General features: G+C 43.9%; 4 protein-coding genes and 1 long non-coding RNA gene across 6 annotated transcripts; 3 read left to right on the top strand and 2 right to left on the bottom strand.

Annotated features, from left to right (window-relative positions):
* The first annotated feature begins 18,681 nt into the window (after positions 1-18,681).
* Positions 18,682-37,570, top strand: SELENOT (selenoprotein T). Its single transcript, XM_054039138.1, has 6 exons — positions 18,682-18,913; positions 25,458-25,568; positions 26,787-26,913; positions 29,581-29,668; positions 32,499-32,651; positions 36,855-37,570. Exons 1-5 carry the CDS (start codon positions 18,783-18,785, stop codon positions 32,621-32,623), a joined length of 582 nt encoding a protein of 193 aa, XP_053895113.1. The 5' UTR covers positions 18,682-18,782; the 3' UTR covers positions 32,624-32,651; positions 36,855-37,570.
* A 10,606-nt stretch (positions 37,571-48,176) lies between these two features.
* LOC128842873 (glucose-dependent insulinotropic receptor-like) lies at positions 48,177-49,358 on the top strand. Its single transcript, XM_054039132.1, has one exon. The coding sequence runs from the start codon at positions 48,321-48,323 to the stop codon at positions 49,356-49,358; it is 1,038 nt and encodes a 345-aa protein (XP_053895107.1). The 5' UTR covers positions 48,177-48,320.
* A 1,903-nt stretch (positions 49,359-51,261) lies between these two features.
* ERICH6 (glutamate rich 6) lies at positions 51,262-86,058 on the bottom strand. Its single transcript, XM_054039130.1, has 18 exons — positions 85,968-86,058; positions 83,563-83,617; positions 82,613-82,698; positions 81,565-81,625; positions 80,623-80,729; positions 74,874-74,949; positions 72,377-72,492; positions 69,409-69,471; positions 68,171-68,229; positions 67,953-68,069; positions 66,947-67,048; positions 66,710-66,867; positions 64,325-64,392; positions 60,738-60,895; positions 58,826-58,911; positions 53,554-53,706; positions 52,337-52,568; positions 51,262-51,528 (listed from the first exon to the last, which is right to left on the bottom strand). Exons 1-18 carry the CDS (start codon positions 86,056-86,058, stop codon positions 51,265-51,267), a joined length of 2,052 nt encoding a protein of 683 aa, XP_053895105.1. The 3' UTR covers positions 51,262-51,264.
* A 171-nt stretch (positions 86,059-86,229) lies between these two features.
* Positions 86,230-107,644, top strand: LOC128842880 (uncharacterized). 2 transcript variants are annotated; one of them, XR_008446139.1, is made up of 5 exons: positions 86,230-86,558; positions 95,191-95,253; positions 97,646-97,766; positions 105,738-105,895; positions 107,564-107,644. It is a non-coding gene; the product is annotated as an uncharacterized LOC128842880 (long non-coding RNA). The 2 variants fall into 2 exon arrangements; XR_008446138.1 differs by lacking the exons at positions 105,738-105,895; positions 107,564-107,644 and having other exon boundaries at positions 97,646-97,815.
* Positions 97,977-113,917, bottom strand: SIAH2 (siah E3 ubiquitin protein ligase 2). The gene is made up of 2 exons (XM_054039134.1): positions 113,045-113,917; positions 97,977-99,483 (listed from the first exon to the last, which is right to left on the bottom strand). The coding sequence occupies exons 1-2, from the start codon at positions 113,447-113,449 to the stop codon at positions 98,926-98,928; spliced, it is 963 nt and encodes a 320-aa protein (XP_053895109.1). The 5' UTR covers positions 113,450-113,917; the 3' UTR covers positions 97,977-98,925.
* Between the last annotated feature and the right edge of the window lie 13,397 nt (positions 113,918-127,314).

Here is a 127,314-nt window from a genome sequence, read left to right on the forward strand (position 1 = left end):
GTTTCTCTTGCCTTTCGCCTCTGTACCTGTGGGGTTTCCCTCCTGGTGCTTGTCAGTATCTGCACCGCCCAGCTCTCCAGTAGTGCACCTTCCTCCCACAGCTCCTATCATGCCCCTATCTGGCTGGAGGGGAGGCTCTTAACAGGTTCTGGCAGGCCCCTTGATTGGCCCCAAGTGTCCTAATTAACCTGAAGTAACCCCTATTCAGTTACCATGGGAAAAGGGACCTGCTTATCCTGGGGCTAATATACCTGCTTTCTACCACTCTCCTGTAGCTGTCTGGCCTGACCCCATCACTATATGTGTATATATTCATGTTCATTCATAGATCAGAACACGTTAACAAAAGGGGTCAATCCTTCAATTTCTTATTTATGTGAAGCCAATGTGAAGCTTATATGACTAAAGACATAGTCATGAATAAAGGATTACAGTATAGGGGCCTTAGAATTCCTTTTGGAGATCTTTCTTACTCTGGCATTAGTTTATTCTAGATAATGGAAATCAGAAAAACCTCTCTGCCTGATTGTTTGGGGAAAGTAGCTCTTACGGAAGAAAATGTATTCCAAACTAGGAAGAATAACAGAGTTTGAATTTCAGATCATACAACTTTACACTGTTTATGGAAAAAATAAATCTGACTGACTCATCTCAATTTGTATAGTGTTTGGGACCACACATAGCCTTTAGTTTCTGGGTCACTGCGTTAATTCAGAATAACCTAAGACTGCTGAGCAGACTATTTTTTGTTGGGTCAACTACCCAGTTTGTACAAATGAATGTAATTCGCTGTCTGTGAATTAACTAGTTTTCAGATCCATTACTGCCTCAGGCCTTGGCTACACTGGTGCTGTACAGCGCTGCAACTTGCTGCGCTCAGGGGTGTGAAAACGCCCCCCCTCCTCTGAGCGCAGCGAGTGCAGCGCTGTAAAGCGTCAGTGTAATCAGAGCCTGCAGCGCTGCACGCTCGCTCGCAGCGCTGCAAGCTACTCCCCTCGGAGAGGTGGAGTACATACAGCGCTGCGAGAGAGCTCTCGCAGCGCTGGCGGTGCGACTACATTCGCACTTCACAGTGCTGCCGCAGCAGCTCTGTGAATTCCCAAGTGTAGCCAAGGCCTCAGTTTATGTTTAATGCTCTGGATACATGGAATAATAGCAATAGGGCTTCTGAAATAAAATAAATGGACATACCTCTTTTTTATTTTCTTATGGGTCGTAAATTTTTACTACTCCAAGGCAGTGATTGTTTGGTTTACACTAAAGTCAGTTTTCCTGCCTACATCTTTCATTTTAGGCTCCCCATTCCATTCTGCTTCCATCGTCGATGGATACTTATACCTAAGTACCCATAACACATTGGCAGATGCATTAAAATATCATAGGGGACAGATGAGATTGCAAATACTGCACTCACCCTGAGAGTGACAAGCTCCTCTGTGTTTGCAATGCAACTTCATAACCAGCCACGTGAGAGTACTGGAGAAAGTTTAATATGTGTTAACTAGTAAGTTTGAAGCAGCATTACTTGGGATTTGAAAATAGTAGTGAGGATGGATTCCTTAAAAAGGAAGTCTCTATCTGGCTGATAGCCTGGTAGTATCATATACGTGATGATTTCCGCTCCTTCCATACTGTGAAATGAGGCTCTCAACATTAACCCTTTATTAGCAGCTGATATCCATCCAACTCCCTTCCCTTAAAATGTGTGTTGACATAACCGAAATATAGCCTTAACTATAAAGGCACTACTGTTGCCTCTCTAATATATATGAATATACATATGAAATAACTTCAGCACCTAAGTGCTATTATTTGCATAGAATCATAGAAATAGAAGGCTGGAAAAACCTTGAGAGATCATCTAGTTCAGTCCTTGGCACTGAAGCAGGACCAAGCATACCTATAGCATCCTGATAGGTGTTTGTCTAACCTGTTCTTAAAAACCTCCAATAATGCAGATTCCACAACCTCCCTTGGAAGCCTGTTTAACTACTCTTATAGTTAGAAAGCTTTTCCTAAAACTCTATTGTTGCAGATTAAGTACATTTCTACTTGTCCTATCATCTTCAGGGGATATGGAAATCAACTGAGCACCATACTCTTTATAACAGCCCTTAACAGCCATATTTGAAGACTGTTATCAGCTCCCCCTTCAGTGTTCTTTTCTCTACACTAAATATGCCCATATTTTTTTTAACCTTTCCCCATACGCCATGTTTTTAAACCTTTTCTCATTTTTGTTGCTCTCCTCTGGACTTCTCCAACTTGTTCACTTGTTTCCTAAAATGTGGTGCCCAGAATGGGGCACACTACTCCAGATGAGACCTCACTGGTGCTGAGTAGCATGGTACAAATTACCTCCCATGTCCTAAATCCGACACTCCTATTAGCATGCATCAAAAACATTTTTGGCAACTGCATCACATTGTTGACTCATATTCAGTTTGTGATCCCCTAGAACCTCTTTTCAGAAGAACTACCATTTAGCTAGTAATTCCCCATTGTATAGTTGTGAATTTGATGTTCCTTCCTAAGTGTAGGACTTTGAACTTGTCTTTATTGAATTTCAACTTGTAATTTCAGACCAGTTCTCCAATTTATCAAGGTCATTTTGAATGCTGATCCTGTACTCCAAAGTGCCAGCAACCTCTCCCAGCTTGGTCATCTACAAACATTATAAGCATACTCTCCACTCCCATATTCAAGTCATTAATGAAAATATGAATAGTACCTGACCCAGGACAGACCCTTGCTGGACCCCACTTGATATGTGCTTTCAGTTTGAAAGAGAATCATTGATAACTACTCTGTGTACAGTTTTCAGCCAGTTGTGCACTTATAGTAATTTAATCTAGACCATATTTCCCTAGTTTGCTTATGAGAACGGCATGTGGGACTCTTTAGCAAGAAGGCTTGCTAAAATCAAGATATAGCATGTCTACCTCTTACCCCCATCCACTGGGCCAGTAACCCTTTCAAAAAAGGAAATTAGGTTGGTTTGGCATGATTTGTTCTTGACAAATCCATATTGGTTATTACTTATAAATCTATTATTCTCTAGGTACTTACAAATTGATTTGTTTAATAACTTGTTCCAGTATCTTTCCAGATATCAAAGTTAGGCTGAGTGGGCTATAATTCCTTGGGTCTTGTTTGTTCCCCATTTCATCATACTTGTCATATATCGATGTACCTCAAATATGCCTAAATTATTTTAACTGCCAGTGGTTAGAGCAAGGGCCGGTGAGTCAAGATTTCTAGGTTCTGCAATGAGTAAAGTAATTTCTGGAAGGTATTGTGACGGACCCGGGGTCTAAATCACTTGCCCCAAAGCTGCAAGTTTACCTGAAAACAGCTCACAGAAGTGTGCTTGTCTTTAGCACTCAGATGCACAACTCCCAATGGGGTCTAAACCCAGATAAATCCGTTTTACCCTGCATAAAGCTTATGCAGGGCAAACTCATAAATTGTTCGCCCTCTATAACACTGATAGAGAGATATGCACAGTTGTTTGCTCCCCCAGGTATTAATACATACTCTGAGTAAATTACTAAATAAAAAGTGATTTTATTAAATACAGAAAATAGGATTTAAGTGGTTCCAAATAGTAACAGACAGAACAAAGTAAGTCACCAAGCAAAATAAAATAAAATGCGCAAATCTATGTCTAATCAAACTGAATACAGATAATCTCATCCTCAGAGATGCTTCGTTAAGTTTTTTCTCAGACTGGACACCTTCCAGGCCTGGGCACAATTCTTTCCCCTGGTACAGCTCTTGTTGCAGCTCAGGTGATAGCTAGGGGACTCTTCATGATGGCTCCTCTCTCCCCTTGTTCTCTTCCACCCCTTTATATATCTTTTGCATAAGGCGGGAACCCTTTGTCCCTCTGGGTTTCCACCCCCCCTCACTGGAAAAGCACCAGGTTAAAGATGGATTCCAGTTCAGGTGACATGATCACATGTTACTGCAAGACTTCATTACTCACTTGCCAGCACACACATATACAGGAAGACTCACAGGTAAATACAGCCATCTGCAGACAATGGGAGTCATCAAGATTCCAAACCATCCTTAATGGCCCACACTTTACATAATTACAATAGGCTCTCAGAGTTATATTTTATATTTCTAGTTTTAGATACAAGAGTGGTACATTTATACAAATCGGCTGATCACACTCAGCAGATTATAAGCTTTGTAATGATACCTTACAAGAGACCTTTTGCATGAAGCACATCCCAGTTACGTTCTATTCACTTTTTACCATATTTTTCTAAAACTATCCCAGTTACATTATATTCACTTATTATCATGTTTTTATAAAACCATATAGACTGCACAACGTCACAGGTATATAAATCTGTTTGCAAAGTTGGTAGAGCACTTTGGGATCTCTGGATGATAGGCACTAAATAAGACCCCAATCCTGTGGAGACTTATGCACATGCTTAACTTTATGCATACGAGTATTCCTATGAAGAGATTGAGTTAAATAGGACTATTCACATACATAAGTCTTTACATGATAAGGTCCTGAGTGTTCTTTAACATCAGAGATGTAAATACGAATTCAACATCTCAGCCTTAACTTTGCCTTTTCTGTTTTTTATAAGGTGGGAATATATGGATTTATTTAGACACCATGAAATCCAAATAGGGGTCAAATCCTGCCACTGGAGCAATGTGGATTGGGCCGCCTGTCTGTATGGCGTTCCTGTTCCCACGCAGAGCCTATTGAAATCATTGCAGCTCTACAAGTATGCAAGATCTGCCTTTGTGCATTCCGTTGCAGTATCTGGCCCAAATCTGTAGAAGTAGATGGGAAGTAGGGGTGGGTAGCAAACCGTTTGGAAGGGGATGTAGTAACAGAGCCTTCTGTCACTTTTCATCTTATTAGCCAAATGGACGATAACTAATTCCTACTCTATTTTTCGTGAGTGCATTATGCTCATGTTCCAGTCACTTATCACACACATGATTTATTGAGAGTAATGTAATCTGCTGATGGGGGCAAAACTGACAGATTCCAGGCTTGGCTAAATTAAATTTTGCTAATCTTTGACAATAAAAAAATAACTAAGGGCTTGTGCACTGCAGAAAATGTTCGTGACTGCCTGAGCTGCACAAAGCCTACCAGGCAATGACTGACTGCTCCACAGCAGGCCAGTCTCTTCAGGGAAAAGTCTGATCTGCTTCAGAAGCTCAAAAGGAAAACCTTGAGTGTACGGCAGGGAGGTTCCATAGTGTGAGGTACTGGACCATGTGAGAGAGCTCCCTCTGGTGATGTTTCTGTATATATTCCCACGTAAACTCCCCCGCTCCCCCTCTCTCCCCTGGTTAATTTTGAGCTACAGTTGCTAGACTTCATATCCAAACAACCCAAACAATAATAAAAAGCAAATCAACAATCAGCACCACCATCCTTCCACTCATCAGTTCCTCTTTTCAACCACAACTACCTCCTTCTCAATACTAGGGTTACCAACTTTCTAATTGCACAAAACTGAACACCCTTGCCCTGCCCCTTTCATGAGGCCCCACCCCCTGCTCATTCCATCGCTCACTCTTCCTCACCCTCACTCATTTTCAATGGGCTGGTTCAGGGGGTTGGGGCATGGGAGGGGGTACAGGCTCTGGGCTGGGAGTGCGGGTTCCGGGTGGGGCCAGAAATGAGGGGTTCAGGGTGTGGGAGAGGGCTCTGGGCTGGGGTAGGGGGTTAGGGTGCGGGGGAGGGTTTGAGGGCTCTGGCTAGGGGTGCTGTAGGGGGGTTTTCCTGTCATCTCATATTAGCCCCTATGTTAGCCCATCTTGGATTTCCTGTAACAACCAACTGGAATCCATGTTTGGTACCCTTCTTCCCCCTCCTCCTGTTTGGTTTGGCGCTCTTTTCCCTCAGAGGTAGGAAACTGTCAGGTCCCTGACTGGTAATCTGCCCAGCAACTGGGCAGTACATAGGTCTAGGTTGTCAGGCAGGCAGGGCTGCCTATCTTGGAGATAGTGTGTGCTGCTGTTCTAGGAAATAGCTAATGCTGCTGTCTGCATCATAGGTAGGCCATAGCACAGGGGTGGGCAAACTACAGCCTGCGGGACCGTCCTGGCCGGCCCCCGAGCTTCTGGCCCAGGAGGCTAGCCCCTGGTTCCTCCCCTACTGTTCCCCTTCCCCCGCAGCCTCAGCTCGCTCGCTCCGCCGCCGGCGCAATGCTCTGGGCGGTGGGGCTGTGAGCTCCTGGGGCAGCGCAGCTGCAAAGCCGGGGCCTGACCCGGTGCTCTGTGCTGTGTGGTGGCAGCGGCGTGGCCTGGCTGCAGCCAGGCAGCGCGACTGTAGCGCCACCAGCCACCAGTGCTCCAGGCAGCACAGTAAGGGGGCAGGGAGCAGGGGGATTGGATAGAGAGCAGGGGAGTTTGGGGTTGTGGGCAGGGGGTGGGGGCATGGATGGTGGTCGGGGGGGGGAAAACGGGGTTGAATGGGAGTAGGGGTCCCGGGGGGGCGGTCAGGAAGGAGGGAGGGTTGGATGGGGCGGCAGGGGGCAGTCAGGAAGAAGGGGAGTTGGATGGGGCGGCAGGGGGGCAGTCAGGGGTAGGGGTTCCGGGGGCAGTCAGGGGATAGGGAGAAGGGGTGGTTGGATGGGGTAGGGGTCCTGGGGGGGGGGCATCAGGGATGAGAGGAGGTGTTGGATGGGGCAGCGGGGGTCATCAGGGGACAGGGAGCGGGGCTGTGTGGATGGGGTAGGGGTCCCAGAGGGGCCCATCAGAGAACAGGGGGGGTTGGATGGGGCAGATAGGAGGTGGGGGCCAGGCTACGACCCCCTCCCCTAATCGGCCCGCCATACAATTTACAAAATCTGATGCGGCCCTCAGGCCAAAAAGTTTGCCCGCCCCGCCATAGCATCACACTAGGATTGTTGGGAGGGTAGCTTACCTTGCACATGAGGACAGCCAGAGGTGAAAGTAAGCTGGTACGGTGTACCAGCAAGAGCCAGTACACTGTGCTGGATCGCACTGGCTTCTGCGGCGGGGATTTAAGGGGCTCGGAGCTCCCCGCTGCTGCAGGGAGCCCAGAGCCCTTTAAATCCCATCCGCAGCTCCAGCAGCCAGGCTGGGGCCGGGATTTAAAGGGCTCGGGGCTCCCCGCAGGGGCAGGAGCTCCAGGCCCTTTAAATCCCTGCCCCAGACCGGCAAGGCTCGGGGCTCCCCGCAGCCGCGGGGGCTCTGGGCCCTTTAAATCCCGCCTGCAGCTCTGGTAGCTGGAGCTGCGGTGGGGATTTAAAGGGCCCGGAGTTCCGCGGCGGCCGGAGCCCCGGGCCCTTTAATTTGTCCCTGAGCCTCGGGGGCTCCCAGCCACCTCTGCAGCTGGGAGCCCCAGGTTGATTTAAAGGCCCTGGGGCCTTTAAATCTCAAGAGGCCCCACCTCTTCCAGTTGAGGCCACCCCTCTTTCGGATGAGGCCACGCCCCCTCAGGACTCTGGCAGTACCGGTAAGTCCTGTAAGTTACTTTCACCCCTGAGGACAGCTGCCATCTGTTGTCCTGATTCTTCAGCTCACATCCACCCATGACGATGCAGGAAGGAAGACCTATAAAGGAAGAAGACAGAGTGATCATCTACCTGTCCGAATTCCTGCTTCCAGTACCTGCCGGTGTCACCTGGATCCAGAGGTCAGCCAGTCATGACGGAGCGAGCTGTCCTCAAGCTGCAAGAGATGGTAAAGAAGCAGCATCTTGTTCTTTACTGGACCTGATCTGGGTTTATTCTTGGGTCAGGCCTCTACCTTGTTATAGCTAAAGCCTGTCATATTTGATCCCTTTTTCTGTTTCAACCAGGAGTCCTTAGTGTTTTACCTATGTTATTTACCTTGTTTATCTTACTTGTTTAACTGTTGCATGTTAATAAATCTGTCCCTTTTTAGCACCTTCTCCCTTGTAAGTTTTCTTTGGGGTAAAGACAAATCCGTTGATAGGCATGGGGTAGGGAGACGAACCTCAGACTGGTTCCCCTGGCCAAGATATAAAATCCAATCAACAGTGTGGACTCTGGGGTGGAACCAGGGATGGGGTGTAAGAGAGGCTGTGCCTGAGGGGTTTGGAGTGCGGGAGTGACTCTGGCTGGGGTTGCAGGCTCTGGGGTGGGGTGCAGAAGGGGGCTCCAGGCTGGGGCAGAGGTTGAAGTGCAGGGGGGCGGGGGTGAGGGCTCCGGCTGGGGCAGGGGGTTGGAGTGCGGGGGGGTGAGGGCTCCGGCTGGGGAGGTGGGCTCTGGGGTGGGTCCGGGGATGAGGGTTTGGGGTGCAGGAGGGGACTCAGGGCTGGGGCAGGGGGTTGGGATGTGGTGGAATGCGGGCTCCGGGAGGGAGTTTGGGTGCAGGAGGGGACTCAGGGCTGGGGCAGGGGGTTGGGATGTGGTGGAGTGCGGGCTCCGGGAGGGAGTTTGGGTGCAGGAGGGGACTCAGGGCTGGGGCAGGGGGTTGGGATGTGGTGGAGTGCGGGCTCCGGGAGGGAGTTTGGGTGCAGGAGGGGACTCCGGGCTGGGACAGGGGGTTGGCATGCAGGAGTGGGTTTGGGGTGCAGGGTCCCGGCGGCACTTACCATGGCTCCCAGGAAGTGGCTGCCAGGTCCCTGTAGCCCCTAGGCGCATGGGTGGCCAGGGAGGCTCCACATGCTGCCCTCGCACCCACAGGCACCGTCCCCGCAGCTCCCATTGGTTGCAATTCCCAGCCAATGGGAGCTGCGGAGCCAGCACTCAAGGTGGGGGCAGCGGGTAGAGCCTCCCTGGTCACCCATGTGCCTAGGAGCTGCAGGGACCTGGTGGCTGCTTCCAGGCGTCACGTGGAGCAGGGGAGGCAGGGAGTCTGCCTTAGCCCCAGGCCCCGCTGCACTGCCGACCGGACTTTTAACGGCCTGGTCGGTGGTGCTGACTGGAGCTGCCAGGTCCCTTTTCGACCGGGTGTTCCAGTCAAAAACCAGATGCCTGACAACCCTACTCAATACCAGAATATCTCTAGCATCATCCTGAACAACCAACAAGTGCCTTGAAATATATGAATAGGTGATTTGCGCCTTCAGCAATTATTTTAATGCTGCTATTTAACTTTTTTTGTAGAAATTATGGAAATTAAATCTGCTTATATGTTAATCTGACCCTGAGTGGCATAACGCCACCTGACAGAGGCTTATTTTGTTAAAACCCCCATCCTCCATCTTGTGTATTTTTTTCCTCTAAACAAACCCAAGTCTTGATACAGAGAAGCAGCCAGGAGATTAGGAGAAGGTAAATAACGTGAGGGATTTGGTAGCTGCTGGACCAAAGGATTACTTGTCTTCTGCTTAGTCTGACTACTCTCAGGAGAGTATGAAGATTGTGTTGAGTGACAAAGTGAGAATTTTCTATAATATATAATGCTGTGTGTGCTTCGGTTTCCCTCTGTAATTTGCCAGTGGGAGCAAAAGGGTTAATACTGCCCCTGGAACAGTATAGGAGACACAGGTGTGTGTGTCACCTGGCTGGTGGAATGAATAGGGTCCTTAAGGGACTGGTGGAAACTGACCCAGATCTACAAGAGGTCCAGAGAAACAATGCAAGCTCCAATAACTCATCACTCAACACTCTGGAATCTCTGGCAAGAGGGGTTGTGAACTCAGGATGGCACTGTCTGGAGAACAAAGGACTGAGACATGACCAGTCGGGATAAAGTGTTGGCTCCTGGAGGAAGTTGTCTATTGTCTCCTGGGACTGACTAAAGAGATCAGAGAGAGATGGAGTCTAAAATGGAGTTCACTGCAGCTTGGTTGGTGAATTGTGCTGGCTTGACCAGAATGGATTATGCTTTAACCTTTATTTCTGTATGCTAATTTAAGGACTTCCAATGCTGCATTCCAGTTGACTAAATCCTACTCAGTTTTGAAAAGGCAGTATAGTGTCATCATAAATAGTTGCTGGGATGCATTAGTCCCTGAAGAGCATTTAAGTCTCTAATCAGCAAGTCTGTCTCAACTGGATATGGGAGAGGGATAGCTACAGCAGTGCTGTATATGGGGGAAGGATAGCTCAGTGGTTTGAGCATTGGCCTGCTAAACCTAGAGTTGTGAGCTCAATCCTTGAGGGGGACCATTTGGGGATCTGGGGCAAAATCAGTACTTGGTCCTGCTAGTGAAGGTAGGGGGCTGGACTCAATGACCTTTCAGGGTCCCTTCCAGTTCTAGGAGATAGGATATCTCCATTAATTTTTTGGATTCACTGGACAGAGCACACAGTGTGAAATAAGACTGGTGGAGTGCAGAAGCTCAGTCTAGGAGGCAGCGAGGCTGTGTGGCCTTATCCTGATGGATGAGTGAGACTCCTTGGGGGTCTGCTACACTGCAGAGGTTCCCCTAAGAAACTGTTCCTCCAAGACAACTAAATACTGACAAATTTTATTGTGCTTGCATACAAATACAAGAAGTCTAAACATTAAGATGGGTGAACTTGAGTGCCTGGTATTAAATGAGGATAATGATGTAATAGGCATCACAGAAACTTGGTGGAACAATGATGATCAAAGGCCCACAGTAAAACCAGGGAATGAAATATATAGGAATGACAGAGCAGGTCATGATAGGGTGGGGTGCAGAATGGCACTATATGTGAAAGAAAGGATAGAGTCAATACAGTAAAAATCCAAATGAATCAAACAGTACCATAGAATCTCTATGGATAGAAATTCCATGCTTGAATATAACTGTATGGCAGTGGGAATATACTACTGATCACCTGACCAGGATGATGAGTGTGACGGTGACTGTGGAATGCCTAGGGAGATTAGAGAGGCAACAAAAACAGAAAACTAATAAATAATAATGGGGGATTTCAACTATCCCCATATTGGGTGGGAACATGTCCCCTTAGGATGGGATGCAGAGATTAAATTTGTAGACACCATTAATGCCTTCTTCTTGGAACAGCTAGTCCTGGAACCCACAAGGGGAGAGACAATTCTTGATTTAGTCCTAAGCAGCGCACAGGATCTGGTCCAAGAGGTGAATATTGCTGAACTGCTTGGTGATAGCGACCATAATATATTTAACATCCTTACACGAGGGAAAATACCAAAGAAACCCAACACAGTAGTATTTAATATCAAAAAGGTGAATGACACAAAAGTGAGGAGGCTAGTTAAAAGGAAATTAAAAGGAATAGTCACAACAGTGAAATGCCTGCAAGCTGCATAGAAACTTTAAAAAACCACCATAATAAAGGCTCAAACTATATCTATCTATCTATCTATCTATATATATATATATATAAACCAATAAGAGGACCAAATTGAAGTCCCACACCATCATGGCTAAACAACAGAGCAAAAGCGATGGTTAGAGACAAAGAGACATCTTTTAAAATGGAAAGTCAAATCCTACTAAGGAAAATAGAAAGGAGCATAAATGCTGGCAAGTCAAGTGGAAAAGTATAACTAGGCAGTCCAGAAAAGAATTTGAAGAACAATGCACAAGAGACATAAAAACTAACAGCAATTAACTAACAAACATCAGAAGTAGGAAGCCTGCCAAGCAATCAGTGGGGCCACTGGACAATTGAGCTGTTAAAGACTATTGCGGAGAAGCTAAATTAATTCTTGCATCAGTCTTCACTGCAGAGGATGTGAAGGAGACTCCCACACCTGAGCCATTCTTTTTAGGTTATAAATCTGAGGAATTGTCCCAGATTGAGGCATCAACAGAGGAGGTTTTAAACAAATTGATGAACTAAACAATAATAAGTCACTAGGACCAAATGGTATTCACCCAAGCATTCTGAAGGAACTCAAATATGAAACTGCGGAACTTCTAACTGTGGTATGTAACCTATTGCTTAAATGAGCCTCTGAACCAAATGACTGAAGGATAGCTAATGTAAGGCCAATTTTTTAAAAAGGCTCCAGAGGCAATTCTGGCAATTACAGGCCAGTAAACCTAACTTCAGTACCAGGCAAAGTGGTTGAAACTATAGCACAGAACAGAACTATCAAATACATAGAGGAATACCATATGTTGGGGAAGAATCAACATGGCTTCTGGAAAGGGAAATCATGAACCACCAATCTATTAGAATTGTTTGAGGGAGTCAATAAACATATTGACAGTGGTGATCCAGTGCCCATATAGTGTACTTGGACTTTCAGAAAGCCTTTGACAAGGTCCTTTGAAGGTCCTCTCATGGATCAGTAACTGGTTAAAAGATAGGAAACAAATGGTAGGAATAAACAGTCAGTTTTCACAGTGGAGAGAGCTAAATAGCAGGGTCCCCAAAGATCATTACTGGGACCATTATTGGGAACATATTCAGAACGTATTCAAAGATCTGGAAAAGAGGCTAAACATTGAGATGACAAAGTTTTCAGATGATACAAAATTACTCAAGATAGTTCAGTCCAAAGCTGACTGCAAAGAGTTACAACGGCATCTCATAAAACTGGGTGACTAGGCAACAAAATGGCAGCTGAAATTCAATATCAATAAATGTAAAGTACTGCATATTGGAAAACAATCCCAGCTATATACACAAAATGATGGGATCTATATTAGCTTTTACCACTCAAGAAAGAGATCTTGGAGTCATTATGGATAGTTCTCTGAAAATATCTGTTCAATGTGCAGCAACAGTCAAAAAAACTAGCAGAATGTTAGGAACCATTCGGAAAGGAATAGATAATAAAACAGAAAATATCACCATCACTATATATAATACATAGTACGCCCACATCTTGAATACTGTATCCATGCTCCATCTCAAAAAAAGATATATTATAATTGGAAATAGTACAGAGAAGGGCAACACAAAAATTAGGTATATGGAACAGCTGCCACATGAAGAGTGATTAAAAAGACTGGGACTGTTCAGTTTAGAAAAATGATGACTGAGGGCTAGTCTACACTTAAAACACTGCAGTGGCATTTCAATGAAGATACTACCTATGGTGACCGGGGGTTTCTCACCTCGACATAGGTAATCCACCTCCCCAAGAATTCTTCCATCAACCAGAGGTTAGGTCAGTTTAACTGGATTTTTCACACTCTGAGCAACGTAGTTATACCAACCTCATTTCCTAGTGTAGACCAGGCCTAAGGAGGGATATGATAGAAGTCTATGAAATCATGACTGGTGTGAAGACAGAGAATAAGGGAGTGTTATTTACCTGTTCACATAGCACAAAAATCAGGGGTCACTCAATGAAATTATTAGGCAGGAGGTTTAAACAAACATAAGGAAGTATTTCTTCATCCATGCACAATTAACCTGTGGCACTCATTACTAGGGGATGTTGTGGAGGCAAAAGGTATAACTGGGTTCAAAAAAGAATGAGGTTTATGGAGGATAGGTCTATCAATGGCTTAGCCAAGATAGTTCAACCCCATGCTCTGGGTGTCCGCAGAGCTCTGATTGCCAAAAGCTGGGACTGGACAACAAGGGATGTATCATTTGATAAATTGCCTGTTCTGTTCATTCCCTCTGAAGCATCTGGCATTGGCCACTGTCAGAAGGCCACTGGTCTGACCCAGTATGGCTATTCTTATGTTCTGTATAAAAGCTGGGGGAAGCACAGATCCTGTAGATCTGTGAGAGTGAGGGTACATTAACATCTAAGATCCCTCAGCATTTTATGCCCCTTAGGCACAGAAATGCCATTAATCAGGTCTGCCACTGAAAGGAGTGGAATTTGCTGGAGCATTTTCCTGTGCAAACAGATTCAGGCAGCATCTGAGGGCTTGTCTTCACTACCCGCCTGGATCGGCAGATAGAAATCGATCTCTCGGGGATCGAATTATCGCGTCTCGTCGGGACGCGACAATTGATCCCCGAATCGACGCGCGTACTCCACCAGCCCAGATAGGAGTAAGCGCCATCAACGGGGGAGCCGTGGCGGTTGATTTGCCGCTGTCCTCACAGCGGAGTAAGTCGGATCGGATACGTCGAATTTGTGTATCTTAAATCAACCCCCCTGCCCAAGGTAGAGCTAGCCTAATACTGTGCTGCTTCCTAGGCTTGAGATGCAGGACTAGCGCTTGCCCTACTAACATATAGTTTAAGCCTTAAGGCACTGTCTACATTAGAAAGGGTTTGCAGTTTTAGCTATACTGATATTCTTTAGTGTAATTTTCCATCACAAAGATACCCACAGGTGAACTAAGGTCACATAGGAGCCCGATGCAATCTTATCCCCTGACACCACTTCTAGATAGAAAATTGGAGATTATCAGAGTGCCAGTCCAAGCTCAGTTTTTGATGCCTACAAAAAAATGTGAGAGTAGGCAGACAGCTGATGTGCTGTGACCATTGCTCTTAATGCTGAGCACTGCAATATAGACTCATTGTTCCCTGCCTGGCTGCTGTGTCTTGGTTTCGATTGTAGGCTCTTCAGCTTCATTGCCTAGCACCTTCCGCTGCTTGCCAGCAGCCCTGGGGCAGGCCTGCCCAGGAGATAGTCGCAGCAGGGCTGAGCGCTGCCCCCTGGCGCTTCAAGGAGGGATTGGTTATTATTGCTGTGGATTGGGGTAGTGGCTGGTGGCCCCAGTGTGCCACGCACCATCTTTTTGTTGGGTGTGTGGCTGGGGCGTGGCACACTGGGGCCACCAGCCACTACCCCAATCCACAGCAATAATAACCAATCCCGCCCTGAAGCGCCAGGGGGCAGCGCTCAGCTCTGCTGCGACTATCTCCTGGGCAGGCCTGCTCCAGGGCTGCTGGCAAGCAGTGGAAGGTGCTGCTGGGCAGGGCCGGCTCTAGGTTTTTTGCCGCCCCAAGCAAAAAAAATGTTGGCTGCCCCCCCGTCCCAGCCCTGGGCTCCTCGCCGCACCCCCCTGCTGCCCCAGCCCTGGGCTCTCCCCCCCACCCACATCCCCTGCCGCCCCAGCTCTGGGCTCCCTCATTCCTCCCCACCATTGCCCCACACACACACCTCCTGCCGCCCCAGCCCTGGGCTCTCTCCCCCCCACACCTGCACCCTCCTTCCGCCGCAGCCCTGGGTCACTGGTAACTCGCTCCCACGGCAGGTCATTCAGCAGGAATTTTAGATGTGTACAGAACACAGATAGGATTGGTTCCCATATGGTTACAGAACTGCAGTAAAGTGGAACAATTTTCAGCTTGTGTGATTGGAGGATATCTGGATGCATATTATAAGACTGTCCTACATAAATGAGGAAAAGTTGAGGTGCCTTTATTATTCTTTTGTTCCACTCTTTCTTTCTATGGGGAATTTGCCAATGCAATATCACTGTCTTCCTTCTACACAAACAAACAAACAAAAAGGCAATGGATGTTGAAAATAGCAATTCCAGTCCTAATAACCACTGGGAAGCATTCCTTGCTCAATTTTATCCTACTTTTTCTACAGCAAGTTACAGTGAATCAGTATATTTTATTTGGGAGAAATGAAGTAACAGCTGCCCAAATTGAGCTTGAGCACTCCTGAATTTTGAGATGTTCAAATCTGGAAGGCAGGTGCTGGGAGCGGGGGAGGGGGGGGCGGGCGGCTGTGGCTCCGTGGGGGAGCACGGCAGCATGTATGCAGCAGTGTGTCTGGCGCTGCGCAGAGCCAGACATTCTGGTCTGAGTGGCACGGTAAGGGGGGTTGGATGGGGCGGAGGTTCGGGAGGGGGCAGTCAGGGGCAGTGAGAAGGGGGGGTTAGATGAGTCAGGGGTTTGGGGGGGCAGTCAGGGGACAGGCAGCGGTTGGATAGGCATGGGAGTCCCGGGGGTTTGTCAGGGGACAGGTAGGGGGTGGGGTCCTAGGGCAGAAGTTGGGGGGGGTCTCAGGAGGGGGCAGTTGGGGACAAGGAGAAGGGAGGCTTAGATGGGGTCCCAAGGGGCAGTTAGGGGCAGGAGTCCCGGGAGGGGGTGATCAGGGGACAGGGAGCAGCGGTGCTTAGATAGGGTGTGGGGTCCTGGGGGCAGTTAGGGGCAGGGGTGATCAGGGGACAGGGAGCAGGGGGGTTGGATGGGTTGGGGTTTCTGTGGGGGGCAGTTGGAGGGAGTGGATGGGGGCAGGGTGGGGCTACCCTCCCTCCCTGTGGATAGGGTTACCATTCGTCCGGATTTACCCGGACATGTCCTCCTTTTTGTTCTAAAAATAGCGTCCGGGGGGAATTTGTAAAACACTCAAAATGTCCGGGATTTCCCCCCTCCCCGGCAGAGCAGAGCGAGCGGCTGGGAGGGCTGCAGGAAAGTCCCGGGCTGGACTCTGGAGCAGCTGTAGAGGAGCCGGATCCGCCCTGCATTCTGAGCCGGCAGCTCTCCCCTGCAGCCCGGTCCAGCAGCACTGTGCAGGGCCAGGGACCGGGTTTTGTTGTGCTGGGGAGCGCAGCCATGTGTCCGTCTTGGCTCGCACAGAGCCCAACACCCTGTTCTGAGCAGCTGGGTAAGGGGGGGCAGGAGAAGGGACAGGGAGGTTCTGGATGGGGCAGTCAAGAAACGGGGGGGGGGCTTTTTGGGGGGAGTGGAGAAAGTTTTGGGCAGTCAGGGTACAGGTAGGGGGTAGGGTCCTGGGGGGCAGTTGGGGGGGGGGTCTTAGGAGGGGGCAGTTAGGGGACAAGGAACAGGGAGTCTTAGGTAGGGGGTGGGGTTCTGGAGGGCAGTTAGGAGCAGGGGTCCCAGGAGGGGGCAGTCAGGGGACAAGGAGCGGGGGGGTGGGGAGCTGGGAGTTCTGGGGGGGGGCTGTCAGGGGGCAGGAGTGCGGAGAGGGATCGGAGCAGTCAGGGGACAGGGAGCAGAGGGGTTTAGATGGGTTGGGAGTTCTGGGGGGGGGGCTGTCAGGGGGTGGGGAGTGGTTGGATGGGGCGTGGGAGTCCCAGGGGTCTGTCTGGGGGTGGGGGTGTGGATAAGGGTTGGGGCAGTCAGGGGACAAGAGGCAGGGAGGCTTAGATAGGGAGTGGAGTCCTGGGGGGCAGTTAGGGGCAGGGGTCCCAGGAGGGGGCAGTCAGGGGACAAGGAACGGGGGGAGGGTTGGGGGTTCTGGGGGGGCGGGAAGTGGGAGGGGCAGGGGCGGGGCTAGGGCGGGGCTCCTCCCGTCCTCTTTTTTGCTTGCTGAAATATGGTAACCCTACCTGTGGAGTGTCCTATTTTTTTAATGTTAAAATATGGAATCCCCACTTACAGTGCAGTTCTCCATTCATAGCAGGCTGCAGCATGAGATCTCAGCTACCTCACTCCCTCCCCCTTTCCTGTTGGTAGTGGCCAAGGGAATGCTGGGAAATGTAGTTCTTTCCCTGCTCCAGGGCTGGCTCTATAGGCAAGGAGCTAACCAAGGAACTACAGCTCCCAGGGCCCCCTGTTGGTTCTCAGCTCCCATGCTGGATCCCTGCCGCCCCTGCAAATGGGCTGCCCCAAGCATGTGCTTGCTTTGCTGGTGCCTAGAGCCGCCCCTGCTGCTGGGTCATTGTTAGGGCCCTACCAAATTCACAGTCCATTTTGGTCAATTTCGTGGTCATAGGATTTTAAAAATAATAAATTTCATGATTTCAGCTATTTAAATCTGAAATTTCACAGTGTTGTAATTGTACGGGTCCTGACCCAAAAAGCGTCAGGGGGGGTCACAAGCTTATTATAGTGGGGGGTTGCAGTATGCTACACTTACTTCTGTGCTGCTGCTGGCGGTGTCGCTGCTTTCAGAGATGGGCAGCTGGAGAGTGGCGGTGTTGGCTGGGAGCCCAGCTCTGAAGGCAGAGCTGCACTCAGCAGCAGTGCAGAAATAAGGATAGCATGGTATGGTATTGCCATCCTTTCTTCTATGCTGCTGTGTGCACAGCGGGGCCCTCAGTCAGCAGCTGTCACTCTCTGGCCACCCAGCTCTGAAGTCAGCAGCACAGAAGTAAGGATGGCATGGTACGGTATTGCCACCCTTCTGCACTGCTGCAGGCAGGCTGCTGCCTTCAGAGCTGGGCCCCTGGCCAACAGCTGTTGCTCTCCAGCTGCCCAGATCTGAAGGCAGCATAGAAATAAGGGTGGCAACACCGCGACTCCCCCCTAAAATAACCTTATGCCCCCCTGCAACTCCCTTTTGGGTCAGGACCCCCAATTTGAGAAATGTTGGTTTTAGGGTGACCAGATGTCCCGATTTTATAGGGACAGTCTTGATTTTTGGGTCTTTTTCTTATATAGGCTCCTATTATCCCCCACCCCTGTCCTGATTTTTCACACTTGCTGTCTGGTCACCCTAGTTGGTTTCCTCCGTGAAATCTGTATACTATAACGTAAAAGCACACAACTCTATCCAGATTTCACAGGGAATCTAGGGAGAGGGGGACGGCCACCAGATTTCACGATTTTCACGCTTGCATCTGAAGAAGTGAGGTTCTTACCCATGAAAGCTTATGCTCCCAATACTTCTGTTAGTCTCAAAAGTGCCACAGGACCCTCTGTTGCTTTCTACAGATTCAGACTAACACGGCTACCCCTCTGATACTTGACATGGTCCATGGGGCATTTTTCATGGCTGTGATTTTGGTAGGGCCATTGTTTACATGCTAGCCCCACCCCACTACCCCCCGCCCCCCATCCAGCAGTGGCTCAGCCAGCCCTGTCCCAGCTCTGTGCGCAGAACACGCCCCTCGCGCGCGACCCCGCGCGGACAGGGTCGCGCGCCCACTGGCGCGAGTGTAAGAGAAAGGGGGAGTTCAGTGACTATCACCTCACGTCACGTGACCCGCCCTGCGCGTGCGCGCTGCGTTTCCTGCTCCCGTGACCTTGCTGTGGGGGTTCGCTCGCCTCGCGGCCGGCGCGTGCTCAGCCTCCATTTGCCGGTGCCGGTGCTGAGGGACGATGCGGACGCTGGTGCTGCTGTTCCTCCTGGCGGCGGGGCTGGGCCGGGCCGCGACGGAGCAGGGGGCCCTGCCGGCTAAGAAGCTGCGCATGGCCTACACCACGGGGCCGCTGCTCAAGTTCCAGATCTGGTAAGTGCGCGCTCGCTCGCTCGGGCTGCGGCCGGTAGCGTCCCCCCGCCCGGGCCCGGCTCCGGCTCCGGCAGGGCCGCTCCAGCGGTCGCCACTGGCGCGTGCTGCCGGGAATGTCGGAGCCCCGCCCGGGGCAGCGAGCGGCCTTGGAGGAGCCAAGCTCCTCCGCGGGGCTCGGCGGTACGCGCTGGGGCAGAGGCCTCCAGCCGCTTCTTCCCCAGCTCCTCCGCGCTGTACACGGGCGAGGGTCCCTGTGCCAAGCCCGAGACCTGCTGGGGGCGAGCGGGGGCGGCGATTGGGCCTCCCCGAGTGTTTCCCGGTTCCCGCGGAGCCCCGGACCCGGTAATTTAGCGCCAGTCCCGAAGGCTGCTGGCCGGAGAAGCCCTGCTCGCTGCGGCTCTAGGAGGCTGCAGACTGCACGGGGAGGTAGCTGTCAGCGAGGGATTTCTAAGCTTTTTCGGTGGCCAGCCTGCTGCTGGGACGGTTTGGTAGGCGGGGGCTAGTCAAACAGCACGGACTCAGTCTGTCTTGTGTTTGGAGAGAGGGGGGTTTATGAGCTCCGCGCTGAGGAGTTCTACAGAGTAACGAGAATAGCTGAATTATGTAATATTTTAACTTGCGTTTGCGCGTAGCTATTCTCTTTGTAGTTGATCTTTACAGTAGTGAGACAAATAATAACTGGGTTTAGATCAGAACGTGAATAAAGTTGAGATCCTCTACGTATGCAGTATAGTTTGTGTTGGGACCCAGAATGACTTGCATTTCTTTAATCAGGGTTTAAATCATGGATTTGGGTAAGTGATACCTAGAAGAAATTTGAAGACTATAGAGAAGCAGTTAATACTCTAGGTCTGAAACCTTAGCAGTACCTCTTTTGAACATTATATGTTTAATGATGAATTCTTCTGATAGCTGAATCAGTGTTGAATAAATTTTTGTCCTTACCTTTATGATCTCTGCTTCTTTAAAAGATATGAGTTCTTCCTTGTTACATGAATCTCTGGTATATTTTAATGTGGAGCTTTGGGGGTTAATCTTTAATAGTAGTCTCTTAACCCCTTTCACAGCAAGTGTTAATTAAAAAAAATGTTTCTGCTTTTCAGGACTGTTTTTAAGCTGCTCTTGTGTACTGTGGTTACATCAGCATAGCAACCCATCACAACTGGGACTCAGAGACAGAACAGTAAATAATTAAACAACAACCAAAAAAAACCCTTCCCTGCTGCCTTAGTGTTTTAAAATAACATAAAGGTACTTTCAGTTTTTTAATGCTATTGCAGGAACTTTATAAATTATAAATTAATATTGAACAGAGAAAATATCTTTCTCTCTCTAGTCCTTGATAGAAATTGAACAATAATTTGGAAGTTACCTATGCATTTGAATTTATGTAATAGTTAACTTTTGGTTTAATAGAAGAGACATTTCTCTAGAAAGGGTTCATAGAGCACTGTAAGATTAAAACAGAGGTATTAAACAACCATCTCAAGGGCAGAATTCAGCCCAACTTCCTGGTTGTCATCTGTAGGGCATAACTGGATTCTGCAGGATCTGAGCTTTCATTTAAAAAAAGTAAGTTACTAACCCTCATGATTGTGGAGAAAACCTTTCAAATATGAACAGAGTTTAGACAGCTGTGGTTTTGTCTTGAGTCTACAGACAATGACTCTGATGTGTGCACTTACCTGGCTCAATTATTCTATTCTTATTGGGATGTAGGCTCTAAAGATTAATGATGACCCTTCATTTTAGTAACTATCTAATTGCTGATCATTTTATCTGACAGGGAGGTGAGAATTGTGAGTTGATGCAGGAGAGAAAATGCTGAGTGAAGAAAGGAGGGGGGGACATAAAAATAGGGAATGGGGAGAAATGTGAGGATCAGGAAGGTAGAGAAAGGGCAGAACAGTGGTGGTCCTGAAGGTGAGCATATTTTCCTTCTGAGTGATGTTGAAGAAGGTTTACCAAATAGCTAAAAGTTTAGTAACTACATAAAGGACATATTCTACATTTGGGCTTGTTATTAGGAGCTCTGTTGTTAATTGATGGTAGTATATAGCATATATTTAATACTAATGCCCATAGACAATAATTTTAAGAAGGAATTTAGCCATTTCCAAAAAATAAGATTTCCACCTTTGAAACTAACTTTTATCCTATGGCTTTTTTTGTACATAGTAGGGACATGTCATCAATTGCATCTTGATGAGCAGACGAGTTTCTAGCCAAACTTCTTCTTTTTTTAAAGTCACATAATTAACAGAATATTTAGACTTAATTTTAACATGAAATTGTGATATCTAAGTATTTGTAAAGGTGGTAGCTGCTGAAAGGGAAAACATGTCTTGACAAGATGTAAGTGAAGTAGTAGTTTTGAAATACTTGGTTTTAAAATAGGTGTGAAATATCTAAGTTTGTATGTAGAGAACAACTTTGCGAAAGATACTTTTTTATCAGCATACAAAATAGTTTCCCACAAATCAGCAAAGGGTTAGTAACAGAAATAGTACTTCATGTATCATTTAAATAACAGATACATATATTAAATACAGTATTCCAGACTGATGTGTTCCATAGTTTTTCAAACCCAAACAAAAGCTATACTAGAGATCAGAAAGAGAGCTATCCTACATCATCGCCAAAAATACGCAGGAAAGAGTATACCTTACCTTCGTGTAGTATTGATCATCTCTGGTAGGAGAAGATGCATGTAGCTACGTGTCATAAGTTTTATCAGAACTAGTTATCCTCAAGTGCTACCAGTCTTTGTAAACAGTGTTCAGAGCAGTAGACATCTGCTGTCATTAGCATGCTAGCATTCCGTACTGGGCAGTGGTCCCCAAACTTTTCCTTTTGCGCTGCTGGGACCGGAGTGGGGGCTGGGGGCAGAGCCAAGGCCGCAGCTGGGCGCAGAGTGGGGCTGGGTGGCACTGTCTTCCTGCCCCATCATGGGGGCTGGCCTAGACCCCACCACACCACCCCAATAGTCCTCTGTGGGAGTGTGCCCCACAGCTTGGGGACTACTGCCTGACTGAGGCATGCAATGCCATTTCAGCAGAAGGAAAAAATTCCATGTTGGAGTAAGAATGTGCACCCCAAGCCCTTAAAAATTAACGGAGTCGTTTCATATTGGTATTAGTGATTCTATAAAACTCTACAAGTAACAAACTTTAGTCAAATTAATATAGTTCTTCTTAATTTTCTTACTATTTCTCATGTATTTTCATATATTAATGAGACGTGCAATCAGATTTTACCTGAAACTGCTTTTACGTTGTGACATAGGTGTGCATCTTCATAGTTTACTACAGTGCTTCTCAAAGTTGGGCCGCCGCTTGTTCAGGGAAAGCCCCTGGCGGTCCGGGCCGGTTTGTTTACCTGCCATGTCCGCAGGTTCGGCCGATCTGGAACGGTGAACCACAGCCAGTGGGAGCTGCGATCGGCCAAACTTTTGGACATAACAGGTAAACAAACCAGCCCAGACCGCCAGGGCTTTCCCTGAACAAGCGGCGGCCCGACTTTGAGAAGCACTGGTTTACTAGACTAAAGTAACATGTTTGACCCTGTATTCATTATCTAAATTCTTCTCTCCATAATGATTTTTAGTGGACAGTTGTTTCAACATCAGTCTATTCACTTTTAGAATGCTATAACTAAAATTACCTATCCTTGACAGTCTGTGAAACATTGTGCTTAGTTGAAACTACTGGAAATGCAACAGTGTATCACAGTTTTATAGGAAAGTTCTTTTGTTCAAAGTAAAATCTGAGTAAAATCGTGTGCATGCAAATACAATTTTCCTGTCACGACAAATTTTCTTGGTTTGTCAAACAAATAGTTTGTCTTTTTAAGCTATTTTAAATAGTTATTTAGTTTTATGAAGCAAATACCATTAGACTTAGCTTATATATGTCTCGAGGCCAAATAGCTGTTCAAAATATTTAAAATTATAGTTATTTCAATAATGTGTTTTGAATGCTCCTGCTAGCCAATGATTGGGGCATTCCATACAAGTAAAAATAGAGGCTTGTTTTCTAAGTGGGTCCTGTGACTCTTTTACAGTGGCTCCAGCTATGCTGTGACAGTTCAGAATGTCTGTGACAACTACTATGGAAGCTTCCCCAACTCCAAACTCGGTGCTAGATTTAGAAAAGATCCTCTTTAATATATTTCATAGTGTTGTAACATTTATTTATTTCAAAGGACATAAAATGGGAAAACTTAGTGAGCCTCTGTTCTACATCTTAAAGAAGCAAGAGAAGGATAAGATCAGGCAATTCAACATACAGTAACTCCTCGCTTAACGTTGTAGTTATGTTCCTGAAAAATGCGACTTTAAGCTAAACGATGTTAAGCGAATCCAGTTTCCCCATAAGAATGAATGTAAGGGGGGCGGGAGGGATGTTAGTTTTTTGTCTGGTGAAATTTTTTTTCCTGGAACCTATGTTCATATATATATATATATATAAATATATAAATTAGGTTCCAGGAAAAAAAATTATATATACACCGTATAAATGTTAAACAAACAATTTAATACTGTACACAGCTATGATGATTGTGAAGCTTGGTTGAGGCGGTGAAGTCAGAGGGTGGGATATTTCCCAGGGCGTGCCCTACTGCTAAATGATGAACTAGCATTCGGCCGAGCCCTCAAGGGTTAACACGTTGTTAATGTAGCCTCATACTCTACAAGGCAGCACAAATGGAGGGCGGGGAGACAGTATGGCAGACAGAGACACACACCCTGTGTGTGTGTGTCTGAGAGAGAGAGAGATGCGCTGACCCCACTCTAAGTACATTGCCTTTAAAAAGATCAGGAAGTTGAGACAGCAGCTGTGGCTAGCAAGCTCTCTCCATCCTGAGCCCTCTCATGTCCCCATGTTGCTCTATATGGAGAAGGGGTAAGCGGGGGACAGGGGAGGAGGGACACCCTGACATTAGCCCTCATCTTTCCCCCCCGAATCCTGCACAGCAATCAGGAGGCTTCCGGGAGCAGCTCCAAGGCAGAGGGCAGGAGCAGCACATGGCAGTGGGGGGAGGGACAGCTGAACTGCCCGCAATTGATAGCCTGCTGGGCGGCTGCCACACAGGGAACTTAAGGGAGTGGGGAACTCATAGGGAGGCTGCCGGTCCACCCTGGTTTCAAGTCCTCACCAGCTAGCTGCAACGGGCTGCTCTTCCTGCAAGCAGTGGACAAAGCAGGCGGCTGCCAAACAACGTTATAAGGGAGCATTGCGCAATTTAAACAAGCATGTTTCCTAATTGATCAGCAAGGTAACAACGAAACAATGTTAACCAGGACGACTTTAAATGAGGAGTTGCTGTATAAGTTAGTGGCAAAGTACTACTGATTTATTATGTTATTTTGTCTCAGAGTTCTGGAGACATCACATCAGGTCATGCTGCTACAAATTCTGTCCCCTTGTTGTCATTGGAAGCATTCTCTTCATTATACCATGACCCCTTCAGCCAGTTTCCAAATTGCTTTCCAGTGTGGCACATTTGAGTGTATATCTCACAGCATTAAAGGTATCTAACAGACTTCTTACATAGGAAGCTGTCATGCGTTGGAAGCTGGGAGGAAATCAGATTGCAGTGATGCTGTTGTAAAAATGTAGAATTGTTAATTGACCCTGAAATCTCTTAATATTAAACTCATGTTGGCCTATCCTGAGTATAATAGCACAGTACGTTGAAAATAGGCATGGCATGGGAAATCGGTGTCTGAACTTCCAAAATAATCAGTTTGGTTTAATCACAAACCACTTTATTTTTTCTTGGTACAATGGATATTAGTTTTCTAATTCAGAACATTCATAAATTATTTGGGAATGTATTGTCAATATCAGCTGTGCAGTGAATTTGCCAACAGTGTTTGAGATTTAATGACCATGATTGTAGTACACTTGTTACAAAAAGAAACTTTCTTGAGATCACTTTCCTCCAAGTACTGTCAGTCACACAAAAAAAAGTTGCTTGCTTGTACTTCAGCAAAGGACATTCTCCTCTTTATGCGGGTAGTGTGAGGCTCATGACTGTTAGAGACTGTAATATTAAATAGCTAGACAGCTTTTTACTGAAGTCTTCATTCAAGATTTTTGGCTGAAATCTGAAAGTAGAGAACAATCTTTGTCTTAACCACTTTTAACATATTTCTGCTTAAATTGACTAATGAGAGCAGGATAAAGTATCAATATCAATTTAGGATTTTGCTGTAGCCTCAGCTGAATGAATGATAATTGTCTTGATTGGCATGACTGTCTGATGAGGGTGATCCAGTATAAGGCTCTTAAGTGAACGTTTAAAAATATCTATTTCTGAGTTCACTTGTAAGGTGTAAATATCTTTTTTTGCTGGGACACAGTCTATTAAGTGGTCAAAAATTGTTAAAGTAGTATTTCACTCTAAATGATCACGAGAACTTGTGAAAAGTTTGTGTGTGTGTATGTATATATGCCCCACCATCTGTCAGTATAAACATTTGTCCAAATTTACACTGTTAATAATGTGTTTCCTCTTCTTCCCCCCACCCCCCGCCCAGTGTTTCCTGAGGTTACAGGCGGGTGTTTGAGGAATACATGCGGGTTATTAGCCAGCGGTACCCAGACATCCGCATTGAAGGGGAAAACTACCTTCCGCAACCTATATATAGGTAAGTATATAACTTGTAAACTAGCAGAATGAACCTGTAATGGCTGTATGTACAATTTGTACATATCTCTCCAAGTAAAACAGTTTTAAAAAGTGTGGGTTAATTTTTTAAGGTATTAAAATAGTCTCTTGTAAAGTCTTTCACTTTCCATATGAAGGTATTTCCCCTTTCATTTCTAAATCCGATTTAAAGAAAAGAAACTGGGATATAGTCTCCCTTGGCAGATGATCCTTGTGTGAATATTGGACAAAAAAAAAAAATTACATCCGCCTGTACCATAATACTTGAGGGCAGATTAAATTAATTGTAGCCAAAATTCATCTTTGCTCCACGATGATGTCCCTGGACATTAGTTCACATCATCTCTCTCATTTGTAGCTCACCTGTTTGTACACATTTACATAATGTTGCATAATATACATATCAGGCTACACTGGGAATAGAGAAGTAGATTTTAAAATTAGTTTTCTTGTGACTATCATAAACAGGAGAATTTCTTTAAACATAATTTAAAACCTGGTGATGAGGGGTGAGGAAATAAATGAAAATGATTCTTATTTTTTTTATTCAGTTGTTTACAGACTAGAAAACGAATGTTGGTGTAAAGGTACTGCAGTGTTTACTGGACCACTTACATGTCCAATTGCCTTTTGCAGAAATGTTACCAGTTGTAATGAGGCAAAATAAATATTGCAGAAGATTTTAAAAATCTTTAGTGACTTTACAGGCAGAATTTTAAAGTTACATTGTTCTCTGGATGTGGGTTTAACCCCCTCGTGGTGAATTATAGGGTTTTATGTACTCATTGAGAGAACACAGTTCAAGTGGATGTATTTGAGCATGGGTCATTGAAGACATTCTTCTGAAATATGATAGAAGACTGAGTACATTTGCCAGTGTAAGATATTAGGCAAACTGTCAAATACAAATATCAGTTGTATTTATCCTTGTACTTTATTAAATATACTCATCTTTAAAATGGCACCCAGATGGTATGCTATGTCAAGTTTTTTTTTTTTATAAATGAAAAACATTCTAATTTTGCTCTTCTGGATGATCTTAAAAGCTATATATTTTACAAATGGGTGTGGCATTACTTTCTATAAAATTTCTGGTTATACACTATGAAAATAATTCTAATTGGAGTGATTTCAACTCTAAAGTGGCCAAGTATTAACTAAAAATCTCCTTAGTGACTGTTGTCTTTCCTTTTGATAGACACATAGCATCCTTCCTGTCAGTCTTCAAACTAGTATTAATAGGCTTAATAATTGTCGGCAAGGATCCCTTCGCTTTTTTTGGCATGCAAGCTCCAAGTATCTGGCAGTGGGGCCAAGAAAATAAGGTACATCATTTCCTTTTCTTTAAAAGCAACTTTCTCGTGGTAGAGGCTGACTTTAGTGTGACTTGTATGGAAGTGCTTGGAAACTGTTGCAATATCTGTATTCAGCTTGTTTGTACACTACAGGTGTTTAAGATACAAATATCTAAAATCTTTATTGGGGAGTATCTACATTTACTTGACAAATGGAAGGATATTCTAATTGCTCTTAACAATGGTTAGGGCCCTACCAAACTCACGGCCATGAAAAATGTGTCACAGACTGTGAAATCTGGTCTTCTGTGTGCTTTTATCCCTTACTATACAGATTTCATAGGGGAGACCAGTGTTTCTGAAATTGGGGGCCCTGACCCAAAAGGGAATTGCAGGGGGGTCACAAGAATATTTTAGGGGGGTCGTGGAGTTGCCACCCTTACTTCTGCACTGCCTTCAAAGCTGGGTGGCTGGAGAACAGTGGCTGCTGACTGAGGGCCCAGCTCTGCAGGCAGCAGTGCAAAAGAAAGGGTGGCAATACCGTACCATGCCATCATTCTGTGCTGCTACTGCCGGTGGTTCTGCCTTCAGAGCTCGGCTCCCAGCCAGCAGCCACTGCTCTCCAGCTGCTCTGCTCTGAAGGCAGCGCCACCACCAGCAACATAGAAGTAAGAGTAGCAGTACCATGGGGGCACCCCCCCCGATAACCTTGTGACTCCCCCTCCCCTCACACTCCTTTTTGGGTCAGGACCCCTACAATTTCAACCCCGTGAAATTTCAGATTTAAATAGGTGAAAACATGAAAATTACAATTTTAAAAATCCTATGACTATTGACCAAAATGGACCATGAATTTGGTAGGGCCCTATCAATGGTGCTTGGTTTTGTTGTCATAGATCCAGATTTGATTTCTGATCTTTTGCTTCCTAGACTGATGATATGGTAAAAGGAGCACCTAAAGATAAAGATGTAGTATTGACTGGTTACAAAGGGAGTCTTTACCAGTCAGTAAGGAGTAATTTTTACATAGTCACTGCGAGTAGAATCAGTTTTAAAATATATGGATTAATTTTTTTAAGGTGTTGCTCCTGTTTTTCCTTTAGCATTGACTCCTGGCTATTTGTTAGTTAGTTCTTATTAACACTTTTATTCATTTTTTAGAAAAGCGAGACCTCTATTTGAACTTCAGAATATTCTTTCTTCTTTTGTAGAAAATGCCCTGAATGCTTTAAGGGAAACTTCCATTACTGATTAGATGAATATCCCTCAGAATCAATCCTAAAATGACACTGTTCTTTTCATAATAGTTCTTTCTTAAACTGGCCGTTCTTGGAAGTGATTAACTCCAACTCTAAAGAGTCCCTCTAATTAAAAAAAAAAAAATTGAGAAACTTAATCTGTGTTCTACTTTAAGGGCAGCGCTTTAACGTGGCTTGTGTAGTCACGGCAGAGTGCAGGGAGAGAGCTCTCCCAATGCTCTGAAAAAACCACCTCCGCAAGAGGTGTAGCTCCCAGCGCTGGGGCACTGTCTACCCTGGTGCTTTACAGCGCTGAAACTTGCTGGGCTCCGGGGGGATGTTTTTTCACCCCCCTGAGCGAGAAAGTTGCTGTGCTGTAAATTGCCAGTGTAAACAAGCCCTAAAGCTGTTGTAATTTGACACATCTTTAAATATTGAGTTAATTATGGTGCAGCAAACCTCAAACTTAACTATCTATGAAGTAGGTATGAATTAGCAGTCAGTTGAACATATGGAAATACTAGAATATTTAGAATCATAGAATATCAGGGTTGGAAGGGACCTCAGGCGGTCATCTAGTCCATCCCCCTGCTCAAAGCAGGACCAATTCCCAACTAAATAGAATCATAGATTGATTGACAAAACAAGCGGAACCAATACAATAGTGGATTCAGCTGTCCTGCACAATAGCCTGACCTTGGTAATGGCTTCACCAAGAAATTACTGGGTGTTTTATTGGTCTGAATATTTCTCATGTGCTAAGTCCATTGGTTCCTGGTTACCAGTGTGAACAGACTGGTGTTTAATACTTAATATGAAAAGTTAAAACTCTAAATAAATATACTAGCTATGACATCTCCCAATGCTATGTTGCTGAAGATTGCATCATTTGATCCTTGGTGTATAATGCCAAAATAGAATTTAAAAGAATTGTGTGGAAGGAACAATGCTAGAAGGGTTTGCTTAAAAAAAAATTCAATCACTAACTTACACCACTACTGTTTTATCTATCAAAGGTATCGTACATTTAGGCACAGAATATTTGTTTCTGGCTACTCAGATTATTGTGAAGAACACTTCTATAAAACCTTTCACTGGTTTTTCGTGTAAACGCTGTTAAAATTGTACATCTACCTTCTGGCTCTGCAGAATGTGAATGATTTTCTTAAAGTGGGTACATATTAGTTTATAGTACACTTGAAAATGAAACCTTAAGAATCAAGTGGTTCAATATTGAACTTCCAGAGTAGCAAGAAAATGTTTTACAAACTATTATTTAGATTAGGAAGCAAGGAAGATAATAAACAGCTATGTGACTTTAAACTTGTTTGAGAGAGTGCAAATGAACAGCTGAAAAGGTTTTGGTCACAGTTGAAAAGGTTTTAGTTTGTAAAGATGTAGCATGGTTCACAAGACCTCATTGTCTCTGAAATTCACACTGATTCTTTATTGGTTCTAGGTCTATGCTTGTATGATGGTTTTCTTCCTGAGCAATATGATTGAGAACCAGTGTATGTCAACAGGTGCATTTGAAATAACTTTGAATGGTGAGTTTTGAGTGTTTGAAGGAATTGCTTTGTGTACACTACACATTATGCTATATAATACAAGAATTCTCCAAGGCTACCAGCCTCTCCTGTCCCTCCTAAATGAAGTAATGATTGAGCAAATCAGATAAAGCAGTTGCCTGTGAAATTTGTGGATCTTAAAACTTTAACATATTGAATAACTACTGTCTGTAGGTTGTATAAGATGGTTCTTATTTGCCTGTCATCTTGAAGCTTACCTGGGGGAAACTCATTATTAAAAGTGAACTAAATGCTGCTTATAACTAAACATAAATAAGAGAGATACTAGATTACTAACAAGACATACATGTTGACTTAAAACTGCGTATTTAAAAACACAATAATAAAAACTTAAGCTTTCCTTTAGTGGTGAGTCATTACTCTAAAATCCCCTTTGGGACTGGTGAGTGCTCTTTTCTTACACAAGCACTGTGTGATGAGACATAGGTGATACTGGTTAGCCAGGGAAGAAATGGGGAGGGAGTTGTCTGCTTTCTTTTCTGTGGGTTCATGTCTCTTCTCTTTGCAAATATGTCTCAGACCTGAGCTATTTCTGCTTCTGGATTCTCAGCAACTACTACTGGATTAATAGTGCCCATTTTCATCTGCAGCAGTCCTGGAGCTTGCAATCTTTCCTTTCTGATTTGGACCTCCAAATAATTATCTATTCCTTTCTATTGCATTAATCCAACCAGGAGGTGACATTCTACTGACAGCTGCCATTGCAGACCTGCCACAAGCTTAATGCCGTGCAGAATTCAGTAGCCTGTTTCTTTTGTGGATCTGGCCACTATAATACACACGTAATGCCAAGGCTGTGTGATTTTATACTGGCTTCATAACTGCATCAGAATTAAGTTCATGGTTATTTGAGTGCACTGGAAAATTTCTACTTGAAACTGCTTGCATGTAATGTTGCATCATGATTGCTAAAATTGACTGTACTATTCCTGTCAGTTTTTGCATTAGAACTGGTGGCAGAGCCTTCATGGGAAAGGATCTTCACCTTTGTTCAGTCAGGCTTTTGACTTATTACTATTAGGTGTGGGAGTGATCATTACTGATTTATATAGCCGATAAATTGTATTTTTAACTGTAAGGTGGCCAGGTGCTAATGTGATGAGTGCCATAAAAATAGTTGAGTGAGTAAATGAACAAAAACCTACCAACACCAGAGCTGAAAGTTGTGTTTATCCTAAAATAGCTACTCCTGAGGGCGTTCTGCGCCAAAAAAATTAAAATTCCGCAAGTTTTATTTGTCAATAAATAAATGCAGAGGCTCCAGCATGGCAGTGGGGAGCACAGGCTACTGGCTACACAAACGTGGGAGATCACCCTGCAGCCCCCCCATACCAGGACATGGACTCAGTGGTGAGGCTTCACCCCTCCCTGACACAGCACAAGGCCTGTCCCTGTCCCAGAAACACCCTCTGTGCCGGGTGCACCAGGTGTGGGGCAGGTTGGCTCAACCAGGCAGGATCCATGTGTCGAGGGGCTCAGTGTGGAGGGATTAAGGTGTGGAGTGAGAGGATTCTGTGTGGAATAATCTGGGTGCGGGCAGCCCAGTGGGGGATCTACATGTGCAGGGGGGGGGATCTGGATGCACAGAGGCTTGTTGGGGGGGGGGGGGGGTTTCCAGGTGCAGGGGCAATGGGACTCTGCAGGGACTTCCAGGTGAAGGTTGTTGGGGCTCAGTGGATTGTCTGGGTGTGGGGGTCTCAGCGGGGGGTCTGGGTGCAGCTAGTTGGCGGTCAGTGGTGTGGGTGGCTGAGGGTTGGAGTTTGAGTGCAGGGAGCTCAGTGGGTGGTGGTCTGGGTGCGGGGGTGGGGGTCTGGATGCAGGGGGGCTGCAGATGCAGGGGTTGAGAATCAGTGGGGTGGGGTTTGGGTATGGAGGGCTAGGGGGATTCTGGATGTACCGGGTGAGGTTTGGCAGGGGTGTCTGGTATGGGAGGTCCAAATGCACAGGGGTTGGGTGGATGGGGGGAGCAGCTCCCTGTAAAGTGACCCCTCCCCCCACAGCTGAGGCGTGATGGGGGGCAGGAAGCAGGGGAGGATGCTGAGCTATTAGCAGCTGATCCCGGCTCAGGGTAGGAGCCACTGGCTGGGGCGTCCCCAGCCCTGCGGTGATTTACCTCTCCGCTGGGTGCTCTGGTACCTGCACTGCTAGGGAGTGGTGCTGACTGCTCTTGTAGCCTCCCTGTCAGAAAGTCATTTTTCTATGAGGAAGTAAAGAAATCTGCGGGGAACGTGAATTCTGCACACACGCAGTGGTGCAGAATTCCCCCAGGAGTAAATATCTGATGGCATTACTGACCACTAAAACTATTCAGGAAATGTGCGAAGTGTTACAGGATAAACAGCCTTCCGTCTTGCTCCTGGCAAGTACAAGCCTTTTCGTTCAACCTTAAACAGATTATAGGTGTACAGAAATGAGTTGAAAGTTGATCAGACCAACAAGATTTAAGCCTCAGCTATGGTTGAAAGATCCAAAAATCTAAATTGCACCCATGTCCAGGGGAAGGAGGGAATCTATTAGTAGCTGAGAACAGCAAGGGTATGGATATTTTTGACTTTGAATCCTTATGGTACCTTTTTAAGCAAGGAACCTAGTGCTTACCCTTAATCATTTGGGATGCAGGGTGTTTACTTTATTTTAATACGTCCAAAGGCTTGCAGCAATTCTTGTTCTAGATAACTTCCTGAATATAAGACCAAACTGTTGCTAAATTTCCTGGCTCTTTATTAGATTACTACGGGTTTTCCTACTACTTCTAATTGATTGTGTGCATTTTCCTTTTTTGTGTTAGATGTTCCAGTGTGGTCTAAGCTGGAGTCTGGTCACCTTCCTTCCATGCAGCAGCTGGTCCAAATTCTTGATAATGAAATGAAACTCAATGTGCACATGGAGTCAATGCACCATCATCGATCATAGCCCCATCTAGCAGCACTGAAAACTTCTTGTAAGTGAGTGGGTAGTGGTGGGTGTGGTGGGTTTTTGTTTTGTTTTTGTGTGTGTGCTACAGTCACTAGCTACCTGATTAATTAACAGTGCAAAGGATTGAATGGTAAATGACTGTTCAAGCCAAAGATCCTATTGAGCAGAATAGTCAGGTCACTGTTCAGGAGTTTCCGATCCAAAAACTATTCAGGTGAGTTGTAATTTAGGATTTAAGTAGAGCTGTGAAGAGATTAAAAAAATGAATCACATTTAATCGTGCGATTAAATAGAATACCATTTATTTAAATATTTTTGGATGTTTTCTACATTTTCAAATATATTGATTTCAATTATAACACATAATACAAAGTGTACAGTGCTCACTTTATATTTTTGGTTACAAATATTTGTGCTGTTTAAAAAAAAAAAAAAAGTATTTTTCAATTCACCTAATACAAGTACTGTAGTACAATCTCTTTATCATGAAAGTTGAACTTACAAATGTAATCATGTAAGAAAAAATAACTGCATTCAAAAATACAACCATGTAAAACTTGAGAGCTTACAAGTCCACTCAGTCCTATTTCTTCAGCCAATAGTTCAGACAAACAAGTTTGTTTACATTTGCAGGAGATAATGCTGCCTGCTTCTTGTTCACGTCACCTGAAAGTGAGAACAGGTGTTCTCATGGCATTGTTGTAGCCAGCGTCGCAAGATATTTACATGCCAGATGAGCTAAAGATTCATATGTCCCTTCATACTTCAACCACCATTCCAGAGAACATGCATCCATGCTGATGACAGGTTCTGCTCGATAACAATCTAAAGTAGTGCAGACCGACGCATGTTCATTTTCATCATCTGGCAGAAGGTTGATTTTCATTTTTGGTGGTTTGGGTTCTGTAGTTTCAGCATTGGAGTATTGCTCTTTTAAAACTTCTGAACTCATGCTCCACACCTCATCTCTCTGATTTTGGACGGCACTTCAGATTGTTAAACCTTGATACCTTCTTTGCATTTTGTCAAATCTGCAGTGAAAGTGTTCTTAAAATGAACAACATGTGCTGAGTCATCACCCGAGACTACTATAACATGAGATATATGGCAGAATGTGGGTAAAATAGAGCCGGAAACATACAATTCTTCCCTACGGAGTTCAGTCACAAATTTAATTAACGTTATTTTTTAATGAGCGTCATCAGCATGGAAACATGTCCTCTGAAATGGTGGCCAAAATATGAAGGGACATATGAATGTTTAGCATATCTCGCACGTAAATATCTTGCAATGTCAGCTACAAAAGTGCCATGCGAATGCCTGTTCTCACTTTCTGGTGACATTGTAAATAAGAAGAGGGCAGCAGTATCTCCCGTAAAAGTAAACAATCTTGTTTGTCTTAGCGATTGGCTGAACGCGAAGTAAGACTTAGTGGACTTGTAAGTTTCTTTGCATCATTTTGTTAGTGCAGTTATGTAACAAAAAAAACCTTGCATTTGTAAGTTGCACTTTCACGATAAAGAGATTGCACTACAGTACTTGTATAAAGTGAATTGAAAAATACTGTTTCTTTTATTGTTTTTGCAGTGTAAATATCTGTAATCAAAAATAAGATAAAGTGAGCAGTGTACACTTTGTATTCTGTGTTGTAACTGAAATCAATATATTTGAAAATGTAGAAAAACATCCAAAAATATTTAATACATTTTAGTTGGTATTCTGTTTAACACTGCGATTAATCGTGATTACTTTTTTTTTTTGAGTTAATCGGTGTGAGTTAACTGCGATTAATGGACAGCCCTACATTTTAGTGTAATATAACTTTTACGTAACGCTTCATGATAAGGTAAATCTTTAGCTTGCATTATGACAATAAGAAGGAAATTCTCCTATTTCTGTAACATGAACAGATTTCTGTGATTGAACGAAAAACCCTTAGTTGATTCTACTATGCACAAAAAATCCTGTAAAATGAAGGAAATCACACACTCAGGAAATGTTGCCCTTTAAATGGACAATGATTTTCATGTCAGTCTATTACCAAAAGCTTTAGAGAGTACCCAGCACTCATTCTGTTTGGTGGTTGACCCAGGCCAACTCCATCTCCTCTTGCCATTGCACTGAGTGAATCCTGCCTAGGGTGACCTGATGTCCTGAAAAAATTGGGACTGTCCCGATATTTAGGTGTTTGTCCCGTGTCCCGACCGATATTTCGTGGCACTCCACCCTTTTTTTGTTTTGCTCCGCTGGCAACCCTCTACCCCCTCCCCCCCATATGTGTCCCGATATTTTCTTCCTCACATCTGGTCACCCTAATCCTGCCAGCCAGCCTGTTGATCAGATCATGGTGGAGATCAAACTTCAAAGGGATTGACACCTGTATTCTTTATATGAAGCCATTGATTTAGGATCTGCAAAACCACTTAAGCCTGATTTTAACCCATACTTATCCTTTAGCAAGCAACACAATAACCATCAGAGGAATACAGAATCTTAAAAAATATCGTATCTTCCACATTGTTCAGAGACACATCTTAACCCTCTTATAATGTTTTGCATATTGGATATGTGCTGCAGGATTCTGGAAAATGTTTTCTCTCTTACTGCTGGCAACATAGATTGTAAAATTTCATTGTGGAATAGCCTAGAATTTTTTCTTTGAGTTGATTTAACATAACGAGATTCTAAATCTGATAATATAGTAAAACCTCCCAAGAATGACCACTCATGGGGGGGGGGGGGGGGGGGGGGTTAGCAAAAGTGGTCGCTTGTAAGAGGTGATTGCTCTTCAAAGGTTTGCACACCAACACTAATCTGGTGATCCATGGTCTTTGCAAGTGGTTTCTCTTTAGAGATGGTCCCCAAGGGCTTGTCTACACTACAAAATTAGCTCGACTTAAATTAGATTGGCCTACAGCTACTGCAGTGATTAAATCCGCTGTTAATGTCAACACTACCTTCCTTCTGCCACTGGTGCATGTCCTCACCAGAAGTGCTTGCACTGACTGAAGTGGGGCATTCTGAGGCACTCACAGCTGGACTCCCCTCACACCAGGGTTGACCACCCTAACTGTGAGCCAGGCACTAGGCTCAATTTCACAGCAAGGAGCCTACCAGCCATGAAAATGACATTCTTGTCAGTTTAACGGTTGCTGCTCTTTCACATTTCCTCTCTGGGTCCAGCCTGGGAGGGGCTCACAGCTTGAGCCTCCTGGATGAGAGCTGGAGCCAGAGACCAAATGTGAAATAATAGCAGCCCTGAAACTGACAAAGAAATTTCAGGGCTGGTAGGCTCCATGCTGTGAAATTGGCTGCTGCTGGTTCTGTCAGCCCTTGGGAAGGGGAGGGTTCCCGCTGTGAATGTGTGCTGGGCTGGGGGCTCGGGCTGTCAGCCCTGGAGTATGGCGGGCGTGGGGTTGACAGTTGGGAGCCCTGCCTCTGAGCTCAGGCTCCATCACTGCCCCCCAATCCTTCACTGGGAGGTGGCAGCAGAGTTCCCAGATGTCAGCTAACAGTTGACGTAAGTAACGCAGTATCTACACAGACACTGTGTCACCTTAGCTACATTGACCTAAGCACTATGTTTCTCACAAAGGTGGAGTTATTAGGTCGATATAGTGGGTGACTTGCATCAGCAGGAGCACCATTGTAGTGTAGACACTTACATAGGTCGACGTAAGCTATCTTGCGTCAATCTAACGCTGTTGTGTAGACCAGGCCGAAGGTAGGTTTTATTGTACTATACTGTTTCTGGCTATACACTTTTTCTTGTTCTTTAACTAGATTTTGGTTAAATGTCCCAATTAAAGGTCTTCCATAACTACCCTCTGGAGATGATTCTGCAGTAAGTTCCTCTGTTAGAAAGACTTTTCTGATTTTTTTTCAGCCTTAATTTTTCTTTTCCTCAACTTAATCCCAGTACTCCTAGTTATATCCCCTGTACCTTCCTGTGTAGTTCCTTTCCCTTTTTAGTGTTTACATTTATCATATATTCATGGACAATGTCCCCCTCACACCATTTTGTCACTTAACTGAATTATACACATGTATTTCTAATATTGGTTGAGTAGGCTCTGGAGTCACATAGGTTTTCTCCATAGTTCAGGATTGAAGATGTTCAGACTTGCAACAGTGTGTACAAGTGCATCATGAAAACAACTTGCCATTGTTTTTATTGTTTTGACCTAATTGTCCACTGATACAATGTTTTTTCTCACTGTATTTTCAGCCATTAAGTGACACTTTCCCAAAGGCAGCGTGACTGAAACCTATGAAGGCCTGTACTGAAGACAGCAAGCTGTTAGTGCAGACTGGATGCACTCTTTTCAGTCATGTTGTACCTCCTGAAAAAACCTTAATGCAAGACATCTTTCAGTGCTGGCATGTTTCCAAATACTGCACAGTCATGGAGTGCAATAATTCTGTATAGTTTTTTTTAAGAGTTAAGTCAACCAGTTCATAGCTAAACAATGCAGGCATTATTAACTGTAACTTTTGTTTTATATTCATGTGTCACACAATGGAAGATTGAGTTATCTTTTTTCTTGGAAAAAGTTTGTCTAATCTGTTGTAATTTTATATGAATATGTTCTTTTTGTAGATTAAAATGGAATTATAGGAATACTGATTTATTCCTAAACTGTTTTAAAGAGACAGTTTCCTATCAAACATCTCTAATTTGGTTATGTCAGGTTTGTATATTTTTCAAAATATATTGCAGAGTGAACAGTGCATTATAAATTATATGAACAAAGCTATATGCAGAGTAATTACCACTTTTGTGATTTCAGGAAAAACTAAAAGACCAACTGCTTCTCAAATTGTATTGGCCAGCTCAAGAGTTTTCCCTTGACCAGTCTGTAGAATTGAAAAGCTGGGCCTTTATATGTCCTAAATATAAACTAAGCAAATTAATTTAAATAAAGAGTTTTCATTTACTGTGAAGTATTGGTGTACTTTTATTACTTGTGAAAGTATGACCACGAAGAATAATCAAACTGGATTCTTCCAGTTAGAGCTGAAAACAAACCTAGAAGAAGTACACTTCACAAGAGCACTATTCATCTTGTATTGACTCCTTGTTACTATTCCATCTCAGTGAATTCTCAAAGATACAAGACTGTTATCCAAATACGTTTAACGTAGCCTTGGGAAGTTTGTACTGTAATATGGTTTTTTTTTAATTGCTGAGTGCTATGTGTTCTTGACATTTTGTACATGAGAGGCATATAGGAAAGGGGAGAGAGAATGCAGTGTCACAGTCATCAGAAAAAGTTATTGGGCATATTGTAAGATACGGATTTCAGAAAACAGGTGCAGTTTAACAAAAAAGACATGCAATAGTTCTGCTGTCATATGGAAATGACCAGTGCAAAGGACTGTGTGCCCAATCAAGAGTTCTGTGAATGCTGACAAAGTGAATTCAGACTAGGTAAGGTTGCGGATGTTCTCAGTTAAATATAAGTGGATGATAAGCCAATTCCAAGGTTCTTTGGGTACCATGCTGAGGAGACAGGTAGCATTATAGCTATTGCAACATGACCACTTCTACCTGAAGCGAGTCCTATGTTTTCTGTTTGCTTGTCTCAGGAGCCACTCCCTTCCTTAGCTGACAGTCTCAGTGACCACTGGATACCAGCACCTGCACTAGTTGCAGAATCCTGACTGAGGATGGGGTAGTGGCATATGGCCATGAATTCCAGTGCATAAAGTCCAGAGCAAGCAGTACATAAAAGACCAAGAAACCTCTTAACAGGTGTTGGCTAGCTACATGGGAGACCTCTTCAAATGGTCATAACAGGTGTGGGGAGAAGGCTAGGAAGTGGGAGGAAGGTTTACTCAAATAGTGCTCTCCCCACATTCTGGAATGGAGTTCTTTTAGGAGGGAAATTTAGGGGTCAAGAGGCTCTCACTTTTTTGTGCTCAGTGCACTTCCTGAGAGATTTATCTAAGGGTTTTTTCCAGGTGACATTCTAGATCACCAGAGTTTGCCTTCAAGACTAGTCTACATATGGGGGCTGGCCTTTGGGATCTGGACCAAACATAACTGTAGATCCCTCTGAGCTTTGGGAAGACCCCAGATCACTTCATAGCTATAGAGAGTAATGCCCCAACCCTCCTTTTTGATGGCTTTATGGTCATTATTTCCTCCTTAGCTCAGTCACAGGAAGGCAGTTATCTCCAGTTAGGGTGACCAGATGTCCTGATTTTATAGGGACAGTCCTGATAGTTGGGGCTTTGTCTTATATTGGTGCCTATTACCCCTCCACCTCCGTCCCGATTTTTCAGTTGTTGTCTGGTCACCCTATCTCCAGTGCTGAGCTGTGTGTGAAACTACTGGCTACAAAGATGCAGAAGTTCAGTAATGTGCCTGGCCCTTGTCAAATCCCAATGTCCAGAATGGTCAAACTTGGGTGCTTAAAATTGGACATCTAACTCCCAGAGTGCTGAGCACCTGCTGGTGCTGTTGCCTTCATATGTTACCATTGGATAGTAGGTCCTAGTGCTTCTTACGCTATTTAATGTTTTGGCACTCTGAATAGAAACAAAGTGAGTTCCATAATCAACTGAAGGCATGCTGGAGGCATCTGTCACCCTAAATAGGAATTACTGTAGGCCCTTCCTCAAAGATTTTTAGGTACTAATTTGAATGCAGTAACATCAAGACATTCCACCCAGCCATTCCTCAGTGAAACCACATGCATATATTTAAGCATACAATAACCTAAATTTGAAATTCTCCTTGCTTGCTGTTCAAAGGATAGCTATTTATTTTTGATCCATTAACATGACCTCCCCATAGCATCCCATGTGAAACACAATTTCATGTGAAATAGATGAATCAAAATGTTTTCTAGTATCATTATCATGACTTACATACAGCCAAGTTAGGTGAAATTACTTGTTTTCTGTCTATGTATATGACTGTTTAGATGTGTTGCTAGGCTATGAATTTCCATATACTGTTATCAAGCAAAATATCCTACTGATATTTACCTAGCCTTCCCACTTTGATATTAAAATAATTGTTGATCTCTTTCCAAAGAGAATCTTATAGCTCAGCAGTTCTTTCTTATCAGATCAAGACTATATACAATATGTTAGGTAAAGTGTATGGGTAACTATGCTGGTGTTCATTAAATATGCAAAGAGTATAACCTTCTTTTATTGGCTTTTGTTATGGAGACACAGCTTTTCCATTGCCTCAATCCTGTATATAATTCTGGGTCACAGGGTTCATCACATCTTGTTTTTATGATTTATACTGAAACCTATTAAACAGTAATTCTGTAGAATGTTTTTAATCAGAAAAAGGTGATTGATTGCACACCCTCTTAAGAGCCAGTTGTACAGTGTTAATAGAATACTTAATAGTTTGTGGTACTTAATCAGGGTGACTTGTTTTACTCAGAAGATAGGCAGTTCTGTGAAACAGTTCTAATTTTTGATCATATATCTTCAGTTTTTGTGGTGGTCTTCGCAGGATTTTTCCCCATAAAGAACCTAATTATTTTCTGACAGAAACATGAACTCTCAATATAGTTTATCTATGCGTTATCCTAACATTGGAACTACAGTTTTAGTTCATCTTTCATGTGAAACCGGTTATTCTGATGTAACGTTTCTCCGAAATGTTCCATTTTATAGGATCTAATTTTTAGTTCTCTTAGAAATCTTTATCAGTTATCATGAACCCACATGCAAAGTGCGTGTAGAATTCTAATAGCAGTATAAGAGGCAAATTCTAATTTGGTAACATTTTTACTCAGTGTTCACTTAGCACAAGTGTAAATGATACAGAATGCTATATAGTGGCGAATCAGGCCCATTTATTCTAACGTTATGTGGATGTAGCTCCCCTGACTGTTATGGGAGTTACTCTGGGTTTATACCAGTATGAATGATATCAGAAGCTGGCACTTCTTGTGTAAGCTGCTTGAGGTACAGATCGAGTCTCATTCTCATCTCACAATGGTGTAAATCAGGAGTAAATCCACTGAAGTCAAAGTTGCAGTGGTGTGAGTGGAATCTTTTTCTGACTCTGAAACACAAAGGCCCAGATTTTCAAAGGTATTTACATGAACCTTTTCCAATTCCAATATATATATGGGGCTACCACATCTGCATGCGGTATTCAAGATGTGGGCGTACCATGGATTTAGATAGAGGTAGTATATTTTCTGTTTCTGTTTTATTATCTATCCCTTTCTTAATGATTCTCAACATTCTGTTTGCTTTTTTGACTGCCATTGTGGAATTATCCACAATGACTTCCAAGATCTTTTTCTTGAGTGATAACAGCTAATTTAGACCCCATCATTTTATATGTATAGTTGGGATTATGTTTTCTAATGTGCATTACTTTGCATTTATCAACACTGAATTTCATCTGCCATTTTGTTACCCAGTTTTGAGTGATCCTTTTGCAGCTCTTCACAGTCTGCCTGGGACTTACAAAACAACTCAAGATAGTTTACTGCAAATTTTGCCACCTCACTGTTTACCCGTTTTTCCAGATCATTTATGAATATGTTCATCATTGTACAGTGTTCCATATTCATAAATGATCTGGAAAAACGGGTAAACAGTGAGGTGGCAAAATTTGCAGTAAACTATCTTGAGTTGTTTTGTAAGTCCCAGTACAGACCCCTGAGGGACACCACTATTTACCTCTCTCCATTTTGAAAACTGACCATTTATTCCTACACTGTTTCCTTTCTTTTAACCAGTTACCAGTCCATGAGAGGACCTTCCCTCTCATCCCATGACAGCTTACTTTACTTAAGAGTCTTTGGTGATGGACCTTGTCAAAGGCTTTCTGAAAAGCCTTTTGTGCCTTTAAATACATTTCCATCCTAATTCTTACCTGTGCCTGGTTTTTGCCCAAATCATGGGAGCGATAATCGCCCGAGGGAGCAAGTGACTGAGATAGATTATGTGATTGGAGTCTGTTCACCGGGCCTGGTGTGAAAGCAGTTACCTCAGAGAGGAGAGATTGGGGGTGAGAGAAGACCTGAGGCCTGACTTGGCTCTGTAGGGTGACCTGGGCAAAAGACTAGTGTAAAGTGGTTAGGGAGAAGGCCTCAATATAGATTCCCACCCCCACGGGGGTGGGAGGGTGGCAGAATGTTACCCTGTGAAACAGGAAGCCACAGATTTTGAGAAGAAGGTTGGCAGCCCTTAAGAGTCTAGGGTCCCATAGCTGCAGTCTGTAACAGAGGGAGGACTATAATGCCATTTTGAGAGTTGGTGTGGAACCTCTGTAACTCAGAGGAGAAGGGCTTATGATGCTAGCACTGAGGAATAAAAGAATAAGGGTCTGTCTAACCTGGGAAAGGCCAAGCAACTGTTTAGCCTGGTGGAAGCAATTGGTGAAGCCACAGAGATAGTTCTGTGGCCTGAGGAGGGTAAAGGATGTATTTTGCTTTTGGGACTCTTATTACCCTGAAAATGGGGGATTTTTGCTGTAGCTAAAGTACTAAAATTACCCAACCACCAAGAGAAGGAGGAACTGTGGATGCATCCTGATGCTGTATCAGGTAAGCCACTATTACTGCTTTTAGTATGTGATGGTGCTGTATGGATTACATGGTAGATAAATATTTGACTCAGATTCATATCTCAATTAAACTGCTGAAAATTTGGATTTACTTCCATTACTTCAGTAGTTTCTCCTGATTTACATCATTGCAAATGAAATCCAAATCAGACCCTTTATCTTAGTTTATTGAACATGAACAATACTCTTAGTATTGCTTTTCCATGGTTAAACTATTTTCTCAAGATAGATAAAAGCTTTAGTCCCTAAAAGCTTGCTAAATGTTGTATGTGAACTGCCTAGCTAAAATGGAATGGTACAAATCCCTTTAAAACGATGTTTGCAAAGCTATTAGTGGCGCTCTCATACTGGTCATTAACAAGAGGCTGAAAGTAATATCTTACTTGGATTGGTTGACTTAGAATCAAAATCTGTAATAAATGCGAGCTAAATGATTATAGAATGTTTGGCAAGAGGCTAAGTTGATGAATTATTGGATTTATTTTTAGGTGAACCAGTTCACTCTGTGAAGGTGAGGTACAGGCATACAGAAGTGAAAATGACTATATATAAAATGATTTCTAATCCATAACAAGATAGGAACCTCATATACCTCATTTGACAAGTGCAAACTGTTCTTCAGTAAATGAGGCCACAACCTTAATGAACACCACAAATAATCAACTCTACCAAATTGCTAATAGTCCTTCAACCAGCCATGGGAGCACACCTGTACTTGTCCCCTGCCCTATTATAAATGAATACTCCCCATTTTCTTCTCCTAGTCTCTACCATATTTAGAACTTCCACATGTGGTTATTGCTTCAGTGCATGGATATGCGCAAACAGCTTGATACCGCTTCGAATGCCCCCTGCAAAGATTAAAGATACCTTCACCTAATGTCACAGATGTATGGTAGCGAGATAGTCATAGAGCATGGGAAGGAACTGGACCCAGTCCTATCTCTTGCCCCTGCTGTTCTTGTAATTAAGCCCTCTGGTATCTAGACCAAAGTCCATCTGTGATCCATGATTGCTGCCAGCTACATCAACCAGAGTGAAAACCAGACCCCTCTGAGGTTGGGCACACACAGGATCAGAGGTGTAGCTTGGGCAAGTTCCGGCAGATGGGGAAGTTGTATCCCTTCTTTCACCAATTCCATCTCCCTCAGGGATCTTTCCTGCCACCCTGGTTAAAGTACATGTGCAGAATTGGGTATCTCATGCAGAGGGGAAGGAAGGAAAGGAAGGTTTTCACACAGGTTTCATTCAGGCACATATGTCCTCATCCATCACTTTCTTCCCTCACATGGCCAGACTGCAGACCAGACTCCAGTATTACAAAATACTGGTTTATGTAAGAACCAAACAGGAATGCTTCTAATTTCTGGGGACAGATAGCAGGATCCATCCTTTTGTTCTGTATTTGTACAGCATCTAGAAGTATGGAATCCTGGTCCATGACATGGGCTCCTAGGCACTACAGTAATACAAATACTACATCATAATACTCTCAGCTGTTCTAATCCTAGCTTAATGCATGATGCTGTGATAGCGATGCAGATCTGAAAGCAATGATTTAGGCAATGAGAGTCCTAGGAAGAGAGGTGCTGTGGCTGATTAATTTACTGGGCCAGAGGAAGCATAGCAATTTGGGGTTCAATAAAAATGTGGATCTTTTCCTGTACAAAAAGAAAACAAGGTTTGGTTAACTATGGGATGACCCAGAGCATCCTGCAGCCACATTTCTTGTCCTGAATTCTGAAGGTGAATCGAAATACTGTGAATTTGGAGTGTTCAAGTGTGTGGACCAGAGTCAGGAAAGCTGTAAACAAAACCAGCTGCCAGGGTTATGCAGTACATGTGCTGACAATGTTTGCTTGAGCCATGGGGCAAAAGGGTTTCTGTAAATGGTACATGTGTTGCAGGTGTGACATGGTATCAGACATATGGCCCATTCCTTGTGTCAGGCCAAAATGCCATATGTTTTCATGGAGATTTCAAAATGCTTTTATATCTTAACTTCACTGGAGGGGATATTTGTTTAATTTCCTCCTCTTCTGAGTTATTTCCCTATAAATAAGGTCATTTTCTGTAATCTCACTATGCCAAAACATCTTATCAGAGAAAATGAGGACAATTTGGCTTCGGTTCATTGGTTTTATAGTTCCTTCTAAGAGGTCACCCTGTATGTGTGTGTGTATATATATATATATATATATATATAATATACATAATTTTAGTGCAGGCAATACATAATGCTGTTTCCTTGCTTGCATCTATATGTAACCATGACTATTCATATGTTAGTTCTGATTTAGTTAGGGGATAAATCACAGATGTGGTGTGCTGGTGATAGTTGTGATAGGTATTTATCACCTCATTCCACTATTTATCCTGTTCTTTTAATCACTGCTCCTGCACTCTGGCTACCAACTCTTCTCCCCTAGCAATGATTTTACCAATCAACCCCTCTGAGCAGGTGTCACAGAAATGCTTTCTCTTCCCCTCCAGTTGTGGAATTCCCCTCTCACAAATGACAGGTGCCTGATAGCGAGGGTGGGCACTACTCCGGTTTGTGCCTATGACAGGTTTAATGCCCAATACCTCATGACCCTGGACTAGAAATGTGAACTTTGTGTTTAAAGCGAGACTCAGCATTGTCTTCTAGCACTAGAAGGTACCAACATATCAAACTCTGAAATCATGACACTTGAATGTACAGAGAAGATATATTAGGTCACTTTCCTCCTGCCACCTGTAGGAATCTTCAGTCCTGAGTTAGCCACCTAGGCTCCTCATACAACATGGGGGGGAGAGTGAGAAAGGGATCCTCAGATGCCAGCAAGCCAAGTGGGGAACTGCCAAAGCGAGCCAGGAGCTAAATGCCAAGGAGAGAGGAATTAAATTAATGGAGCTATCCTATCTCCTAGAACTGGAAGGGACATTGAAAGGTCATTGAGTCCAGTCCCCTGCCTTCACTAGCAATTGGAGCCTAAGCGCCTAACCTAGTGCACCTGCCTGATACCCTCTGCTCAAGATCCTTAGTTGTAAACCCTCTCCTGGAATTAGGCACCTAAGCTAGGTCAGACACTTTAGATAGCACATGCCCTAGCAGTTGAAATAGTCTATCTCCTAATCCCACTCAATACCTTTCTCATGCTCGCCCTACATTTTCCTGTGCCTACTGTGGGCTTTTGTGCGAGTGCTGGGCTGTCCGTGTGATGGGTTGGACCCCCTGGGATATCACCTGGTGGGCTGGGATGCCACTGAGGCAGACTATTCGGCCAGCCTGGGCCCCCTTTTACCTGGTCTTGCTGGGCTAGGCTCCCTGGCCTTTTCCAGCCAAGCACACAGGCATGGCCACACCCAGCTGCACAGAGACAGAGATCTGCTCTGACGAGGCTCAGCTTAAGGGGCTTGCCACAGCACCCAGATGTCATCCGTTCCCCACACACACACTTGGAGTACAAACCCAAAATTATATGAAATTCGCCTTTTCCCTCAATGTAGAGGAGGAGAGTATGCACAACTTCTTGCCCTCTCTCCCCCTCCCCCCAGTTAGAAATCATATAAACTGGGTTATATTGTAAACCAGAAATAAATTTATTGACTATAACAGGAGTATTTTAAGTAGTTAAGGCGGTAGCAGACAAAACAAGGCAGATTACTAAGAAAAAAGAGCACACAAAGTAAGCTTAATACATTCAAGAAACTGGTTACATGCAAGTTCTCACCCTAAATGTGGTTCTAATAATCTTCTTCACAGGCCAGATGCCCTTCCAGCCTGGGTCCAGTTCTTTAGAATCATAGAATATCAGGGTTGGAAGAGACCTCAGGCGGTCATCTAGTCTAATCCCCTGCTCAAAGCAGGACCAACACCAACTAAATCATCCCAGCCAGGGCTTTGTCAAGCCGGGCCTTAAAAACCTCTAAAGATGGAGATTCCACCACCTCCCTAGGTAACCCATTCCAGTGCTTCACCACCCCTCATAGTGAAGGTCTTAGTTGTTTCCAGCAGTCATCTTGGGTGGAGTAACAGGGAAGAACTGATGACCTGAATTACCTCACTCCCCACCCTTAAATAGGATTTGCATAAGGCGGGAGTCCTTTGTTTCCTAGTCTGACACACACACACACACAGCTTCTTGTGGAAAAGTATGGAATTCAAGATGGGTTCCGGTATCAGGTGACATGGTCACATGCCTCTGTAGGGTACCTGTAACCATTCTTCACAGGCTGACCCACAGGTTCATGGGAAGACTAAGCCCTTTTACAGTCCATTGTCTCGTGCTGACGGGTCATCAGCACTGGCGGGCTTTTCACTGTTGTACCTGACGTGTTAGCAGGGGGCGTCACCCAAAGTAACACATTTGAAATACAGATACATAATCAATATTCCTAATTTCAGATACAGAAATGATACATGCATACAAATTGGATAATCGCATTCAGTAAATCATAACCTTTCCCATGATACCTCACATGAGCCATCTTGCATAAAGTATCTGTTATGTCATACTTGTATCATAAGCATATTTTCATAAAGAATATGGAATGACATGTCACACCCCCCATTGGTGGTCTGCATCCAGGCCTTTGGGTATGGGGTCTGACAGATCTTTGTGCTCTGAGCACGCCTAAAGGATAGGGCCTGTGGGTAGGTGAGATAAGTGTTCCCCATCCTAATTTGAAAAGCCTGCTTTGGGGCCTCCATGGTTTCCACTTGAACTAGGGCTTCGTGCTGCCCATCAGCTGTGGGGTGGGATTAGGGGCATGTGGGGCATTAGGTCTTTCATGGCTTTGTGAATGGCGATCAGCAGAAACCTAGGTGCCTGGAGTCCTATTGGGTCAGGTGTCAGCAAAAATGTCAATGGCACATAAATGGTGAAGTCAAGAGTCCTAGTGTATGGTAGTGCGGCCTCGCTGATCGATCACTGGCCTGGGCCTCAGGAGACTTAAGTTCTAGTCCTGGCTCTGCCACTGGCCTGCTGGGTGGCCTTGAGGGTCTCTTCCCCTCTTTGTGCCTCAGTTTCCCCATCAGTAAAATGATGATGATATTGATCTCCTTTGTAAAGCACTTTGAGATCTAGTGATGAGTTAGTGATTATTATTATTATTAGTGATTAGTTGCATCACTAGATAACACTTTCCTGTTACTTGGCTAAAATTAGCCTGCTATATAAAGGTGAATTATTTTACCCGGAAGCTTCTTTTTATCATTCCAGTCAGCATTACATACAAGATCTGAAACAACAATATGCTGGGCTGGGCGCTTCTTCCTGGTGCTGGGCTGCTGCGTCCTTGGTGTTTTAGCTGGGATTTTTGTGCTGTGTCTTGATTTAGAAGCACTGTGTTTACTGTTCATTGGTTGCCATAGTTCCAAGAGTTTCTCACAGTCAATAGAAGAGAGATTTCTGAGAAAGCCATTTAACTGATAACCTTAGTCTGGTGCTTGGCACATAGCACTCACTGGCCATATTTTGTGATTCTTTGTAGTAACTGAGATACATTTCCCTCTCTGGAACAAATCCTGGTCTCTCTATTATTAGCACTATGTGTTTAACAATAGCAGTTATACATGGGGGATCATTTCCCGTGTGGGTCAGGAGACTCTTCTTAGTTTGCACTTATTCTAGACACCTGTCAGGGGTTATAATTTATCTTTGCTTTATTTGATAAAGACCTTTCTTATCTTTCTGCGTCAAAGACACATACAGGAACTGATTGAACAAGCAAACATCCCCAATCACTTTCTCTTCCCACCCCATTGAGTTTATTTTGCCAGTAGCCTCCTGCTGCCAGCAGCTGAGGACTTTGGATTTTTTTTCATCTCCCAGCACATCTCTGTGGGCAAAGAGAAAAATCTAAAAGGTCTGGAAACTGCAGCAGTCTGATGGCGGCTTGAAGAACAGAGTATGGACATTCGAAGAGAACAACCTATCTCTTGAAGAATCAGCCAAGAGTTAAAGGCACCAGGTCTTAATTTTTTTCTGCTGAAACCCCAGAAAGCATTGGGTCCTGCTCTTTCAGTCCAGACTTCAGCTGCACATTTCCTTCCAGCTTGGCTTTCTCTGTGGTGGAGTCAGTGTAGACTGTGAAGTCAGTTACACCTCTTGGTGCCAATGTGTCTCCCATCCTTATCTCCTAAGGAAGATGAGCCACTTCTTGTATGCAGCGTTACATTTTCTCCTGGGCTTCTTCATCCCCTCAGCCAACCTGCTGGTAATTGTGGTTGTCTACAAACTAATGAAGAAGAAGCAGGGCAGAAGCTACATCTTCATCCTTAACCTGGCTGCTGCAGACCTGCTGGTGGGAGTGATGTGTATTGCAGAGGCACTGGATGATATCCTGGATGGAGACTTTGACAAGAATTTATCCTTTTGTCTCTTGCGGACCTGCATGAGCATGACACCTTGCATTGGCTCCATTCTCACCTTGCTCTTGATTTCCCTGGATAGATACTTGGCAGTGAAGCTTCCCCTTTATTATCCTACCCTCTTGAACAAAAAACCCATCATCTTCTCTCTTGCCATTCTGTGGGCCGTCTCCATTTTGTTTGGGCACATGCCTTTGATTTCTCCCTCCCTGCAGCAAAGCAACTACACGGGCTACTGTGGGCTCCTGTATGCAGCCAAGAGTGACTACCTGTATGTGACCTGCTTTGGGATCTTCATCCCTTCCTTGTTGGTCATGATCTGCCTGCACATCTCAGTCGGGAGGATTGCCTACTCACAGCACAAGCGAATCTGGCGCACCTGCCTGCAAACAGAACCCCTCACCGCTCACCTCCGCCACTTCAAGGCACTGCGGACAGTACTTATAATGATTGTCGGCTTCACCATCTGCTGGGGACCTTATTACCTGGCAGGCTTTGTGCAAGCTACTTGTGACTCCTGCAACCTAGCTGACCCGATAACGGATGTCTTATTCCTGCTGGGAGAAATGAACTCCCTCATCAACCCCCTCATCTATGCTCTGTACTGCAAAGATATAAGAAGCCAGCTGCCCAAACTGATGTGCAAGAAGAAAGGCCAAGTAAAGCCTCTGGCTGTGGTTCACTTTAATATCCAAGCCCTTGATGGTTTATCCAATGGGGAGGCTAAGAGACCCGATTTATCTGAGGTTCAAGTCCCCAATACTAGTTTCTTCAACAGTTCTAGTCACTGCAAAATCGTCTTCTCAGTGTCATGATCCAAAGCAGAAGAGCAGCTCTGCATGAACCACCAGTGAAGTGGAATGTGAGACTGACAGTTTTCTAGCATAACAATCAATCAACCACCTGGACCTGGAGCACGTTGACTGGTATCCAGATACTTTCCCTTTTGTCCTCCTCTGTGTAAAAGGTAGCTGAGCTGGCTGGTGGGGAAAAAAAAATCAAAACTTTGTCAAAAAATGGAGGGGGTATTGGTGTTTTAAAATAGCCTGTAACAGTTCTGTTTGGACAACTAAACTCTGCAATATTTTACCACCAGTGTTATAAACCTCAACATGCCCTGAACCACTGTCCACTCTTGCTCAGACCTGGGTAAATCAGGAGTAACTCCTTTTTGAAGTTATGTATTCATCAGGAGCAGTTACGCATAGGATCATTTCCTGTGTGGGCCAGAGAGACTCTATTTGCACTTCTTTAGAAACCCAGTGGCAGCAGGTTATTACTTTATCTTTACTTTGTTTGGTGAAGTCCTTTCGTATCTTCCTGTGCCAGCCACATTCTGTGAATGAGTGAACCTGTCATCCTACCCAGCTGTTGTCTGTTACCAAGTTAAAATGAGGTCAGGCTCTGTATCAAAATATATTGTGCAGTAGGTAAACACAATTCTACTTTACCATATGTAAATATATTTTCCTGAGCTTTTAAAATATAGCGGTGGTCAGAGGGCAGCAGCCAAAAGTTGCGGCCACCTATCTAGTGACTGGCTGATGGTTTATGTGGCTTCAGCCACATAGTGCTCAGTGGATTGGTGGTCCATATCACACATGCCACCATAAAGAACACCATTTGGCAATCTTAGCAGTGGGGGCAAGGATCAGGTGGGTATGGAGCGTGAACCATCCCTATAAGAAATCCCTCCTAGTTAGGGGTAGGAATGCACTTGAAGGACAAAATGGGAAAGCCTGCACTGTTGCTACTGGTGTGCAGAGAATGTGGTTAAGGCACTGGATTGGAACTTGGGAGAGCTGAATTCAGTTCCTTGCTCTTTCACTGACATTTTGTGTATGAGAGATCTTGGTCAAGTCACTTAGTCTCTCTGTGCCTCGTTCCCCAGCTGTAAAATGGGGATATTAATGCTTCCCTTCTGCATGCCGGTGATAGGGGTGTGAAGATAAGTCCATAAAATCCTTGTGTGGGCTCAGCTGCTACAGTGAAGAGGGCACAAAACAAACAAGACATCTAGCCCCTGCCCAACTTTTCTCTTTTTAACACAAGGTGAGTGTAATTCCTACTCAATACAGCACATGAGCTCTGTCAGGAACAGTTATGTGCTCCTCTCTATTAGTACTGGTGTTGACTAGTCACAACCTTAAACATACACTGTATTGTTTGCACACATCCTTCTAGTGGTGATTTAACATTAAATATACTATTTATTCTTGTATAGGCTACACACACACTGGAATTTTACATTTCTGAAAATGATTAAAAACAATATTTTTGTAGTTGGGGGGTTCTTTTTTTAAATACAGGTCAAATGGTTCTACTCTCAACCACTATGAGCAAAGGCAGCATCTCTGACTCATGCCCGAATAGTGCATGTTTTGACACAGTTAACATAAATCAGTGCATTCCGAAGGGCATCATTCCACTACCACTTACCACTAGGTATAACTCATGAATAATCACACTCATCTTAGTGGGACTGCTAAAGGTAGAAAGCACAGTCTTTGGTGGCAGGTGGGTTACTGGCCTCCTGGATAGGTTTTGAAGTAAGAGAAGGAAAAAAGAGCTGTCCTTAAATTCAACCTACTGTATATGATTCCTTTAAGCTACTTTTTAAAATGTGTATAAACAATGCAATTCTTCAGTACACACACAGCTGCAAATATTCCTCAGAATAATTAAACTAATATTGTCTTTATGCAACACACACACTGCTAGTCAGACAGGTGCATTTATTATAGCTCTTATTGAACAGTCAACATCATCACTTATGTCGGAATTCTTACAAAGGTACATTAATTTTAAAGCCTGTGTTGCAAGGTAGGAAGGGGGTTTGATTTTGTCCCACTGCTCAGTAGATGGGAAGCTTAAACATCCATGTAGTCTATCAAACAGACGCTGAATCTTTATTTTGCAGGCAAACAGCAGCAGGTCTTCTTCGCATACATGTTTTGGTGGTGGAAGTTTACCAGGCTGCCTTACCTTTGAAAGAAAGAAGGTGTAGGGGGTGGAGAGTTATAAAATGTTTATGTTTAGAACAGCAATCAACAGTTCCTGGAGGATCAAAACTCACAGAAGCAGAGAGAAACATGAGAGCAAAACTTGCAAGGTGCCCATCAGCAAAGCTATGCCCAGCAATGGGAGCATAAGCCTGCTCCCACTCCCCCCCCAAACCTGTGAGGGGGAAGCGCTCTTTCTCTCTCAGGGCAGGTTGCTTGTCCAGTACTCCTGCTAATTAAAGACTTAATTTGCTGTTCTCATTGCTGGCTTGTGATATTAGAAACAATGTGAACCATGTAAAATGCTCAGTGATTGAAATAAAATATTTTAAACAAATTAAGCTGGAAATGCCCCTCTGCCTGCATCTTTCCTGACTCCAACAAACAAGGGTGCTCTGCGTAATTTAATCCATTCCTTGGCCTCTACAATCTAAACATCACCCAGTGCAGATTACTGGTGCTTCTGGAAGGAATAATCTGTATACAGGAGCTGTGTTTGGCTGCTGCAGACCAATAATATGGACTGGGGGGGGGGGGGGAGTTGCAGGGGCGCTTAAGTCTCAACCTATATCCAGATTTGGACCTAAGGATGAGGTTCTACGGAGGTTGGACAACGAACAAACTGACCACGATGATACCAGCGAGGTTTGGGGAAAATAGCTAAACATTTTACAAAAAATGCATAAGCTGCCTGTGGCCAAACAAAAGGAGGGAAGTTTAATGGCAAGGAGACGTGCGGTTGATCCAATGGGGGGGAGGGCTGAGGTGTGTGCGTGCGCGCGCTTAAGTACCTGCACTTTTGTTCCCACATTGAATTTGGCTTGTTGGCCCATGGCAAGAAAAGAAACCGCAATCTTGTCTTGTCCAACTATCCTGACACCAACATATTGGTTCAAGGATATAAAGATGGGTTTAAATGAAATGCGGGGTCCAGAGTCCATCAAATTACTTGGCCAGGTCCACATTCTCACCCTGTTGCCTGCTTGGTCTGAATAATGTCCTCCCTGAATATTTATGTTTATCCTAAACAAGTAGGGAATAAATTAATAAAATTAGTGCTTTCCATAACAGATCATGCCTTGCTGTTACTAATACAATGTAGGCCCACTCCTGCAAACTTTTACTGTCCTGCAATCAAAGGGACTACTCATGAGTAAGGGTCTGGAGGACTGGGCCCTTACATGTCTAAACCTAGTCATAGAGAGAGTCTTTCTTCTGCTGAGGTAGGTCATAAACCTGGGCCCTAAGGGCTTGACTTCACACAGTATTGAACGTAGCACCTCTAGGAGATGCTCAACTCCTAGTGAAGTCAAAAGCTGCTAAGGGGGTTTGGTCCTTGCAGAGTTGAACCCTAAATAACCAGAAGTAGAAAAATGAGAGGCTTTCACCCCACTGTGTTTTCTTCTCTTTAATTTGCTGCACAGTTTCCAGGACTTTACATTTACTGACTTTGCTGTATGGTATTTTAGGCAAATTTATTGCTTGTGTGGGTGGGGAGTAAAAAGTGGAATTACTGTTAACAGTTTTCCCCATACATCATCCCACTCCCAGGCTTCTCAGCTTCCAAGGAGGAGTCCCCGGTGCACAAAACACAGCTCTGCAAATACTGTACAGTTCAAGGGTTGTTCCATGTCTAGTTCAGAGGGATTTATGGTTTTCATCTGACGTCTTCACCTGTGATTTAGGTTGGCTTTGTATGTTTTACAACAATGGGCCCTGATCCCGCAAACATTTCATATGCGCTTAAGCATAAGAGTGGTTCCATTCACCTTAATGGACTTGCTTATGCACACGATTAACTGGCTGCAGGATCATGGCCTCAGATCATAAATAAAACTGTAAGTTGGAAAGCACCCGACCTAGGCTAGAGCTTGGCATTTGAATTTATTTAAAAGATGCTATTAAAATGCTCATTTTTAAACAAAGGGGGAAAATAACCCTTCTGAGCTACAAATGTGTCAGCACATGCTAAACAGAAAACCAGGTGATTTGCTTTACGTGGACATACCATACAATTCCGTTTGGATGATAGCAAGTACCTTTGCCACTGGACTCAAACACTGCTTGGATTGTTGCATTATTTGGCTTGTCTTCCTGTACTATACAAATATAACCTCTCCTCTTTTGCACAATGATAACGGCCAGATTGCCAGATGGATAGCTGTGTTCAGATAAGGTGTTCAAAGCCTCATTGTTTGGCTAGTAGAACTGCCCTATTATCAAGCATTCAATAGCTTGGTAAGTGTTTTATAATACAAAAGTTGTCACAGCAGCTAGAATATTGTTTAAATCCCCTGAGACTGAGCTGCCAATATTTTAACCAAGGGGCTCTGTCTCAGGCTTAGCCGCACCTGGGTCCTGGCAGCTATCCCCCAGCTGTGTGTGATAGCGACTTAATTAGAATGACTGACCCCAGCTGCAGGGAGGTCAGAGACAACTGCTTACACAGAACTGGTAACTCAGTAGGGGGAGATATAGGAGAGGTGTTTTCTCTCTTGGAAGGGCCTGGAGGAGTCAGGGTGGAAGAGAGCCCCATGGAAAAGGTAAGGCTCCTGTGGGGGCAGGGCCTGTTAGAGCAGGGATGTCCTTGAGGGAAGCTACCAGACTCCCCAGGGAAGAGAGGGAGTGGAGGGAAAACCTACTGGGAGGAAGCCAGCCTAGGAGATGCTTTGCAGGACCTGGGCTTAGGGGCCAAGAAGAGAACTACAGTTTAGCCCAACTGGGGCAGAAGAATTATTAGTTTCAATATTTATTTGGAACTGTAGTTGGACCTTATATCACCCTGGGAGAGGACTGAACTTTTAAGTGGCCAGGTTAGGAAGACTATGACAGAGACAGGCCATTTTGGGGCCAAGGAAATGGCCACCAGGGGGTGTTAGAGGCCAAGTCCCTTCCAACAATGTATCTTGATGTCAGAGGATGAATGATGGTAAGAGTAATCCCTTACAGCAGGGGTGGCCAACCTGAGCCTGAGAAGGAACCAGAATTTACCAATGTACATTGTCAAAGAGTCACAGTAATACATCAGCAGCTCCCCCACCCCGCTCCCAGGACCTCCCTCCTACCCACCGGCAGCTCCCCGATCAGCACCTCCTGATCAGCTGTTTCATGGTGTGCAGGAAGCTCTGGGAGGGGAGGGGGAAGGAGTGAGGGCACTGCAGGCTCAGGGGAGGCGGTGAGAAGGGGTGGAGTGCGGGCAGGGTCTGTGACAGAGCCAGGGGTCGAGCAGTGAGCACACCCACTGGCACATTGGAAATTGGTGCCTGTAGCTCCAGCCCCAGAGTCGGTGCCTATACAAGGAGCCGCATATTAACTTCTGAAGAGCCGCATGTGGCTCCAGAGCCCCAGGTTGGCTACCCCTGGCTTACAGGTTTCCAAAAAAATGTTTCATTGTAGCCTGTGAGGAGCTGTGTGTACAGGTGGTCTGTATGCAACCAGCAGTAAGTGGTGAGGGATGGAGGACTCTATTAACGTGTTCTCCCATTTAAACAGAAATGATTCCTTACAATAGTAACCAAAGAGGTAGGTAACACCACTTAGCCAATGTACACTAAAGACACATACATAGGCGCTGACTCCGTGGGTGCTCCAAAAAAATAGTGGGTGCTCAACACCCACCAGCCACAGTTGTTTGGCAGCACTCCCAATCAGCTAGGCCAGGGGCACCACCAAACAGCTGATCAGCAGCTTAGGGAGAGGTTTGGGGCAGGGTGGAGAGCAGCGAGTGGCAGATGGACAGGGCCTCGGGGAGGGGGTGCAGCAGGGGTGAAAAGAGGCAGAGTGAGGGCAGGGTCTTGGGGGATGGGGAAGGGCAGAGAGGGGCTGGAGCACCCCCAGGGAAAAATAAAAGTCAGCACCTATGGACACATATCTGGAAAAATGTTCTGGGTATATTGAATCAACTTGTGTAATTGTAATGGGAGCAGTGAAACCCTATAAGGAAATCTGGGGCTGGATGTATCGTCCCCATGGAAATCATAACGCAAATAAAAAAACAAAAACCCCAAGCAACAAAAACCCAACAAACCCAAACACTTGGTGCAATCTGAAAAGCAAAACATTTGCTCTTCAGAAATATCTTTTGAGCCCAGGGATAAGTTATCTCTGGTAGACTTGATTTAACATGCGTCATGCACATTTATGGCATCTTGTAATTTGACAATTCTAATTAATAGCTCTATCTCTGGAACTGAGTAGGGGTGGGGGTTGATAGCAAAAGCAGGGAAGTTATTTCAAACCCATGTTCATTTTGGGAGCAATATTTCAATAAGTCCTGTCTGGTGTGTCACTGAGTCAGAAAAACGTCGCTGCAAAGGAAAAACAACAAGAGGATCTTAAGAGTGTTGCAATGGACAATGGTAAAGCTAGTTTCAGGACTACAGAGTCACTTGGAGATGTTCTATTTCTGTTGGGTTTAAACAGTTCTTGATGTCTTGTAAATTCATGACTTGTATCTTCCCTAGTATCTTTTACATACTCCTTCTTAAACACAGGACACTTCTCAAAAGGTTAATCTTAGATCTACCCATTTGAAAGTCATTTTCAAGAATGGACACCCATGGCTGGGGGTATATCAGCATAGCTCAGGTTCTAAAGTGCTTGCGTCTCCTGAAGAAGCTTGTGGGTGAACTTGGCCACATAGTTGCTCCCAGTGATTGACACTCCAGTGCTACACTGGGGCAGGGGAGGCTGTTGCACTGTGAGAGGTGCAGCTCCATTTGAGGTGTTAAACTGAAGCGCCAACTGCAGGTAAATGATCTCCCAGTGCTCTTTCCAAAAGAGTGGCAGATCTACCTGGTGCCCTGGCCAAGTCAGTATAGCACAAAGGTTCTAAGAGCTGAGCCTGTGTGTGACATGCTGCAGGGTGCACACTGGGAGCATCAGTGCAGCACTACCAGTGTCCAGCTTGTGGCTTTGCCAAGTGCTCTAGGATACTTAAGGGTATTAAAGGTGTTTGTTATTTCAAACCAAGCTCTGTTCCGTTTTGAATGCATATGCTTCAAAATGGAGTCTGCCCTGATGCAAGCCAGTTTCATCACAATGCGGCAGTAACCCCACTATTAGGGTTACCATACGTCCGGATTTTCCCGGACATGTCCGGCTTTTAGGGGCTCAAATCCCCGTCCGGGGGGAAATCCCCAAAAGCCGGGCATGTCCGGGAAAATCGGGAGGGCTCGGTGGTGCTCGGCCGGGGCCGGTGCGGGGCCGGGGGCATGGTGCCGGGCCGGGAACCAGGGGCGCAGTGCCGGGCCAGGGTCACAGTGCCGGGCGGGGAGCTGGGGGCGCGGTGCGGGCCGGGGTCCGGGCCGGGAGCCGGGCCCGTGGGGCCGGGGAGCCGGGAGCCGGGGAGCCGAGAGCCGGGCCGGGAGCCGGGCCCGAGGGGCGGGGAGCCGAGAGCCGGGCCGGGGAGCCGAGCCCGCGGGGCCGGGAGCTGGGGGGTGCGCCGGGCCGCCGGGGGCCGGCAGTGCTGGGCGGGCCGGGGGTGGTCGGCCGGCGCCGGCACCCCAGGGCCCGAGCCGACCCAGGCTGGAGCCGCCGGGGGGCCAGCCTGGGCCGCGCCTCTTCCCCCCACACCCCCCTTACCTGCTTCAGGCTTCCCGCGAATCAAATATTCGCGGGAAGCAGGGGATGGGGCGGAGACTTTGGTTGAGGGGGCGGGCCCGTGGGCCCGTGGAGTGTCCTCCATTTGGAGGCACAAAATATGGTAACCCTACCCACTATCATTAAGGTTGTGGAGCTTACGGTGGCTGTTCTTAAATCTCTGTAGCAATCACCACCGTGACAGCTAAGACTTCAGGATAGGTATTATCCTTTGCCATTCCCAGGTTTGGGGAAGCTTTGCTTCCCCCTTCCCCCATTGATTCTAAGTTAGTATGTCTGAGCCTTCTGTTACTGCAGGGCGGGGGGTTGGCAAATAAGTGGCTCCTATTCTTGTGTTACCTAGGGTTACCATACGTCTGGTTTTTCCCGGACATGTCCGGCTTTTCGGCAATCAAACCCCCGTCCGGGGGGAATTGCCAAAAAGACGAACATGTCTGGGAAAAATACAGACGGGCACTTCCTCTCCCGCGGCTGCTCTGCTCCTCCCCGACTCAGCCTTCGGCTCTGTTTAAGAGCCAAGCTGCCCGAGCCAGTGCTACCGGCTTCGGGCAGCCCCCTTGCATCCGGACCCCAGCCGCCGGCCGGGCACTTCTCCTCCCCGGCTCCAGCTGCTCTGCTCCGGCGGCGCAGGGTCCGGAGGCACGGGGGCTGCCCGAAGCCCGTAGTGCTGGCTCGGGCAGCTTGGCTCTTAAACAGAGCCGAAGAGTCAGGGGAGGAGCAGAGCAGCCGGAGCCCGGGAGAGGAAGTGCCTGGCCGGGGGCGCAGGGTCCGGAGGCAAGGGGGTTGCCCGAAGCCCGAGCGCTACCGGCTTCACGGTTTGCCAGGCAGCCTCCAGACCCTGTGCCCCCGGCTGGGCGCTTCCCTGGGAAGCGCCCAGCCGGGGGCACAGGGTCTGGAGGCTGCCCGGCAAACCGTGAAGCCGGTAGCTCTTGGGCAGCCCTGTTCGCGTGGCTGGGAGGGAGGAGGGGGAGTTAGGGCGGGGACTTTGGGGAATGGGCGGAGTTGGGCGGGGAAGGGGTGGAGTTGCGGCAGGGCCGGGGGTGGAAAAGGGGCGGGGCCAGGGCCCCGTGGAGTGTCCTCTTTTTTTATTTTTTTAAGTATGGTAACCCTAGTGTTACCCTGCCACCCTCTCACATAGAAATCCAATCTAGTTCTCCAAACAAACATCCTCTTGTCATGAAATATTACCAGGCAATACTCAGTCAAGAATGCACAGCATTCAAATCTTGAACCTATCACAGCAGTAACACTCAGTACTTCTACAGCAGCTGCAGTTCCTTGGAGAAGAGAGGAGTTATTCTGGTCATCAGGAATAGAACTTCTAAGATTGAGACTGGCATCGTTTGTAGAACATGCCTTTATCATCATAAAATACTAGTTAAGATTTAAACCCTAAATTGTCAAGCGAGCAGTAATTTTTGGGTGCCTAACCTGAGACATTAGGAAGGGATCTGACTTTCACAGGGCAGATGTTCAGTCCTTCCTGAAAATCAGGGGCCATTGAAGGTGTCACTAGTTGGTCTTGAAAATCTAAATCAATTTTTTTAAATTAGCATTTTTTGGGCTGCGGTAGCAAATGTAAGTGATACATCAAGTTACTCTGAGGTAAAAGGAACTAATTTTTTAAAATGTGATCAAATTTCTGGACTGCTCAGGTAAATGAGCCTTGTGAAGGATACAATAATTGTGCTGTACCATCTGGAAATATGGTAAGGAACTTTCCTCCATGTTTGTAGTATTTTTCCAAGAACTGTCGCTTCACTAGCTACATATTAAAAAGAAGAAAAAAAATGATGAGTTGGATCTTCACATAAACCTCACTATTAAAGGCACAATCTCCCAATTGTTCATGTGTTTATCTTCTTAAGGGCTTAGTGCCTTATTACACCCACTTCAGGAAAGCCTGGCTCTTAGCTTGGAGTTAAAAAAACTTGATGTTGATTTTTTCCCCCCTCTCACTCACCCTCCCCATGTTACTTGGATCTGTGGCCTGAAGACTTTACAATCTAATGCAGGGGTGGGCAAACTACAGCCCGGGGGCTGTATCCAGCCTTTCAGATGTTTTAATCTGGCCCTCGAGCTTCTGCTGGGGAGTGGGGTCTAGGGCTTGCCCCACTCCGCACAGCTCCTGGAAGCAGCACCATGTCCCCCTTCCAGCTCCTACATGTAGAGGCATCCAGGGGGCTCCGCACACTGACCCTGACCCAAGTGTCCCCCCTCACCCCCCCCCCGCAGCTCCCATTGGCCAGAACCAAGGCCGATGGGAGCTGCAGGGGCAGCGCCTGTGGACGGGGCAGCGTGCAAAGCTGCTTGGCCACACCTGCACATAGGAGCCAGAGGGGGGACATGCCGCTGCTTCTGGGAGCTGCTTGAGGTAAGCACTGTCCAGAGCCTGTGCCCCTGACCCTCTCCAAACCCCTCAGTCCCACCCTCCTGCACCCCAGAGCCCGCCCTGCCAGCTGCAGCCCTCACTCCCCCAGCCCGGAGCCCCCTCCTGCACCCTGAACTCCTCATTTCTGGCCCTACCCCAGAGCCCGCACCCCCAGCTGGAGCCCTCACCCCCTCCCACACCCCAACCCCTAATTTCGTGAGCATTCATGGCCCACCATACAATTTCCATACCCAGATGTGGCCCTCAGGCCAAAAAATTTGCCCACCCCAATCTAAGGCCATGTCTACACTACCACTTTTGTCTTTATAACTTATGTTGCTCAGGGATATGGAAAAAAACACCCCCGAGTGACATAAGTTACACCGACAGACATGCCGGTGTGCACAGCGCTATGTCAGTGGGAGACCTTTTCCCGCCAACACAGCTACCAGTGCTCATGGAGGTGGTTTTATTATGTTGACAGGAGAGCTCTCTCCCATCGATGTAGAGTGGCTACACAAGCGATCTTACAGCGGCGCAGCTGCTTTGGTATAGCTGTGTGGCTGTAAGCTTGCTAGTGTAGACATCTCCAAAGTCTATAAGATGCCTGTGGTAATGGTGGCCATACAATTACTTTAGACGGGCACAGAGAGGTTTGAAGTTCTAGGATTAGAACACAGATCTCCTGAACTGCTGGCCTAGTGCTTTCATTACTAGATCATGTTCCCCTGCTACATGTTACAGCTCATTTTGTTCCTCAATAGAAGGACTGCACCGTATTCCCACTTCAGACACAAGCTAAGATGGAGAGGACTACCAGGTAAAGGCAAAAAGAAAAGGAAATTAGCAAGACTCTGACCGTCAAGAAACACTAAAAGCTCAAGTCACTAAAACTGTCCCAATGGCTGCTGGCAAAGCAGCAAATGGATGAAGCTCCTTTGCTGGCCATGGTCTCTCTGATAAAGGAACTGACACAGAACTGTGGGTCAGACCATGGTGGAGGGAGCAGCTCTCTAAATTCCTCAGTGTTATGAGTTCCTGGCCTCTTGCACACTGGGAGTGAAACTCACCCCAATGACCAGAGGCAGTGAAAGGCCAACACATCATTTAAGTCCCACTAAGGCCCTTCTTAAGGCCTTGTGCACAGAGGTGAATGTCACCCTGGAAGGGTCAGAACCAAGAGTGGGGATCTAGCACAGAGAAAGTACAGGTGCTGTTACCTTTCCACCCGCAATGGTAAAGTCACAGCAAGTAATACTATAGTTAATTTCCTCTTTCTCTAGTCTCTCAACTGTCTCATAAGGCATGAGAGTCCAGCCTCCAGGGGAAGGTGGCTCACGGGAGAGCTGGTAGGAAATGGTTTTGAGTTGCTTTGAATCTAAGGAGAAAAGAAAAGAGTTACATATTTATAGGTGGGGTGCTAGTAGCACCACATATTATTAAGTTTGCCCAACATTTCTCATTAGAAGACCCTGTTTTCAGTTGCTTATAACTTGCAAACTTCAACCATTTGCACATAAATTTTCCATGCTGGGTGTCTGCCATGGCTTGAAAAAATTTTGAAATATTTCAGCCAAAACAGATTTTTCCATAGCCGCCTTCTCTGAAATGGCCAATAAGTTGTTGAATTCTTGAGACCTTTTATCTGAAACGCTCTGGTGCCTACTTCCTTTGCAGCAGACACTTGAGGGGTGGCCTTTGTGTCAAGGATGTGGATTTTGCCATACCTGTGGAAATCTGCCCAAATTTGGCCAAGTTATAAGCATTTGAAAAATTCAGTCTTTGTAGAGACTTGCTAAAGCTTAACAGCTAAAATCTCTGAAAATTCTGTCCTCACTGGGCATGCTCCCTTCTCTCAGAGCTGTCCTCATCCTTATTTACCACTCCCACAATTTCTGTGTCTTCTGCAAGCTTTCTTCCAGATCATTGATAAAAATGTTATAGTGTAGGGCCCAGAACTGATCCCTGCGGGATCACACTAGAAACACACTCACTCAATGAAAATTTGCCATTTATAATTACATTTTGAGACCTAACAATTAGCCAGTCTTTAATCTATTCAATGTGTGCTGTGTTAATTTCATATCATTCTAGTTTTAATCAAAATATCATGCAATACCTAGTCAAACGTCTTACAGAAGTCTATTACAGCAATGCTATTCCCTTTATCACCCAAATTATAATCTCATCAAAAACATATATCAAGATAGTTTGACAGGATCTATTTTCCATAAATGCATGTTGATTTGCATTTACTACATTACCCACCCTCTTTTAATGATCAGCGTCTCCCATTATCTTGCCTGGGATCAATATTGACAGACCTATAATTCCCAGGTCATCCGGTTTACCCTTTTCAAAAATGGCACATTAGCTTTCTTCCAGTCTTCTGGAACTTCCCCAGTGCTCCAACACTTATTGAAAAGCAATATTAATGATCTTGTGAGCTCTCAACATGCATCCAGGAATTTTAAAAGAGCTAGCTATGGGGACCTAACTTTAGTAGCTTCTGTTTATCATGCTCCAGAAATACAAGTGGAATGGAAAGAGTGTTATCACCAGATGTGATTAAATCAACCTTTTTTTCCTCAAGTCCAGAACAGAAATATTTATTGAATACTTCTGCCTTTTCTGCATTATTGTTGATAATTCTTCCATTTCCATCTAGTAATGGACCAATACCATTGTCAGGATTCTTTTTGTTCCTAACATTTTAAAAACTCCTTCTTATTGTCCTTAACTCTACTCTTCTGGCCACAGATTTCTCCTTGTGTCTGTTTGCTTCCCTTATCAAATTTCTACCATTCCTAACTTCTGATTTTATTTAATTCCTATCTACTTCCCTTTCTTTGTTACATATAATTTTTTTAGCTGTCTTTACTTCCCCTCTAAACCAAGTCAATTGAGGCCTCCTTCCTCAATTTTGATATTTTGGGCACCTACTAACGTGTTCTTAAATGATTCCCAATTATCATTTAAGGGGAGAGACAGATTGTCTTCTTGCCCAGCAAGTCCTTTCCAAACTGAGATGATGGACCAGAGGAATGGAGAGTAGGACTGGGTAGGAAAGGAGAATGGGATTGGGACAAGGAATCAGTGGTGGGGAAGAGAAGACAGGGGCAGAGGGCATAAGGGTCTGTGCGCACTAGTGCACAGTCACTTTCAGAGCCCAGAATGAAAATCAGGATTCTTTAATCTCACCATTCCTCTGTCAACAAATTTCTGTGAAACCCACTTTTAATGGCTATATCTTGCACCCTCTGTGCTGGTTTGCATAGAGGATGACAAATTTCTAATGCTATCAGTTACTCAGCTCAAGTGACAGAGGTCTGTGCAGTGAATCCAAAGGTTCCAACCCTGCTGATGACTCATATGGGTGACAATATGATGCCACATGAAGGAATGTTTTTCAGTTTGCTTTTTTCAAATCCTAGGACATTATACACACAACCTATATTAAAAGAAAATTATTAAGATTGCAAAGTCAAGCACTACAAAGTTAAGAAGTGCCAGAGTTAAGGTTACTTTGCTCCCTTAATTTCCCCCCCTGGTGTATATGTATTATGATACAGTCTTTAATTACATGATCACATTCTTCTCCCCCCCCGCCCCCCACCACACACACAGGACCCCTGTCTCATTCAGTGCACAGGTTAGATCTGCTTTGAGGCTAAATCAGGGCTATGCAGTGAAGGAGACTGTTTTTTGTAGGACCCCTACTTCTCCCCTCCACCTCCACCCCCCAAAATTGGAAGCTGTCTAGTGAATGAGGCTGGGGATTGCAGGAAGAGGAAGGATGGTCTCATGATTAAGGTAGTTGAATGTGGTCCTGGATAATTGGATTCTATCCCTGCCTCTGCCACAGCGTTCCTAGGTGATGCTGGGCAAGTCACTTAAATCAAACTTTTCACAGTTGATCACTAATTGTGTGTTCTTCCTTTCAGCCTGAGACCACAGGGCTCAATTTACAGAAGTGCTGAGCACTCACAACTGCAACTGAAGTCAATGGGAGCTGTGCTTGAATACATAAAGTGCTACATAATAAGTACACTGAAAAACCAGGTCCTAAGCATCTCAAATTGGGTGCCCAAATAAGTATATACTTTTTACCTTAATCTCGGTGCCTCAGTTCTTCAGCCATAAAATGGGGATAATAGCAACCCTCATGTCACTGGAGTTTTTTGAAGATAAGTTAATATTTGTGAAGCACTTAGACACTACAGTGATGAGCCCATGAGAAAATTAATAATTCTCACTTCAGGAGAGACTCTGAATAATGTGCAGCAAATAAGGCTCAGGACCACACATTGAACAATGAGGATAAAACAAAATGTGCAAATAGCATCTCATGAACTGAGCCCCACCCATCCTGTGCACTGAATGAAGCATGGTCCTGTGAAAAACTGTAATTACAGACTGTCATAATGCATATGTACAAAGAGGCCAACTGAAGATTGCACAGGCAACCTTAATTCTGGCATTTCCTAACTTTTCAGGGCTTGACTTTGCAACCTTCATGTTCTATTAAGGTAGCTTGTGTGTGTGTAAAATTGCATATTAAAGCAAACAGTTCAGGCATAAGCCTTTGAAGTCTGAATGAGAGACGCCACCCTGTGTAAATGTGTAATACAACTGGGCCTGTTTCTTTTTTCACGTTAGGAGCCATCTTAACATAAAAGGCAGGGCACACTTGATAATAAATTAGAGAGCAGGCATTGAAATCCACATCCAGTGAGAGAGCCCGTTCCAACTCTGGCACAAATTTTCCGTTGAAGTTCATTGTAACAATACAAAAAATCCAACTCACATTCAACGAAGCTGGCCTGCTCTGCTGCCATGAATGCAAACTGTTTTGCTATTTGTCTTTCCTGTTGCCTATAAAGCAAAAACATACAGGACATAAATTCCAAACGTCTTGCTTTGAAAGGTACAAGTGCAATTCAAATGTCTTTGCAGCAGTAATGCAAGTGAGCTGCTATTTGGGCCTGATTCTCCTCTTACTTCTGCAACTGCAAGTAACTCCATTGGCTACAGTAAAATGATGCCACTATGAAATCTGTGCACAAAAGGAGAATTGGGCCCTTTTATAGATTACTGTATGATGTAAAATTTGACTGTTACTTGATTGTTTGACCAACTCTGCATACATTACAGTTTTTAGCTCATTAGTAAATATGCATCTTGTACAGAAGAGATTTGACATCTTGCAAGATTCTTTAATTGATATTTTGTAACTGATATTCAGAACATAAGGGGAAGTACAGAATATGGTGTTATGGTGGCAGAGCTGGAAATTTCCTCTCCTGCTTCTGAGGATATTCAGTGTGGTGATAAAATGATAACAAAAATTCTGCCAGTAATGCTGATGAGCTGGAAAACAAAGGAAGAATTCCTAAGCTCAGAACTGCTGGGGTCCGATAAAAGATTGAGTCAGAAGATCTGGTTTTATTTTGCGCTGAATGTCTGTGAAGTCTCATGAGCCCTAAATTAACAGACTATGTGACAGATTTTTATTTCACGGTGAAGACTTCTACACTGCCATGCGTTATCTTGACAAGCTGACCCAGCCTTTAAATAATGTGCAACATCTTTTTAAACAGCTAGGGCAGTGGGCATACTGGATTTCAAGATGGAATGACTGGAATTTATCCACACTACACAGATTTCTTAATACAGAAAATAATGGCCTCTCTCTTGCAGTTTTGTATCCAGCACAGCTTCAGGTATGTTATGCTGGCTAAACATACTTCTAAAGTCTGCTCAAGAATCTGTCCTAATAACCAATGCTGGGCAAGCCATGGCAAGAATAGATTAGGAAGAAACAAAACCGATAATTGGGGGCTGTTATTTAATGCTATTCTGTGATGTTATTCTCTTTATCCAAGTTTAAAATTAAGCCAAATACATTATAAATTTGGTACATAGTGCAATATACTTACATTATAGGAGTACATAAATTATAGGAGTACATGGAACTCCTACTGTAACTCAGCGTTTAGGGATAGAAATGTTCTTAATATTTCCCCTGGCACTTTATTTTTGTTCTTTAAGTTTATGGAGTAGGCCCAGATATTTGCACTGGCTTTTGGCTTCCTTTTAAGGGCCGAGAAACTGGACATGCACAGTAAGATATGCAGTAAAATGGATGACCGGTCCATACTGCAGTGGGGATATCACTATCCAGCTAATCTCTTTTTATTACTCATCAGTTGTGCAGAGGGTTAGAATTCATTTATCTGGTTATTATCTTTCTGCTTGGACAAGAAAAAGGCTCTACCAATGCCTTCTCTAAAAATTAAATTTGTAACGGTGAGTACTGGCATTAGCCTATTTCTACCACTCTCTGCAGCTCCATCCTATTTTGCTTTTCTCTTTCTTTAAGGAAGGAGAGAAGTCACCATTTCATTTGATTGATGGTACAGGATAGTGTTGCTACTGTAGGTAGAGATGGAGTTTGGAGAGAACAGACAAACCTTTTACTGTTTTCTCATTATCTTGCTGTCTTGCATACCTGAAAGGTTTGGCCTTTTTTCTGTATTGCTACTGCTAGAAGTATCACTTGATGCTAAAACAATCTAATAAATCCTTCTAAACAGACCTCTCGAAGTAGTAATAATGTGGAATTGCAGGACAGTTGCCATTGATCTTCACTGCCACCTTGACACCAAGGACTGACCTGATATATATACATTACATAAACACACACACACCAAATATAACTTTTAAGAAGTGCTGAGCACTCACAACCCAAATACATGTCAATTTTGCGAGTATTCAGCACCTGACAAGTGGGTTCGAAGTATCTCAGTTTGGTTACCCCAAAACCAAAGGCATCCAAAATCAGTATCTCTCTGAAAAATGTGGCTTAAGCATTTGGGGCAAGACTTAGGCCTAAAACACTGTCAGTTTGCGATTATGAGTCTGGCTTCATTTACTTTCTGGAGATTACTAAAGCCAAAGATGTCACTAATATAAGTTAGAAGACAGTGCAAGTGGGGCATATACTAACACATGCTGAGCAGGCCCTCTCTGGACTTTTCCTGACATATATTCCTCCTGTTTGGCGCAGATTCTCTTTTTACTCCCATTTGCTATATTTTGAATTTCTCCGCATTGTCTCCCCCAGGTTAGAATGTTGTTCCCGAAAAAAAACTAACTGCACAGTTCGCTATATTTTACCAGCAAATGGTACCTTTGATATTCTTTCTCCCTTGCTTGCTGCCTGTCCACTTCACTGCCGTGGGCTGCATGAGGGTCAACGGAGATTGACTTATTTCTAGCGTTCTCATAATTCTTTTTTTCAGTAGTGATGTACTCATAGAGATCCTGATTTTGCTCACAACAGAAAAACTGAAAAGTAAAGCAGTGGTGTTACTCCAGTAGGGGGTGATTCATGGAGAAGCTCTGTTAACTCTTTCCAATCGCTTACTGATTCATAATCTTCAGAGGTTGGGTCAAGATCTTCATAGGAAGGAAATAATTTCAGCAAGCTGCCACAGTACTCACATGTTGCAGTAGATTCCTCTTCTATCTACAATGGAGGCGTGGGAGAGGAAAACAAGGATTTGCATGCTGATGTGATGTTTCTATAATTCTCCTATTCTAGGAAAAGGAGGCACCTTCAAAAACGCCATGTTTTAAAGTCCTTTACTTCAGTCTATGCATGCACAACCAAGCTTCTGAGCTGATTAGCATGACAGTTTGAAGACTATGGCTCCCTTTTACTTTCTAAGGAGATTGCCAAGCACTGTAAGTTAGCCAATTTATTTCATTAGGGATCCTGCAAAGTTGGTGATCGAGGAGCCTGGGCAGTGTTGCAAATTTTTTGTTGCCTGGGTTCCTGGCAAAAACTATTTTCAGAGACCGTTTTTCCTCCTTCCCCTGTGGCTTGCTTGCTTATTTATTTATTTATTTTACAAGGTGTTTCTGAGTCCCAGCGCCCTGGATCAAAGTCAGATAAATGATCAGGTGTGTTTAAAGAGCAGCTCTGGTCAGTGGAACACTGTCTGCTTCCAGCTCCCAGCCCTTACAGAATGATATTTAGATTGCTTGGCCATTGTCTTATTTTTGAAGCAGTGTTGTCTCTATTAGATAAACATATACCACTTTGGGTACCCAGAACTATGTACTGTGCATGCATCATTATGCATAAACCAAAATAAGATTGTATATCTCAGTTTTAGTGAAAGAACTAGATTTTGCCCTAGAAACATATCCTCAGCATAAAATAGTGTGGGATGCTTGCACAGTCTAATGTATTTTGGTACGTGGATTAGACATTTCAGTGCCCTAGTGAATGACCACCTCACTGCTAATGAAACCCTTGCAAGTTGAGTTTGACAGATGGCAGCATCTTACACAGACTTCATTTTTCCCTCCTGCGGCTCTTGGGGGTTAATACAAACACACTACCATGTAGCAGAAAGAAACATCACCTGTATCTCCAGGCCTTCTCTTGATGATTCTGGCCTATATGCTAGAATAGTTGGTGGCCCAATATGGGACAGTGTGCGCAGAGATTCCTCAAACAGCCTTATGAAGTCTTCATTAAACTTAAATTTGAAAACAGCAAATTCAATGTAGAGTCAGCTCTTTTTCAGAGGGAAAATTGTTAAGAATAAAATGTATAATTGTAGGGACCGGAGAACCATACCTCCATGTCGCACAAAATGCCTAAACTGCTGAGGTCTTGTGACAGCACTGCATGTATATCTGAATAGCAGCAATGAAAATTAATTAGGGAAGGCGTTGTGTTCTAGGAGAGCATTTCTTCCTAGCATCTTGAGAGGAATTCCCTCCCTGGCTTTTCAACACCCCTTCTCTCCCCTCCCCTTCCTTAACACATGCCACCTAGTTGGAACATCTTTGGAGCTTATCAACACACTGCTCCTAAACCATTGGTAGGGTTGCTGTCCATCAGTGTGGAGCCCTTCCCTGCTTTGGTCGGGGAAAGGACATATAGGCCTTTATCCCATACAGTACTTAAGCATGTGCAGTAAAGCATGGGCTTAATTTTAAACAAGGAATAGTCCCATTGAAGTTAACAGGACTGCTCACTGCTTAAATCTAAGCACTTAAGTAAAGTGTTGGATCAGGGCTATAGTGTCTAAAGCAGTTCCCACCTCTGCTGTCTTGAGAAGCAAGAGACTGGAAGCTAGAGGGGGAAACTCCTATTAAATCTTCTAATCCATCCCCTGCCAGTGCAAGACTGTTTCCTATATTTTGGGCTTGTCTACACTGGTACTTGACAGCGCTGCAACTTTCTCGCTCAGGGATGTGAAAAAACACACCCCTGAGCGCAGCAAGTTTTAGCGCTGTAACGTGTCAGCATAGACAGTGCACCAGCACTGGACAGCAGGGCTCCCAGCGCTGGTAGCTACTCTCCTTGTAGAGGTGTTTTTGTTGTTTTTAGAGCAGTGGGAGAGCTCTCTCCCAGTGCTGTGCCACGGCAGCGATTTAACGTTGCCTGTGTAGACAAGCCCTTAGTCTACACATAAATATCCAAAATTAAGGGGTTTCCACCACTCCTCTCAGACAGCTATTCCCAATCCAGTAAAAATGGTTGGCAGGAAGCTTTTCCTGACATCCAGTCACAACGAATCCCATTACTCAGTTATATTTCCTTGTGCCACCCCTTATAATTCACCTTCTACCTTACTATTTATATCCTTCACAATCTTGCAACAAGTCATATTCCCTCAGTTATGGCTCAGAGAAGCCACACTTCTAGTTCTTTTAATCTGGTCAGTCCTTCTAATCCCAAACCATTTTTGCTGCTCTTTTCTGAGTTCCCTGCCCTTTGTCACTATCCAATAGGTATTAGTGTGTCCAGAATTGAATGCAGCCCTCCAAGAGGGAAAGCAGAAGCAGCTCCTCTGGGTATCAGTTTACCATTTCCAGCAGCAGTAGCGACGTGAATGCTGTCTTTCTTGAGCTCTTCAGTCTTTCTCTGAACTAGAATTAAAATACACAGTCAACATAGGCAGTGGCTAAGCTTTGACAATGTGTTTGATCTCGTCAAAGAAAAGAGCTGCAGGGAATGCTGAGCTGGAGGAGAGGAAACACAAGAGAGGAAGACCAAACTACATTGCTACACTGTGGACGGGCCTCTCTTTAATATAGTGGCGTGGTGCCATGAGACTACAGGCCCCAGGCATTCGATGCTCCATCTTGTCTCCAGTATTTCCTCTTGCAGTGTGCTTGTATTGGATTTTCCAAATAAGTATCCATTAAAGTCTAATTGAGCAGCCCTTTTGTACAGGATATCCCAATCCACAGTGGTTGTCCAGTAAAAGGTATTAGCTCAGCCACCTTGTCTTTCTCACATCCTGGGACCAACACAGCAACAATAACACTGCAGATAGCATTTGGATGATGCAGTGTAGTTGTAGCCGTGTCGGTCCCAGGATATTAGAGACACGCCTTTTATTTAGAGACAAGCCTTTGAGCCAGTTTCCTTCAGGAAACAACCAACTTTTTCTACAAACTCTGCAACATTAACCACCTGCCTCAGAACACCATCCTTGCCACCATGGATGTCACTTCCCTATACACCAACATCCCTCACAATGACGGCAGAGCTGCCTGCCTCAAATATTTACAAGACAATGGACAACCCTCAGATATCCACCCCAAACACATTGCCAAACTCGTCCATTTCATCCTCCCCCATAATATTTTTATATTCAACAACAAACACTTTGTCCAAACCATGAGAACAGCCATTGGTACTAGGATGGCTCCCCAATGTGCCAACCTCCTCATTGGCCACCTTAAAGAAGAATTTCTGGACAAATGCACCACAAAACCAATAATATTCCTGAGACACATTGATATTTTCATCCTCTGGCCAGATGGCTTGAACTCTCTCATAGATTTCCACCACAACTTCAACAACCACCACCTATCCATTAAACTCTCTCTAGAACACTCCCACACCAGCATCAGCTTCCTGGACACCACAATCAGCTTCAACAATGGAATCCGACAGATGTCTCTATACAAGAAACCCACACATCATCCCACCTACCTTCACAGATCCAATAATTATCCCAAACAAGAAATCTATCTTCAGCCAGACACTCAGATACCACAGAATATGCTCCGAGGAGAAAGTCTGGGATATACACCTTAACACACTCAAAACCTCCTTCACCAAACAAGGACACTCCACCAGAGAAGTAGATTCGATCATGGAACGGGCCACCCAAATACCTCAAGAGAACCTGCTTCACTACAGAAATCCCCTCCAACTGCACACCCCTAGTTATTGCCTACACCTCAGACTGGAACCTATATGGGATATCATCAAATAACTACAACCAATATTTGATGGGGACCCCAACCTGAAAGAAATCTTTTCTGAACCATTATTTCTGGCCTTCAAACAATGCCCCCACCTCTCCAAACTTATTGTCAGACCAGGACACACCAACTCAAAGCAGCACCAGACCCTGCCAGATCAACAGATGCAAAACCTGCAGACATATCTCCACTGCTATGATCAACATTCCCCACAACACACATTTCAAGATCCATGGATCCTGCACATGCCTGTCACAACATATGGTGTATCTCATCTGGTGCACTAAATGTCCCAATAACTACGTGAGTAAAACCAGACAATCACTATGCTCTCGAATGAATTGAAATAGGAAAATGATAAAAACATCCTATCACACTTTTCACACAGTGATCGCTCTATATATGACCTATCAGTCCTCATCCACTTTCAAAAGATGAGCCTGGGAGCTTAAATTCATTACTTCAGACACTAAAAATCATGGACTAAACAGAGATCTGTAATCCACTAACCCCCTCTTTTTGTCCTGTGACTGCAGAGGTGTTAATGGGCCACTCTCCCTTGAATGGTCCCTTACAATATGTGTATCAGAGTAGCAGCCGTGTTAGTCTGTATCCGCAAAAAGAACAGGAGTACTTGTGGCACCTTAGAGACTAACAAATTTATTAGAGCATAAGCTTTCGTGGACTACAGCCCACTTCTTCGGATGCATCCGAAGAAGTGGGCTGTAGTCCACGAAAGCTTATGCTCTAATAAATTTGTTAGTCTCTAAGGTGCCACAAGTACTCCTGTTCTTTTTACAATATGTGCTAACTATTTATGCTAAACAGTCTTGTCCACCTTGCATTTAGCTGTGATGCTCTGAGTATCTTTCCCAGATCTGAAGAAGAGCTTGTCTCTCTCACCAACAGGAGTTGGTCCAATAAAAGATATTATCCCAGTCATGCACCTCTCTAACATTTGGGCCAATTTGGATGACTCAGTTGAGCAGCAGAAGCAAAGAGGCATATATTTTCAACTCTATTTAGAGGCTTTGAAAGTAATTTTCCATAGGGATATGGTACACAACTAGGTCTTTTATCTGCTGAGCATTCCCCCACAGACCGCTGGGTTTTCTTCTTAGTAGCTGAACATTCTGTCACATGTTTAATAATAGTTGTATTTAGAAGAAGTGCTATCTAGTGGCTATAGGGTGACCAGACAGCAAGTGTGAAAAATCAGGATGGGGGTGGGGGGTAAAAGGAGTCTATATAAGAAAAAGACCCCAAAATCGGGACTCTCCCTATACAATCGGGACATCTGGTCACCCTAAGTGGTTATAGCAAGGAGCTCTCCTAGGTTCTGTTCCCAACTCTGACATTGACTTGCGGTAGAACCTTGGGGAAAGTCACTTGACTTCTGTGTCAAGTTTACCCTTGTGTAAAATAAGGAATTACACAAACCCTTGGTTACTAGGCACCTTAGAAGAAAAATGCTATAAATGTGCAATTACTACTACACAAGTTGGCTCTTATACAGTAAGCAACAGATACTTGAACTAGCAAAGCCATTTCTTACTGGTTTTTCTGTACATATGTTCATAAATCCAGCTTGTTTCCGTCTGCATTGACACTGAAATTCCTAAAGGTTTCTCTTGAGTTGAGTAATCAACATTATAAGATGTTTTTCTTTCCCTACATGTAAAACACAAATTGCAAATTAATCATGTATGGTAGATGCAAAGAAGTTGCTTTTGAAAATCTATTCAAGCAGGAGGTTTTTCCAACTTGAGTGTTTAATACACTATTAGAATTTAGAGTAACACATGTATGTAGGACTAAAGGCCTAGAAACTTATTTTTGCTATCTGTAAGATTTATAGACTTACGCTCAATCAAGTCAGTCTCTGAAGGTCTCCAATGGACTAGACAACGAAAATGTCCTTAAACAAGGGCCTTTGAGATTAAACTATGAAAATCTCAGATTGGTTTCTCTCTCAAAGCATTAAGAAGCAAGTAAATGAACACTAGGTTTGTTTTATACTTTAAAACAAAAATTCTTGTCTTCCATGGTAAGAACTGAGATGAAAGATGTCAAGTCTGGGAAACCAGGATTAATCAAACCAGCATTTAAAATTCCTGTGCTCAACCATCAAGGTTGACTGTTCTAATATTTGACTTTTCTCTTCTTGTGTCTGATCACAAAGACCCTGTTAAGTATCTATGGCTTTTTGATTTATAAATCAAATCCAAGGGCCCAAGACTCATGAGCAAACTTAAAAAACAACAAAATAATAGATGCAGGCATGGTGAAGGAAAAAATGTTCAGTAGGTGAAACGTTATCAACTTTAAGTATAGTCTATTTTAAACAGCACTGAGTTAAAATTTGCAAATCCACTTGCGTATCTCCTTAATTTCCAACACCTTTCATATGCAGAAGATTACAATCCACCTCAGCTATATCATCCAATTTATAGTTAAAGCATAACATGAAATCTAAAATTAGGGCTGATCTACACTAGAAAATTAGATCGACCCAGCAACGTTGCTCGGGTGTGAAAAATCCATCCTCCCATCCCCTGAGTGACATAGGTAAGCTGTCCTAAGTCCCCATGTAGGCCATGCTAGGTTGATAGAACAATTCTTCCATTCACCTAGTTACCGCCTCTCAGGGAAATGGATTTACTACAGGGATGGGAGAACTTCTCCTTTTTGCTGCAGTAAGTGTCTACACCAGTGATTCTCAGCCTATTTACCATTGTGGGCTGCATATGCAGCTCTCTATGCGGTATATGGGCTGCATCCACACAATATATATACTACCTGTATGGCCCTGAGGATGTCACATGGGCCCCAGCTGTGTACTGATTGGGCTGCAAGAGGCCCACGAGCCATGAGTTGAGAACCACTGGTCCACACTGAAGTGCCATAGCGGCACAGCTGCACCACTGTAGCATTTTAAGTGTAGATGTTCCTTACAGACTGAAAGCATCATAGAGCTCTTCCCTTTTCCACTACACAGTGCAGCTGTCCTACTACCTTGGAGAGGTGACTTCAACAGTTGAGTTGAAAGCTTTAGCTTGCTCAAAGCTATGAGCAAGTAATGTATATGAAATATGTTGGTGGTCCTAGTACAGATCCTAGCGAACAGGCATCGCAAAAACAACCACCAGCAGGGCCGGCTCCAAGCACCAGCCCACCAAGCTTGTCCCTGGGGCGGCACCTGGAGGGGGGCAGCGCGGTGCTCTGGCCCCGGCCGCCGGGGAGAGTGGAGCCGCAGTGGGCTCGCTGCCCTCCCCGCGGCGTTCTGGCCACCGGGGAGAGCGGAGCCCCGGCCGGGCTCGCCGCCCTCCTCCCGGCGCTCTGGCCACCGGGGAGAGCGGAGCCCCGGCCGGGCTCGCCGCCCTCCCCCCGGCGCTCTGGCCGCCGGGGAGAGCGGAGCCCCGGCCGGGCTCTCCGCCATCCCCCCGGCGCTCTGGCCGCCGGGGAGAGCGGAGCCCCGCCCGGGCTCTCCGCCATCCTCCTGGGGCTCTGGCTGCCAGCGGAGCCGCGGCGGGCTCACCGCCCTCCCCCCAGCACTCTGGCCGGTCGGGGAAGCGACCCCCGGCCGGGCTTGGCGCCCAACCCTGCCGCGCTGGGGGGTGGGGGTGGGGGGGGGGCGGCAAAAAAGCCAGAGCCGGCCCTGATCACCAGACAGACATAGCACAAATAATCGGCACCCCTGTTGGTTATTTAAGTAGAAGCCAAAACAGGATGGACATAGAGAATGAACTACCCTTTCACTCACAGATACTTTCCCTCCAAATCCAGGTTGAAGTTTATTCAAAGAGTAGCCCATGCTACCATTGCCCATTCTGTACCAGCTTTGTAGAGAAATAGAAGACAGCAGTCTCTGTGGCTGTCAAACACCTTTGACAAGGCCTATATCTTAAAAGCAAGCTTGAACTATATTCAGGAAAAACAATGAAAGCAATGGAGATTTGTAAATAGCTTTCCTCACTGGTTCTAAGTTTCCCAGCTTATGATCCTATTTGACAAGTCATATTAAGTTTTGTGGTAATTTTGCATGTGCTTACCTGCTTAATTTGTGTAATGAGGGAGAGCAAGTTTCTCTTCTAATTCCACCTAAGATTGTAGGAAGGCCTTTTGTACCTGTTGAACACAACAAACTAGTCTATGCATGCAATACAAACAATACTAAATGATTAAACACACAGACGCTTCACTGCAGCTGCTGGTCTAGGTTCATGAGAGAGAACTGTATGTGTCAAAATCCAAACTAAAACACGTGCTACTTTTTAAATGGTAGTTCCATAGCAAGGTGCTTCTTAAGAGCAGAAATTTTCTACTTCGTTCAAAAAGATGACGTGTTCAGGACTAACTCCTGAATCTCTTTTGAGGGATTATTATTGCTGCATGCAGTCTAACCAGGGCCGGCGCTACCATTTTTGCCGCCCCAAGCCCCCCCCCAAAACCACTCAAACTGCCGAAGCAAAAAAAAAAAAAAAAAATGCCGCCCCTTAGCATGCGCCGCCCCAGGCACGTGCTTCCTCTGCTGGTGCCTGGAGCCAGCCCTCAGTCTAACTAACTAACCTACAGTAACACTATCCTCACTAGACTTCCCAGGCAATTGACCTGGAGGTTTCAATCCCAGCAGAATTCAGCTGCTCAGGTGCTCCTTTTGTCTAGCACTAAGAGTCACTTATGCCCACCCTTCTCGAAGTGCCCTGCCTGCCAATATGCTATGTTTCTGTTTATAAAGTCCATCCAAATCTAGGACGTAAATACTTCAATGATCAGCTTTTGCCCTAAGTCCCTCCTTGGGTGTGTTGGGCCTGCTCTCATCCCATGTTCTTTGTGGTTGATCATAGAGCACAAGTTTCTCAGTGAAAGACTTGGTTGAGGAACTAACTCTTGGAAGAGGTGGACAAAATTTCTTCCTTAGCTGCCTTAGGACACATTGTAAGACACATTCATTGTGGTTGGCTAGTTCTTGATAGTTTGCCCCCTGCTTGTTTACTGGATTTACTAACCCTTCCCCTCTTGCTCTCTTTTGTAATAATTGAGCCTACAACTTTGTGAGCTTACCTGTGGAAAAGTAACTGAAAGGTCATTAAATATTATAATAACCTATAACACCCTATTTGTGGGGAAATGTACAAAAGGAAGACAGACTAAATTAAACCAAACAAGAAGGCCTATTGATAAAACTGAAGGACTATGTTAAGATCATGCTTAGTAAACAAGGGGAATGTGGAATTGGAAATTAGGCCTAATTGCTGGACAAAATAATGAGGGGAGGAGCTATTTCAGCCAATCATCCCTTTTGGGGGCCCTTAAAAACAGCCTTTGGGAGGGCAGGGAAAGACTAATACAGCCACTGCTATGGGACTTTCCATCGTGACACCCAGATGTTGGCACATAGTGGGAACACGTGACCATCACCGCTGCACCAGCAAGGACCCTTGCCTGCTACATGAGAGATCCTGCTCTGTCTTCCCCTCCCTTGTGTCTCTCTTTCCATCCCCCACTCTTGTCGCTTTTCACTTGAGCCTAAAAAATACTGTGCTGCACAGCACTAGCACAATGAGATGAGACAGCCCATCCAGTTCTGCTCAGCCTGAGAAGGACCTGACCAAACCAGATGTCCCTGACCGGGGATGCAAGCCAGGGTCCAGAGCAACAGGTGCGTGATGTGCCAGCCCAAAGCACCTATTTATGACTGACTAGCCCTGTTTCCTGAGAACATCAACAAAAGCTGTATTTCTCCATTTTTACTATCTTATCTCTCTTCTCTCCCTTCTGGGTCCATCTATTTTGTCAAAAGCAGGAAAGAGACCATCATTCCTGACTCAGGGTTAAACAGAACTAGTCACTTTCTTCCTCATCAAGGAGGACTGTTTGATGGAATAAGACTCACTGTGGTGTCCCACTGTGATCACCTAATCTGATCTCCTATCGGGCTGTATCCAGATGGCTTTTAGTTTAGGCCTGGTCGACACTAGAAACTTTTTCCAGTATAGTAATGTCACTTAGGGATTTGCGGTTTTTTATTACATTTTTATATCAGTAAAAGCCCTAGTCTGGACATGATTTATATTAGGGAAAAATATGTTTTTGCTGGCATAGCTTGTTTTCTTTGGGGAACTATGATAAGCTATAGCAGTAAAAAAGCTCTTTTGCTAGTATAAGCTGTGCCTACACTAGAAAGTGTTTTTGTTCTAAGTGGGGAGTAGATACTTTGCAGGGGACCTTATAAACGACATAAAATAGTGTTACTATTAAACTGACTAGCCTAGTTGGACCTGAAGTCACTGTGGAAGAGAGGAACACTGTTCTTTTTAAGGTTGCAATTGTATTAGATTTTCCAACTATCTAATGAGACACCACCTTTCAGAAGGCAGATAACGAGACAGGCAGGACACTTCTCTCTGGAACCAGATTGTGAAGGGTGGGAAATCCAGTAGTTACACTGTGCATATGTAATATGTGTCTGGCTTTCATTCTCTGAGCAATGCTTATTCTTAATCCTTTCTATGCTAGGAAAAAATGATGCACTTTGATACTGCCAGTTTTGGGTCATACTGTGCTTTTTCAAGATGATGTGCTAGCTTTCAGTATGATTCTAAGGAAAGGAAGAAGTGAGAGCACTAGAATAAGGACAGTGGACTTCAAAAAAGCAGACTTTAACAAATTCAGAGAACTGATAGGTTAAGGTCCCATGGGAAGAAAATCTACGGGAAAAGAGTTCAGGAGAGCTGGCAGTTTCTCAAGGTGGCAATATTAAAGGCATAACTGCACACTATCCTGATTCTAAGGAAAGATAGGAAGGACAGTAAGAGTCAAATATGGCTGCAGGAGTTTTTTAATGATCTGAAAATAAAAAAGCAATCCTAAAAAAGGGGAAACCTGGGCAAATTGCTAAGGAGTACAAAAGGATAGAAAAGCACGTAGGGACAAATCAGAGAGGCTAAGGCACAAAATGAGTTACATTTAGCAGGGAAATAAAAGGCAATAAGAAGTTGTTCTTTAAGTACATTAGGAGCAAAAGAAAGACAAAGGAAAGTGTCGGTCCTCTACTTAGTGGAGAAAGAAAGCTAATAACTGATGACATGAAGAAAGCAGAGGTGTTTAATGCCTATTTTGCTTCAGTCTTCACTAAAAAGGTTAATGGGGACCAGCTACTCAACACAATTAATATTAACAACAAAGGGGAAGGAATTCAAAGCAGGGAAAGAACAGATTAAAGAATATTTAGATAAATTAGGGATAGTCAAGTTGGCAAGGCCCGATGAAATTCATCTTAGGGTATTTAATGAAGTAATCTCTGAACCGTTAGCAATTATCTTTGAGAACTCCTGGAGGATGGGTGATGTCCCGAAGACTAGAAAAGTGCAAACATAGTACCTAGCTTTGAAAAGAGGAACAAAGATGACCCCATGAATTATAGACCGGTCAGTCTAAATTTGATACTTGGAAAGATACTGAAACAAATTATTAAACAATGAATTTGTAAGCACCTGGAGGATAATAGGGTTAGCAGGAATAGCCAACATGGATTTGTCAAGAACAAATCATGCCAAAGCAACCTAATTTCCTTTTCTGAGAGGGTTACTGGTACAGTGGATAGGAGGGAAGCAGTAGATATGATCTATCTTGATTTTTAGTAAGGCTTTTTGGATCAGGCCCGCTGAAAGGGGTGGGGGGGGACAAAGGGTGGCCTGGCCGCTGCCAGCGGCAGCACAGTGGGGCTAAGGCAAGCTTCCTGCCCACCCTCACTCTGCACCGCTCCCGGAAGCAGTTGGCACATCCCTGCAGCCCCTGGAGGGAAGGTGGTCTCCGTGCACTGTCCCCAGCACCGACGCTGCAGCTCCCATTGGCCGGGAACTGCGGCCAACAGGAGCTGTGGGGGCGGTGCCTGTGGGCAGCAGTGCACAGAGACCCTTGAGCCCCCCACCTAGGAGCCACTGCTAAAGGGCCGTGCCTGTTGCTTTTGGGAGCCGATCCCCTGCCCCCCTGGTGTACCCCAACCCCCTGCCCCAACCTAGACTCCATACCCTGCACCCCTTCCTGCACCCAAACTCCCTCCCAGAGCCTGCATGGTCTCAGTGAAGGGGCGGGGCAGGGGATGGGGCAAGGGTCTTTGGGTTTGCGCAATTAGACAGTTGGCAACCCTACCAGGCGGGCGTGCCAAAGCCCTGGCCATGCTGGAAGAGTGCGCCCAGCAGCAAAGCCGGAAACTCGCTGGGCACCAGCCAGCGTAGGTGCAGCACCGCCCAAGTGTTAGGCAGTCTGCGTCTGCGCAGGCGTGGCTTGTGCATGCGTGAGGACCCATTGATTGTTCTGTCCTGGGGCCAGAATTGCTGTCAGTGGGCCTGCTTTTGTCATAGTTCCACACCACATTCTCATAAGAAAATTAGGGATATGTAGCCTAGATGAAATTACTAAAAGGTAGGTGCACAACTAGTTGAAACACTGTACTCAAAGAGTAGTTATCAATGTTTCACTTTCCAACTGGGTGGGCACAAGTCAGTCCTGGGTCCAGTACTAGTCAATACTGTATTTTCATTAGTGACTTGGATAATGGAGTGGGGAGTATGCTTATAAAATCTGTAGATGAAATCAAACTAGGAGGGGTTGCAAGCACTCTGGAGGACAGGATTAGAATTCAAAATTACTGTGACAAATCAGAGAATTGGTCTGAAATCAACAAGATGAAATTCAATAAAGACAAGTGTTAAGTACTATACGTAGGAGGAAAAAAATCAAATGCACAGCTATAGAATGGGGAATAACTGGATAGAGGATAGTACTTCTGAAAAGGATCTGGGGTTATAGTGGATAATACTGAATATGAGTCTTCACTGTGATGCAGCTGCAAAAAAGGCTAATATCATTCTGGGGTGTATTAACAAGAGTATGTAAGATATGGGAGGCAAGTGTCCCACTCTACTTGGCACTCAGGAGGCCTCAGCTGGAGCACCGTGTTCAATTCAAGGGCACCACACTTTAGGAAAGATGTGGAGAAATTGGAGTTCAGAGGAGAGCAACAAAAATGATAAAAGGTTTAGAAAACCTGACTTACGTAGAAAGGTTAAAAAATGGGGTATGTTTAGTCTTGAGAAAAGAAGACTGACAGGAGACCTAATAATAGTCTTCAAATATGTTAAGGGTTGCAATAAAGAGGATTATGATCAATTGTTCTCCATGTCCACTGAAGGTAGGAGAAGTAGTAATGGTCTTAATCTGTAGCAAGGGAGATTTAGGTTAGATATCAGGAAAAACTTTACCCTGATAGTTGGAGTTATCTTCTGGAATAGGCTTCCGGGGAAGTTGTGGAATGCCCATCATTGGAGGTTTTTAAAAATAGTTTGGACAAACACCTGTCAGGCATGGGCAGTGGGCATAAGCCTCCCCTAAGCTTCCTCTAAACCAAGCCCTGCTCATGCTCTGCCCTCTCCCCCAAGCCAGCAGGAGCTCAGCTGCACCACCAGCTGGAGGCCAGCAGGCTGGCACTAGGGGCAGCCTGGCGGCCCCGGGCAGTTCAGCCAGGGCTCCTCTGGCCACGGGGGGAGAAGAAGCACTTAGGGCTCCGGTGGACTGGGTGGGGCAAGCGCTCAGGGCTCCTGTGGACATGGGGTAGGGGTGGAGCCTTGGGAAGAAGGGGCAGGGCTGTGTGGCTAGCCTCCCCGAAGGGAGGGCTCACGCGCCACTAATGCTGTCAGGATGGTCTAAGTTTACTTCGTCTTGTGTCAGTGCAGGGGGCTGGACTCATTAATTTCTTGAGGTCCCTTCCAGTCCTACCTTTATTTGGTTCTATAATACCTGTGTTGGGAGCTGGTTGCTTTGTGGTGCTCTTCTGGAGGCTGGTCTCGGTTCTGGGTTCTGTGGTCCCATCAGATTTTCCTGCTGAACTCTTGTCTTGAGGCGATCTAAGCAGGTGAAAGGCAATATGATCAGACTTTAGGGGAAGGGCTTTTTACCCATAGTGCCTTACTAATACCCATGGCTTGCCATCTCCTAAGGAATTTAGATTCCCTGTTGCCAAAGACAAAATGCTACACTTAGCTGGCTGTTTATTGGCTTATATGAAATAAATGGGTACTCTTAATGTAGTTCCTACTGGATATGTACCCATATTATAACAGCACCATGACTATCCTCATTAATCAACAAGAACAGAACACACAGTAATAGGCTTATACTGTAGCAGGGAAAACTTCAGTTAAATATTAGAAAAATATTTCTTGTATAAGGGCCTAATTCTGCCCTGTGATACATGTACAGAACTTTCACTAAAGGCAAGGAGAGTTGCACATAAGTTATCAGGGACAGAATTTCAGTTTCACCAGGGAATATGTGAGTAAGGAAAGCTATGTAATCATCATCACTGGGAATATTAAGATATAGGTACCCCTCTTGATGAGTAACCAATTTTGCTGTGAAATTAGGGTGAGAGAAATCTACATGACAATGGATCATGGTTCTTTCCAACCAAATGATCATAATATAACTAAGGGCCAACATCTGGAGAAGAGTGAGAGCAAAGAAGACAGTTAATTGTACTGATTGTATTGACTACCTATCTGGTTGTACAATCCCCATATCAGGAATGGTTACAGCATGCCACAGCTCAGACAATAATACAAACAAATTAACTTTTATGTTGAAGTAATAATTCAGCTACAGCCTACTCTAACTCCCATTGAAATCAATGCAAATAATTCCACTAAGTTCAAATGGGAATTGAAGTGAGTCCTTCCTTACCGGCTTAAAGTGTCTAATGATGTGGAAATTTCTCTTCTAATTCCTCCTAGTACTTTGGAACCTGTAACATACAAAAATCACTAGTATTTATACTAGATTGTATCTGTAAACTAGTAATAAGCATAATTCTGACCTGCCCTAGAAGACTAAAGAATTGTATGTTGACACAAATGTAAATTAAAAACAAAACTTATTTTTTACTGAATTAAATACAACCAACAGAGCAAATGCCCTGTCTTAAATGAGAATGAGAGTAAACTCCTTTTCCTGGCTTCAGATAAGGGTGACCACCTTCCCTTCCCCACCTGACCAGTGATTTTATGGTCCAGATTATTGAGGCAAAAGTGCTCAAATTTGGGTGTCTATAGCCAGGGCCATCCATAGTGGGGTGTGGGGCCCAGGACAACCCCCACCCCTCTGGCCCAGGCCCCGCCCCCACTCCACACCTTCCCCCAAGCTCCCGCCTCTTCTCTTCCCTGCTCCACCCCTTCCCCCAATCCTCTGCCCCGCCTCTTTCTGCCTTCTGTCCCCTCCCCTGAGCGACACAGGGAGCTGGTGGGGGGGGCTGGGGCTGGGTTGCTCACTGCTGGCGGTGCCAGGCCTCCCGCTAGTTCCCCAGGACCCCACATCCCGAAGCATGGGGCCCCCTAAAGCGCAGGGCCTGGGGCGGTTGCTCCAGTCTGTCCTATGGACGGGATGGCTCTGTCTATATCTAGGCACCTAAATCTGTAGATAGGTACCTAAATGAAGTTAATAGAGAATGTGTGTGCTCAGCACCTCTGGAAAATCAGGCTACATATTTAGGAGCATAAATATAGATTTAGGTGTCAAAGTTTAGGCATCTAAAATTGAAAATACTGCTCTGACCCTATACCCCATTTTTCAGTGCATCTCTCCTTCTTGCCCCAAGGTATTTACTTCCTTTTCCTACATGCTCCTGATCACTGCCTCCTCCCTTTTTGTGGTCACTGATTTTTCCTTTCCCCTGTACGCCCAATGCACTACAACCCCAGTCTCTAGCAAGGATGGAATTACATCATAGTTGTACCTGGGCCTGGAGCTGGCTGTTCTGTGACCCCATCCTGGAGGCTGCTCTCTGATTCCACCTCTGAGGAACTCCTGTCTTCAGATGAGCTAAGCAAGTTGAAAAGACAGTATGTTCAGCTTACAGGGGAAAGACACATCTCTGCATAGCATTATTGTCTCACTAATGACCAGTGTTTATAATAGATGGCCTTATCTCAGTCTAAAGGAATTCAATTTCCCTCTCCTTGCACAAAGAAAATGCCACATTAGGAAGAACATTACTGTACTCTGTCTAGTTCCTAGTAGACATATTCATACATGTTGTCAAGTATCAGGGGGTAGCCGTGTTAGTCTGTATCTACAAAAACAACCAGACTCTTTGATATTCATACAGTCCCTCCTCCTCCACTGGCACCTCTGCTGATCCTCTCAGCAGAGGTTCAAGGACTGAATAAGCATGAAGACTGAAATAAGGCTAACGTAGGAAAAATGGATACAGCTATGTTTATTCAATCTGGGAGTGGGGAACTGGAGGGAGGAGGACAGTAACTAAAGATAAGGAGATAATCAATGAGGACAGAACAAGTCATAATAGATGTCAAGTGCTATGCTAAGAAAGTTATACAGGCCATTTGGTAGGTGCGACATAGGTTACAAAATCATTTTGGCTACATTAGATGCTAGACATCTTCCTATCAAGAATGGTTTTGGGGAAAAACCTCAATATTGCCATGATGCAAGGAATGATGGACTAGATGACCCACTGGAGTACCACATAAATACCCAATATTTCTAAGGTGATATAAGTAAGGATGGGTGGGAGATGAGGGAAGACAGTGAAAGCAAAGAAGATTCCCAAGTAGAATATTGGGTTGAATATTGTATTGCTAGCTCTAAGATCACGTATGGCAACTGCATAACACTGCTCAGCCCAGAATAAAGCAAATCAAAGTTATATTTCCATTTGCTTACCTGCTTCGTCCCTCGTAGGATGAAGATGAAGTTTCTTTTCTATTTTCCTTGGCATCTGTTGAATACAAATATATACAGACTAGTTGGACTGCAAGATATGCATCCGAACATGCAAGCGTAACCCCCCTAGTATGTGAGCTGGACTAGAGGAAAGGTAAATAATTTTAAGGTAAGGTATTAAGGCTGTATATACAGCGTCTCCCATTCTTTTTATTGTCCCCACAGCAGTAAATGGAAAGGCTACTCCATGTAAAGGACTCGGAGGGATAAAGTTTTGCCAAGAAGCCAGGTTCTTATAACTCTTTGGCTTCAGCTATCAACAGCGTGGCCCCAACATGTGCTTTCTCCCAATTCACTCTCCAGTCACCATGCTATACTCTAGAGGTGCTCAGAACATTTCATCACAAGTGAAATTTCCAACCAGCTCCCCCTCTAGATGATGTCATAAGTGATAAAACAAATAAGGAAATGGCTAGAGCACCAGTGGCAGAAATCTTGTGCCAAGTCTGAATAGAAATTATTTTGCCATTGCTGTGCAAAAAGCAAAACATTTATTTTTCTCCACCCTGGCATCAACAGTATCACACAGCAGGACTGATCAGGATAGATGATAATATTGTTAATCTCAGCTGCCACCACTCAGTTACAGAGTTAGGGTTTTCTTCTCCGTGAAGGAATTTCAAATTACTTTGCAGGTAACAGCTTGGGTCTGGACTGAGAGGTCTGCTTCTGTGGCGACGGAGTGGTGTCTTGAGGGGACAAATGCTGAGTGCTTTCTTCTTGAGTTTCAGATGATGAGGGTTTGCTTTGGGTAACAACCTGTACACGTTCTTCTTGGCTGGGCAGAAGGCCTGTGGCAAGCACTGGGCTTGTTGGTTGAGACTGTCATTTTCCTACAAGGAGAGGAGTACAGAGTGCCAGGAGTCCTTAAGGAGGCTTTTGCTAACCATTGACTTGTATCTCATTTTTCTGTTTTGGGAGATAATTGAAAAGGAGGTGGCAGGGCAACCCCGGTACTTTCTACAGTTCTCATATTTCATTATCTTAGTCTATCACACTTTAGACCCTGTTACAGGCTGGACTGGGCCCTTTTAAGAGGACACTGCTCCAGCCCACCTATGCCTCATTAACAGTCTCTTGATTGGGTATGACAGAGGGGAACTGGTCTCTGTAAAGAGCCAGAGGAGCGAGGACTCTCTGATAGAGGCTGTAATGAGTTGAAGGCTTCTGCAGGATACTGTTGACCAAGGGGAAGTGTTTGGACCAGAAAGCCAGAGCAAGCTATAGAGAACCTGCAGGGACAGACCCTCAAACTAGAGGAGTTGCTTCAGCTAGGCTGGGCTGGGAGTGGCCTGCTAAAGTAGGGAAGATGCTGAGACACCAGATAAGTTTCTAAGCAGGAAGGCCTGGAAGTAAGGCTCCTGCAGGGAAGATCCTGAGAAACCAGAGGAGTTTTGAGACTATACTCAGGGAGGAGGGCTGTGTCCAGGATAAGATTTTTTTGTGTTTATTTTTATGCCAATAAAACTAGTCCCTAAGCTAGTTACTGAACAGAGAAAAGTCTTTCTGTAAGTTATTGAGATAACCAAACAGGGAAGCAGAGACAGGGTGTGACAGTCACCCCTGACCACAAGGGGGTGCTCAGGAGGCAGCTGATGCTGTAACAGGCCCAAATCTACAACTATCTGCACTTGTTTCTGTGGCTTTCCTAGCAATGGATAAAGACTGAATATCCACGATGCTCTCTTAAATTCTCAAAGTCATTGAAACTTGTGACCATGAGGTTTTGCTGGCACCACAGCAGTTGCTAGTAGGGATCTTTGGGGAAAGTCCTAAGGGGTAGTTTTACAAAACCGCTCTTCCAGCCACAGGACTCTCTGTGAACCAGGGTACTCTGAGTTTTTTTTGTAAATATCACTGTCTCTATGACTACTGGAAGTGTTAATGAGGAGATATTGCTGCAGTGGGCTGATGGCACCCACGGCTACATTTCCGCCTAGCTGATGCAGCTGAAAGAATGAGCCGGGCTCTTTATGAGACTAAGGTGTAAACAAAGGGAAGCTGTCTCAGTCGTACAAGTGAGATGATGTTGGTAAAGGGGAGATGCAGCTAGAAAATGGGAAAAGCTAATCTCCCCTCTGCCGGTCCAACAAGGGAATCCACACTGCGTCAGGAGGGTTTGTCAAGCGCAGAGGTTACTGGATCTAGAGTAGCTCAAGGAGCAGCTGTAACTAAACGCCTTTAAAAATCTGCTTCTGCTGGGAAACCCTGTTGGCTTGTGACCCGTGCCCCAGAGCCCAGCGCCCTAATTCCGCGACGGCCACCTCCAGACACAACCCGCCGGCAGTCCCAGTGAGAAGTGTCACGCTGGGCCACATCATCCCCGTGACCCGGGGGCCACGTACCCTTCCCTGTTCCCCGCGAGGCTGGCTGCTCGCCGGGCTCGGGCTCGGCGGACCCATCGCGCTCCCGCCCCGCACTGCCGGCTCCCTCCATAGTGTGCTGCTACCTGCGGGGCTGCGGCCCCTTTAACACGCGGGGAGCCCCTTCCCGGGTCCTTGTGACGCCAACTGTTGTGCGTTCTAATCGCTAGGGAGACGGCGTGGCGGAAAGGGGCGCTCAGAGCCCGCCCCGCACCGAGATTTAAAGGGGCCGGCCGCTCCCAGCCCTGTGGGGTGCAAACTTCCCACCCGACTGCAGAGCAGAGCAGAGCAGCGTCACGCCGCGTGTGCCCGGCGCAGGCCGGCTATCGGGCACAGCCCCTGGGCTGAATCCACGTGCACAGGGGTCTGACTTATTCTGGGGTTGGGCAGTGGAGGTGTTTGGTCGCGCGGATGTATCTCCTCCTTCGCTGTCCCAATGGCGCGGGGTCGAGGTGATCTCGCATTTGTGAAAGCGGTGGCAGTCCCTGTTTTCCACCGGCTCCCTAACCCGGTAACCAGCTGCTTCGCTGCACCCGCCCCATCGGTGTTTCCGCCAAAAGAGCCAATAATGAAGTAGGTCTTAGGCCATTAAAGATCCCTTTGCATTTTCTGTAAAAGCAGCAAAGAGTCCTGTGACACCTTATAGACTACTGATATTTGCATTTTCTGTAAGAGATCTCTGGATTGTTGTCACCTGTTTACCACCCTTCCCCTTAGAAGTGGCGGCTTCTCAGTGGTGCTGTACAAGTATGTGTGACGTTTGTAAGTGCTTCAAAGTGTCCACCAGAGCCCGGATTTATAAAATTTGTGGGTTTTGCAGTATGCCCAGCATTTTGGGGAGGGTTATGGATTAGTAATCGGCGGGGGGGGGGGGCTGTTTGAAAGGTTACTTGAAGGTTTTCTCTGGCAATTGGAGCCATATGACTTCAATATTCATTTTGAAAAGCTCCAAAGGTATGGAAAAAAAATCTAAATAGTCAATATTCTAGCCTCATGAGATACAGGCAGGGGTTTTTGTTTTAAGAGACTCAGCTGGGAGTTTAAAAACAGTTCAGTACAACACAATCTACTGTAATCTGTACTCAATCTAATGTGGCAGGTAAAATTAAGCAGATATAATTTCACTTCCGTTTACACTAACTCGGCTTCTTAAAATGGCTTTGGTTTGTCAAATTTGAAGATTAAAAAAAATACAGAAATTCTAGTCTGCAATAGGATGTCATGCTATGGGCGGTGACTAGAGGGAGATGTTGAATAATCTTTTGTCAGACTGTTTTGTTCAACCTCTAGGACTAAATTCATCCTTGGTGTAACTCCACAGAAGTCAATGGAGTTGTGTGTGAGAATGCTGTAATGCAGAACTCTGCTCTGACTGGCATTGTTGGGTAATGCTGTTAAACTTCCTTGGGTGTGGACAACAATGCGGTCTGCACTGCTCTTTTGCACTCCCTCGCAGTCTCTGAGAATGCTGCCTAATTAGTCTTGGGGTGGGAGGCAACTTCTGAAGGAGAGGGAGATGCCATACTGATTGAGGGGAGCAGGAAAACAGTCTCAAAGGGAGTGCATTACAGTCTTACAACTAGAGCTGGTTGAAAAATGAAACGTGTCTCAAATGTTCTTGTAAAAAAATTCGCCCCCATTTTCCCAATCTAAAAATTCCACAAGTTTTCAACCAGCTCTAGTTACCACTCTTAGAGGAAGGATGTTCCAAATGGTTAAAACACTAGCTCGGTTATGGGAGACCCCAGTTCAATTCCCCGCTCTGCCACACACTTTTTGTTTGCCCCTGGGAAAGTCATTTAGGCCCAGATTTTTAAAGATATTTAGGCATGTAAGAGCCTCAGCCTGAACCTGTACATACCTATTTTTAGCACCATAACATGAGTTTGAATCTGTTGGTCCTGGGGTTTGAGACTTGCTGTAAACATACCCTCTGTCAGTTAGGCCTTGCAACGCAGGCTGGAGCAGTGCCTAAGTGCCTCTAAAAATCAGTGTCTTTTAGTCTTTTTGTGCCTCAGTTTTTCTGTAAAATAGGGCTAATAACATTTCCTTTCTTTATGGGGGTGTTGTGAGGATAAATACTGTAAAGACTGTGAGCACTGCAGAGACTATGGTGATGGGGCACTATAAGTACATAAGAGTGAAATCCCTTCATAGAAAGGGTAACATTCTCTTTTTCCCACACTAAGGTAATAACTCCTCAGCATACTATAACTGGGACTGTGTGAAGTTGAACTCTTGAAACTTCTGTCTCTCTTTTATGTGCGCGCACACACACACACACACACACACACACATTATATATTAAAGAATAGATTGGAAAGCAAAGTAAATTACATTTATTGTATCTATAAGTACATTTTGCTTGCTTAGTCCTCTGTATGTATAGGGAGCACTTAGACACCAGTTTATCTGTGGCACTGAGTGTTGGTGCGTGTGATTACCTAACAGTCTTCTTCCAGACTGATGGATAATTGAACTATATAGTGGACTCTTCAGTATTATTAGGAACATTCATGCATGTTGTTATATATAACATGTCTCGTTTATCTTATCTTTCTATCCCAACCCCTCTTTTTTAAATGTATAGCTAAGTCTCTTATTTGGTTAAATATGGACATTAGCTATGGATATCTAATGTTTATTTAAAATATCCTAGCAGGATCAGCTTTTTACATTTTTTTTAAATTAACATATTTTTGGATTAGGAAGGTGATATTTTGTTTGGTTGGTGTCCTTTTGAGGTTTAAAATGTAAATCTATATTAAGTCATTTTAAAGAAGTAACCTCTTCCCCCTACTAAACAATAATGGGTCCTTTGAAGATGTTATATTTCATAACTCTTTTGCCAATCTGTGTCGTATGGGTGGGTCACAATGTTAATGTGTATATCAGGGGTCGGCAACGTTTGGCACGCGGCTCGCCAGGGTAAGCACCCTGGCGGGCCGGGCCAGTTTATTTACCTGCTGACGCGGCAGGTTCAGCTGATCGCAGGCCCCCACTGGCCGCGGTTCGCCGTCCCGGGCCAATGGGGACGGCGAGAAGCTGCAGCCAGCACATCGCTCGCCCGCGCTGCTTCCTGCTGCAGGGTGCTTACCCTGGCGAGCCGCGTGCCAAACATTGCTGATCCTTGGTCTATATTATGTCCCTAGTTATTGGTATGCACTAGGCTGCATTTTCTTGCAACCCTGAAAAACAGTTTATAGTGGTGGTGTCATGATGTACTAGGTCAGCAATAGCAAGTACCATTAGAATGCATCTCCAATAATTTCTCTGTTTGCAGTTTGAGACTAAGGCTTAGTCTACACTAGAAAAGATTTGCTGGTGTAGCTAATATAGACAGTTTCTACCAGCAGAAATATGCTTTTTTTTTTTTTTTTTTTTTTTTTTTTTTTTTAAATGGTATAGCTTATACAAGTTCCCTAAATAAAGTAAGTGATAGTGCGGAGGCATATCAGCAAAAGCTTTATAACGTTAAAAAAACAACAACCAACCCCCCCCCCCCCCGACACTATCATACTAGCAAGTTTCTAGTGTAGACCTGTCCCATGAAATGTTTTATGTGCTAACTTGATGGGCCTCCACACCACTCAGCATTCTTACAGAAAGGAAGATAATCCTGTCATCCTACTCCAGTTCACTTGCAGGGCTGCTGGAACAATTTTTATAGTGGGGGAGCTGAGAAACATTGGACCAAACTGTAAACCCTGGATATATTGGAAACCACTTCAAGCCAGGGGGTTTGACAGCACCCCTAGTTTCAGCCCCCACAATTCATTGATCTGAAAGATGGCTTATTTTTTGTTCATTTTTTTTACCAATATGCATTGGATATGTGTGTCTTTCTTGCACAGGCACCTAGATAACTAGCCACATCAAAGATTCAGAGGTGAGCAGTTTTAAAAATGCAATTGAATGTTTACCAAGGGCTGTTGCTGCCACTGCAAAAAATGTCCAGGATATATCCTATTAACACTTCTCTATCACAGTCAACCCTGGCCTAGGAATGGAGTTACAGCATTGATTACACAACATGCATTACTGAGGCAGAGCTATCCCTTGAAATCCATGTGTGATCACTCCACTTGCTCTGTAGAAAGCTTTACTAATGCCAAACACTTTACTTGTATCTGTGTACCATATGCAATCAGTTTTCATTTAAAAGCCTTTGGCTTCTGCTGGAAAATGATTGTACAACCCTAGCTGACAAATGAATGAGAATTTAAACACTGGCACACAGTATTCCTCTACATTAGCTCATTGTCGTAAAAGAGCAACTTCAATGGAGCTGTGCTATTTTGGGGTTACCTCATTACCTTTATTAGTATAGCAACCTAACCAAGTGACATCAAAGTTAATCCAGCTAGTCTGTGTATGAGTTGGCTGGACCCAAGTAATAGAGTTTATGCTGGTGAATTCCTTACTGGGCATATCAGAAGGCTAGATTTAATGACCTATTGTCCCCACAAGTTTGCAGTACTCCAGTACCCCTCCTGTTACTCTCATAACAGCAGGCACGGTGCAACTCCACCCCAGTCAACTCCTCTTCTGCAAGCTACTCTCTTCCCTTGGTCAGCTGTACTTTCTCCTGGCCAGCACACTTCTCAATCCCTTGCTCATTTCCTGTGTGCTGATGTCTCATAAGCTTGGCCTTGGCAACCTCCACTTGCCCCAGTTTGCCACACTTTCTCCCACTTGTCAATTTCCCCACTTTCTCTGGCTCCCTCTGTTGCTTAGGAACCCTCGGTACAGTGCCACTATGTATCTGATGACCACCACCCCTTTGCCCAGTGAAGCTGCCGGTAATTCCCCATCACTACGAGGGTCAGAATAAGACATTAGAACTATAGACCCATATGTAGGGCGTCAGCTCCTGGAATCAGGTGATCACATGAGAATCTTAGCTTTCATTTTGAAAAATGAAACCTAACCTCTGCCCCTCATGGTTGTGAAGAAAAGCTTGAAAAGGTGACCCAAATGTAACTGATGCATGGTTCTAGATAGCATGAAACAACAGCACTGAGAGAAATGAACAGGACCATCTTCGGGTAAGTTAACTCCATGACCCGCTGCAGCGGGAGGTTCCACCAACACCACCCCAGCCCAGGACTTTGTGCAGCAGGAGGACAGTGTAGCAGGACTGCCTACCCATGCAGATACTTACACCACAGCTGTTGGGGTATTTGGAAGCTACTCTCCTGTTACCCCATTTCTCCAAGGGAGAGAGGAGGCCCCATCGTGCTATCTCTGCCTTTCTGGGAGGTTGTGGGCATTCCAAGTGGAGGTGGAGCCATGGGGGCATTTCATGGTGTGAAAGACCCTTCTGGATTGCCTTAATCTGGCCCTGACCACCACCCCAGGCTTTTCCAAATAAACACTGAGAAATGAAGTGTTCAGTCTCCTACAGTGTCCCAGAGACTATGTTTGGAGGGGGCAGTTCATAACCTATCTTATTACAGTGGACTTCAGAAAAATCACAAGTGGGAAACCAAATACCATTCCAAGAACAGACACTTTAATAACCCTGGGTTCACCACTTGCACTGAGGAAAGTGTTTGGAACCCCTCTGTAGGCCTAGCTGTTTTCCTCATCTGTTCAGATAGTTTAAATTCCCATCCACATGTGTCATTGATGAGGAAGCTGCAAAATTCCTTGCCCAAGTAGTAGGTTGCACTCAGTTGTCATTAAAGGAGCAACTTCCATGATATGATCGAAAGGTAATGTATGTCCATTGGCACCTCAGTGTAAGTGTCCCCACAGAGATGTAGAAACACCATCCTAGAAACTGACTAAGAAGGACAGGTGCAATCCAGAGGGACCACTTGCTAGGACATTCTGTGTGACTGTTGACAGCAGCTGCTTTGGAATCATTAGTGGCTGTGCACAGTTGCTATTCAATCTCTGCTATTTGTATCATGTGAACAATTCGGAACAGCATTAAGAGCATGAGCAGTGTTGTCAGATTATGTAAGTGTATCCACATTTTCCTGTTTTAAAATCACACTGCTTATCAAATCAGATAAATGACTTGCTAAGGACTCAACTGTCATAGTCTAGATGGGTTGGTGTAAGCAGGCATTTCTCAGTCATTTTCCCTCCCCCTTTCCTTCCCCTCATGTGAGGTCTGAATTTGGATTGTGAGTACAGAGTTGGCAGTGAGAATGATTTGATGAGAGGCACCTGGGGACTGAAGTGCTGTGTGAAAAGTAACTCTGCATAAAGCCTTCCCCCAGAGCCACGATGGAAGACAAGTAAAGAAAATTCACACAATCCAGACCATCGGAATTAAAAAACTTCTTGACTTAATTAAAATAAGTATGTTTAAGTATAGCGATCAAAGATCCTGTCCAGTAATTCAGGCCCATAAAGCCCACTTTTGTAAATACAGCAAAAACAACTAATATCCCTAAAAGCTAGTTTCAGGCCTATGCACAGCTTCACAGACCATACAAGTGATGCTGGTGCACTGTCAGAGATAAATTGGATCCCTATTTCTTTCTGCTTATGTAAATGCCTTGGGGCAGGTTCTGCACTTTGTTTGCTGCACTTAGTATAGTGGGGCCTTGATCCTGGCTGAAGTCTCTTGATACTATTGTAATACAAACAATAAATAACAATTAGAAATATGGGGCAGGGGAATGGTTGCCTACTAAATAAAAAAGGATTTTCTTCTGAGAGGCCAAAAAACCTTAAAACAAATCCCAACCCCTTGTCCCCTACAACCCAGCACCATTTAATGGTTGGTCTCCGAGTAACCAAAACAAAGAAATTCAGTCTTCCCTTGAGGGCCTGACTTGCAATTAGCTCAGCTAAACCCATTTAAAAACCAGTTAGGGGCATAGGCTGAGATTTTTTTAAAGCTCTCTAGGATGCCCAATTCCCATTAATTTCAATAGGAGATTTGGACATCCAATTCCCATGTGGTTCTGAAAATCTGTTAATGTAGACCCAGTTTTAGGAGGGGTGGTTTAAGGCAGCATCATGTTTTTACTGAACCTAGGGGTCTCAAAGCCAATTCAGTATAAAAAGGTCTACACAACAATTCTAACCAGCTTTGAGATCTGGGTAGCTGAATCAGGTGGGTTTTTTATTTATTTATTTTTTTATTGGTTTTTCATAAGGAAACAGATAATGGAAAACCACAAAACTGTAAATAACCTACAGCTTGTCTAGGTTTCCAAATACCACATGCTTCACAGGGTTGCTAATAGAATTACAAAGTTTGGTCTTGCAGCTTTGACAAGTTGTAAGACAACACTACACAGACATGTTAGGGTGGAGGTAATAGTAATAAAATAGGCATACATGAATAAGGAGGGGAAAAGAGGCAGGGTTAGGTGGAATGTAAGTCTAGTATTCTTTGAGTGATCTCTTCTTTTTTATCCAAATGTATCTAGAACTAGTTTTAAACCACTTAGAAAATGTCCCCAAGGTAGGCAGGCCCTAAGTGACATCTAAGTGTTGCTTCAATTTGAGAGTGCTAAATGCTGTAAGTTTAAACCAGTATCCATACACAAAATTGTGCTTATTTAGAGTTAAGGTTGTTAGTTGTTTGCTTTTTACATTAGGTATGATGTCCAAGCAGTTACATCATTTAAAACTCCATCTGCACTCCATTCATTTGTTCCCCTTCTAAACCTCCACCACACCTCCCTTGCAACCACAGCCCACCCTCATCATAAACAGACATGCAGCCTTAACTCTGACCATGTGTATTGGTTAGACATTACTGTGTTCTGTACTCTTCTATACAGCGATGTTGTGGTGTCAGATTGCAAACAGCGGTTGCCAGTGGTTTTCCTGTAATGTTTAGGAAAACTTATGTGAACGGGTGATCTATGTATGTTGTAAATTTGGTAGATGTAGAAATTACAGGTTCTGGAGTACACATTGGTAATTATAATTGGGATTAAGGCTATTTTATTGGTTCAAGATGAAGGAACTGTGATATGGGGTAGGGAAGACCTGATTGGGGGGGAGGAATGAGGTAGTATGGAGGAATATGAGGAAAATTGGAGGGGGCATGGCAGCTGTGCTAGCAATTTGGAAATGGCACACGTTTATGGGGGGGAATTATGGATTACCAGGGGAATTTATGCTAGCAGAGGGGAGGTACTTTTCTGATGTGTACATGCAAAGGTAACACTTACCCCTTGCTTATGGTGGGTATTGAATAGAGACAATTCCACTAGGAAATCCCATTAGGGAGCCTGAAAGTTCTATAAATAAAGTCACTAATGCAGAGTTTACTTTGATACCTTATTGGCATTAAGGCAACCTTAAGGGTAAAATAGAATCAAACCTGCAAGAGATTCTCCCTAGAGAGGCACGGCCTAGAAAACCACTGCTCATTTAGAGCTCCTTCCTTGGAAGCAATGGTTACAGTAGTGAAGTAGTAACAATTACCAGCAATTACTTTTTATTCAGCCTAATTAGTGATGCCTTCATGGCCTTAGGGTCATTATTTTGATCAATTTGATAATTATTGAATCACTGCAATGCCTTAAATTCACTATTATCAATATGCATTCTGCTAATGATGCCAAATTCCATGTTCAGATAATGTATTGTTAGGTTCACTATAAATGGAACATGCATTTCCTCACAAAATAATCAGTCGCCTGGATATGGTAAAAATGGCCACTAACCAAGCTGAAAAAGCACTTAGAAGACCATGCTTTAAAAAATAAACTCTTCGTGAACTCTTCAGTAACAGAATACAACACCGAGAAGAGTTGAGGATTAGAGGTTTGTACAGCACGATGAGCTTCATTGCAACAGTTATCAGTTAACTCGACTTACTCCACTTGAACTAGCCTCGCTGGAGTGAATGATCACACTGCAAAACAACACTTAGCCTACATAGTAATGCAATGGGGATGCACAGTCACTCTATCTAGTGTCAGCAGTACTTGAGTTTCAATCTCCCCTCTTCCACAGGCCAGATAGCTGGATCTTAAATCTCTTGAACTAGAGATTTGTGTGTGGATGGGAAATGGGTTGCTACAAAACTTGATTTATAGCTCAAGCTAACAATGCAGTGAAGACAAGCCCATATATATGCTAAATATTAGACACATTATATATGTTGACTTGTTACAAATAAAAACACGGTATGAAAAGTTTTACATGAATTTAACTGTTATTCATCCTCTAAAAGCTGACTGATTACAGATATCTGACATCTCTTTATCTATTGTTTTAGGTGGCTGCGATAGGATCAGCTCCGACAGGAGATACCAAAGAAACTGAATTCAGAACTTGGCAAGTAAGTGAATGAAAACTACTTTTAAAATTATACGGTTTTGAAATGTAAGTGTATTAGTAATTTAAGACTGTTTAAATCGGGATGGTCAACTTGTGGCTCTGGAGCCACATGCGGCTCTTTGTATAGGCACCGATTCCAGGGCTGGAGCTACAGGCACCAACTTTCCAATGTGCCAGGGGGTGCTCACTGCTCAACCCCTGGCTCTGCCACAGGCCCCGCCCCCACTCCACCCATTCCCGCCCCCTCCCCTGTGCTTGCTCCTCCCCCCTTCCCACCAGAGCCTCCCGCACGCCACAGAACAGCTGATCGGGAGGTGTGGGGAGAGAGGGGGAGGCACTGATTGGCGGGGCTGCTGGTGGGTGGGAGGCGCTGGGAACAGAAGCTGCTGACGTATTACTGTGGCTCTTTGGCAATGTACATTGGTAAATTCTGGCTCCTTCTCAGGCTCAGGTTGGCCACCCCGGGTTTAAATATTTATAAAAGTAACCATTATTTGTTTTTAGGAAGCACCTTTCATATGATTATTAATTGCTTTACAAACACTACTTAAGCCCCATAACAAAAATATGCAAGCATTATTCCTATTTAAAGATGGGGAAACCAAGGCATAGGGAGGCTAAATGACTTGCCTATGTGCACACAGCACATCCATGGCACAACCAAGAATGGACCATAGAATTCTGGCTCCCTGTTTACTGCTTTAGCCTCTACAAGTTTGTAGTGGGAAGTCAATCCCTACAAGTCTTTTCAACTCATTTTGTCTTTAAAATGGAAATAATTCCATTTCAGGGGGAGTTGCCAGCAGGATAGGGGTTAAGAAACTTAAAAAAAAAAAAAAAAAAAAAAAAAAGCTTCATAAGCAGATAATACTGGTAACAGAGTATTTATCTTCTGTTGCTGGAATTAACTAACTCTTTAAGAATATGCCATAGCAGAGAAGCAAGTGTGACCAGTTTTGTTGGTCTGTAAAGTATTTCTCTGTCAGTTGTCAAAATACTGGATAAACAAGAAGTATGATCAGAGACGTCCCTAAGATGTGGTTCTAGGACTTGTTTCCAATTCCATACTACATGGCTTCTCTTCTTATCAGTCACTTCTTTAATAAAAAGTTCACTTGGCTTCCGTGGGGTTATCCAGTATACTCCAGAACAGGACATGACCTTGCACCTGTGCTACTTTCTTTTTCCTTGATGCACTACTGCACGGCTAGTGTGTTCTTTTTGTAACCCTGAGCTATAGCCATCAGAGAGTCACACTGGTAAAACGGTCTCCAAGAATATGTTTCAGGTTTGCTTCCTTAAGAAGTTAATCTGATTTTTGGATCAAGTATCAACTACCCGAGTTTATTGTCTAAATGGATTACACTTCTAACTTCTTGGCAGCAGGGGTTACATATTCTGTATTCAAAGCAATAGATACAGCAAAACCAGGCACTGTAAAATCCAGAGTGAAAGGACCTCCCCCACAACTAATTTAACAAGAACTAAATGTTGTCTCAGGTCTTAACTATGTGAGTAAATTGGTATACCAAGTCTGAATAAAATAAACTTAATTCCAGTGAACCTTAATTTCTCCTTCATAGGTGTTAAATCATCTAACATGAATTGTGCAGTGCAACTTACAGTGTTAGGGAAATGTAATCTGGATTCATGAATACTGTTACAAACCAGGACTTCGTTTTCACTTTACATTTTAGTTCTGGTTAAATTAATGTTGTGATTCTGTCATGCTTAACTGAAAGGCCTTCTGCAGCAAAATTTGGAAACCTTGTCATTTTTCATTGTAAGCATTGCTAGGCTATTGGAATGTGAATTGCTCTTGACAATTTTTGATTAACTGGTCCTATGCAGAGCATAGGCATTACCTTCTGAAGACCCAAAGCCTAAGTCTGATCTTGCGACACCAGCGTTAATCAGGAGTTCACTCAGTGGAAGTCATTGGAGTTCTGCTAGTGAGATCCACAAACAGGATCTTGAACTATAGCGTGTCATTAGATAATAGTTCCAGGGAGTTCTTTGCATGATCTCACAAACCCTCAACCACAAAACAAACTAATCCATTTCCTACTATTGGTTCTGGTGGATTATAATGTGGGCAAGTATTTGGGAGTACAATCTTACATTCTCGAGAAGTTGTACAGGGCCCCCCCTCCCCATATGAACTAGATCACCGAAAGGAAGGAAACATTTGGCCTGGAATATCAGATCCTTCTTCCGTTTTGGAGCACAGAGTATATTGTCCTATATGGTCACAGACACTGCTATGCTATTAGAGGGAAGCCAGATTTCTACTATTCTCTAAGAAGGTGATTTGCTAGCGCTCAGACCCTTTCTGGAGGAAGAAGCAGCATGTGTAAAGACCTAAATCTGCTTATTTTCTGTTTTTTCTCTAGATAACCTAACTGGATAATAAAACTGTAGTCCCAATCCTGCAAACCTTCTACATGTGGAACTCTCACTGATGTCTATGGAAGTTCTGCCTGTGGAGAGCTTACAGAATCAGGCCATAATGTGGTATCCTTTCCTTTGATTTGATTCAGATTAAAAGTTGATGTAAATGACAGTTAAGAGCGAGGATGTAGTCTCAATTCACAGTAGCACGAGGGAAAATTTACATGTTTTCAAGATGTTTTACTCTCTGTACAACAGCTGCCACCATAAATTCACACAATTAAACTTTAATGATATGTGGGCACCTCCATCAATTAAACACGCCACACAATGTTGTTTTTGCAAAATATTTATTAAAAAACTAAAGTAAATATGGCAACAAAAACTTAAATAGCAAATGACATGACACTGGCCATAAAGCTTTCACTATATTATTCTAATCAGTCTCTGACAATATCAATAATCAAGTATGTCTCCAGGGGAAGCCATATGTAAACAACCTGAATGCACCGCTACATGATCAACTTCTAGCTGTTTGAGAACTATTAGATATGCGCCTCTTGCTTTATTAGCACCTGATCCAGGGCCCTTGTAAAATGTTCCAGACATACTCAACTTTAAACAAAGTGAATGGGAGCAGAAGATGCTCAATGCTTTGCAGGATCAGGCCTGGTTCATTTTTAAAGAAACAGCAAATGAGCCAATATAACTGTTTTTTTTTTTTCTTTTCTTTCCTTAATTTTTTTTTAAATAAAGAAGAGGGAATCAGAGCAGCAAGGGAACCTATACCAAAGTACCTTTTGTTCCTCTCTGAGTCACAATAACCTCTCATGGGTACCACACTTGAAGCTATTTGTTTATTCTCTTTTTAAAAGCCCAACAGGGGAGTAAGTCAAGAGGTGCCTGTTTTCCCCTTGGATAACTCCTCTTAAGGGAAGCTTTGGGTGCACTTCAAAGAGAAAAATAGACCCTCAAGTCTATTAAAGACATATGTCTAATGGAAGCTCTGTTGTTTTTAAAAAGTGGTAAAAAATCTTCAAAAAGCATCCAAGAATTCTAAAAAAACCCTTTTCCTGTTTGGATTATTGACAGGACACTCGCTCATCTTGTCTGGTTAGCCATGACTTAAAACCCAAAGAGAAAGTTGTTACAAAATGTTGGCTAATTAGGAATCCTAAGAGATATATATGAAGACATAGTTGAAGATCATTTTAAAAAACCCTTAAGAATGTAAAGCACTATGCCCAGACAACCCTCGGTTTCACTTACGACACGGATATAATCACGGACAACACGTAGAAATAGTCACATTGATGCCAAGATTTCCATTGTCTGCAAAAAGATGTGCTATAGCTGTATCGAAAACAAGACAGTCGCTGTTCATGATGGCAGCAGCCACCCCATCGTGAATAGAGCGGGGCGTTGCCTCCCAAGTCAGCCTGCGCCGGTTACCATTCAGCTCTAGTCGGTATGCAAAGTTCTCTGCTTGTTTGCGAGTGCCAATAAGCAACACAATAGCAAAAAACTGCTGGTGACCCTCGTACTTCTCCTGTTTCTCCAACACCAGCATGAAATGGTGACCAAAGCAAGACTGCATCATGACCCAGTCGACAGCTCCTGGCAGGTTAATGTCCGTGGCGAGAAAGACTATGTCTTCTCCCTGAAGGGTGGTAATGCTTTTGTGGGCGTGCATGAGGTGGGACATCACGGCTTCCAAAGAGCCCTGCCATTTACAGGAGGCACCAGGACATGGACAGGAGTAGGGACGGTATTCACAGATGTCTTCATGCTCTGGCTTTTCTGTATGGTGGAGTGTCAGGGAACAGCCTGTAGTGGCGTACTGGAAGGAGACAAAACACAGGCCATCAAGATATACATCCAGATTTAATGTTCTAAAGCTCCCAGCTGTGAACTGCAAAATGCAGAAATCAGTAAGAGCCCTCATTTCATTCTAAATTTTACATTATATATTTTTAAGTGCTCTGGATTCAGAGCTGAGCTTTATTTTACTCCCAAATCGATTCTTGCTTCATATGCTTCTAAATGGGAATTACAAGCCCTTAGATAAACACCAATATTCTATTAGAACACACTCTTAGGAAGTGCAGCCTTACTAGAATTTGTGTCCCATTCAACGAAAGATTTTATTTTAATTTAAATGTTTGCAGTCTCACTCAGAGTGAAACTGACTATTTTCACCATACAAGTAAGGTGAAAGCCTAATAAGTGAGATTTTTGTTTAAAACTCTCTGTTTTAATAGTCCCTGAGCCACACAGGTAAGGACATGTATTTATTTGTTTTAAACCAGAAAGTGCACCTTTACATTCTTATAGCAAATTCAACATTCCTTAAACAAAGCACATATTTCTTCACCCTTACACAGCAACAGTCCCTTAATGGGAAAACTTTTCCCTTTCAGACAAGAACCTGAATATCACCATTATCACAGCTGTGAGACAAGCCAGAGCACTTTCTACACTGACAGCTATAAGCCCTCCACAATATGTATATCTATAATTCAAAAGAAAATGGATTAAGCAAAAGTTTTCACTCTCCACCTGGCTAATTAATATGTCTCAGACAGGAGCATAACAGGGGAGGCAAACTTCCTTTCTCAACCTCATCCCTTATCTTTTTCATGCACTGATTTATTTACAATCATTTTATTCCCAGTCTCTATTTAGGGACCAGCCCGTAAAACAACCACTACCAAATAATCTGAGTCATTTTGCTGGGATACACAATGTTATATATTAAGTTTATATGCAACACAGGAAATGTCAGGTGACCGTTTTCATAGCAACCAGTACTTGGCCCTTGTGTAAGGGCCTCATGAAAAGTGCATCTTGGAGTTTCCTGACTTTGTATCATCAAGTGTTTCCACTGATGTGCTGTGTGGTGGTTTTTATGTGTGTGTGGAGGGGGAATGGTTACACTTTCTTCAGAAGGAAGAGAAAAATATACTTGGCTGTGCAATCAGAACTCTAGAAATCATACATTCAAAGACACATGGTAAGAGGAACTTCACATAAGGAATAGAAATAGCTGATCAGGGAAGATTCACAATGAACAAGGTTAATGCTGACCTGCAAAAGTTTGTTTTGTTTTTTAAATTGGGTTTGCACCCTTTGTTTATACGTTATACAAAGAAGGCCCCAAAGGGTATTTTTATTTATTAGCAGTATCAGGAATGTCAAGATTTGATGGAGGACCTTAGATGTTTATTACAAGATCTTACATGCTAACAGGACAGGTGAGTTGAATCTTTAACACAATACCCTTTATCCAAAATGTTTCCTAATCATTGGAGTTAAGAGGTGATACCAAAATGAAGCACAAAAAAACCAAACCAAAACAAAAAACGGTCTCTTTCCCAAGGAATGGGACCTAGGACTAAACTACCAGCTTTAGGTGTAAGAATGGCAAACTCAGTGATCTAGAAGCTGAATTAAATACCAAATACAAAAATACCAACAAGTCTGGAGAGAGTTTCCGGTGATATAAACAAGTAAAAAAGGGGTTGTTTCTTAATAATTATCTGACCAATTTTTAAAAAATCAAGGTTAAATGCAATTTTCCCAAATGTTTATTTTTTAAACAGCTATTTCTCAGTCAGAACAAGCAAAAGGAATTTCAGTTCCGAGGGTTAAATGCCTGAGAAACAAGGGCTTAGATTCAATGTCATCTCAGGTTTCAGAGTAGCAGCCGTGTTAGTCTGTATCCGCAAAAAGAAGAACAGGAGTACTTGTGGCACCTTAGAGACTAACAAATTTATTAGAGCATAAGCTTTCGTGGACTACAGCATTCGAAGAAGTTGGCTGTAGTCCACGAAAGCTTATGCTCTAATAAATTTGTTAGTCTCTAAGGTGCCACAAGTACTAATGTCATCTCAGTTATTATACCTATCATGCTGCTAACATGTATAATGGAAGAACACCAGAGCACAGACTTCTGTTTCAGATGTCACTAAAGAGTTAATGAAGCTCTGCATTTACTGTATCCACCCCTCCCCCCACTGTTTAATCCTCTGCTAAGAGATTTGTTTAGGTGTGCCCAGTGAGCAGACAAGCCATGAGTTCTGCACCACCACAGTGACAGCAGAAAGAAGGGGTCCTTGCGTCAAAGGGCACAGCCACAATTGAGGCCAAATGCTGCAATTTGTCAGGATTGCTGCACTGCTGTTTGCACACGCATGCATACAACAGCAGATTGTTCCAGACACACAGTGATAGGTGCAGGCAGACACGAAACAAGTCAGTCTTTAGCCTAAGCATTCTTCCCAGGAAAAGATTTTAACCTGATTGCGGCTCATGGTGCAAATAAGTCTTTATGATAGTGACACACTTGTTTGGAAGTTAAAACAAAACAGAATGCAAGAGAGAACTAAAGTTCAGTTATATTTGTGTTCATGGCACAGAAAAGGCAGTATTTTAGAGAAAGACCAGTGAAGGGGCAGTGGTTTAGTTAGAAGAACCATCGCTGTAAGTACTTTACATTTCTTTTAATAAACATAGCCTATCACTTACCATGTTTTTTAAAAACCAACTTTGAACAGCCCCCAACCACTGTGCTTTGTTGCTGGAAAGCTGCTCTCGTGGCATAACACTCTTACTTGTCATTTAAGGACAGTCCCCCAAAGGGTTAAATAGGAGTTTCCTGATGAATGTTCGTATTTGAAAAGTGTGAGCTCTGGTGATGTGGATAAGCCTTGCCCAAAATTATATGGTATGTGAGAGTGCTGCTTTAGCTTCTGACCTCATCCCTGCCACGTGAAGCATTCAGTTAAATATAGATTTCGATGCCCAACCCACAATGATATTTTTCTCACCGTAGGTGAGTAAAGCCTGTTAAATAGGGTGTCACAGCCCTGAATCCCAAAAGTCTCTTGTATACTCCAGTACCTTCCATTTGTTAGCAGGCTTCTTAGGTTAGAAGCATTTAGCTCTACAGCATCCTTGGCAAACCTCCGCTTCTCTAGCAAAGCTGCATTTTCTGCTACTGTTAAACTAGGCAGCCGCCAAACAATTTTATGTAAAACCGAGCGAGTAACTTCATTCAGAACGATCAACGTCGATTCAGCCCAGTGCAAACAATGCAGAGGGGCGCCACTCTAGGAGGGAGGTCTACACATTAAAAAACAAAACATGAGAACAATAAAATATCAGAAGGGTAAATACTAGGAAAATAAACATCCTTCAGGAAAAGATAGAGAATGAAAGCGGAATTGGAACTATTAATAAAAATGTCAAAACATCATCTACTTCTTTCACAGCCTTGTGACCTGCAAGCCTTAAAAGAACCTGTTGTGCCTTACAATTAGAAAGTATAATCTGATGTTAGACTCTTGGGCAAATGTAATAAGTAATTCAAATCAGAATCATAAAGTGTAAGGGCAGAAGAGACCACCAAGTCATCTATATCATAGGCCACCAACACCACCCCGTACTCAACAACTGAAATTAGACCTAAGTATTACAGCCCACAGGACACTAAAGTACTATGCACCACAGTGAGAAAATAGAAGGGACTGACATGCACTATTGCCTGAGACGCCTACAATGGCAGTAAAATGATTGAGATAATCCTGGCAAGTGCCCCATACCCACATGCTGCAGAGGAAGGCAAACCTCCCCCTCCCCCTCCCCCTCCCTGCCAATCTGACCTGGTGGAAATTCCTGTCTGACCTCACCCACATATGCCTATCAGTTAGACCCTGAGCATGTGAGCAAGAAGCAGCCAACCAGGCATGTGAGAGTGAGAGAATGCTTGTTTTACCTTTCTAGTTTTGAAAGATTTAAAATAAGGTTTGAAGTCATGGGACACAGAATCAGTGCTAGATCACCGGGTAGAGAGTAAATAATATACATCCCATAAATATGAAATGCCAAACAGCTGGCATATTTACCTGACTAGGAAAGCTGTCATTCTACCTCCCTATGTGATGTGTTATTTGGGTATGGACAATTAAAATTAAGGGTCGCATATTTGTCTACCAATGAAAGATTATTTTTTCTATGTATGTTAACAGTCAGACTTAGTTTGCCTTGTTTATGTAAACTTCTGATAAAGTTGCGAGGTAACCATGAAGCACAGAGGGAAATTCAAATTTTTTCTCCAGTCAAAAGTTAATTACACAATACTATGAGTTTATCAGGTTTTATTGTAATGAGTACACTTGTCTTTAGAGGGCTTAGAAGCATCTGATTATCTGGTGGTAGAGTTAGCTGGAAGGCAACATCTGCAACGGCATATTTCTTGAAACAACATCTCTATGTCTAATGGACTTGTGGTCTAAATTCATAAAGTGCCAAGCACCACCATTCCCAGTGATGTTGGGAAATGTGGGTTTAAAATCCCTGAAAAAAAATCAAGCCACTTACTTCCCTGAGACTCCTGGAATATATGCAATAATGAAAAATACAGAAATCTATTTCCTTCCTAATTTGCAAAATGTATTCTTAAATCAAATTACTCACATCGCTAAGAGCCCATTCATGTGGCAATGGGGGGAAAATCCTAAAATGTTTTCAAATATATATTCGTATTAAATGTAACTGGGCCCATTCCATGTAGTTGCCCATTAGCAAGTTTGCTACAAATGTATACAAGGCATTCCCTCCAGTGGAGTCCTCAAAGCTAATACAAGGGGACTAAGTTTGTGGCTGTATAAATCTGAAGCAAATTCTATCATAAACTAAAACACAAGCAGGGAGTAGCGTGAGTTTTAACGCTATCAGGAGTGCAGGGTTGTGTCATTTCTGTGGCCACAGCAATGATCACTCAGGCACGAATGAATGGTTCTGTTTGGGAAGTACTATGAAAGGTAATGCTCAAATATTGTAGAAGACACAAATATTGGTTGATGTGTAATTATATGAAGTCACTGCGGTTTTATAGCTCAAAGTAAACAGCAGCATTTCAAACTCTAATTATTTCACTGCAAATTTTTGAATAAAGAGTTCATCTAAAAAAGCACATTGCACTGCTCAGTTAGCTAGGCCACATTGCCAAGTTTCAGCTTCCTAAGCAACTGAACTACTGCAATCTCACACAAGTACTGTGTAATTAATTAGATTTTAATAGCCATTCACACAGCTGTGAGTTCACAAGGTTTATTTTCTCCAGTCTACAGCATCATTACAAAGTCACCTGAGACCACAAGAGAAGCTAACTCCATATAACAAAAAGCCTCGCTGACTAAACAGCACTTTTCTCCAGCTAACCATTTCAATTCCATATTTATTTAAAAGAGGAAAGATAGCAAGATGATAGTCTAGTGTGTCTTTAACGAGGATTTTGAGTCAGAGGATGATGTGCTTTTCAAGTTGTGAAAAGCGTGCCTAGAGCATTCCGTAAGTATTTTAAAATTTCAATGACTTAACACTAAGTCCTGTAAGACTTACTTCTTTCATAATGTCCATAAGAAGCAAGTAGATAATTATATAATGTTATATATATTTTCAAAAAGCCTTTGTAACCCATCCGGATGGGCACATAACTAAGGCCATAACTAAGAAACCACATGACCCTATTCCTATAAACCTTGCTGTTTTCTCTATTATACACTTTGGGGCACTGCAAAAACAATAAATAGATGCTTTCTAAGCATGGAAGACAAATGCCAGTGGAAAATACTCCGCTTAATTTCACTTTGTTGCTGTTTGGGAGACCTATGTGCAGCAGCACAGAAATTACTCATGGTAAAGAAAGAAACCCCCTCTCCCAAATAAAAAAGAGAGGTTGAGAGAGGAGTCGAAAGTAAGAGAGATTCTTACTATTTCCGCCCCTTTTCTATCAGTGAGAGGCAGAAAGCTCCTTCTATTTTCCAACAGCTAGTAGGAAGTAGGATTTCCAATTTAGCAGATTCCTACCAGCCAGAGGCTGGGACGAAGAATGGAGCTCCTATGCAAAGAGCAGAAACATCAGCCTGGGAAAACCCCAGCACTCTCCCCATTATCCAACAGTTAGGGAAGATAGAGAAGTAGTTACTTGCTACTCCATCTTTTGTATCCACCTCTGGCATGCTCTTCAGACCCTGTACTAACTGGTGCATATATATATATGGCAATGACCCAATTCTATGTTTCCTGCAGGCCTCCTGCAGGAGATTTGGATGCATAAAGAAATGCAGAATCAGGTCCCAGCCTATTTCCCACAGGCAACTGAACTATCAGCTTTAACAGCGTTCAGTCACTCAGACTACATTTGAACTCATAAGCCAGAGATGAAAAGCTCCAAATCCCATCACCAAGTAAGTCTCTGACCTATCCAGTCCCCATGCCTTTTTCCCCTCAATTATTTCATCTTCCAATCTAAGCTACATCCCTTCCCTTTTCCCAGTCAGTGTCAATGGTATCAGAGCAGCCCTGCAGGTCAGAACATACCAAGCAAGATAAGTTAATTGCAAAGGTAATATTGGGAAGAATTTTGGAAAAATGGTTTCCTCAACTGCAACAGAAGTAAATGCAAAATGCAAAGTTAAGCTTTGTAATTAACTTTGTGCTATCTACACATCCATATATGTTTCAAGCAAGGATTGAACACTTTACAGAATATGTGGACTCAAATCACTATAGCTAGCATCCTTCCCAAATTTATACTGACACAGCACTTAAACTATTAGGTTGAAACTTCCTGTGAATTGAATTGCCTTGCATCTGCACTGAAGATCAACAGTGGATCTGCTGGGACTCATTGCCCAGAAATAGACCAAAGTGAAAGTCAGAGACAATTCTAGAGAAGAGGGGAAGGATATAAGTGCCCAACAGAGAGTCAGATGATTTCTGCTTCTTTCCTTCCACTCCTTATTTTATATTGTCTCTGTCTCACAATTAGTAGTAGTTTGCAGGAAAGTTTTTTTTTCAATTAAACTATTAAAGTCCATGGACTTAATGTTTCCAGTTACCCTATCCAAAGCAAGATAACTGAGCTGCAAAACGGAGTGGGGTGGGGAAGGGCATGTGTGTATATTTTCTTGCTTCTTTACGATGTTTAAAGAAGGTGCAAAAAAAAAAAAAAAAATTCTGCTTGGTTTTATTTACATTAGTCAGTCAGGGTTTGTCTCTGCTGAGAGCTTCTGGCCAACTGGAGAACTGATAGGTTAATAACAGATATACCAAAGAGGAGAAACTTGACTCAAAGAGATGAGGTGCTTTTTATTCAGACTGTTTAAATCTTGTTAGGTTTTATTGGTTACACCTTTTTATTTAAAGAACAGGAGAGAAAAGAACTTGGTTAAAGAATCAACAAGCCCATCTTTTGTTTTATCCTGTAAAGTGAACTGGTTAAATGTATTTGCTTTGCTAAAAATATCACTATAAAATAGAGAAAATGGCTTGATTAAAGGAAAGCCTGAGTAGAGGGAGCTGTTTTCATCAAGATTTGTAATTGCTTATCAGTATTTCCTACCACTAGCAGTGAGGCTAGGAGACATGTAAGTATTTTTGAAATTGGGAGGGGGGGGGGGGGGGGGAAATCATACTTTCAGTTAAGGTCTCAGAAAGCTTTCTGTGCCCATTTCCGAGTCATCCAAGATGCTCTCCCACAACAAAAGACAAGCCTTGACATTTCCAGTATTTAAGACCTACATTCACGCACCCCTTTCAGGCCTCCTTTAATAATCATAAAGCAGCAATAAATAAATTAGATACAATAATAATAATAAAGCATAAGTCCAACCTGGCAATGGCTACTGTCAGACAGGTTTTCAACCTAGATGGGGACCTCTAGTCAGTTTCAATACAACATGAACTGTAATATTGTGATCAGAATAGTTGCTTTGGGGGTGATGCACTGATTTCGTTAAGGGCAACTAGGAAATACTGTCATGGAAGATTAAGACAGGACACTTTAAAAAAAATGAAAACTAGGCAAGCAAGCATATCTGAAAAGAATGCATGGAATGTTTTGTTCTTTTTAGGCCAAGAATGCATCACAGCGAGGCATCTGACTCTCTGAACTTCTTCCTATATTGGATTTTAAAAGAAAAGCTGTGTTTTAGTTCTACAGTCCATGTTATTACAATCATGAGATTAATTCTCATTTGAAAACTGAACAGAGAGAATCAAACTCCTAAGTTCTTAAAAACTCAATAAAACATCTAAACTCATCCCACCTTGTCCTGTGATCTAGTTCACAAGCTAAATAGGTGTCCCAACCAAAGACTGACTGTCACTGAACTTGAAATGCTGCAGTAAGTGGCACTGATGATTCATTCAGGAGGTGTCATTCTTCCCTCTGAGTCAGTAATGAATCTTGTAGATTGTTATGGGGCACTATACAGCTATGGACTGGCTTTCAGAGGTTATACAGATTAATGACCATAAATATCCCATGGCACCCTTCATCAGAGCACCGATCTTAACAAGTGTTCTGTTCAACCTGGGTCATTATGTTCGGCCTGCTTCTGTTATCAAGCATTCTCTCTCACGTCTTGTTATCAAGTTACCTTCAACAGCGAAGAGAATCAACATCATTCGGTGTCACAACCACTATTGGCTTCAGCCTTTTTTGTATTGTTGTGAGGCTTAGCTGTCTGTCAGGTACTTTGAAAGTGTAAAGGGTTAAAGGATCTCTAGCTAAACGTTTAAGAATAATTGAATTAGAATTGCATCTCCAAAACCTATATTGGAAAAGATATGTACTTCAGCACAGTTCACTAAGTTAAAAAAAAAAAAAAGTTTAAAAATGCAGTAAGATTTGAATATTTAATCTGCCTACATGAAAAACTGTGAAGTTCCGAATTAATCTAAAGATGTCAACTATAATTAGTGACAGGACAGCTTGTTCATCCCCTCTCCCCTTCCCGCCCCTCCCCCCCCCCCACTCTCTCTCAAGGACTGCAGAAAATTGGCTGAGGAGATGTGACTGATGCCCCATTCCCATGGTTAAATAGTTCTTTTAAAAACAGAATTAAGATACCTCGGAAAACACTTCTAACTTCATAACTGTAGGATGACTGTGCCAAATATTAAGAACGAGAGACACATTCTGCATCCAATTTACTGCAAACGAGAATGATAATAATATTTTAAAAAAAATTCAGTGAAATTCGTTTAATGCTGGTGATGGATGACGCTCCACACTGCTGAAGCATGTAGCTGGCCTATCGAGTGTCAGGTAAGTGCTCTCTTCTTAGTACAGTGCGTGTTCTGTTTGCAAAGCTTTAAAAATATGAACCTGGAGACTTAGCAGAGCCATACATACACTGTACTACAAAGGGCATTTACCAGCAGTGGAGTTCCACTGTGAGAATTATGTCACCTCCTTAGTGTACACTGGGGCATTGCATGGAGCAGCAGTCCGAGACCCACAACTTCAGGAGGCCTTGAAAGAAAGAAAAGCTCACAGTAAATATTATTTAAATTGAAAACCAACAAAGCATCTACCTCTACAAACTGCCAAACAAACCTGCCATTGTTTGTTTTTGATTAATCTCAGAAAAATCCTGGAAATTCTCCCGTAACTGCAAACCATCATGTCTCTGGGTGTTGCTAGCAATGGAATTTAATGTAAATTCACTTATACTATAGTTCAATTAAGTGCTGATTATCATACCTCTTGCGCATCAATCTCCCCTTGGCAATTTAAAATCATTCTTTAAGGAAATCCAACAATAGTAATGTGTATTACAACTTTAGATTTCCAAAAAATGCAGTTGGCTGAGACAGTCACACAATCAAATACTCATGCATTCATTCTTGCTTCATTCATGGATTCATAGGGTCTGTCTGGTCTTTGCTCTCTAGCCTATGACCAGTCCCTTGGGAGTGACTCTTAAGCATACCAAATCCCCCGGGGTCACACAGTTCCTCAGAGACAGGCCCTGGTCTCCAAGACTGAGTATTTGTCTCTCTCTGTCGCTCCCTTTAACGAATCTAGTCAAGCCAGACTCCTGCAGGAGGCTTGTACCCTATGGGCGGAATGGTCTCAGTGAGCATTTGCTGTGATATGGGCACCCATTTCTAAACAAGGTAACAATTTATTAGTCACTTGACACACAGAACCTGAACGTGCTTGGGCTAGCAAAGAGAGAGAAAAGTTCTGTCAATTCTGGTCAAACAAGTGCTATGAGAAAGCCAAGCTCTAATCTAATGGATTCCATCTCAGGGTACGACTACACTTACCGGAGGGTCCGGCGGCAGGCAATTGATGTTCTGGGATCGATCCCGGAAGTGCTCGCCGTCGACGCCGGTACTCCAGCTCAGCGAGAGGAGTATGCGGCATCGACAGGGGAGCCTCCCTGCCGCGTCTGGACCCGCGGTAAGTTCGGACTAAGGTACTTCGAATTCAGCTACGTTATTAACGTAGCTGAATTTGCGTACCTTAGTCCGAAGTGGGGGCTTAGTGGGGACCAGGCCTCAGGCTCTCTCTCTCTTTGTTCACCCAGGTGAGAGCAGCCAGCCTCTTCCAGAAGCCAATCCTTTAACTCCTGCCTGTCCCAGATCAGTTCTTTGTTCTCAAGCTGGGGTCTCTGCTCAGCTTCCCTGCTGAGAGGTGGGGAGAAAACCACCTTCCTCTTGGTCATTGTTTCCTAGGTGTCAATGTTCCAGCCCCTGAGGCTTTCCATTGTCTCTTTTGGACTCTGCATTAATAGGGGTTGCTTTCAGCAGGTTCCAACCAGTTCCTCAACAACTCTATTCATTGCAGCCCAGACAGAGAGGTAACACCCACACCTCATGTCCTGTGTGCTGCTCCCAAGAGCTGGCTTAACTCTTTTTCCTCCTCTGGGTAGCAATGCAAAGTACACATGTGTTTCATAAAAATATTACAGAAAATCCCAACTTCCTCACAGCTTCTCTAGCTGGTTAATAGCTTTTTGGAATTGAGTGGCAAGACACTGGCCAAGAGAAGGGTCTGACCTGGCCTGAAAGACTTCTCAGCACAAGGCAACTTTTATGCTGTAACAGCTAATGTTCTGGCGATATCCCCTCAATGTTCCCAACCAGGATTTAAGAACACCCTAACAGAGCGTGATCATAGAATCCACCTCAGATTTTACACTGAGACCAGTGCATAGGTGGAACAGGAATTAGTGACTTTCCATCCAGCATTGACTTAACTCCTCTAGTGAAAGAAAACATCATCAGTAACACTTATTTATGTACCTTGCTATCAAGTCCCAGGTCCTTGTCTAAAAGAGCTCTCACTTTTTTGAAGGGTGGGTGGGATACTTTAGATTGGACATATTATGCATTAGAATTTGAGCACAATGGGTAAGAATTCTAGGTAAGAATAAAATGTTTTAAAAAACAGATGATGACAGACACTAGGAACTGGGGTAAATATCACTTCTGGAGTGCTGCTGTTGGCTGGTAGTGTCATGTGACCCTGCAAACTAAAACTACAGAACCTTAAATAGTGGCAGGGCATGAGAAAAAAAATACTTACAAAGGAATATGTAAAACAAACTGGAGTTTTAAGGACAAGCCTCACTTTGGAAAATCGGAGTGAACAAAAATACTCTTAGCTGTAGACCACAGGACATACAAGGTGGTGGAAAATGAACAGCCATTATGACCTGCTGTCACTTTTTCCAACCAGAAGGAAAATTCACTATAAGCATCAACTCCAGTCAAGCCTCTAGATTAACACAATGGAGTAAAACAATCTATTCCTTTTGTAATATTTCCTATTGCCTCAGTTCTTCACGTAGATGTGATAATATGAACTCCTGAGCTTGCGTGCAGCCTAACGGCAGGATCTGGGGTTGTTTGTAAAAATCAAAGTTCTGCTAGGTGTAGCAAGAATCTATATCGTATGCCTTGTGTGCTTATTTCCATAAGGAAATATTTTAAGATATATTTCACACAATCTACTTTCAATGAACAGCCACATCAAAGAAAATCAAAGCTCTTAAATTCAAATGAAACTTCTCTAAATACATCTCTACCCCGATAGAACACTGTCCTCGGGAGCCAAAAAGTCTTACCGCGTTATAGGTGAAACTGCGTTATATCGAACTTGCTTTGATCCGCCGGAGTGCACAGCCCCGCCCCTCCAGAGCGCTGCTTTACCGCGTTATATCCGAATTCATGTTATATCGGGTCGCGTTATATCGGGGTAGGTGTATTCTTTGGGGCTTATTGTGCTTGGAGGAGTGATCAACACTTTATTTAAAATCTAATCAATTATAGAAGTGAGTGAACAGTAGTCTCAGGTACTACATCTGTCCCTGATTCCCTTGGTCTATCTATCAAATTACCTATTTTTTAAAATATATGTTTCTGTCCCTTGTTACTGTAAGAGAGACCCACACAAACTACAGAGGACCATGCCCAGGGAAAGATGTGAAACTGATTAAATACCAAAGTGCTGTCTATAGGCATAAAGTAAGCAAACTGAAAATGAGAGGACAGATTTTTTTCTCTCTGTTCTCTTGGAATTATAATAGTGTTCTAAACAAATAGGTAAAATGTATTCAGTGATCATGACTTTTAAAATATATTGTGTCCCTCTTAGTCACCAAATTAAATCACAGGCCTATTTATATAAACCTTAACCCCCTACTTCTTTCCAGTGATTTAATTAGAGATGGGCATTTGTCCAACAAAAGAAGCAGTATCTTGCATGAAGAATATGCAGTAGGATGGTCTAAACCCTCTGCAATGTGAAAGAGGTCTCTGCAAGAATCTAAGTGTGTGAGATATTACTTTTAAAAATTAGATGCTTATGTAATTTTTCATAGTTGATTGTTTAAGCCTTAATGGTGTAGTTACGCATAATGCCACTGTGTAGCAGCAGGGCTATCAAACAGGATTAAGGCAAGGCAGCAGCACTAATTTGTAAACAGGTATGTAGAAGAGCCACGCTGTCGGTATCTTTAAGACAAAGAACAATAGGATATATATTCTCTGTACTCTTATTGCTCATGTTCCCCCCACCCTGCTCCTGCAAGGAACTGTGCTCCTAGCACGAAGCCATATGTCTATTGACAGAGCTGGGAGTGGAAGCCCCCCTGTGTTTCTGCTGGAATGGGGTGATAGGCTATTACTGGGGTTTCTCGGGCTCATACTGATGTGGGGAGCTTCTCCTGCTTCTGCTGGGAAAGGGGGCAGGGATTTGTTTAATAGCCATATAAATAACTAGGACAGGAGCCTCCCTCTGGTATGGCGAAGAGGTGCAGAATGTTCCTGTTGACTGGAATCTGGAAAGGAGAAGCGAAACTTTCACGATCTCGCCTCTCCGAAAAATTCTGTGACATCTCGGGAGTTGAGAGGGCAGGTCCCCTAAGGGCTCCCTACTGCCAGCTCTTGGAGGAGCCTTTGCTTTGTCGCGCCACAGAAGTGACAGCAGCATTCCGGTCCGGAGATGAAGAGAGGCGCAAGGAGTTTAGCTCCATCCGGTCACCCTTGGGACCGTGTCGTCCAGAGCAGGAAAGGGGCTTGGAGGATGCTCTTACCTTACAGGGGAAGAGGACAGCCGAGGCCACTTTCTCCATGGCCAGGTTCCTGATGCTTGGGGTCAGGGATCCCCGGCACGTGGGGCAGCAGCTCAGTTTCTGTCGGCATTGATTGCACACCAGATGCCCGGCCTGGCACTGCAGGATCGGGGGCAGCACATAGTCGAAGCAGACGGGGCACTCGAACAGCGAGGTCAGCTCGTGGTGCTGAGGCGAGACCGGCCCGCCGCCGCCGCCTCCTCCCGGGCCTGAGATCACGGCGGCCGCGGCGGGTAGCGCGGAGGAGCCGGGGCCGGCAGCCGAGATGGTGGCGGCGGCAGTGGGGGCAGCAGCGGGGGACGGGGCGTGCTGCTGCTTGCCGCAGGGTTTGTTAGCACTGGGTCCGGCGGAGGACGGGCGGCTCATCGCGGTCCGAACCAACCATCGAACTGCGGGCACCTGGGTGGCCACTCACCGAAACCCGGCGGGACCCGCGCAACAAACCGGCTCCGGGGCCGTTCTCGGGAGCGGGCCGCCGCCACCAGCCGATTGGACGCCGCGGACGTTCCAAAGTGTATCAGCGTTCCAGAGAGATGTCCCAGAGTTCCGAGGGGAGCTTCGGCCACCAGCCAGAGAGGGGCCCCGCCAACCGCCGAGCGCGCCACGCGCGGGTCTTCAGCTCAGCGTCTGCAACATTGATCTGACGCAAGCGAGAGAGGCAGGAAGAGGGTGTAGCGCCGAAGCCTGCTCCCCGGCGGGTTCTGCTCCCAGTGCCTGGCTCTTACTGAGCATGCCCCAGCCGCCCAGGCTGCAGTGCTCTCGGATCAGCCCGGCGAGGCGGGGAAGGAAGAGGAGACACGGGGGTGGGCGAGGAAATGGGGTAGGAGTTGCACGAGCAGAAGAGGAAGGCATTTGCTAACACTCCACCGGGGGAGGCAGGCCCACACTGGTGTGTCTGACGTGTAGGAGCCCCCTTCCACCGCCCGGGGGTGGTGGGGTGAGGGCCGCTTCTGCCTGTCTCCATGGGACTGCGTGGCTGCTAACATGGCTGGCGCAATCCAGTGGGGGAAACGGCACAGAAAGCACCGAGTTTTCACCAAGGGAGCTGTGCTCTATTATGCATCCATCACTATAGCACTTTGCAGGAATAAAGGGTGGTGGAGGGGCTGCCACGCGGGTGATGTTCATGGGTAGGGTGACTAATTGCGATACACGGTGGCAGGCGGAGCTAGTGTTTTTGCACCACACGGTTATGGTAGTTAATCTAAAAATTTCCTGTGGCTGTGAGAGTAAGGCTACACAAAGGCTCCTGCTGCATAAGGGCTTCTTTGTGACGAGTCTCCGTCTCTTCGGAATCTCGTGCATGCTGTGGGATGCATTTAGTCCAACAGCATATTTTTTTTAATGCTGTCACCCACCCATGTCTTGCGTTGAAACATGTATGTTGCTGATTTGACACACGTGTACTATGTGCGTGAGAGAGAGACTGATCCCGATAAGGAGCGCACGTTGTGGGAGACCTAATTCATTTTTAGGTGAAATGTGGTTGCAGTTCAACAGATCCACTCATGTGTGACTCATCAACTGGAAGCTTGATGTAAAAGCCACGTCTTACTGCTTTGCTGGAGTGCACACTGCATACGTAGGTGGGGGGCGGAGGCTAATGTTTCCCATGCATTCCCTTCGCTTGTAGATGACGACTGTGTGTGTGGGATGTGGCTTTAGACACAACAAATCCTGCATCTTGACAAGGGCGGGGGTTAGACTGGATGACCCTTGCAGTCCCTTCTAACCTATAGTTCTATGATTCTGGGTCTGCTGGAAGTGTGTGTGTGTATGTGAGAGAGAGAGAGACAGAGAGTGAGAGGGCAAATAGAGTAAAGGCATCCTCCTGCATAATGGCTTATTGGTGCTATGCACCCTGGCACATTTAACACACTTAAAATTTAAGTTAATCTTAAATCATGTTACACAAGTCATTTATGAATAGCAGTCACACCATATATTCTAAGTTTACATGAACAAATGACATAATCACTTCAAAAATTCCTTTGGCAGATTTTAAGATAATGTAAAATCCAGAGTGCTTTTTCAATATTTTCTGCAGTTAACATCGGGGATGTGAAAGTTAGAAAGCCTTGTTTTGCAAACACTAACGTATATACATAATTTTGATACTAATCACTTGACTAAAGTTATGCACATGCCTACGAGTTTGCAGGATCAGGGCCAAAGCAAGTGTAATTAAGTATTATCCAGTGGTTCTTCATTTGGTGAGGTAAATGCTGGAAGATTGCTTGTTCTGTCCAACCAGTGAACATGAAACCAATTGACTCTGACATTACTGAATCTGCATTAAAGAAGACTGCCTAATGAAATTACCCATATTTTATTTGATTGCATCTTGTTTACACAGCATCCTTTCAGAGCATATCTCCTCTCATTAAAATGGGATCAAAGGATCTTACTTGCCTAAAGGAGAGTGACTCTTAAGTATTCCCTGGGCTATGGACTATTGTTGCCCTGGAACTCTGGGTAAAGACCTAAAAGCACTTAGCCACGGTAATACTAAAAAGGACGAAATGCATCTTTGGTGCTTTTTAGAAATTGACTTTTGCTGATGTTTTTGGATTGTCTGAAAATTTCCCTGTCTACAAGCTAAGGCTCTGATCCCATTATTTTGAGAGCTGCAAACTCCTGCATTTCCTCCTGTATCTATTTAGCCATTGCAGCTACATCAATTGGTTCTCTAAGCCCCGATTCAGCAAGAGCTACCTTAAAATCCTTCCATTATATACTCTGATTAACCATGTAATGCATCAGCTGACAATGAACAAGTCTGTTATAGTCCAGTTCTGGAAGTCAATAGCTGCAGTTCCTGGAAGGATAGAAAAAGAATAGACTTGTATCATCTGCACACCAGAATGAAAAATGCAGTATAGTATTGACTGTAGCATGGAACATCTTGTGACACCAGTAGAAGAATATAGTAGGCAGTTTGTTACTGTTATCTCTGTGATTTTGGTGCTTGAAATTAAATTGTTTGTATGAAATCCATTCTCAGGAGTGGATGCAGCAAAAACTGCCAACATGTATGAATAAATTAAAAATATATCAAATGAGGATCTAACCCAAATTTCAATGGGATTACTCATGTTTAAATGACAGGTTTCAGAGTAGCAGCCGTGTTAGTCTGTATCCGCAAAAAGAACAGGAGTACTTGTGGCACCTTAGAGACTAACGGATTTATTAGAGCATAAGCTTTCGTGGACTACAGCCCACTTCTATGCATCCAAAGAAGTGGGCTGTAGTCCACGAAAGCTTATGCTCTAATAAATCTGTTAGTCTCTAAGGTGCCACAAGTACTCCTGTTCATGTTTAAATGTAAACAGGATTGTTTATATACATTAGTGTTTGCAGGATTGGGGCCTGTTTTCATGAAATCTAAAAAGAACTAATGACAAAACAGAGTTTTGTGGTGGTGGAATGTTTTGTTGTTTTGCTTTACGTTTAATATTTTCCTATAGTGCATGAGAATCAGAAAGTGGAACTGATTTGGTTGTTTTCATTGTCCACGCTAAGTGAAGTTAGAAAATCAAATTTGATATTTTCAAACTTCCTTCAGTTTTAATAATATTACGGAAGTGAGGAAACGTTGGTTGTAGGGAAAAATAATCTACAGTGCCTCTTTAAAATTTGAGTGAAATGGAGGAAAAAGAAGGAATACATTTGATGATAGTAAAGAGTCAAATTTAAGGATGGGTCTGTTTGTCTTTTTGTTTGATGACCATGTGTAGAGGTTAAAAATAAGACTGAACTACTTCCTACGTACAAGCGCCCATGTTCAGCATAACCCATCATAACGATCAGTTAGTCTTGAAGGAGTGGTATAACAAGTGTGCATTACCTTGTCAGCAAAATGAGACTAGGTTCCAAAAAGTTGTTGTAACTTGACTCTGAGATTACCTGTGCTTAAAGGAACAGTTCCTTACCTCATGGAAGCTTATGTGGTTTTTTTGTTTTGTTTGTTTTTTGGGGTTTTTTTGGTTAGGCCTTCAGTGTGTCGGAGAAAAACAGAGTTCTCACTCTCAGGTTGGATGCAGCAAGTCAGATAGATACTTTATTTCTCTAGCAATATTTCTCTGGAGGGAGAGAGCAGAACAGGTCTTTCTTCAGGTAAACAATTACAGCAAGCATTTATACCTTTTGTTACATACAATAATGGGCAACAGCTGCATTTTGTTTATACATATGTCCTCCTGATATCTTATTTTCCTCACCTCTATTTAGACTATAGTCTGCATTCCATACTTATCTAACCCAAGGTTGCAACAACTTCCCATACAGTTCTTTCCCACTCGCCTCACACAATCCTCGTTTCTACAAATCTCGCGTTATTAGGGTTACAACTAGCCTGACTCTTGCTCACATAAGGGGACTGCGTGGATTTGAAATCCCCTTCAAATCCCTGTCAGTTCTTTCTCTACTTCCACACCTGTAATGGTATAATTAGAAAGGTTGCTATGGTATGAGCAGCTGCATGACTCATTCTTGACTTTAGCCACTAGCAAGATTCTTAATTAAGTTACTATCCGTTCAGAATTTAGATTAAAAGGAAATTGTCATAGTTCCAAGCATTGGAGATCATTTTTTTTGCCATGTTCGTAGAGAATCCTGAGCTGCCCTGTAAAATCACAACATCATATAATTGATAAGAAGAAAACAACATGTTTTTGGCATTAGTTCGTGCATTTCTAATGTCAGTACAGCACTTTACTACTTTTTTAACATTTCAGTAAACTGTTCAATAATGCATAATTCAGTAATACATAGTGAAAAGAGCTTGCATTTCATCTGACATTCATTAGCAATATCATAGGGGAAAACCATGTAGGGGGAAATTTTCAAAAGCACAAATGGGAATTGGGTATCCATCCACCCAATTCCCATTTGTGCCTTTGCAAATCTTTTCCAAACTTTTCCCTGATTGTTTGATTTTCTGAACAGTTTTTTAGTCATTTTTTTCCTCAAAAGAGTCAAATCAAACTTCTAAGAAGTATAATAGCCTGAAGAATATTCTTAAGTGTGGCTGTAAAAGTGACTAAAGAAGTCATGGATTTGATTTGATTCTGAGGCCTTTATAGGCTAAATTCATAGCTTCCCATACAGTAGCTAGCAATGGAGGAAAATAACCAGGTATGTGAAGAGAGAACAAAATGTCTTTCTTACTACTGTATTTTGTCCTCTGTCTGTCCTGTGTTTCTGTGATGATAAAACTCTGAAATGATCAACATATTATTAGATAGCTAATATTATATTATAGTCACAGATGACTCCAAGGTGAGCCACTGATTATTAGAAATATAGAAAAGACTGACCAAATATTAGAATAATTTAGATAATTATAAAACTCTCATTTAAACAGTATCAGGAATAGATAATTACTGCACGGCAAGACAAATAAAAGGCAGTCAGCACAGAAAGTTCAGAAACTGAAGTACTACAAGTAAAATAACTGGAGCGAAGCACCGATGCTGGCAAAACTAATGTCGCTTAGTGGGGTGCTTTTTCACACCCCTCAGCAACATAAGTTTTGACGACATAAGTGGTAGTGTAGACATGGCCTTAATCTTGGTGTCAGTGGTTGCTAGAATCGCCACAGGACATTTTCAGATCATCACAGACTTTCTCTGATATATGTTTTCTCAGGCTTGGTCTTCGTTTGAAAGCTATATTGGCAAAGCTATGGCGGTCTGGGGTGGGGAAAAAAATCACATCCCTGACTGACATAAATATGCCACCATAACTCCCAGTGTAGACACGGTAATGTTGGTGGAAGAATGCCTTGTTGATGTGGCTGACGTCATGCAGGTGTTGCAATACTGACAGTAAAACCCCTTTCGTTGGTGTAGGCTGCAGGGCCAGGCTGGCATAGTTTTTCTGGTATAGTCTTCATAGCGTAGACATACTTTTAGTGAAATCATCTCAAGAATGCAAAGAGGGCAAGGTAGGCAGTAGCAATTATTCATTCTCTTTTTTAGTCAAGAGGCTTTGCCTTTTACAAGGATCATGGTCTGTATGTTCTCAAAATGTCACTCAACCACACACTACACAGGATCAGTGAGATTTAAATTGAAATAAGGTAGTTTTTGAAATACGTGGCTGAGGCTTTTGAAAGTTCACTCACTGTCCTTGACTCCATCAGATGAGAGGTCCCTTCACTGCAAGCCATTGCTGCCAGTGCTTGCCATTACTGTAACAGTAAAAAAGACTGTGAATAGTTCAGATCTTGCAGTTTCATGTCTGCGACTACACTAGTATTCTTTCTCTGAATTTTTCAATCAATTTAAAACTCTACAACTTTACAGTTACAGGGCCCAAGCCTGCATTCATTGCACAGCCAAAGCTCCCACTGAGGTCAGGGGGAGCAAAGACTGAAGTGTTAGGTCACTCTATACTCTCATCTCAATACCATCCTCACTCTCCTGAATTCTTTGAATACTTAAAACTTACACTAATTTCAGTGAATTAAGTGCCCTAAGCAATTGTTGAGGGAGAGCTTGCTTTCATTGAAGACAACATTGCCATTAGCTAGTAAATAGGAGCAGCAAACCTGAGTTTTGCAAGGGTGTTTTCTAGATGAAGGAGGCACAACTATGTGACACCTGGGGTGAGTTTGTTATCTGTCAGTTGGTTTGTTGTGTGCTTGCTTGCTTGCTGTGTGCCTGGTTGATGGAAGTTGCTAGTGTGGTCTGTTTGTGGGGCTCTGTGCTGAGCCTAGAAGAGAGGCACATAGATGAGGCTTTCCAGGACACAGTAGAGAGGTTCCACCTCCAGTCTGACAGCCTCTGTGCTGCTGAAGAGAGGATGGAAGTCTTGGGGAAGAACATCAAGGTGGAGCAGAGGGAAATCATTCCATAATTGGGACCCTTCTTCCAAATGATAACATAGTATCCTCTCGCACTGAGAATACCCTTTTCAGGGAGGCAACCCCAGTTATTAGGAAGAAACAGGATATAGTAATGGGGGATTCAGTTATTAGAAATATTGATAGTTGGATTTGTGATGACTGGGAGAACCACATGGTAAATTGCCTGCTGGCTGTAAAGGTTGCAGACCTCTGGAGACATCTAGACAGACTTATGGGCAGTGCTGGGGAGGAGCCAGTAGTCGTAGCATGTGTAGGTATAAATGATATAGGGAAAGGCGAGAGATCTTGACCAAATTTCAACTGCTAGGTGAGAGATTAAAGTCCAGGACCTCCATGGTAGCATTTTCCAAAATGCTTCCAACTCCATATGCAAGGTCAGTTAGGCAGAACTCCTGGGACTCAACGTGTGGATGAGATGGTGGAGGAGGGATTTAGATTCATTTGGAAATGGGGAACCTTTGGGGAAAGGAGGAATCTATACAGGAAGGATGGGCTCCACCTAAACCAAAATGGAACCAGATTGCTGGCATGTAAAATTAGAAAGGTTGTAGAGGAGTTTTTAAACTAAGGGCTGGGGGTAAGCTAACTAGGGTGACCAGACAGCAAGTGTGAAAAATCGGGACAGGGGGTGGGGGTAATAGGAGCCTATATAAGAAAAAGCCCCAAATATCGGGATTGTCCCTATAAAATCGGGACATCTGGTCACCCTAAAGCTAACAGGAGTGGAGTAGCACACAGTTTGGACAGGCACATCCCTTAGGGGAAGATTTATTAAAGGGGATACTCTATACCCTAGTACTCTAGACCCTCCATCATTGGAGATTTTTAAGAGCAGGTTAGACAAACACCTATCAGGGATGGTCTAGGTAATACTTAGTCTTGCCATGAGTGCAGGGGACTGCACTAGATGATCTCTTGAGGTCCCTTCCAGTCCTATGATTCTATGAAAGAGGACAGGATAGAAGTTGATAAAGTACAGGTAGGAAGTGAAGAGAAAAAGCCAAACAAAAAAAAGTCCCATTCAGTTACATCACATGAAGGCAGGCAACTAAATATTGATAAATTTTATAAGTGCTTGTATACAAATGCAAGAAGTCTAAATACTAAGATGAGGGAACTTGAGTGCCTGGTAGTAAAATGAGGATATTGATACAATAGGCATCACAGAATCTTGGTGGAATGATGATAATCAATGGTACACAGTAATATCGGTACGAAACATATAGGAATGATAGAGTAGGTCATGCTGATGGGTGGAGTGAAAGAAAGCACAGAGTCAAATACAGTAAAAAATCTTAAATAAATCAAAAAGCACTATTGAATCCTTATGGATAGAGATTCCATGCTTGAATAATAAAGAGTATAGCTGTAGGAATATTCTACCAACCACCTGACCAGGATGGTAATGGTGACTGTGAAATGCCTAGGGAGATTAGAGAGGCTAAAAAAACAGAAAACCCAATAATAATGGATGATTTCAACTATCCCCATATTGATTGGGAGCATTACCTCAGGATGGGATGTAGAGAGAAAATTTCTAGACACCATTAATGACTGCTTCTAGGAAAACTAGTCCGTAAGGGGAGAGGCAATTCAAAGAATTAAGTGGCACACAAGATCTAGTCCTAGAGGTGGACATAGCTGAACCGCTTGGTAATAGCAACCATAATGTAATTACATTTAACATTCTTATGGGGGCGAGGGGGACGGACCAAAGAAACTCACCGCAGTAGCATTTAACTTCCAAAAGGGGAGCTACACAAAAATGAGGCGGCTAGTTAAATGGAAATGAAAAGGAACAGTCGCAAGAGTGAAATGCCTGCAAGCTGCATGGAAACTTTTTAAAGACACCATAATAGAGGCTCAAACAATATGTATACCCCTCCCCCCAAAAAACAAACAAAGAGAGGATAAAAAAAAAATGCCACCATGGCTAAACAACAGAGTAAAAGAGATGGTTAGAGGCAAAAAGTCATCCTTTAAAAATTGGAAATCAAATTTCACTGATGAAAATAGAAAGGAACATAAACTCTGGCAAGTCAAAAATAAAAGTATAATCATGCCTGCCAAACAATAATTTGAAGAATAACTGGCAAAAGACACAGAAACTAGCAATTTCTTGAAAGTACATCAGAAGCAGACAGCCTGCCAAATAATCAGTGGGCCACTGGAGGATTGAGGTGCTAACAGCCATTGTGATGAAGCTAAATTAATTTTTGCATTGCTCTTCACTGCAGAGGATGTGAGGGAGATTCCCACATCCTAGCCATTCTTTTTAGCTGATGGATCTGAGGAATTGTCCCAGATTGAGGTGTCATTAGAGGAGGTTTTGGAATAAATTAAACAGTAATAAGTTTCTGGACCAGATGGTATTCACCCAAGAGTTCTGAAGGAACTCAAAAATAAAATTGCAGAACTACTATTCTTGGTATGTAACCTATCACTTAAATCAGTCTCTGTACCAGATGCCTGGAGGATAGCTAATGTGATGCAAATTTTTAAAAAAGGCTCCAGAAGCAATCCTGGCAATTACAGGCCAGTAAGCCTAACTTTGGTACCAGGCAAATGGTTGAAACTGTAATAAAGAATAGAATTATCAGATACATAGATGAACTTAGTATGTTGGGGAAAACTCAACACAGTATTTGTAAAGGGAAATCATGTGTCACCAATCTATTAGAATTCTTTGAGGGGGCCAACAGACGTGGACCAGGATCATCCAGTGCCCATATAATATACTTGGACTGTCAGAAAGCCTCTGACAAAGTCCCCGCCACCAAAGGCTCTTAAGCAAAGTATGCAGTGATGGGGTAAAAGAGAAGGTTCCTCTCATGGATCAATAAGTGGTTAAAAGATAAGTAACAAAGGGTGGGAATCAATGGTCAGTTTTCACAATGAAGAGTAGTAAATAATGGGGTCCCCCAAGGATCTGTATTGGGACCAGTGCTGATCAACATATTCAGAAATGATCTGGAAAAAGGGGTAAACAGTTTGGTGGCAAAGTATAAAGACGATACTAAATTGCTCAAGATAGTTAAGTCCAAACCTGACTGCAAAAGTTACAAAGGGATCTCACCAAACTGGGTGACTGGGCAATACAATGGCAGCTAAAATTCAGTGTTGATAAATGTAGAGTAATGCACATTGAAAACACAATCGCAACTATACATACAAAATGATGGGGTCTAAATTAGCTGTTACCACTCAAAAAGAAATCTTGGAGTCGTTGTGGATAGTTCTCTGAAAACATCAGCTCAATGTTCATCAGCAATCATAAAAGCTAGCAGAATGTTAGGAACCATTAGGACAGGGATAGATAAGAAGACAGAAAATATCATAATTCCAGTATAAAAATCTACGGTATGTCCACACCTTTAATACTGCTTGCAGTTCTGGTTGCCCCATCTCAAAAAAGATATATTAGAAGTGGAAAAAGTATAGAGAAGGGAAACAAAAATTATAAGGGGTACAGAACAGCTTCCATGTGAGGAGAGATTAAAAAGACTGGGACTGTTCAGCTTAGAAAACAGACATCTATGGGGGGATAGGATAGAGGTCTATAAAATCATGATTGGTGTGGAGAAAGTGAATAAGAAAGTGTTAATTACCCCTTCACATTACACAAAAACCAGGGGTCAGCCCAGCGGCATATTATCGCCTAGGCCGGCAAATTTGCAGGGGCGGCAAATTTGAGCACCCACGGAGAAGCTACCCTGCTCCAGCTCGCCTCCTCCATGAGCGCGCCGCCACATCCTGTTTCACTCCCCTCCCTCCCAGTGCTTGCGCTGTGAAACAGCTGTTTTGCGGGGCAGGGAGGGAAGGGGGAGGAGGGGGAACATGACGTGCTGGGGAAAGAGGCGGGGCCAGGGTGGGGATTTGGGGAAGGGATCCAATGGGGCAGGGAGGGGGCAGAGTTGGGACCGGAGTTTGGGGAAGGGGTTGGAATGGGGGCGGGAAAAGGGTGGAGTTGGGGCGGGGCTAGGGGTGGGCAGTGCGGCAATTATTTCAGGACCTAGGGGCGGCAAAATCATTAATCCGCCACTGGGTCAGCCAATGAAATTAATAGGCAGTAGGTTTAAAACAAACAAGGAAATACTTTTTCACACAACATACAGTCAATCTGTGCAACTCGTTGCCAGGGGATGTTGTGAAGGTCAAAAATATAACTGGTCTCAAAAAAGAATTAGATGCGTTCATGGTCAAGAGGTCCATCAATCGCTGTTAGGCAAGATGGTCAGGGATGCAACCCTATGCTCTGGGTGTCCCTAACCTCTGAATGCCAGAACCTGGGACTAGACAACGGGATAAATCACTCGATAAATTGTCCTGTTCTTTTCATTCCCTGTGAAGCATCTGGCATTGGCTACTGTTGGAAGACAGGATCCTGGGGTAGATGGACCATTGGTCTAACCCAGTATGGCCATTCTTATGTTCTTATCTCATAGAGTTCAATAAGAAAGGATCAGGTTCCTTTTTGGAATATCTTTTGCTCAGGAATGTGTTTTAAAATTAAGCATAACACTTCAGCATAATAGGAGAGCATGGGAATGCTGCTATATGGAGAGTTGTCAGTTTCCACCACAAACCCCAGCGTTCAGATGGTTTTAATTTTATATCTCAAATTAAATTTTAGCTGTAACTTCACATTTTAAGTGTCCATCCAGAAAAATGTTATATATTAAAACATTTTAAAGTTTGCTTGTTTTTTGGAATTCACTTGCAAAATATTTTTCATTATTTCAAAACAGTGTATTTTTGCTTGTGGTTGGATCTCTCTTCTTACCAAAATATTTTTCCTCATTTGGGTACACACACTGAATTGTTGTTGTAGAGTTGTGCCTGAATGAACTGATGTGTATTTGTTTGTTTGTGGTGTTTGTATCTTCATTTATTTTCATTTTGAATAGAAGCATTTGTTTAGAAACACTCTCATTTGTTAAAAAGACACTGATTTGTGTGTGTATTTGTAATGTGTGTATGTGATATATAATTTAGGGCCTATTAACCATAGCAGGAGACTCAAGTTTTGTGGCTTTTAAATGCTTTTCTGTGCTTCCATAATCAAAACACTGCCTAGTTAGTTTATAAATTGAAAAGGTCTGTGTTGCTATACTGCTGTAGCTGCAGACTGTCAGCAGTGCCAGCAGTGTAAAAACATAGTTTAGCTTCTGTGCAAGTAACTCTTAAAGGTTTTTAGCAGGTCTTGATACTCAGGTGTGACACCCCAGGGCTGATAGTGTGTAATGGATCACACACTAGATAGGATTTTACAGTGTAATCAATAATAGCTGAGAAGGAAAGGTTAGTGTTGTCAGTAGTTGGCTGTCTGTGTGTTCTCTCTGTGTGCTGTCCTGGCTCTGGCCAGGTTGCTGGCCAAGCAGTGCTCGATCGAACTGTCCAGAAAGATTACAGACTTGGTTCAGTGGTGAAGGCCCTCGACCAGGTTTATTCCTGACAAAGCATGGTACCAGTACCCCATAGACTCTACAGGGAGACTAATACATGTATGCTTGTGACAGCGGACCAATTCAGTCAGTGGCAGGATCCTCCTCTACCCCTTCGGTCATACAAAGTCATTCCTCCTTTGACCCCTTCTTTTATACACTGATACAAACAAGTTAATTAGTACCCTTCTGATGTGGTTAGTGATCACCCTACACCTTGTACCTGTTGGTTCAAACAAAACATCTCCATCCATTATCCTATCATCCAGTCCTTATCTTTAGGAGGGGTCAGTGTGTCCTTGTACCATCTTTGGGCAGTGTGTTTATATAACTTTGTATTGGGCTGATCTAGTACTACCCTTCCAGTATGTGTTTATGTGAATGCCTAGTGTCTAGCACATCTTAGGAGTGCCTGTGTTTTATCAACACCAGCCATGTTCTTGCCAAGTCCGTGTACTGGATAGTGATCTAGTAAGTAGGCGTTTGCTTTATAGCAGGGCCCAGGGCAGGGGCGGGCAAACTTTTTGGCCTGAGGGCCACATCGGGTTTCCAAAATTGAATGGAGGGCCGGTTAGGGGAGGCTGTGCCGCCCCAAACAGCCAGGTGTGGCCCGGCCCCTGACCTCTATCTGACCCCCCCTGCTTCTCACCCCCTGACAGCCCCCCCGGGACTCCTACCCCATACAACCCCCCCTGCTCTCTGTCCCCTGACCGCCCCCGGATCCCCCGTCACCCCATCCAACCCCCCCTCTCCTTCCTGACTGTCCCCCCAAGCACCCCTGCCCCCGTTCAACCCCCCTGTTCCTGGCCCTCTGACCGCCCTGACCCCTATCCACACCCCCGACCCCTGACCACCATCCCGAACTCCCCTGCCCTCTATCCAACCTCACTTGCTCCCTGCCCCCTTACCATGCTGCCTGGAGCATCAGTGGCTGGCGGCGCTACAGCTGCACCGCCCAGAGCACCGGGTCAGGCCGCGGCTCTGCAGCTGCGCTTCCTGGCTGCCCAGAGCATTGCGCTGGTGGCGCAGTGAGCTGAAGCTGCGGGGGAGGGGCTGGGGCTAGCCTCCCTGGCAGGAGGGTCCTGTGGGCCGGATGTGGCCCGCGGGCCATAATTTGCCCACTTGTGGAATTTTGATCATAGCCTGACTTTTGCTGACTTTGGTTCAGGCCTCAGACCTTGTGTTATACCAATAGAATTAAAACCACCAGGATCTTATTAAGAGGGATAAGGCAAAGATGCCATATTTATTGATATTATAATGATAAAGCAAAAGATAAAAGTAAAAAACTACTTATTCCTATCACTACTTATTCCTTATACACACACACACACACACACACACACACACACAGATATACACATATATATATTCATTCACACAATCATTCATTCAGGTTCTGTTATAGGTGTTATAGTTACCAGCCTAGAAGTTGCTCATGCCAAGTTACTGGCCAGGTATCTTGGTCATGAGGATGGAGCCGAGTCCGTGTCAGGTGCACCTGATGCTCCTGGAGACTGGCAGCAGAACCAGAGACTCAAAGTCATCAGTCTTGAGAGTCCATTCTTATAGGAATTAATTCCTATGTTAGTCTATGGGAGCTGTTTCATTCTGCTGTTGCTGACTCAATCAGCAGATGGCACATTCCTGGGCACATTCCTGGTGGCTCCAAACTGTCCAAAGTTTGTGTTTCTCATCCTTCCAGGTGATGAGGTGGATCCCAGTTTACCCTCCAGGGGTTCTGGTGGTCCACTTGACACATTCTTCGGCTGATGGATACTCCCTTTCTAGGCTGGCACCTCCCTAACCATTCATGTACATCAAGCATTCATCAACATACATTCCATATCTTAACCATATTTTAATTTACTGTCTCCACCACTTTCGGGGTGTGTGCTAATTCATTTGAGACTCCC

The sequence above is a fragment of the Malaclemys terrapin genome, chromosome 9 (genome assembly GCF_027887155.1).
Source record: "Malaclemys terrapin pileata isolate rMalTer1 chromosome 9, rMalTer1.hap1, whole genome shotgun sequence".
Classification (NCBI taxonomy): domain Eukaryota; kingdom Metazoa; phylum Chordata; order Testudines; family Emydidae; genus Malaclemys; species Malaclemys terrapin.

Coding starts and splice junctions, on each gene's coding strand:
- LOC128842873 (XM_054039132.1), top strand. CDS start 48,321: ATGAGCCACTTCTTGTATGCAGCGTTACATTTTCTCCTGGGCTTCTTC.
- ERICH6 (XM_054039130.1), bottom strand. CDS start 86,058: ATGGAGGGAGCCGGCAGTGCGGGGCGGGAGCGCGATGGGTCCGCCGAG. Junction 74,950..80,622: donor GCAACCAGCTCCCAACACAG/GTATTATAGAAC, acceptor TGTGTTCAACAG/GTACAAAAGGCCTTCCTACA. Junction 51,529..52,336: donor ATGTGGGAACAAAAGTGCAG/GTACTTAAGCGC, acceptor TTTCTTTCAAAG/GTAAGGCAGCCTGGTAAACT.
- SIAH2 (XM_054039134.1), bottom strand. CDS start 113,449: ATGAGCCGCCCGTCCTCCGCCGGACCCAGTGCTAACAAACCCTGCGGC. Junction 99,484..113,044: donor CTGTCCTCTTCCCCTGTAAG/GTAAGAGCATCC, acceptor GTCTCCTTCCAG/TACGCCACTACAGGCTGTTC.